At 35.2% G+C, this 144,179-nt stretch overlaps 1 protein-coding gene across 2 annotated transcripts; it reads left to right on the top strand.

Moving 5' to 3' along the window:
* The first annotated feature begins 68,787 nt into the window (after window positions 1-68,787).
* LOC149544550 (uncharacterized) lies at window positions 68,788-136,441 on the top strand. 2 transcript variants are annotated; one of them, XM_089795183.1, is made up of 7 exons: window positions 68,788-69,113; window positions 69,567-69,689; window positions 72,075-72,280; window positions 124,750-124,857; window positions 134,728-134,792; window positions 135,012-135,077; window positions 135,418-136,441. In XM_089795183.1, the coding sequence occupies exons 2-7, from the start codon at window positions 69,659-69,661 to the stop codon at window positions 135,770-135,772; spliced, it is 831 nt and encodes a 276-aa protein (XP_089651309.1). In that variant the 5' UTR covers window positions 68,788-69,113; window positions 69,567-69,658; the 3' UTR covers window positions 135,773-136,441. The 2 variants fall into 2 exon arrangements, with proteins under 2 accessions (XP_089651309.1, XP_089651308.1); XM_089795182.1 differs by lacking the exon at window positions 69,567-69,689 and having other exon boundaries at window positions 68,791-69,113.
* The last annotated feature ends 7,738 nt before the right edge of the window (window positions 136,442-144,179 follow it).

Raw genomic sequence — 144,179 nt, 5'->3', positions numbered from 1 at the left:
TATTTCATGTGGTTGTTGTACTAGATGGATTCATGTATGTTAGTTAATTTGGATGTAATCCAACGTTAAGGGATCTTAAAGAATGTAATTTGTTATGTATGTTATGTTTAATTTCATATGGACATTACTATTGCTTCCGTTATTATGCATAAGTTATATGTGGTATTTACTTTCATATTTTAAAAAAAAAATGCTACCAAACTTAGTGAAATTCTAGGTTAATTCTTTGGATCTCTTGGCGGGGCATTACATAATCTTTACTTTTTCATGGAATGTATGCCTAAATTTTAGAACATGTTTTATTAGAATACTTAGATAGTTTAATTTAAAAAATCCACTCTTGAATGTCAAGTATTTAAAATCAAACCAATGCAACGAACACTTCATTTAAAGGTGCAAATGAACATTATGTGTGAATACCTCAATTTTAGTGCTTAAAATGAACTCATAAAATCTTGAATGCCTTAAGGATAAACTCATTCTTATTCCCTCCTTTTCAAAGTTTTCACACATGATTTACCTTTTCTTGACTCTATTTCATTTTGTTGACTATCATTGTAAAGTTGGAATGAACAATCGAATGCTAAGTTCATGTGTGTCTTCAAAAACTAGCTTTATTAGGATACACTAAAGTGTCCAAATAGAAATGAATCAAGTGTCTTGCATGTTTTGAGATTGTGCCCTCTAGCAAATCTTGGTCTTCTTTCTTTTTTGCATCCTTAAAGTACACACATGTACCAAAAGTTGTTAGAAAGATCATCTGCAACAACCTAGGAATGCTTCTAGCAAGTTCATCCACCTCTGGGAAGCATGTCCCCTTTGGTGAGAAGCTCAAACTGGTAAAAAAATGTGTTGGTATATAAATGAGAGGAAAGGTAAACTTCTTACTCTATCTAAACTTTCTTACTCTATCACCCAAGTTCAAGCAATGTGTTTCTGGGGGTAGCCTGAGGTGAGAAAACTTTCCCACGATTTTAGCATGTCTGGAATAGGTTCTTGAGTGGATCACATACGTAAAAACCATTTGGTGAGACTCCACAGACCTATTTACAACCCCATTTTAGTTTCTTGATTTTATCTATGGTATTTTGATTCATGGTGGAAGGGAAACAACATCCCTCAAGATTACTCACCATTGTGCTCCCTTGGTAGAGGTATAAGACCACTTGGATTTCATCTCTAAGGGTCGTCGTTCCCATAGAAGGGGAACTTCTATTTACCATGCCTTGAAGATTCTTTGATGTATATCATTTGTCGATCGACTCTTGTATCAACTCACCTCTTGGATTAGAGGAACATATTGCACTAGAATTAGGAGACACCAAGTTGTGGGTCGTTGAATAGCATATTGCAACCAAAATTTTGACGTTAGGGATAAAGAGTGTTTGAATTCTCTTATTTGTGCTCAAGACCTATGAAAAAAATTTGTAAAAACATATACAGTTTCTATGGTTACTATCAAATCCTTTTGCTAAAGAGATCACTTGTTTGTCTTTCTCAAAGTTTTTTTATCCTTTGAGAAACCATTTGCTCATAATGCATCACATCAGAAAGATCCCATCCTTATTATTTCAAAAGTAATTTTTAGCAAGTCCATTCACAAAAAATTTTGTCTCATTGGTTCAAACATTACTTTTTCAAAAATATCCTTATTATCTCAAAAATAACTATTAGAAAATTTCAAATGTAAACAAACCTTTTTCTCCTTAGTCTAAATTTTTCCCTTTTAAAATATCCTTATTACCTATCCTACTTGATCAAAAACAACACATTTGTCTTCAAAACAATTCCTCCCTACCATGGTTGAAAAGGATTGTTAGCAAGTTCATTTGCAACAAATCCTAAGCCTAGTTTGCCCCACTTCACTACTTTACACTTTGTTGGAAACTTAGTTGTTCCTCAACTAATTTATGTTTCCAAGCCATGGTTAAAAGGTATACTTAGCATAGTCACTGCCTATACAACCCCATAGTTGCAATCAAATCTCTTAGAGTTATCTCATGTTAGGCCAAACCAAGACCAAGTTCAAAAAGCTAAACTTTTGCAAATACCAGTTTACAAGGAAATAGAAATAGAACACAAGAAATATACCCCCAACACAAGGATCACCAAACTAGACCAAATTGAGAAAGACGGTGTAGACATTGCATTACAAACTAAGCGGGATTACAAAATTTAAAACCTAATGCTCCGACAAGGTGTCAACCATAGCCTTATTAATAATTATAGTGTTACTTTCTATAATAAGGTCCTTCTTTTTCCACACACACTTATGCACTTTTCTCCTCATAGGTTTATTCTTTCACATAAAACCACTACCCCATTCAAGCATTTAAAATAGAATCATCTCCTCCCATTTTTTCATCAACCTTAGGTTTTCAAAAACCCTCCATATATATCATTAAGCCCTAACACCCTCCACTATTTACTCATCCACTTAGAAAAAAATTTAGCATCACTTCATTAAGCTTTGTTTTGCTAAAAGTAGTTTCCATCCATCTCACCATCATAGTTATCCTTGAAACTAAGCATTGTCTAGGATAGGTTGTCACTTGTGTCCCACATCACCTTGAGCAAAAGGTTAGGCTACACACTTGATCCTTCTTTGTCTTCCAAAATAGACATAAGGCTACCTTAGGGTTTGATATCACCTCACATTTTCAAGATCACACTTAAGGGAAGCATAATCTCCTTCACTTAGTATGATATCATTTAGGTCCCTAAGGCATCACTAAACACACTTACACCCACTCTTCTTTACATTTTAGGGAATCAATCCACCCTAGTCACACTCAGGAAAATCACCTTTTCACATACACTTGTCATCATTCTTTTTGCATTTCATCCTTAGGGAAGTTATCCTTTCATGCCACCCAACAAACATTTTGCTAAGAACACACGAAAAAAGAAGGATATGGATCCTAGTCATAGTAGTAGCATAGCTTGGGCTCATCCATACCCTATAGTTTCCATGGCACCACTTGATCCACCACCTAAAACCCCTGAAGAGATAGGTTCCTCCATAGATATTGATGCTTTCATGAACCAACCTAGCCATGCAACCATTGTTAATGCCATCATAGATCAAAATAAGGAAACCATCATGGAAAACTTCTTAAGGGACAATGTTGGCACCTTTGAGTTTGGACACCCACCACCTACCAACATTACAAATCCTACACATCCTTTTTTTGGATGGCAACCACCATCTATAGGGTCATCTATCCCACATGATCCTTTCTTTTTATCCAAAAATGGGTACCAACCACCATAGATAGAACTGGTAGACTGGAATATCCCCTTAACCTCGGTGACTGCTCCCATTCCACAAAACAATCATCCCATCCCCACTCAACCCTTAGTACATACCACATCTCAACCAAACACAAGTGTATCATCTACATCTACTTCCACCACCCATCTCCCCACTTCACAAAATCCCCCTTTTACACCTAACAACATTATATTTTCCCTTCCATCTCAAAACACATCCAATCCATTCACTACTGGAATGCCTCCACTAGGGTCAAATACCTCATCTTCCATCCCACCCAACATCATTATCAATCCATTTGTTACTAGCCAAAGTATTTCAGCCTCATTCCCTTTAGTACCTTGGAGTGTTGGTATAGCACAAGGGCCTCTCACTAGCCTCCCCTTCAATGCTACATCCATGACCATACCCCAGTCACTTTCATCCTTCACTCCTCAAGTTTATTCACTACCACCCATGACCAACTATTATTCTATGCCACCCTCAGGTAATAGCCAAATCACCCCTCCACCATAATATCCTACTATGAACACTCTTCTTTCCATTAATTACCTTGCACCTATTAATACTCAGTTATTCTCTCAAGTAAGGGCACAACCAACCTATATTGGGAAAAGTATAGATTCCCAAAGCATATCCTAGGTATTGCCAACATTACCATCTTTTCAACCGCAATCATCATGCCAGTAATATGCCCAGATATCCATGCAAAATTATCTAGTAGGGAAAAAACCTCATACTTACCCTCCCCATCTACAGTCTACCCAATAGATGCAACAGTATGCACAAACTACATTCCAATAACCCATAGCATCAATCCAATCAATTGTACAACCTTTTTTTTTTGCAACGACCATATAGCAATCAAGGTTTCTCATATCAACCTTCAACATTTGCTACATATCCCACACTAGGGGCACCTAGACCAAGGGCACCCATTACCCCACCTATAAACTCTGAATGGGAAGAGATGAAAAATGCTCTCAAAGCCCTCAAAGATGGGACAAACTCCAAAACTTTTAAATTTAAAAATGATTTTCCATATCTATTTAAAAAAATCATCACAATGACACCCTTTCCTAAACACTTTAAGATTCCCAAGTTTGATAAATTTAGAGGGAAAAGTGATCTACTCACACATGTCAAGGAATTCTATATGCATTGCCAAGAAGTGGCCTATAATGATGTATTCCTCATGCAACTTTTTCCAAAAATCTTAGGGGGGCATGCCCTTGAATGGTTTTTTCATATACCCTAGGGTACCATTAAGACCTTTTCTAATCTTTTTGAAGCCTTTGTGGCTCAATATGCTCATCTAATCAAGACTGAGTTATCTATAGTAGATGTAGTTCATACAAATCAAAAAGGAGGAGAAAGCCTTGTCGAATACTTATAACATTGGCAAACCCTCACAACTAGGATCTCATGTACCATCCTAGAATGTCACCTTGTCAAAATGTTCATCAACAATGCACATTCTAGCCTTTCTCATCACATGGTCGTGAACTTTTTACAAACATACAAAGACATTAAGGAAAAAGGGTTGGGATTCAAGCTGGGGCTCATCAAGGATGGTGTCATCAAAATTTACAAGGAAAACACTGAGGACCGAGGCCAAAGTAATGAAAAACCATGGTATTGGAATAAGAATAAGAACATAGTGATAAATGGCATCACCGACACCCGACATGTTTATATCATTTAGGTAGTAACCAACATACATACCATATTTTGTCAACCACAACCTTACCAGCAACAACTGTCAATCTATCGGTAGCCTTATATGCAAAACAACCCACACAATGTCCAAATTCCCAGCCATCAAAATTAGACTAATGCTATCAGACTTTTAGATGTACCTAAACCACATGTTCAAAGACAACCCCATGTATACACCCCATTAGGGGAACCTTTTGATGCAATCTTTGAGAAACTAGCCAAGGATAATCTTATTAGACATCCACAAACACAACCCTTGGAACCTGATTAGTCTAGAGTATCTTGGTATAAAGATAATGAGTTCTACAAATTCCATCGTATCAAAGGGCATACCACTCTCAAGTGCATGCAACTCAAGGACTACATCCAAGACCTTATTAACCAGAAAGAGATTACAGTGGGGGCACAAGCCTCACCCAATGTAGGGTTAATGATGGTGGAATTACAAATGGGAAACATATACTTCTAAAAAGGGGTGAATCAGAAGTTCAAACTTTAGCACTTAAATCTCTTTTACCATTCATTAGATGTATGTAATAAACTGAAATGAAATATAAAGAAAATGCATCAAATAAGCATACACACATTTAACACCTGATATGATTACCCAAAAAACCTCCAAATGAGAAGGTAAAAATGGGGTGGGGATGACACCCACAATTCTTTACTACTGCAGTACTAAAGTGTCACCAATTAAGGTTACAACAAGTTGACCATATCATGATCTACCCTATGAAAGGCCTACCCTATTAAAGGCTTACAAGAGACTATTAAATCCCACCCTATTAAAGGATTTTAACACCCTATTAGAAGTGTGCCTAGTTAAAGGAATTTAGAACATTCACTTGGAATGTCACCTTATTAAAGGATTTTGCAATGATTGTTAAGTTAACCTTAGTTCAAAGGATTTCACTCTATTGATATAATTGTTAGAAAGTAATAGTAGAATGTTTGATCTGATGATTTACAACTTTAACATGCTAGTTTCAAATCACCATTCTATCCTTCTTAATCCTTTCTGATCTGGTTTGCCAATGTTGTATCCTCGATCCTCTATTCTACTAACTAATCTTGCAATTCTTTCACTCCTCTAAGTCACCTTGAATTCTTTCTGATTAATTCACCCCTTTTCTTCCTTCTATTCTTCACTCACATGCATACTATATTATGGGGCTTCATCTTCCTTATAAAGACTTTGGTGGCTTAGGGTTAGGTATAAATCTATGGCTGAGATTCATTCATTTTGCCACTTAATCCCTTCCAATTTTCTAATTGGTTGCATGTTGATTGCATAGGGAATCCAAATAGATTTGTCCTTATCTTCAAAGCTTCAAGATTTATCCATAAGTCGACATAAAAATGGTTTACATAGTTGTTTGTCCCATCACAAAGTATTAGATCTAATCTATGTTACTTAGCACTTGATAATACTAATGCTCGGCACATACTATAGTTATGTTTCTAGCTCGGCACTTGAATTGCTCGGCATCAACTACTAACTCGACACTTGAATCACTTGGCATGGTCTATCTGCTCAACATGTGAGTGACCTGGCACATGAGTGACTTGGCACTCATTTCAACTCAGCATCTATACATATCATACTCAGCATGTATTACTAGCTCGGAATGAACTTAGCAAATATCTTAAGTGTGTTGACACTCAATTGTCAAAACCAATCTAAGATCAATAATCTCCCCCTTTGACATGAGTGTCAAAAACACTTAACTGTACATAAAAAATCTAATCTCCTTGAGTATAATACTTTCACAGCTCGACATATATACAAAACTTCAAACAAAATTCAAAATTCTGTAATAAACTTATATACCTAAAAAAATTGTAACTCCCCCTAAGTTAATGTGCCTGTTCTATATCAAAAATCTATTCTCCATAGATTTCTCTTTTGTTGATACTCTTTGGCTTCAAAAATACTAATACTCTTTATCTAATATATACTTTGGTTTTATTCTTTTTGTTATTTGCTCCCCCTTTTTGTGTGTTCTCCCCCTTTAGTTTATCTCCCCCTCTTTTTCTATTTTTATTCTCCCCTTGCATATTTGTGTATCTCCCCCTTTTATATAATCTACCCTTTTTTGACACTTATGTCAAAGGGTCTATACACTGATTGTGTATTTTTCTAAAAAGTTCTTGTGGATTTCCATTATAATCTTTAGAGTAGCATCCTAATTGTCTAATGTAACATCTAATGATTCTATTTGGATGGCTATCTTTGCTGCAAGGTGAACTAGTCCATCTGATGTTGAAAGATTTGGATCTTTCTTCATCAAGGTCTCTGCATATCCTAGTTCCTTTTGGAGTATCTCCATATGAGGGGTAAGGGAGGCTTGAATGTTGGTCAACTTGGCTCTTATATAAGCCTCTTTTTCTATTAACACAGCTAGTTAACTTTGTGTGTGAATAAATGAATGGAAGTGCTTCTCATTTTGAGCTAGATTCTTAGGTAATTGCATACCTGATAGTTTCAAATTGTTCTCTAGACTTTGAATTTTATGGCTTGTTTCCTATGTGAAGAGTGTGGGATCACATAATTTTGTGAACAATGAGAATGTGTTCTCAAGTACCTTCTTCACTTTCTCAATTTTTGTGGCCAATTCAACTTGTGAGAGTGTTATTTCACCTAATATGTTCTCATTGATTTTCCCTTGGAATTTTCTTTCAAACCATTCCATTAGTTCGACATTGGCTTCTTGGTCTTCATTATTCACCTGTTCCACAATTTCTGATAATTGTTCTAATATTGGCTTAAATTCATCAAGTTTTTTGCAAGCTAAAAGTATCTAAAAAGATGCCTTTAATGTCTTGTAATGTTTGCCTCTATTTATACTCCTTTCTAAGTATTTCTTGTTGTTTCTTCTTTTCTAAGGCTTCTTGCATTATGCCTATTTGCTCTAGTGTCATGGTTGCATAGTCATATTTTGGTATCACTATTTCTTCATCTAAAATTGCATCTCCATAGTGAAATACCTTGGAAACCTTGGATGAGATGGAGCTTGGTGCTGAAATTTGCAGTGGTATTGCATCAATGCTCATCCTTTGAAGGACTTTTGTTGGAGTACCAATTGTTGGTAAGTTTACCAATATTTGTATGGCTTCTTGCTCCTTCTCCTTTGGTATGTCCTTTTTTGTAGTCCTACCTTGATCAATCATTAATATCTGACCTATTCCTTGTGTTTTTGTTTCAGGTATAGATACCTATGTCTATCCTATTTTTGCTTCTGGAGCCTTCACTTCTTGAGCAATCTGAGTTTGTTGTTCAACCATGTCAACTTTGATCGTTGTGTCAACCTTTGTAGATGTATCATCTGATGTTTTCACTAGAGGTTGACCACTAGTAGTTGGAGGGATGACAGAAGGTGGTTTTTGTGTGTTCACCTTATCCCTTGTTACATCAACTACTGCCTTTTGAAGCTCATTAACACTAACCAAAACATGATTCTCACACAATCTGGCTTGTACTGTAGATTGGTCAAGGATTTTCTTTAGGTTCTCTATAGTTAATGGGTTGATGTTCTGAGGTGAGCTATTAGGAACATCCTTTACTATTATGGTTTTTGTAGGTGTGCTTGTATCATGTGAAGGGCTCATGGTTGGCATTTGTGTGTCTTGCACACTCTGTTCTTCTTGTTTCTTTTCAGTTGTGGTTATTTCATCTTTCTTCTTTTGTGTCTCCTCCATAATGGTATCTTCTTCTTTTTATTTTTCTATATCCTCTTCCTTTTCTTCCTCTCCTTCTCCATCATTTCTTCCCTCAAAGGGATCCTATTCTCCTACTTTGATAGTTGTCAACCCACATATCAATTTCCACATTTGAGTGGATTTCTTTACAACATCTTCAATGTTGTTCTGGAGTATGTTGAATGCCCTATATTTGGGTGCAAATCTACTACTATACTTCTTATTTGCCTTGATAATTTTCCCCTTTGTTATTTTAGGCATCACTTGGGCTAGGGTTGATTCCCTTATTTGCTTTTCTAGATTTAAGCAATAATGCTACTTATTTTCTACAAGGGTGTATAGCTCCTTAGGCATTGTGTTATCTAATTCAAGTGGAGTATTCTTTAACTTAGACATCATGGCATACACTAACTCTTCTACCTTGTTTTTTCCTCCTCTAGAAAGTTTTCCAAAATTAATCTTCTTTAATCCTATCATATCTGCATTATCTTTAACATTATCACAAATATTCTCAAGATCAGATTTAGGTGCATGCCTTACCACCCTAAACTAACTTGTATCTTCTAACTCTGTCTTTTCATCATCTATTTCAAGCTATGCAATATACTTTCTCCTTTTTTTTTTCTACACTGGGCCCTTCTGTTCAACTGCTTTTGTTTTCTCCTTTGCCTACTCTTTGGCCTTTTGAGTAGTGGCCCTTGTACTAGCCCTTGTTGTTGGAGTAGTTGGTTTTGTTGTGCTTGTATTGGTAGCCCTCTTTTCTTTTGGTTTGGCTACAAGTTGTGTTTTATCCTTCCTCTTTTTAGGTTCTAGCTTTACTGGTGCTTCCTTGGCTTCTTCTTCCTCTACACCTTCTTCTTGGTCTTCACCCATGCCTTGGGTTAAAGCTAAAGGTTTTTGACCTTGCACCTCTTCATCTTCTTCATCATCTTCTTCTTTATCATCACCTGCACCTTCTCCAAACTTGGCCTTCAGTTTCCTTACCATTTTGTCCTTCTTTTTCAAATTAGAGGCTCTCTTTAGTTCCATCTCAACCTTTGACTTCACAAAATCATAATTGCCAAATATCTTAGCACTTTTGTCAATTTCTTTAGCGAGGAGTGCAATTATGGTAGTTGAGGCTTCATCAACATTTATTTCATATCCTAGGGCCTTAGCCATCTAACCCTAGGTACTGCTACCCAAATATATGTGTAATCAATATCAAAAGGTAGACACATGTCATTGTAGTATTGCTCAACTAGGGAAATAGGAATCCTTAACCTCTACTTCATAGACTTCTTAAAGTCTTCAAAATAGCTTGTCATAATTGACTCAAAATTGTCTCCTATTTGCTCAATATACTTAATGATTTGAATAGCAACTGACCTATTTGTCTTCCATCCTACTTTTCCAAAAGATGGAAATGTTGGCATTATATTGTATTTGTCATTAGTGACAACACTTATTCGACTCTGAATGATTACCGAGCTCATCACTCAATCTATAGTGTATATTAAGCATTCAATGGTTATCTTGTAGGTTTATCATTTAAGTAGTTCACACCGAGCATTCCTGAAGCTACTGAGTGAGTGTGCAATCTAGCAATATCTACCAAGCCTATAGTGTTCACCGAGCTTCACAATGTCTACCGAGTCATTAGTTTGAGTGATGGAAGCTAGTGTTTAGCGAGTGATGGAAGCGTAGTGTTTACTGAGTGAAAGCAAGGTAAATGAAGGATTCATTTTTTACCAAGTGACACTATATCTACCGAGTCTCCAATGGTTACTGAGTTCCGAGCTACATTGTATGATTAGTATGGATCGAGCTTCTACTTCTACCGAGTGCATGACAATACCGAGTAATGCGATGGATGTCGAGTATCAGAAGGTCACCATCTCAACTTGAAGAACCTGAGTTTTCTATTGTTTGGTCGACTCAATAATATTTTGTTTGCTTGTGTTTTGGCCAACCTTGCAATTGTAATTATTGGAATGGTATATATGTAATGTATTATATCATTTGCAACATATGTATATGTGTATATCAAGGAATGGACATGTAATGCTTAAGAAGAGTAAATGTGAATCAGCAGTAGAGCAGAGTATTCAACAAGGTCTATAAGGAGCAGTAAAGATTCATTAGTCACAAGAGGTAATCTGTACATCAAGGATCTAAGCAATCAATTTGTAAGTAGATCCACTATTTCATCCTAACAGGTGAATTAGTTTTGTAAATCCTTTAATAGGGTAGACTTAATAGTCTCAGTATAAATCTCCTAACAGAGTGCATACTTCATTTTTGGGAAGCACATCAATTTTGGATACAGTTAGCACCCCTCTTAGTTTTCCTCCAGTTGGATCAATTCAAGTTTTTTTTGCTAGTCCAACTTCATCAACTATTGTTTTTGTTTCTAAATCCAAGTAAGCACTCAAGTAAAACCAAAGACTCCACTAAAAATTTTGCTTACTGGCAAGGCAATTGATGAAGATATAGACTTGGACAAGGAAATTATTATACCTAAGATAAATTTGGATACTGCCACAGTTGATGAAATGAGACTGGTCAGTCAGCTTTTAGAGCAAAGAGCAAGGCAGAAACAACTTAGAGATGAAAGAGATAGAGAATTCACTATAATTGAAAATGCTAAAAATATAATTATTGATGCAATAGATGTTGATGTGGATTCATCTCAACACATTTTGTTACAATTAGAAGAGGTCATACAAATGTTCAATGAGGACACTTCTATCCAAGAGAAGCTTATAGAAAAGGCAGAGAAAAAGTTTGACAATAAAGTGCTTGAGCATATTTCTCAACAAATAACCATTAAGTAGATAGAACTTTCTTCAATTTTGGCTAATCTTGAAAATTCTTTTACGAATGTAACATCCCTTTTTGCCAAGCTATGTGATGTTACCAAGTACACAAAAGAAATAAAGGTAAAATTGAATAAAATTGATGAGGATTTGAAGGCCTATGCTCAAAAGTTGTAGCTTGACCCCAGTTCAAGCTCCGCACATCACGTAAAGATCAGATTCATGTTAGACATATAGGAAGAACTATTGAGAGAGGAAGCAAGGATCTGATCTACACTAATAGACATCCAGAACATGATCCTTCCTATCATGGACACAATGTAGAAGCACATTGCTTATTCAAAAATATTGATCCATGATAACAATTTTTTAGTTGTAGATCATATGATAGAACTATCAGTAGAAGTCCAGGTTGCACTTCATATCTGCAAAATTTTGCAAGAGAACTAGGATAAGACATTAGCTCTTATTCTTAAGGTACATTTTGAGTTTCTCTCACATTTTGGTGTCTCTATATAAGTATGATTACCTTTTTCATTATTGTCAAAAAAGGGGGAGATTATTGTAAGAGATAGTAAAAGTCAAGGGGAGTAAGAGACAATGGAGAAAATAAGAAAGAATATAATAGATTGATATATGTATAGTGATAAGCTATGTCTATACCATGCCATACATATGGGGGAGATATGTAAAGACATGTAAGAAATGTATATACAACAGGTTTACAAAGATCAATTTTGAAAAATCAAATCCAGTATGTCAATGTACACAATGTTTGGCTCATAAGTGTTTTTTTTTTGTCACTAATGCCAAAGGGGGAGATTGTTGGCATTATATTGTATTTGTCATTAGTAACAACACTTATTCAACTTTTAATGATTACCGAGCTCATCACTCAGTCTACAGTGTATACTGAGCATTCAGTGGTTATCTTGTAGGTTCATCGCTTAAGTAGTTCATAGCAAGCATTCCTGAAGCTACCGAGTGAGTGTGCAGTCTAGCAGTATCTACCAAGCCTGCAGTGTTCACTGAGCTTCACAGTGTCTACCGAGTCATTAGTTTGAGTAATGGAAGCTAGTGTTTACCAAGTGATCGAAGTGTAGTGTTTACTGAGTGAAAGCAAGGTAAACAAAGGATTCAATTTTTATCGAGTGACACTATATCTACCGAGTCTCCAATGGTGACCGAGTTCCAAGCTACATTGTGTGATTAGTATGGATCAAGCTTCTACTTCTACTGAGTGCATGATGATGCCAAGTAAAGAAGTGGATGTCAAGTATCAGAAGGTCACCAAGTCAGCTTGAAGAACCTAAGTTTTCTACTATTTGGCCAACTCAGTAATATTTTATTTGCTTGTGTTTTGGTCGACCTTGCAACTGTAATTATTGGAATGGTATTTATGTAATGTATTATATTATTTGCAACATATGTGTATGTGTATGTGTATATCAAGGAATGGACATGTAATGCTTGAGAAGAGTAAATGTGAATCAGCAGCAGAGCAGAGTATTCAGCAAGGTCTACAAGGAGCAGTAAAGATTCATTAGTCACAAGAGGTGATTTGTAATTCAAGGATCTAATCAGAAATCAAGTTGTAAGTAGATCCACTATTTCATCCTAATAGGTGAATTAGTTTTGTAAATCCTTTAACAAGGTAGACTTAACAGTCTCAGTATAAATCTCCTAACAGAGTGCATACTTCATTGTATGTTTGTAAATCCTCTAACAAGGTGGATCTAACAGTCCAAAATGCTCTTAACTAGGAAAATCATCAAAAGTGATCAATGTAAGCCCTAATAGGCTAACTTCATACCATAGTAGCGAACTTTTGTGGGTATCATTCCCACCCCAGTTTTACTTTCTATTTGGAAGGTTTTTGGGTCACCAAAATTATGTGTTCATATGTTATAAATGTTTATCTTTCTCATGCATACATTAGATTAGATGAATGAATGATGAATGGATTAAGTACTGAATTGATTTAAAGTTTTTGAGGTTACTGATTCATACCTCCCCTCTTAGTAACCTAGCTAATCTTGATTATTTCCAACAGGAAATGCATTTTGTACATAGAAAAACATACATACAAGTATTGATCCAAACTTACATTGAGCACTCTTTGACCTTCTAATAGCTCCAAGATTCTCCATTATTTGTTATAATTGAAGTTTTTTTAGATCATAAGTATGATCCTTTTTTACAATCTTGTATCCAACATCCACTGCTATGCAGGACACACTATTTAACATGCTTGATTAATAGAATTTGTGGGAAATAAATCTAATAGCAAAATCAATCAAAGGGTATGTAATGGTGTCAATGGTCATTCCACATTTGTTCCACTTAGCACCTGTGTTTTTCTCTATTGCCTCTTTGGAGTCGCTTCTTAATGTCTTGGGCCAATCTAGGGTTGGATAACCAGTAACCCTATGGATAATTCTGATTGAAATTTTAATGGGTCTATCCTCTAACCACATACATCCATTCTGTACTCTGCCTAGAACTATTTTAATCCATTCAATTTTAAAAATTTGGGAAAATCTAGGGCACGGGTTAAACCCTTACTCTCCACAATCTTGAATTCTTCCTTTAGGACTTCATTTTCACACAATTTCTCATATGCTTGTCTTATTTCCATGTCACCTATGGCTCCTACTTTGTAGTTATAGCACTTTCTTACATCTTGTACCATTATAACCTTAGGAGAGATCATTAATAATGCTCCTGCTAGGTCATTTTTATAGGCCACTTTTGGAGTAGGTTTGAAATCTGGTTGTTTAACTTCACTGCTAACAAATTGAACATCAAACTCCTCTTTGTCTTTCACAATTTTTGAACTAGAAGCCATTTTGACAAACTAGGGTTCATCAAATTAAAAAATTGTGCAACTCAGCTTATGAAGAATACCTTTTAGATTTGATAAAATGACACTTAATTGTTGTAGAAATCCTTGCAAATGCTTTGAACTAGTTTGTAGATCACTTCTTCACTCTGCTTGTTCTTGCTTTGTGTTTGTAATGACAAAAAAAAGGTGAAAATCAACCTTATAACCTTCAAAATTTTGCAATTAATACTTAGTTGTGTACAGCTGTAAAACTTAACATCCATTGATTTTACCACCACTCGACATCTATTTGAATTACCTTTACTTGGCTCCTATAGAGATTTCCCTCACTCAATAGCTACTACTAACTCGGCTCCAACTAACTTTGACTGATAGCTCAGCACACACTAGTATTTACTCAGCATACATAGAAGACTTTTCATACTTGGCAACAACATGAAAACTTGAAGATTTTAAACTTGAATTTTCCTTGAATTCTTCCATCTTAATTCATGCTAATGGAATCATTTTAGTGCTAATTTCTTTTTGGAACTGATATAATGCAATACTCTAAATATCAGTCCCACATACCTCTTATTTTCTTAGTTTGATGAAGTGTGACCACTTGACCCATTGGGTGAAGTGATCCCTTCTCCATTAGATGTACTCCCAACATCTTTCTTCTTCCATGTCTTTTTCATTTCATTCTTGATGTGCTCAACATCTATCTTGCATTTACCTTTGTCAAATTCAAAATCAGGTGCCTTTGACCTAGTTGGACAATGCTTGCTGATGTGACTAGTCTTGTGACAAATAAAACATGTGGCTTGACTCGACCATCTCTTTTGGATACCACTGAAGTGTGTTCTAATGCAATTTTTAGGTATATGCCCATAATCTTGACAATAGTGATAGTTATATCTTGTATTGTAATCGTAGTTATAGGAGTTTTCATAGCTTCTTACCTTTATTGGCTTGCTTGATGACTATGTAGACTTGGATTTGCATTCAAAGGATCTGTGTCCATACTTCTAAAAATTGTAGCAGTGTCCTTCAAATTTTGGTGCATGCATGGTTCTAGTTCTACATTCATGTGCCTGATGACCTTGTTTGTTGCACTTGTGACAATGAGTCATGTTCTTTGGCTTAGCATTCTAACTTGTATTCTTACTCTTGCAAACATTAGTTGTATGTCCTTTCTTGCCACAATGATGAAAAGTAGGTTTAGAGTTTTTACCTTTATTGTTCCTTTCCTCAGCAACTTTGGATGATTCTCCTTCTTCAATGCTTATGTAACCCAATCCTGATGTATCTCTACTGGATCTAGGGGATTTTAATAAATGCTCAAAGTACTTGATGGCTTGATTTGGCTTGTTCAAACTTTTAACAAATTCCTTTTCTCTTTTCAAGTCATTCTGTAGTTGTTCATTCTACAGCTTCAAAGTGGTTATTTCAATGTCCTTGATATTCAACTCATGATGAGTATTCATCATTTGGATTAAGGTGTCCAATTGCATGTTTGAGATCCTAGATAGCTCTACTAACTTTTCCTCCAATCTATTTTCCAAAATGCTTTTGTCTTCTTCGATCATGGCCCTGTCTTCTATAGCTTTCTTCTTTTTTTCAATCACCTCACACAGCAAATATAGCTTGTGATTCTTGTTCCAACTTGAGATTTTTGATCTCTTCAGCTTGTGCTCTATTCCTTTCAATCAGATCTGCAATTGTTGCATCAAATTCATTAGAGTTACCATCTGCAAATATCTTTGTGGTGTCAATCTCTTTTTATTGTGTATCATTTTTTCTCTAGCAATCTCTTTCCCTCTCTTCAGGGAATTCTTCAAAGCATCTTTGGATTCATTAAGTTGATGTAGTATGAGATGTATCTCAATCTCCTAGTTTTCAATGGTCTTTACCAAGTTTAAGACCTCCATTTCAAGATCTTTTCTCCAAGTTGTAAAGCTTCTCCTCCTGAGAACTTAGCTCTGATACCAATTTTTGGAATTACAAATGGGAAACATATACTTCTGAGAGGAGGGGTGAATCAGAAGTTCAAACTTTAGCACTTAAATCTCTTTTACCATTTATTAGATGCATGCAATAAACTAAAATGAAATGTAAAGCAAATGCATCAAATAAGCATACACACATTTAACACCTGATATAATTACCCAAAAACCCTCCAAATGAAAAGGTAAAACAAGGATGGGGATGAGACCCACAATTCTTTACTACTATAGCAATAAAGTGTCACCAATTAATATTACAATAAGTTGACCATAAAACATGATCTACCCTGTGAAAGGCCTGCCATATTAAAGGCTTACAAGAGACTAGTAAATCCCACCCTGTTAAAGGATTTTAACACCTTGTTAGAAGTGTGCCTGGTGTTAGGAATAAGGTGTCTCAACCTTGGATAATTTCTATTCTTATTATTTGTTTTGTAAAATGTATTTCTTGCAAATAATGTTGATGTGTCGGCATCTTGAATTGTGTATAAGGAGATCATAGCTAAAACGATTATGACAGATTCCTATGACACATAAGAGCTATGTTAGGAAGATTCAATGATAGGTGAAGACATGTGGCAACTGATAAATTTGAGTACTGTACACTCTACCCCAATAGTGGGGTTCAGGGCATTGCCTCAAAAAAAAATTAGGGATCTTATTTTCTCGGAGAATGGTAAAACCCTAATATGGTTACCTTTGGGGGTAACCCTAAAAGTGAAGTGCATGTTATAATCATTTTTAGGGTTGTGAAGAGGTGTATGCGAAAAAGTGTATTGTTGGTACTGTGAGTTGCTACTGGAGTCTTTTGTTGTCACTGTTGAACTTGCATTGCAAGTGTATTGTAACCTTGTTTTGAAGATAATACATTGTGCAGGTTCTAGAGGGGTGGGGTTGTTTTACCGAAAGGTTTTTCCCCACCGAAAAATCTTTGTGTTATGTGTTTCTTTCTCTGTCTATTTTCTTTATGCTTGATTGGCCCAAATATTGTTGTTTACATGATATTGAATCTGTAAGTGAAAATATTTTAATAGGATTTGCACCATACTTCTCTTAAGAGATTAGTGTAGGAAGTTGTTTTCGCACCTGAGTTTCCTTACTCCTGGTTAAAGGACATTAAAATATTCACTTGGAATGTCACCCAGTTAAAGGATTTTGCAATGATTATTAAGTCAACCCTAGTCCAAAGAATTTCACTCTATTGATATAGTTGCTAGAAAGCAACAATAGAATGTTTGATCTGATGACTTACAACTTTAACTTACTAGTTTTAGATCACCATTCTATCCTTCTTATGTTGGAAATGAGAATGGAGTAATCGAGAGGGGGAGGGGGGTGAATCAGTTACTCCAAAAAAAATTCACAGTCCCTTAGATGTCTAAAAGCTTGTTCTTAGTTACAAATGACTGAAACTTGATAATGCAGCAAATAGTAATTATTATTAAGAACTGATAACCAAAAACAATTTAGCAATCATGAACACTAGAGACACCAGATTTAATGTGGAAACCCAATATGGGAAAAACCACCAATGTAATTAGTTACTGTTTTTCACTCTTCTGAAGTGAGCCCTGTTAGGAGCCAACCCTGTTAAAGGTTACAAAACACACTGTTAGGTGTGACCATGTTAGAGGATTTAATCACCCTGTTAGGAGTGGCCTTGCTAGAGGTCTTTAGAACAATTCAACTGAACTATCACCTTGTTAGAGGATTTATAGAATGGCTGTTAAACCAACTCTGTTAAGAGATTTTGAGTTCACTGTTACAATGGTTAGAAAGCAACAATGAAGTGATCTAATACAATATGCAACTTATCTTTGCTGATTACAGATCTTTGTTATTCTTGACTGAATCCTTATTGATCAAATACAACTTTTCAGCTCCTTCAACGCATTTGATCCTTCATCAAACTTTTCTCAATATTCGCCTTTTCATTTCACACTATAATGCACCTTCATAACTTTTTCACACTTCATCTTGATTTACAACTTGAGTGACCATATATACCTTTCAGATTATCTTAGTCGGCTCAAATCACTGACCAATAATCAAACAAATACGATAGTCGGCTAGAAATAATTAAAATTACAAACTAACAAATCCCTTTACTGGCCGACCCTGCTCGGTTAATACTGTTCAGAAAATAATTCCTATGTTAACCGACTGAGCTTGGTTAATACAGCGAACTCCGTGACAACCCTTCAATTATCGGGAGAACTCGGTAAGTACTGAGTTTCCATAGATGACCAAGTGAGCTTGGTGGAAACTGTCTTTGCCAAATTCCTTTGTTGACTGAGTGATCTCGGTTAACACTGTCTGCCTCTTCAATAACCAAGTGAGCTCGGTTAACACTTGTCTGCCTTATTTTCTTTGATGATCGAGTAAGCTCAGTTAACACTTGTTTGCCTTATTTTCTTTGATGATCGAGTAAGCTCGGTTAATACTGACTGCTTCATTTTCTTCGATGACCAAGTGAGCTCGGAGACTAATAACTGATATGACATTTGTGTGACATTAAGGACAACATTATCCAACATCTTAATCCTTTCTGATCTGATTTACCAATGTTGTATCCTTAATTCTTTATTTTGCTAACTAATTATGAAATTCTTTCACTCTTCTAAGTCACCTTGAATGATTTCTAATCAATTCACCCATTTTCTTCCTTGTACTCTTTGCTCACGTGCATGCTATATTATGGGGCTTCGTCTTCCTTATAAAGACTTTGTTGGCTTAGGGTTAGGTATGAATCTATAGTTGAGATTCATTCATTTTTTTGCTTAATCCCTTCCAATTTTTTGATTGGTTGAATGTTGATTGCATAGGGAATCCAAATAGATTCATCCTTATCTTCAAAGCTTCGATATTTATCCATAAGTTAGCATTAAATTGGTTTACATAGTTGTTTGTGCCATTACAAACAACTAGATCTAATTTGTGTTACTCAACACTTGATAATACTAATTGTCGGCACATACTATAGTTTTGTTTCTGGCTTTGCACCTGAATTGCTCGACATCAACTACTTACTTGAAACTTGAATCACTCAGTATGGTCTATCTACTTGGCACTTGAGTGACTTAGCACACGAGTGACTCAGCACTCATTTCAACTTGACATCTATACATAGTATACTTAGCATGTATTACTAGCTTGGCATGAACTTAGTAAATATCTTAAGTGTGTTGACATTCAATTGTCAAAACCAATTTGAGATCAACAAATGATATATCAAAATGTTTTTCCTCCTCATAACACATATAGAGGAAAAGCACCTAGAAACACTCCTACCAACAAACCCAACAATGTTCAAAACAAACAAGGCGATAACTGAGATAAGTCTCAAAACTATACCTCAGCATACTTGGACTACAACAACCTTATTGGCTGCATATCACAAGTTGAATCGTCTATTAATGTTATAAACATCAAAGGCCCAGATGTCCAATGTGTAGTTACAACTCAATGAGCTCAACTCAATATAGCTGGCTCATTTGTATCTACACCATTAAGGCCACCTCCATCAAGAGCACCTTCATCAGGATCACCCCCATTAAGACCATAGTATAATATCTTGGAACACCTTGGAAACATGCTAGCTTATATTTTTATTCTAGATCTCTTACAAACAAGCCCACTTTATCAAGAGATCCTTGGTAGTACTCTCCATGAGTCACGCACCCCCACTGACATAAATGCCACTAAGTTTCACAATTTGGTCAACCACCTTTCCACATCATGTACATTTTTCTTCAAAACCTCTTACATCCTAGCAGTTGAACCTAATCATATACTTCCACTTTACATAGCTATCATGGTTTCTAACTTTGTAGTCAAAAGGGTCATGATAGATAATGGATTGGCTTTAAATTTATGTACCTTAAAATTCATCAAATAGGTAGGATACACTGAGGCAGATATCCTTAATGAGGTAATTACCATCAAAGCATATAACAACTTGGAGTGCACTACTGAAGGAACCATCTTGCTCCCTCTCAAAGTCAGCCCAACCACTCAAGAAATAGTTTTTCATGTAGCTAATCTTAACCTTCCATACAACATCCTCCTTGGCTGACCATAGATTCATGCCATGAAAGCCATTCCATCCACATACCATCAATGTGTCAAATTTTTGCATAATGGCACTAAGGTAACCATCCATGCAGATACTGAACCCTTTGCTTATTGCAATGTGGTCAAAGCTTCACACCAACCATTGTCCTGGAATCAAAATTGGCCACACCACAAATAGTTCCTTTGGCACCTGCCATGACCCAAATACCATTTTAGCCTCCACTCTTTCCATGGTTAAGATCAACTACCAAGGTTGTGGAAAATATAGTCTCATAGATGCTTTTGATCTCAGCACTCTACTACTTGATCCACATACTCAAGGGCGCCCAACACATCAAGGGCAAAGGCTTGATACCACTTCTCAACTTAGACAGCTAGGCCCTACCACATTTATTACTAAAGGTATCCTCAATGGAGAGGAAACTGCTCTAGACATTAGCACATGGCTATAGAAAGAGCCACCTCCAAAAAGTGAAGAACTTCTTAATCACCTTAAACAAAAATACCCATGGTCACACTGCCTTGCCACTGAGCAATGGGATTGTCAAGGAGGTGGTCTAGGGAATCAAGAATTAGGCATTAGGTAGCTTGTAGAAGCATAGCAAGAAAATAAAAAGAAAGGCTTAGGCTACAAACTTCCCAAAACTAGGGGCACTACGAAAGAAGGCCATGCCTTCACAAACATCCAAAACAGTCTCGTTGAGGTCGAAGAAATTCCTGAGGAGGTAGAAAAGAAATCCTATGATGATATCTTCCTTGACAAAATTACCCTTGGAGCCTCTATGCTCTGCCAATTATCCCTAAATCTCATAGACCTACCACTCGCTTACTCTGAACTCATTGATTGGGACTAACCAAGTGTTGTCCATGTTGACGAATTCTCTACAAAGCACATGCTTCTTAGATTCATGGGGGTAGAAACACCACATAAATGGTCACCACCACCATCAACATATGTTTACAAACTGGATCTAGTAGGCTACTTTGGGGAGGAGGAAATCTCCAGTCGCAAAATTGAACTAAAAAATGAAACAAAAAAGAAAAAACGTAAAGTAAAATCATCCTCCAGTGAAAACTCCTCTAGAATACCATTGAGTGGTTCAAAAAATGAAAAGAAAATAAAGGACATATCCTATAGTGAAAACCTCTTAGAGGCACTCGAGGATTGAGATTTCATCCTTCCCCTGCAAGATCATAGGCCTAACATATCATTAGTCTTGACAAAGGAAACTAGACTGGTCAATATCACTCTAACCAAAGTCCCACGGATCACATATATCATGGCATTTCTACCACCCAAGTAGGTAGAACTTCTCATTGAAATTCTCCATGAAAATGTTGGTTGCTTTGCATGGTCCTATCAAGACATGCCAAGGTTGGACCCCAAGTTAGTAGTACACCATTTGGCCATGGATCCAAAGGCCAAACCTATCAAGCAAAAGCTCTGTAAGATGCACCCAAAAGTTGCCTTACTAGTTAATGTGGAGTTAGAAAAATTGCTACAGGCAAAGATCATTCACCTAATTCACTACTCAGAATGGATCTTCAATATGGTACCTATCATAAAGCCTTTGGGTTATATTAGAATTTGCACAAACTTCTAAGATCTCAACAAGGCTTGCCTGAAGGATGATTTCCCATTACCCAACATAGACATGGTTGTTGATCTCACCATAGGCCATGAACTCTTATCACCCATGGATGATTTATCTAGATACAATCAGATCTAGGTGACAAAGGTGGACCAGCATAAGACAACATTTACTACCCCTTGGGAGATATTCTATTAGAACATGATGCCATTTGGGTTAAAACATTGGGGCAACATACCAACATGCCATGACGGTCATCTTCCATGACCTTATCCATAAAACTCTAGAGGATTATGTAGATGATATTTTAGTCAAATCTCTTATTTTCCTTGATCACTTCTCTCATCTTCAGGAAGTGTTTGATCAATTGGTTAGATATCATCTCATGCTCAACCCCAAGAAGTGTGTCTTCAACATTACCTTGAGAAAGCTCCTAGGATTCATTGCATCACAGTGTAGTATTGAGATTGATCTTAAGAAGGTCAAGGCCATCATGGATATGGCTCCTTCTCAGACACTCAGACACCTTCACTCTCTTCAAGGGAAGCTACAATCAATCAGATGATTCATCTCACAGCTCGTTGACAAGTGCCAACCATTTACACATTTACTCAAAAAGGATCAAAATTTCAAGTGGGACCCCATTTGCCAATGTAACTTTGAACTAATCAAGTAGTACTTGGCTAATCCACATATTTTGGTTCCTTCGATTGTAGGTCCTCTACTTATACTCTACATCATAGCTACTCCAATAGCACTAGGAACTCTTCTAGCACAACTTGATGATGCAGGAAAGGAAAGGGCTATTTACTACATCAATCATACTCTAGTGGGATATGAGCTCAATTATAAACCAATGGAAAAGGCTTGCTTAGCTATGGTATTTTCCACTCAGAAGTTATGTCATTACATGTTAAGCCACACTGTGTAACTCATATCCAAAATTGATCCTTTAAAATATATGTTTTCATGCACAGTGCTCACAAGACATCTGGCAAAATGGGTCATTCTTCTAAGCAAATTTGACATCCAATATGTCAACCAGAAGGCTCTCAAAGGGCAAGCTATAGCAGATCACTTGGTAGATGCACCTTTGGTTGCAAATCACCCCCTCATTATGGAATTTCCAAATGAGTACCTCTACTTAATAGATGAACAACCCTCTTGGAAATTGTATTTTGATGGATCATACACATCCCATGGCTCCAAAGCTAGCATACTCTTAATCACACCTTAGGGAGATTACATTCCTAAATCTTTCAAACTATAGTTCTAGTGTACCAACAACATCTCTAAGTATGAGGCCCTTATTGGAGGGCTCAGAATAGTCATTGAATGGAATATCACAGAGCTACAAGTCTATGGAGATTCACAACTTATCATCAAGTAGGCTCTGGATGAATATTAGACCGAGGATGACAAGTCATTTCCTTACAAGGAGTTGATCGACCAATTGAAGGAACATTTTACTCAAATCCAATTCATACAGATACCTCAATTACAAAACAAGGTAGTAGATGCCATGGCCACTATTGGTTCACTTTTGGAGATACCGTGAGAGGCTACATAGTATGAGTTCTTAGTTGAGCAGCTACACGAGCTTGCATACAAAAATGATGAATCAACATGGGTATGTATCTTGGTTGGTCCCCAATCCCCATGGTACCATGAAATTCATGCTTACCTACAAAATGGTATCATATCTCCCCATCTCACACAAACCCAATGCCAAAACCCTATTCACAAAGCCTCCCATTATATTATCATCGCTCAAACCCTATATTGTTGTGGTTATCATGATACTCTCTCTCTTGATGTTTAGATCAAAATGAGGCTACAATGGCTCTCAAGGAGGTACACACGAGACTTTGTGGTGCTCACATGAGTAGAATAGTTCTAGCTAAGCAAATCCTTCAGGTTGGGTATTATTGGCCTACTCTAGAGCATGATGCATGCAACTTTGTGAAATTTGTCTACCTTGTCAACAACATGCTAATCTAATCCTAGTCCTAGCTTAGCATCTGTAACTTATTGCGCTACCATGGCCATTTGCATGTTGGGGGTTTGACCTTGTTGGTGTTATTGCACCTCTCTCTTCAAAAGGACACAAGTGGATAATCATAGCCACTGATTATTTTACTAAGTGGGTAGAAGCAGTCCCCCTTGTCACTGCCCCAGGAGTTCAAGTGTCCAAATTTATTCTATATCATATTATATGTCATTTTGGCATCCCAGCTACCATTTTTACTAACCAAGGAGGTAATTTTGGAAATCTCAATATGGAGGAATTGTGCACTTCACTTCATATCCATCATCATTTTTCCAGCCCATACTTCCTACAAGGTAATGGTCAAGTAGAGGCAACTAATAAAACTCTACTCAAAATCCTAAAGAAATTTGTTAATAATTCTAGATGTGATTGGCATTTACAGATCAACCTTGCCCTATGGACCTATTGCACCTCATTTTGTACATCCATAGGCACAACCTCATACTCCCAGGCTTATGGTGTTGAAGTAGTATTACCTACTGAGGTTGAACTCCCATCCCTTTGAATTTCTTTTTGGGGCAAGATATCAAATGAGGATTACAAAGTGGCTAGACTTACCCATCTTGACTTACTTGATGAAAAAGGGGCAACAAGCCTATGACTACCTCATGGTCTACCAGAATCACCTCAAGTGCAACTTCACTAGGAAAGTCCATCTGTGCCAATTTCAAGAGGGATACATGGTCCTCAAAGAAAACATGAAGGTCCAAGCTAACCAAGAAAAGAAAGGCAAGTTCAAGCCCATGTGGCTTGTTTCATACGTGGTCACAACATCTTTTGGCTCAGGGGCCTATTAGCTATCCACACTTGAAGGAGAAATCTTAAATGATCCCACCATCATCATTCACCTTAAGAAATTCTATGCCTAAAAATCCTTAGTGTCTCCTACCCCCTTTTTAAGGGAGAGAAATACAAAGAGAAAGCAAAAAAAGAAAAAAATAGGTAAAGAAAAACAAGCATCCAATGGTGAAAACTTGGCAATTCAAGCACCTTGGATAGGAACCCTGGTGAAAACCTAGTAATTAAGCACTAGGCATACTTAGCCTTTTGATTATATATCAATGACATGCATCTCCCCCATCACCCCTTCACACCTCATCACCCATCTTCCCATTTTCCAAGGTGTTCCCCATAATTCCATCTTCACACTCCCAAAACAACTCACAATGTTTCCTTTTAGTATCCATCGATTTGAACACCCCACCTAGATCCTATATTATATTTGTAGTTCATATATCTATCCTATCCCTGTACTCTACCACATGTATCCTATCAGGTATTACTTCTCTTTTGTACCATTCCTATGTTTCATATCCTTGAAACAATAAGTATCCTATGTACCATATCCTTGTAACAACCGTAGTACTTTATGTATTATATGCATGTAACAATAACTGTATTACAACAATGCTATCTCCTCATCTTGAGATTTTCCTCATCATACACATACCCACTCCTATATTCTATCATATGTTTTTGAGTCACCCACCCATTGTGTAGTCATGCTTGTACATTTTTGTGTCTTATAACAAAACCCCATGTCACAAGCTAGTTGTCTATAAAAAATATCATTGCCAATTTTATCACCATCCTAAACATACTGTCACTAAGTTCTTATAGGATACTTCCTTTTACCTAACTTTGTCGTCAATATCTGGTTATCCCAATCTCTTTGGAAAAAGGTTACTTTATCATGGATTTTTTTCTTTCTTCTGATTTTGGTTTTTTCTTGTATATTTTAGTGGTTCATCTCTAGGTGATTTAGTTGTTCCCCCCTCATGGTCACCATGGTCTTCTATATCATGGTGTGCTTTGACTAGGGCAACTCAAAAGCATGGTTTTGACCATGGTTTTTTTCTGCTTGTGAGTCAGTTGGATATTACCCTTGCATATTCCAAACATGTTTTCATTTGTGATCACATAATGCAATTGGGAAATATGATTTGCTTGTGGATTTCCCAGCATCGTTTCCACATTGTTTTCTCCAAAACTCATGTGTGATGCTGGGGTAATCCTTGCGTTCTTATTTGAGTCAGTCCTATGTAATATTGGGGAGAAGGCCTTGACATTCCTAGTAACCTTGGCAAATCCTTAATATTCCTATATCAAATAAAGTGCTCACACTACATGGTAGTACTTCTTTATGAAGTACCCCACTCTCAAGCTTCTAGTGTATCCTCTCATTCTCACTGTTATCCCCCATATGAAGAACTACTTGTTTATATCACCCTCATGCACATCTGTATTCACCCCCTCCTACAAGTTCTCTTAGCCTCCTACTCCCTCTACCCCCACTCCCTTATAACTCTTATCTCTCATGACATAACCTTCCCTATCATCCCGATCTCCTACTCAATCCCATCCCCTTGAGTCTTCTACACATGTTCTGTTTAAAAGTTGTGCATATTTTTCCTTCCCCCTGACCAAGGTCATGGCCGATCAATGATATGCTACACTATTCTCCTATACCCCACATCTATTTTCCTCTCACTCTACTTACCTTTCATATCCTAACCACTCATTATTCCTATACCCCCTTAAATCCCTTCTCCTTATTTTCCCTTGCCTACAACACCTATCTTTCTCCCCCTTCAGATCTTTCCATCATCACAATCTTTCGATTCAATTTCCTTATCCTCAAACTTTGTGCTATCTTCATTATCATACTCTTACAAATTCTAAATCCCTAGGCTAAGGTTTCACCATTATCATATTACATTCTTTATCATAGTTCACTATCCTAGCCCTAAATTCACCTATTCTATTTCCTATCTTCCTTACTAAGAGTTCATTGGTGAAATCATGTTCCAGCATCATACTCTTAAAAGTCAATATCTCCTATTTTTCAAAGTTCATTATTTATCCTAGATCATTATCCTAGATTTCATTTTTTCCATCCTATCCTAGCATCATAATTTTTCCTACATCATCATAGATTATGTTTATTTATCTCCCCACATCCTAGTGTTCAATTTACTTACCATGTTGTATTATCATCAATTGTGTTCATTAACCCTTATCATAGTTTGGATTTATCTTATTATATTTCCGCATCATAAATTAAATTCATTCATCACATGTTAGATATGTTCCTTATGTTTCATCATCATAATCTTTAGTTCACTTACCATATATTATTATCATAGCCTTTTTCATTTGTTTATCATAATTGGTGTTCATTTTAAGCTCCATCATCATAAACCTCATGTTCATTTTTATTATAGTTTGTGCTCATTTAATCATAAGTCGTTATCATAGTTTCTATTCATTTTATCATCTTTTATCATAGTTTAAAAGTTTCTTTTAGCCTAATCATCATCATAAGGTTGCATTTGTTTTTATTCCATTTTCTTATCATCATTTATTCATATTTTCATCCCTTGGGTCATGTTTGTATTATTATTTTATATTATAAACATTCATTGTCAAATCAAAATACATTACATCCATCTCTTCGGTTCATCTTTTTAAAAAAATTCTTAGTTATCATAAACATCATCATACGTACAAAATTTTCAAACACATCACATCCTATATCACAACCAAATTAGTACTATCCCATCAAATCACATCATAAACATCACATCCTACATCACAAACAAATCAGTATTATCTAATCAAATCATATCATAAACAACATATCTTGCATCACAAACTATCAGTAATATCCTATATCTCCTCAACACCACATCCTACATCACAAGCAAATTAGTACTATCCCATCAAATCACATCATAAACATCACATCTTGCATCACAAAAAAATCAGTATTATCTAATCAAATCACCTCATAAACAACATAACCTACATCACAAAATATCAGAAACATCATATATCTCCTCAACATCACATCCTACATAAAACCACATTAGTCTCTCATCTCTATCTAAACATGTATAAACATCCACCTCCTAAACACAATCATGACATCATAAAGTCCATACATCCATATCCCACTCCAAAGAATGATCCAATTTATATGTGTGTGTGTTTGTGTATCTTAGTCAAGAAGAATAAAGAATAAATCACCCCCTGCAAAAATAACAAAGTCCATCATGGTCCAGATATCTAGTATCCATATCATACAATAAATCACAAACAATACATCGGGTAACTACCTGCAAAAATACATCCAATGGTTGATCCAACAATAAATATATCAAAATCAGCATATCACTAATCTCCCTCATCGGTTGCCTCCTCATCATGGGACTCATAGGTGTCCCTCTCTAATCCTAGCTCTGCTAGTGGTAGAGGTGATGGCCTCATTCGTCCTCCTCCCATACCTGAGCTCTCTGCCTCATCCCTCCTCCCACTCATCCCCCTATCTTGTATTTGTCTTTTCCTTGTCCTATGGCTTTGCCCTATGTGCTAAGACCCACCTATCCTTTATGAGCCCCCAATGCTCTAGCCACTCTCCCCCTCCTCCCTGCGTGCATGTGTAGGTCCTAATCATCCCTAACTATGTCGGCCATCTTTAATGCTCAATCTGATCTAAGGGAACTGTTGCATGGTACCTCCCCTGGTAGAAATTTTCCCTCCCCCTCAAATCCTCCACCTCCCCGTAACCTCCTCAGCTCATCCATCCCTCTACCTACTGCCATCTACACCCTCAAGGTCGCTACCTCCATCACCAACCTATCCCTCTCCTCTTGGATGATGTCCATCCACACCTATACTACATATCTCTCCATAGTCACCACCTCCAACCTCCCCTCCAACCACCCACTCTCCACCTGCAGTATCCCCACCTCTGTCTCTACTATCTCTACCTGACCTCTCACTACATCTTGCTCCTGTATCGCTTGATCACGCTCTCTCCAAAGCTAATCCCTCTCCTATTTAGTATCCCATAACAACTAGCTAACTATCACATGTGTCTATTGGAGAGATGCACATCAACTTGCCAGTCCATCATCTCCTCCCCCTAAAGACAAGCCCCCTTCACCACTCCCATCTCCTCCCCCTACGAGCCCTTGTGCCCTCTACGCCTCCTCCACCCCTATCCCCTCTCCACTGCTAGCCTGTCCTCCTACCTCTCCTCTCTCCTCTGCCTCTACTTAATGGGCCCCTCCTCCTGTGCCATAACCTTAACCTGCTGTCGCAACCCTCTCGTCATGCATTGATCATATCTAGCTACTCGGGCTATCTCCCCTACTACCACTGTAGCCCTAGTCACCTGTGCTCAGCCTACTAGCCTCAGTCGTTGGAACCAGTCTTGGTACTCCTATGTGGAGCCCACATCTATCACTCTACCAAACCAATCCCATTATTGTGGCAATAACTCTCGCCAGGCCTAAAGTAAACCATCTCTCTATAGTGCCAACCCATAAATTGACACTCGCTCATGTGTAACCTGCTGATACCAGTTCAACTCCCCCAGAGCCACCTGAACCCATCCAAACTACCACAAGGCCCTATCTGGCCGGTACTACTCAACTATGTACTCCCATTGCCAAAAAATGAAGCATGGTGATATGGTATATGGAAAATACTATCCCTCCTCCACCCATGGCCCTAGCCCCATGTACAGTCTCCATACCACTTCCCTGATCTCATCTATCTAGACTCACAAATAGTCCACATCCTCTATATGATGATATGTCAAGGGCTCTCCCCAGCTTTAACCCACTGGCATCTCTACCTACTTGTCCCTTTATCAAATCAACTTGAATGTTGTGATGTGCTCACATACCCAAACCTATATTAATATGGGGAATCCTACACTCCTCCCATGGTGTCTAGATCCCTGATAAACAATTTGATACAGATCCCAATATAACTCTACTAGCATCAGAGACCCCCAAGCTGTCAGGACTCTCGCATCCAATATCCACATAATCACTAGTATCAATGCCAAAGTGACTCATGTCCCACCTGTATCTAGGGCAATATACCCTAATACTAGCTCACATACATAAAAATAGATTTGCCTCTCTGCAGCTACCCTGTCCACATGCTCATCCAATGTGAACTATCCCCAATAGATCCAGTACACTACTCTTGGCCCCACCAGCCTCTGCACTACTGCCTCCCTAGTCATCTCCCTAGTCACCATCATTGGCATCCCTTGCACAGGTAATCTAAAAATCTTATACACATCCTCTAGTGTCATGGTCATCTCCCCTGTAAGCAAGTGGAATGTGCCTGTCTTGCTGTGCCACTGCTCACACAAAGCTATCACCATTTCCATATAAGTACATGTATGGGGCAATCTCACCAAGTACCTTAGGTTGATGGCATCAATCCTTGCCTAATCTATCGACATAAGCTACTCTCCAATGCATAGTACAGTTGTCTGTCACTCACATGACACCAACACATCTAGAGACCACTATACGCAAACCACTCACATGTCAATTTTCATTTTCATATTTACATTACTTAACTTCTAATCAACCCTCCCCACCCCTCTACCCATCTTTCCCTTTTCCCCTCTTTTCCTTTTCCCCCATTCCTACCACTATGTTCTCATGAACCTATGAAACTCATGAGCCTGCTAAAACAAGTTCTCGTAGGATTGTTGTTTGACCCATTAACCCACTCAAAACCCTAAATGTGTTCCTGCTCATGCATTCTCATGAACCTATGAAACTTGCAATCTCATTGGAACAAGTTCTTGCAAGATTGTTGTTTTCCCCTTTGACCTACCCCTCCTGGTCAACCCTTAACACATTCCCACATTTGACCAATTTCCTGCAGTGAGATTGCGTCGAGATCACAATCTTGCTACCCTACCCTCACTCCTGCAAAAAATTTCTATCCAAATTTGTGATTTCACAAAAGGTTTTTTCTTAGCCTCTTTTTTACCCTACCCCAAGCTATTTTCGTAGGATCATGATTTCGCTGATCCCATCGGATCTGTGTCCATGGGATTGATTTTCTACCATTGCAGGAATGCTAAAAATGCTATAAAATAAAAATTGAAAGGTTGATTTTTTGACTCTACCAATCTATCTAGTGTCTGCCACACCCATACTCACTTTACCATGTCCGCTTGATGCTTTGGTCATCCAAGTACAGCCATCATATCATCTAACTCAGAGCTCCTAGCAGCAATATCTCCTTATCTGTATGAAAGAAAATATCCCTTCCTAGCCCCCCTCAAGCCCCTTATAGACCCCTTAGGGTACCTTGTTTTCCTCTATGATTCCTCTTGTGCCCCCCTTTTCCCCCAGCCTTTTTTCTTTTTTACTTGTATTCCCCTTTCCACCCCTTTTTTATCCTTCTGTGTCCTCCTGCTCCCCCTATCTAATTAGAACTTTTCAAGAAGTCGCCAAGATTCGTGCTCTTTCCCCATCACCTTCTTGATGAGGCATCACATAGTCCATTCTTTCCTCTTCTACTAAAAAATGGAGCAACCATGTTGCTTCAAAAAGTCTTATTTGCATCATTTATATCTCAACTTCTTTGAAATAGTGTTGTTTCAACACTATGTCGAAGAGAGGCAAAATGTAGACACCTAAATCATATTTAGTCATCTCCTAGGACATTATTAATTAAATATTTATTATTTAATTAATTAATCATCATCCCCTACTTAATTTATTTATTTAATTAACTATATTCCAATTGATAAAATCAAATGATAACCCAAAATCAATTTATCAATTAAATCCCTATTCCTCTATTAAATTAAATAAATCCCCAAATCTATTTAGTTTAATCCTACATCCCTTATTTATTAAATAAACCATTTAATAAATTATCCAAGCCCCTAAAACATCCCTAAACCTTACCTTTACCCCTAATCCAACCCATTCACCCATACTAACCTCACTTAGCCTCCTAACTAACTCATCCAATCAAAGCTAAGCCACTTGCCCTCTAATCCTTGTCCTAAACACGTGCACAACTTTAAGCAAGGGTTAAGACTTGCTAACCAAAGCCAAAGTCAACAAGTCTCCCTTATCCCCTTCCATCCCTATCCAAGAGCATTAATGGTTCTTACATCCCTCTTAATGACTCTTACATCCCTCTTACGCACTCATCCTCCCTCATTACTCCCTTTGACCAACCCTTATCCCATCCTCTCACACTCATCCCCCTTGTGATAAGTGTCACTCCCCTATTGGCTCTAAACAATCACAATCCATGTGCTCCCCTTTAAGTTCATCCTAGCCCTCCCTCATCATTCTTCCATCATTGCATCTTGACCCTCCATCTCTCTAACCCTTAGCATATAAATAAAGCCCTTCCCTCTCACAAATACATCATCCACTTTTATGGAACCTTATAATGGTCCACTAACTACTCCATCATAACTATTTTACACCATCATAGTGCTAAAATCCATCCATTCCTCCATTGTTGAAACCCTCATCCATCTATACACTTGGTAAAAACCCCCCACCCTTTGTAAGCTTAAGCACAACATAAGCATACATCCACTATGCATAAGGGACATAGCTTCGTCATCATAGGTTATACCCAAAGAGCTTACCATTCTTGGCTTGCCTTCCTTTTGGTGATAAGCTCACCCTATCATAAGTGTTTACTTATTTGGTTATTGTGAATGCTTTTGTTACTATTAGTATTCTTTTTACACTAACTAAATTAGGTGATATAACAACCATGGCAGGGTTGGTAGCAACCTTAGCATGGTTGGCATCAACCTCAAAATTGGAGTACCCAATCTAGTCAACCAACCCTATTGCCACTAGCTCAACAACAAGCTCTAATGCCTCCTCCTGTAGCCACTAATACTCCTCCCAAGCAGACCCAACTACCAATTCAACCCAACCCTAATCCAAACAATACTAAATAGTAAGCTCAACAGCAAAGCTATGCCATTTCATTGAATGATATTCACTTAAGGTTAGGCACCACTCTTCTTGCACCCCAAAAACATATAATAACCGAAGTTGAGGATCCTCCTACTGAGCATACAGATGATTCAAATTAGCATACCTCTCATGTAGCCAAAGAACCTCCATTTCCCCATAGGTTGATAAAACAGGGCCAGTCCATGGAGAACCATGCAGTCATTGATTTGTTTAATTAGTTGAAACAAATGATAGTAAAAATATTAAGGAATTCCATGCCTATACTAAAGCTATTAACGAAGCATGCATTAAGCATCTAGGAAGGAAGAAGAAAGATCCAAAAAATATTCATGTCCTAAGACGGTTGTTTGACTTAATATTGGAAAAATTAACAATACCCAAATACCCTGACCCTGGGAGTCTTGTAGTTACAGTCACTATTCATTGGATCCAAGTTCAAAATGTTTTGGTTGACCTAGGAGCATCTATTAATGTCACAACAAAGAAGGTATTGTCTCAGTTGCATATAATTGGCCTTAGAGAGACCCCCACCATCCTTCAACTTGCTGATAGCTCTACCATTAAACCAAATGGGATGATAGAAGATGTTATAGTCACCTTAAATTCCTAGGAATATCCAGTTGATTTTGTTGTTCTCTCCCCAAAGGCCACTATGGAAGGATATCCTTTAATCTTAGGGAAACCATGGTTAGCCACTACAGATGCTTATATAACCTGAAGACCTAGGAAGATGACAATATCTAATGGTGTTCATACTAAAAACCTAACTTTATACTCCCCTACTCAACCATTGTTATTAGATGACCAAGTAATCTAGCTAGACTTGGGTGATGATAATCCAAAAGCCAATTCCATCCATCAATTGATGATGACAGGTAGAGAGATGAAATAATTTCATCCATTATTCTAAATGAATATGGAAAAAAATCTCCAATGTGTCCTCAAATGAATGTATCTTAGAAACCACTGTACCATCTTTGAATTCACTACATCATTCAAAAGCTTCATAGTTTCTCTATTCATTATCATCTCATGAGATGTATTCTTCTCCTATTGCTCAATTATTCATGGCAAATAAGGTTATTAAGATGAAAATTGGTCTAGGCAAGGAGCTGAATGTAAACAATGCTTTATCACCCTACCAACAAGAAGCTATGCTATAGTTACTATAGAAGAATCAAAGCGCATTTTCTTGGGATTACATGGACATGAAAGGATTAGATGTCATGCTCTGCACTCACAAAATTTGCATCAACCTTGACTTCAAACCTATTTGACAGCCTCAGAGGAGAGTTAACCCTGTCTTAAAAGATATTGTTAACAATGAATTGCAGAAACTATTAAGTGTTGGTTTTATATACCCATCTTTAATAATCAATGGGTTTCACCCTTGGTCATAGTACCCAAGAAGGGAGGAAAATGGTGAGTTTGTGTAGATTATAGGGAGCTCAATTCAGCCACTAAGAAGGACCATTTCCCATTCCCATTTATAGATCAAGTTCTTGACAACCTAGCTAGCAAAAAGTATTTTTCTTTTCTAGATGGTTTTAGTGGTTATAATTAGATTCAAATAGCCCCAGAAGATCAAGAAAAAACAACTTTTACTTGCCCATGGGGAACGTTTGCCTACTCAGTCATGTCTTTTGGCTTGTGCAGTGCTCCAACCACATTTCAACAAGCTATCATCAATATCTTTTCAAATATTTTTGTTGGCTATATGGAGATCTATATGGATGATTTTACTGTTTATGGTGCTACTTTTGAAGAAGCAAAAGAAAATTTAAAAATGGTACTTAAAAGATGTTAGGACTATAACATTTCCTTAAATAGTGAGAAATGTTTTATGATGATGGAGGAAGGGGTAGTCCTAGGCCATTTCATTTCATCTAAGGGCATCCAAGTAGAACCAGCAAAAATTGGAGTCATTAGTACCTTGCCTAAGTTGGAGAAGTAGAAGGACGTATGCAATTTTTTGGGACATGCTGGCTACTACAAAAGATTTATTAAAAACTTTAGTCAACTTGCAACACCTCTCTACAACCTACTCAAAAAGGATTCTGAATTTGTTTGGGACTCTAACTATGCAGCATCCTTCCTACAGCTTAAGGAAGTACTTACCACAGCGCCTATTTTGAGAGGACCTAATTGGGGCCTGCCTTTTCACATTCATACAGATGCCAATGACTATGCTATTGGTATTGTGTTGGGCTAGAAGGTAGAATCTATTGAACATGCTATTTATTCCATTAGTAAGAATTTGCAAGGTGCATAATTTAATTATATAGTCATTGAAAAGGAATTACTTATAGTCATCTATGCCCTCAATAAGTTCATGCAATACATTACTAGATATGAGATATTTGTTGACACTAACCATTCTACTATAAAATATTTGGTGAACAAACCTACAATTTTAGGAAGATTGGCTTGATGGTTATTGCTCATACAAGAATTTGACGGCACCATAGTTGATAAACTTGGTAAGGCCAATGTGGTAGTTGACTTTCTCTCTCAATTGCATGTACCTAATGATCCTGCAGCCATTGATGATAGTTTTCCAGATGAGCACCTTTTTCTGTTAACCGCACAAAACCCATGGTATGTAGATATTGCTAACTACCTCACCACATGAAAAATGTCAGTATACTTCTCTACCCAAGCCAGAAAGCTACTAGTAGAGAAGAGTTTTAATTATTCATGGATGCTAGATTTATGTTCTATACTGGCCTTGATCAAGTCATGTATAGGTGTCTAAGAGAAGATGAAACATACGATGTCTTGAAGGCCTATCACAATGAGCCCTGTAGAGGTCACTTTGTAGCCAAAAGAACATCCTTTAAAATCTTGACAACTAGGTATTATTGGCCAAGCTTGCATGAGGATGCAACCAAATATACAAAGAAATGTGACAAGTGCTAACAAATGGGCAGACCCACTAAATCAGATGAAATGCCCCTACAGCCTCAAGTACTTGTCACGCCCTTTAACAAATGGGAGATTGACTTTGTAGGACCCATTGAACCTACTTCCCAAGGCAAATCCTACATTTTAGTGTGCACTAACTAGGTAACCAAATGGGAAGAGGCTAAACACATGAAACACCCTAGGGATGTCAACATGGTAAAGTTCTTGTATGAATCCATCTTTACATCATTTGACATTCCTAGGCAATTGACATATGAGTAGGGGACTTAGTTTACATTAAACTTGATAACTGCTCTTATGAACAAGTATACTATCAGACATGGTAAATCGTCCTCTTATCATCCTTAGGCTAATGGTCAAGTAGAAGTTACTGATAGGGAGCTGGAATTTATTCTCACCAAGACTATAGCACTTTATAGGAAGGATTGGGCCACACACCTTCCTGAAGCTCTCTGGGCTTATAGAACCACCTAGAAGTCCACAAGTTTGAACTTGTTTATGGAAAGTCAGTAGTAATGTCTATAGAATTTGAATATAAAACCTTAAAGACTGCTTTAGAGCTTGTGATAGAACTCAATATTTCCCAATAGGACCAAATCTTGAGTCTAAACCTATGTCACCCCAAGTTTTCAGGACGAGGGGGTGGGGGGACGGGGAAACCAGTTTCTAGGACAATTTTTTTTTTTTTGCCAAACTAGGAAATGGTGGGGGACAAAAATATATATATATTTAAATATATTCATCAATTCTACATTCATCAAGACAACATAGTTTAAAATTATCAATTCCATTCATCAAATAATTATTCATCAATGATCATAGAGTATATCAATCAGCATCTAATCAAATTATTATAGAAAATTCTAAATAGCATCATTTTCAATCATCATCTAAGTACTTAAAATACCATTAGTACATAATGAAGTGAATCAAATAAGAGAACGAAAAAACATCAACTCTCAATAAAATGGAAACATTGAAAAGATAAAGACTCAAACTTTAAAGTTTTAAACTTTTAAAGTATCAACTATAGTCTATCAATGATCATATTGATATATAATCATTCAATCAATGTACCAACTATCAATGATCATATAATGTCAAGAAAAAACACTACAAAATATGAAACATCAAAGTCAAAATGTAAACAAAGATACTATGGCAGCTACTCCTAATCATCCATATCAAAGTCACTATCACTATCATCTTGAGCCTCAAAATGAAAACAAAGATACTATGGCAGATGTCCCTAATCATCCATATCAAAGTCACTATCACTATCATCCTGAGCCTCAAAATGAAAACAAAACTACTATGAAAGCTGCCCCTAATCATTCATTTTATAAAAAAATTGACTTCCACAAGTCTAGGCCCACAGATAACTAGAAAATCATTTTCTAATATTTTTTTTGAGTTTAATAAATTTTTAATATGAAACTTTTTATGCAGTCCCTAGGATGTTAGGAAATAGAAAAATAGTCCCCAAAATGGTCAACGTGGTTCGAAAACTTGTTAAACATTTCTAAAGTTTTAGGGATGTGTTTCCTATTTTCTTCTCTAGGCGAGGACGTCTAGGAAACATTTGTTGTTGTCCCTCCACCCTCGAAACCATCCCTATTTCCAAAACTTTGGGTTTAGGGGTGGAGACATGTCCTCAGGTAACATAGGTTTAAACAGTCTTGATGAATGGAGGAAATCTGCATTGAACAATAGTGAGCTCATTCAACACTAAGAAAAATAGTGGCATGACAAGTTTATTAAATAGAAAATGTTTGTTGTAGGAGATTGTGCACTGATTCAAAGTACATGCATAATCCAAGGAAGTTCCAAACACATTGGTTAGGACCCTATGGGATTGTTTTCATATTTCCAAATGGTGCAGTTTAGTTATCTATCATTGATCCTATTCACTTTAAACTACTTGTCAATGGCATTGTCTCAAACTTTACCACAAACTAGTTAGCCATGACGAGTTCCTGCAGTAATTCCAACACAATGAGGATATTATCATTTCTATAGCCAATGATTTTTGGTCTCCTACCCTGACTCCTAATGCTTCTTGACTTCGATCAAGGCATCCATAATAAACATTTCTTTTTTGGAAGTACCTTCTTCGCATCCATTCCACTTCACCTTCACTCTCTTCCATTTTACCATTCCATCCCATCACCCAGTCAATTTCAGTGATATTTCTAGAACATCTTTCCTACATCAATTGCCAAGTACCTCAAGCATAACTTTGCATGCATTTTATTCTATTTTATTCATGCTTTGTTGTGATTTGGTATTGTTTATAATTATTCACTCTTACTTATCTTGGCATAGTGAGACCCATGCCTTTCTTTAAATGGGGGGAGGAAATATTTAAATATTTTCTTTTTAAAATTTCAAATCACATGTACCTTCAAAGAGCATTGAAATGACTGGAAATAAGTGCATATTTAATATCACATATTGGTGACATGTCCTTTTGCGATTGTTTCATTATGAAATTAAGAACATTAAAAGTAGTTAATTAAGTTTTAATGATGGTTTGCAACATGTTCGAGTGACAAACCTGTACATGAGCATAAATTATGAAATTTTATGCAAGAAGGATATTATGAGATATGGTACATTAAACTCCTCAAGTACACACCATTTTTGAAACACCAGGACCAATGTTGTAAACCTTGATTTGCTAAGCTTTGAAACATCAGGATTTTTCCATAATTTAGCTCTAATTAAACATGGGTGGAGGTATACAAAGGAATGAGCCTCTTTATCATCGAGTTCTTTTGGGAGATGAAGTTAGCTATGAAATGCTTAGGAGAAGGTGATGGTTGGATTATTGTCTTAGTTTGAATAGATTTGATGAAAAAGTAGTTCCTCAATTCATGATCACCTTTAGGGATGGTATTACACTAGTTAGAGGTCTAAGAATTGAGTTCTCAAAGGAGGTAATCATCAAGGTCACTAGATTTCCCCAAGAAGGTGCAAATAGGATAAAGAGTTTGACTTGAGAATAGCTAGGGCACAATTTAGTATACACCAAGACTTGCCATTGGACATTGATAAGAAACAAGGTACTTTGAGGCTATCCTTGCCAATGGAGTTTGTTCAACCTGCTACATTTATCATCTAGTATTTCACGTGTGAGGGATGTTATGAATACCTGCATACTCTGCATTTCAAAATGTTGGCTCACCTAGGTCATGATTATAGATAGGTAAACCTTCCAATTTTCTTTTTTAACATTATTAAGAAGCAAGCTTCTCTAGTGCAATTAGGAAGTGATCAGTTTGTCTCTCACAAGCTTCTCTAGTGCATTTAGGAAGTAATCAGTCTGTCTCTCACCATGGTCTAATAAAATTTATTATAGAAAGAGAATTAAATAAGAAAGCAATTGGGTCATGGGAGGAATTTTTGCAGTTAAAGGAGGTAGAGCCTAGGTTGGTTAGCCCTAGAGGCCAGGGTGTAGGATGAAGGGAAATAACAACCACATGATTATGTAAAGTTGTCCCTAAAGCTGAAAATGCTCCTAAAGCCTCTCCCTCTAGTCTTAAACCAACTAAGAAGAGGGTTTACAAGGTTGAACCCTTCGTTGTTAACAAAAAGAAAAGAAAAGAGGTAGAAGTTGCTAGTGCTCCTAAAGCCCCATCATTTGTTAAAAATAGGTCTTCCACTGAGGAGGACAAAGGTAAAATTTTGGAACCTAAAGCAAAAAGGCTAGAACAACTAGATGAGAAGAGTAATCTTAATGAACCCCTGCATTATCAAGAGGAGGAAGACCTAGAAAAGCCTTTTGAAGCACATGTGGTAGAAACACCTATAAGCAAGAGGAAACAAAATAATTCACCATGCTTATCAACACCACCCATGAGGTGAAGTGTGAGACTCTCCAAGAGTAGGGTTCCATAAGCCTTTGTTCCCATAGTTACCCCTGAATTGTCTGAAAGTGAAAAGGAGTCCTCTCCGGAGGAAAATTTGTAGTAAACTGAAGCTAGTAAAACTAAGAGAAAAACCCAAAATCTACCTCTTGAAGCTAAGTGTAGTATTAATTATGTGCTTATTGACAATGATAAGGAATATGATGAGATTGAAATGTCTGAGGAATTTGAAGATAATCCTACTATGCAACACATTAGTGAAAATTATACAGAACTCCTTTCAAAGGATTATCTAGAATTTATACTTTAAATTGTTAAAGAAGTATTATAAAAACTGGACCAAGAAGGGTTAGATACATTAGCTGCAGCAACCACATAATCTAATCAGGAATAAAAGAAGGAAACAATTGTTGTCACAAGAAAAAGAGAGTGCTCCACATCACAGAATCTCAACAAAACTCACCAGTTGGCACCTGAATGGATAGATCTCTTTAATCATGAGCCATTGCCACCACTAGACCTATCCACACCCTTGTCTATAGGAATTAGTTTGTTTCAACAACTTTTATGGGAAAAAACTCAATGGAAATTGGAGAAAGAAAAATTAAAGCATGTTATTAATGAGCAAAATTGCCAGTTGAAACAAAGCTCAGATCATAATGAAGTTCTGAAAAGAAGAATTAAGCAGATTACAGGATTGATTCTTGATTTAATGGAATGTAGGTCGTCGTCACCCATACATACTTTGTTTCTTAAAAACAATTTGCAAATTATAAATTGACTCGAATTTTGGAAGGTCTTAACCCCTCTATCTCTACCCCACATGAGTTTTATGATACATTTCAATTTGTTTCTATGGATTTAAAAAATTTACTATGTGAATTGTATCTTTGGAATCTAGTAGTGCCTAATGACACTAAATGGAACCTAGTCTTATATGTAGGGGATGTATAGTTAAGGGCAGAAATGTCATGGACACAAAATGAAATAAGAAAAGAACATTAAGTTGCACCCTATAGGGAGAAAAAGATGACAACACCCTTGCTCATGAGACCAAAAGGTTAACATTCTAGACAGACATATCTAGATTGGATCTCTATTTTGGGAAATCATGTAGGACTTGGTAAGGTGAGTATAGTTAGAGAACAGTCCTTTATAGACTGGGAATAACACTTATCTCAGAATGTTGAAATAATAATTGTTGCCTTAAGGTAGCGATGGGTTAGAATGCCACATGATTTAAAAATAAGAGAACCCCATTCTCCACAAAACTTAATTCTTGTTACAATAAGGATTCCTTGGTATATCGACTTGGGGAGAAATCAGTGCAAACATTGGTTGCCATTAAGGTATCAAGCCCCAGTTCTCTTGCTACCACTACTAGTAGTAAATGACAATGCAGAAGATCATAACATGATTGCTGAAGTTCAGCACTAGAAGGGGCTCGAGACAAATTATGGTTACTTTGATTATGTGAAAGATGAGCTAGGTGAAAGGACACCTAGTGACTAGAGAGTGTGGGCCCAAATCAAGAGCTTCATGATTATTGGAGACCAGAAATAGATCAGTTGGGTGGAATGATGAGCATCTAAAAGGCCATTATTTTCAAGACCTTTTATCTTGTTTTTAGACAATTATCTTGCAAGAAACATTTTATCTCTATAGTTTAAGCAAAAGAACTTATGTTTTATGGATATACTATATATATGTTAAGACACGAAGATTGAAGTATAGATTCTTCATATATGATGTGTTTTCTTGAATCTATGGATTTTTATGGTTTAATGAAGGAATATTACATGCCGATAAATATTTCCTCATCTATGCTATGTCTAGGTAGGTTCCTTCTTGCAGTCGTAGTATTTGTAAGAGTGATAATTTAAACATTATACCTTTTTATAACATTGATGATAACATGAATATGTATGTAGAAGTTGTTGTGTTTAATGTTTTATAGGTGTTTTTCATGCACATTCAAGTTAGCATTTCAAATCCAAAGTTGATCGGATGATTGATGAATCAATGTACAAGCAGGTTATTTGTGATTTATGTTATGGTAGCACACGTATATAGCTTCGTTAACCTACTATATTCTTGGAGGAGTTAAAATGAAGCTAATAGTCTTTCTGTTGTAAACTTTATGATATGTAATTGATCCTCATTGATGGAGTGATCCTAGGAGTAGGAAGTTGTTGTTGCTTCCTTTAAATAATTTCTATTGTAACCTTGAAAGGAGATTTTTCCTAGTTTTGACTAGAAGGAAGATATATTGTTCTATTCAATAGTGTGTAATCTTGCTTTCAGATGTAATCTCTTATTATGAATGAATAGAATATAGAGTTCAAGTTTCCACCTTCAAACTTGATTGTTTTTATGTTCACTCATCCAAGGGGGCCCACTTGGTGAGTGAACTAGTTTGTTAGAATAGATTTTATTTCTTTGTTTATTTATTTGCAAAGTAGACTTTTGTTGTTCCTACAACCATTGATAATAGAATCACTAAACTACTCCTATAGCATAAGTGCATAAAAAGATTTATTGTTTGCAACATTACTCAAAGCTTTAAGGCAAATGTCATTTCAATTCCTAGCTTAGTTTCCTTCAACATTTCTTTCCCATTTTAGTTGTAATGACTTAAAGAGGAATCAAAGCATATACTTTGCAGTCACCCTCTCAAGCTTATGCTCTTGTGTTGACAAATAAAAGGAATTTAGTATATTATTCTTAGGAAAAATACATGATTTTGTCTAGTCATGTAGTTAATGTAGAAGGATGTCCAATACTTTGTTACTAAGGTATTTAGCTTATCGGCCACACATTATAGATTTTACCTCCATATCTACAATGAGTCCTAAAAAAAATCCTCCTTTGACAAGGTTCTAGTGTCCTCTTTCCAAGAAACACTCTTTGAATCAACAAGTCATCCCTATCTTGCTTAGGTTCATTCACCAAGTCTTTAACCTCTTGCACCACAACACTTCTATCACCAGCCTTAGGATATTTAGAAGATTTGTGACCTTCTTCACTAGATATGTAGAAAGTGCCCTTAAATGCACCTTTTTCTATCCTCTTCCTCTGTTCAATAGGTTTTAGTTCATCTTCAACAATTTATTTCTCATGGGACTCGAAATTGCAAGTCAATTTTGAGTACCATATTGAGAATGTTTGCTAAATGATCCCTATAAAAAAATTTCATGTGTATGTACTTGACTATCATTTTGAGGCCTATGATGTGTTTCATGATGATAAGTTTCCATTCTGAGTCATTTTATGAAGTGTCATCTTGAGCATTTGTCAAATCTACATTTTTCCTAAGTGCCAAACAAAGTTCGAAGGGCTAGTTTGCATTTGAATATCTTGTGCCTAGTAAAGTTTCATGTCTCAACAATTTGGGAGTATTTAGTATGCATAAAAAGAACCTATTTTTCAATTTTCAAGTTGTTTTGATATTTTTTGACCAGATTTTGAATCCATCAAAGTTGGTTGTTCATTGTTGTCATGTTGATGCACATTGCTTAGAATTTTGTGTAGCCCTATTTGACCAATTATAACTTTGACCCAGTTGACCTTATTGAGATTTTTTTTTTTAAATTTGCATTCTAGGGTTCAGAGACATGCTATGTTTAAATTTTGAGTCTATGATGAATCTGTTTGACTAGTTTTCAAATGCAATTCCAAATGTAATTTGTAAGGTTTTATTGGTAACTAAAAGTGCAGATTGATAAGAAGCCCTATTCAGGATGTTATAATTATGAAACCATTATTAATGAGAAAAAAATTATTATACCACTATGCTCTAGACTAAAAATACTTTAGGTGTACCAATTTTTAAATCTTGACAAATCTGTTTGCACAATTTCCTAGGTCCATTATGTTTATGTTTTGACGGTTTGTTCAGTCCTACTATTTCAAGTACCCAACTTTGAGCACTTGCCAAATCTTCCCTATTATTTGTCATGAGCCTAAATCACAGACTTATATTTTCCACATGAAAATAAATCAATACCCCAAATCTTGTTTCTCCAAGTGTCTGCTTGACCTATTTTCAAAGTTAGTTCTAAATGCCATTTATTGTTTCTGACATGGTTGTTAGCAGGATAATTTGAGGTGAGCAACTTTGATGGTTAATATATTTTGACCCAGATGTCATCGAGAGTTAATTATTTGTAGAGTAAATGTATGTGGACCAGAGAACATGAGCATAAGGTTTTAGGGTTTGGTTGGGTGTTTTAGTCAATTTTTAAAGCCAATTTTAGAAGCTCCTGACACAAAGTTGACAGGTTTGCAAAAGGGTGAAGATGAGTTTAAAATGGTCAAACAAGTGATCAATTTTGAATCCAACCAATTCGAGGAGCTAAATAGATCACTTTGAGGGATCATGTATTTGAGTTTGAAAAACATTTAGCTGGACCCACTTTGGGGCCCAACTAATTCCATCAGATTGGCAATATGCTATGGAAAATGAAAATGTCTCAAAAGGTTAAAATGATTATGATCACCAAAGTTTTCATTCATTTACACATATTATCATCAATCAAGATCAAATGGGTGTATGGGATATGCATATGGTGACCAATAAAAGAAGACATTGAACATATCAAAGAGATTCCAAAGCTTACATGTTGACGTCCACTTTTGCAATGGACATGCCTAAAAATCTGTCATCTAAAATTTTATCATGATATAATATGTAATGAGCCTTTTCATCAGTAAAATGACACCTAAATCTAGAAAGATGTTGTGAATTATGATTATATGATTAAAGTTGAAGCTGAATGCCTCCATTATTGAATATGTTCTCAGTTTGCTTGCTATGAACACTTGAGATTAAATGAATTATTCCAATTGCTCTCTGCAAGAATTCAAGGAAAACTCACTAACTTTCTACATGTCTCTCATATCTAACACAAAATGGGGTATGTTAGATGTGCATGGGAGGTACAATCAAGATGAGTGCAAGAGATCTAAAATCCAAAGTGGATTAGGTGAACTCACATCTTCTATATCAATAGAAGGAGTAATTTAGTCTTTTTCAAGAAGAAAGTGAAACATATGCAAAATTGGTGACTCTTCTATATCAATATGGCTCTAGTGTGTTGGCACATAAGATTGCTCCTGTAATTGTCAACACAATTAAGTTTTTGGTTGATCACTTCCAATTTGGACCCAAATAATGTCTTTGACATTGTTTTAAAGTGTTTTAATTTTCAGTCAAAAAATGGTGGAGTTTTGAGCAAGGGAAAGGAGTTTTAACAAGAAAATGGTGCATCTGTTATTGAGCAGTGGTATATTTGGAGCATCTAAATAATCGCATTATGCCAAAGACAAATGGGAAGTCACCACCAAATAGGAGATATCCATTGCATTTAATGTTCTCCAAAATCAAACATTATTGGGTGTGGCTTGACCCAATACCAAAAATGGCCCATGATTCTAAAGTGGCATATAATCAACTAGAAAACAATAGAGAATCTACCATGAATATACACAACTTATCAACTTGGGATTGAGAACAAATTGAGTCTTCTCTATAATATGTAACTCCTTATGCATAAGAAGTTATTCACCAACATTGGGATGTGACTCGATTCAACATGGAGATGATCGATATGACATTACAGATATCAAGAATGTGCCTGTGGTGCATGAGTGGGAGATCGATTCTCTGAATGGGTGTGCTTGAAGGGATCACCAACACTCAGTGTTTGGAAAAGCTTTGTAATATGGGATGTGATCAGTAGAGAGACATTGATCAAATTGCAAGTTAGGAAGATATACTCCCAACTTAACACAAATAGATATGCATGATAAGGCACAAATCAAAGATGGGTGCCAATGTCCTAGAACAAACCAGCAAGGAAATTGATTTAGTGTTGTGATCACCGACTGGTAGAGGAATGCTCAACTTTTCTAATGGATGATATGGTATTCAATAGAAATTAAAAGCCATGTAAAGTTGAAAAGATCCCATTAACTTGAGCAAGAGGTATGTGTTGTGTTGATTTATCATAAATCAATAGTGTCTAAAGCTAGAAGCCCCCCATTCCTTGAATTCTTCACCCTATCTACTTATGTAATGCACTAGAAAAAAAAGTTATAGATCTTGTAAAGACCATTGTGGGGGGTATATATATGCATTTATTGAAAGTGTCATTCCTATAACCCAGTTGATGCTACGTTGATTGACAATGGTAATAAGTCAGAAATATAAAAGATGCATTGTTTCTACCATAGGTAGGCATGTTGACATGAGGAGTAACCCCAAGATTTATCCCGCATGTGCCCTATCAAGGTTATTTTCTATGTTTTAATATTTAAGTGCTCAAGCTTCAAGTGTCTCAAGTGGACGCTTATGGAAAGTGGAGAAAGAGATTCACGCATGGGTCCCATCTTGGTGACTTTAAATAAATTTTGAACATTCACACAAGATGACATAGAGGCAACATGGACCTAGGTGGATGAATATGAAGATGACACATGGCACACATCCCAAGGTGGGCCTAGTATTTGTGAGATCATAGAAGTTAGCTTGCAATTAACAGATGGGGCAGAGAAGTGGCATGTGCGGTTAAGTTAGCAATTATCGCAGCTTCATTAGTTAGTTTGGAAGTTAATGGTTAGTGGCAGAGATGTCACAAAGTCGTGACACATCTACAATTTGAAAATGGTTAAGGTTAAAGGTAGAGATGTGGAGATGGAATTGGGCACACGATCGCAAGGCTAAGAGGCAATTAACAGTTAGTGGTTGTGAAATCGTGACTAACCACTAGTGGTTAGTCATGATTTCTCTATGGTTATTGGTGAGTTAAGGAAGAAGGTTGTGAAGCGGCAAAAATTTGACATGTGGCACATGGGCTGACTTGGAGGTGAGATGGTGGTCCATGAAACAATCTAGTCAGTTGCATGAGCCAATCAAACAGTGACAAGTGGCATCCTAGATGTTGACCAAGTTTGACCTGGATTCATAATGGAGAGAGAGTTGAAGAGTTATACAAAAAAAAAATTATTCATTTCCTATCTAGGTCTTTTGAATAAAACATGATTTATATTAGAAAGTTCAACTTTATAATAAAGTTAATTTTTTGCAAAATAAAAGGGCCTATAAATTAGTTTTGCAATCCAAGGTTTCAAATGGACACCTAGGGCATGTCCTTGAGGCCAATATAGGAATATTATATATTGTCAGAAAGGTCTTGATGTCTACTTTCCAAAATTTTCATCAATTTTTGTATAGGTAGTAGTGGGTTATGATCAAATTTGTCTAAGGCACTCAAAATTTAACTATATTCTAGTATGACATTTTTAGTTGTGATTTGTGACAAAATGGTGAATTGGGCATCTACCAAACTTGGAGAGGATCCACCCAATAGTGTTATTTTTCCTTCTAATGCATTCAATGGAGCTTTTGGTAACTTTGGTAGCAGATTAGATATTTTATCAAGAGAGGTTTTCTATCATTCTGATGAGATATTTTGATCAGTTTGTTGGGACAACAATCAAATTTGTTTTTCAGTTGGAAGATGGAAGAGGAGAGATGTTTTACAAATAACAAGTGGAAGAGTTCTAAGTGGACATTTGACACTTTTAGATCAGATATGAGATTCTTTTACCTCCTATATCTCCCACTTTATCTCATTGTACAGGGTTGGATGATTCTAGTCTATTGAGCAAAGAGTTGTGATTCCACCATTTCTCTCTTGTATGAAAAATAGTAATGAAGTATGGTGTATATTTATGATTAATTTAGTGTTTTATGAATCTTTCACGCATCTAAAATGTACTTGCTTCAAAGGAATGAATAAAAAGAGCATCAAGTTACTTAGTTTGATTCTAAGTCTTATCTCTTATCTTTGTTGTTTGTAACCTTTTATGGTTTGTGATCAAAGATTATAGATCCAGTTGTAATTCATTTTGGGTTGTGTGTTTTGATGTGTTTTTCTTTTGGTTCAAAGAATCGTGTAAATGTTTGATGCATCTTGATAGGGTTGAGAATTTCATGAGAAGGATATATGATGAGTATGAGGTTCAGATTGAACATAGATTTCTAATTTATAAAGTAAATGGATAGATCACCAATACCTGATACATGTTGTGATTTGTGGAATACCCAATGGATAGGGCATTGATCATTCTTAGGATTTGCAAGTATATTTTTGTTTCATATTTGAGTTTTGTTGATATCAATCAATTAATCAAAATCTATTTCCCTTTCATGTTGTGGAGTTGAAAAGGATAACCCACACTTAGCTTGTGAATTGCCTTGGTCATGTTATCAGTTATTTCATGCCTCTATTATTGCATAAGTATAGAAGAATTTGGGGTTTTCATCTACTTTATATAGATTTATATTTATGTCTTTTTGCATTGGTCACATAATAAATCTAAGGTCTACCTGTCTATGTCTTGTAGAGCTTGAAGAAGAAGAAATTCAGCCTTATAGTTGGCCCTAATGTCTGAATAGGTGTGTTGAATATGGGAATTAGCTACACCATAGATGTATTTTTTCTTATCATTAGGTTATTCAAAAACTATTAAATCAAGAGCCAACATGTTCTTCACCAAGTGATCTTGCTTCTCCTTCCCTCAAAGATTACCTTGATGTCTCCTCTTAAGCTTCTTTTTTGCTCTCAAAGCATACTGATAAGCATCCTCAACCGAAGAAATATTCAGCATACCAATCTCATCCTAAATATTGAATCTAAAGCCATTAATATATCTAGCCACCTTCTCCTTAGATAGTTCTTTATGTCTAGATCAAATAGTCAACTTGTAAAACTCCTCTGTATAATCTTTTATAAACATATCTTTCTGCTTCAGATTTTGCAACTTCTTAAACAACTCAAGTTCATAATCAATGGGAATGAGCTTAGCCTTTAATTTAGTCACCATCAATCTCCATCTAGTGATCTTCATGTCACCTTCCTCTTCTCTATCTATTTGCAATTCCTTCCACCATAAAGCAACATGTCCTTTCAACTTAGTTTGTGCCAACTTCACTTTGAGTGGATCTCCAATATCCTCTAGCTCAAAGTAGTCTTCCAATTCACTAGTCCAATCAATTAGTTCTTTAGCAAAGTACTTGAGAAATTAGAAACCTCCATCTTATGCTTCAACTTCAACTAAGATCCAAATCTACCAAACTAACCAACCCTATTTCCCATAGGTCTCTCAACTTGATCAATTCTACCTTCACAACTTGATCTAGTAACCTCAAAGTCTTTAGTAGCTTCCTCATAACTATCTTTGGTACCCATATGCTGAGGTACACCACCTATAGCACTTATGATCTTGACGATCATGTCACTCTTCATCAATGCCATCTCAGATCTAAATTCTACTTTAATCTTCTCTGAGATCCTTACTTCCATAGCATCACAAAGATCTTCAATCATCCAAGGGTCCAATTGTCTCAAAGGCATCTTCCAAGATCTTTGCAAATCTTCTACAAAAAATCAACTAGATCCAACCTTCAATCTGATACCACTTGACACAGTGCAAGGTAGGAGAGTTCCCAAAGGAGATGTCCTAGCCCCTAGTAAATAGCCACACAACATAATATAAATTAATAACATAGAGATTTAGATCCACACAATGTCGATTCTCATAATAAGATTTCCATCCAATATGCTTGACTATAAGGCCTTTCGAGTTATAGCAAAATACATCAATAATTATAATAAAATTTCAGCATGATCTCACAAGATCTAAACCACTAGCTATCCTAAATCCACAACCTAGTGGAGAACTCCAAGAAGAATCTAAACTCCTACTCGTAAGACACCAAGCAACCTTCTTGTTCCCTGAGCCACAATTAGCTACTAGATTCGCTACACTTCGCTCCTCTTAGCTACTCCTTCTCTATGCTGAATGAATAATGACTCTAGACTCTACAAGACCCTCTACTTATACTAAACCATGCCATAGGTTTACCTAGCCAAATACATTAATTAAATGCACCTACATTAAATACACCCATCAAGCCACAAGTTAGCTTACAATAGACATTAAATGCATGGCATAAATTAAATACTTAGGACATGCCCCAAGTTTACAATGCATAACTAACTCATAAGACTAGACATAAGAATACACACACTTAGACATAGGTCCACGTGCCAACCAAATATCCAAATCCAAGAGCACACACACCAACTCCCTTGGATCGAAGCTCATGAATACAATCTCCAAAGCTCTACCAATATATAGGAACACATTACTAGCAACCACTAAAATGGCTCTAACTCCAAGACAATGACTCCAAACATCATGCACACTTAAGGAAAGGTTTCCCAATATGCCTCAAACAGATCCCCAATCATGCAAATCATAACTCCACAAACTTGAGCATGAAGCCCCTGCATACATGATTGTTGACTTCCTTGGGATGCTACTGCATCATAATATTAGCATTATTTGGTCTTCGGTAATTAAGCTTATGATGTTACCAAGGAGAAGCTTGTATAAATCCAAGATAAGGGGTTTACCCAAGAGAGGATAGGGGTTAGTGATTCATGAATCTTCATGAAACAAACTTGGACCTATTAACTTTGAGGGAGTTCTTAGCTAGTATTTAGGCAACTTGGATGACATCTATGCTCTTTAATCCATAATACAATTAGTAATAAAATTAGGTATTTTAGAAAGATAATTACTTCCTACCCATAAAAAAAGATTTTTAAAAAGTCTATAACATTAAAATGAATCAATTATGCACTGTTCATATCCAACCCCAACGAGGGACATTACAACCATTATATCCAGAAGGCCTGAGTACACACACACACACACACACACACACACACACACACACACACACACATATACACACACATCATAAAGGCACAAAAAATGTTTTCAAAGAATCAACCCCTCAAAAAGGTGGTCAATGTGCACCTTTAAAAAGGCCACCTTTAAAATTAAGGTAAATAGTTTTTTTTAATAAAGATTTTAAAAAAGAGCACCCATGGGCCCTATTTGGAGCATACCACCCAAGTGCATACTCAGTCAACTAATAGCAAGGGCATCAACCACATGGCCTTCACCAATCAAACCCATAGTCAACTAACAACAAGGCATCTGATCATGCTATGCCATTTGACAACTATTGCACATCAACTCTAATTCAATGAATTTTCAAGTGCCATGTAAGAGACTAGTCAACTCCTTATTAGTGCCCAATCACTATACACTCACCAATAAGTTAGCTTTATCATTATTGTCCTAAAATTAATTGTCATCCAACCATCTAAATATGCAAGATTGTCTTTTTTTTTAATGATCATATGTCCATAAGAGTTAACCTCATTATGGGCCCTTAGTATTCATGTAGGCCCATTTAATCCCTTGTATTAGTCTTCTCCCTCCTAGGATGTTCAAGGCCATTTTCAATAACTATCTAAATCAACTCCAATTTCTTATTAACTAAGTTTTTCCTTTTCTAACTCTTTTTTTTTTTGCATCATTCTCCAAGATAGTAGTGTATTGTGCATTTATCGTGCGACATCCCAATATTCAAAACACTTTGACACTTGTCACCTACACCTGGTTAACATAAAGGACTCAAAATCTTCTAGAATGGCTTGAAAGCCTCTTTTCACATCCCATCCTTAGATTTTGAATCCACATTTTCTTTCTTCATTAATCTCTCTGGTCTTCTTACCCTCTTATGCTCTCGAAAGTTCTGTTTCTTACAATATCTTACACTCTCTTGTTCTCTTGCTAAAAAACAATATCCATAGTCCTCTTGCCTTTATCAAGCACATTCGGTAATATATTTCTACCTCTCTCACAATTTTGAGCATCTTAGGGGTTATCATATTCTTATCAATAATTTATCTTATGCAATAGGGAATTTCCTCCATTTAGAGGTGATTGTTTCTATTGCATACCTCACGTAATAAGGATTTCCCTATACTAAGAGGGGTCATGTTTCTATTATGTTGACATTCATTTTGAGGCAAGTCTCCAAACAACCCCCAATATTTTCCTTTCTTATGTGTGTAGTTTATTGGAGACATTCAAATGCACAAAGGTTCGCTTGTATTTATTTTTCTTATTTTTGCTTAAATTTTTCTCATTCTCTTTCTATTCATTTTTGTCATTTAATACCTTTTACTAATATTCCAACTTTCCTTTTCACCATTCTAGGTATTTTTTATTATTTTGGTTCATACAAGACTATAATGTACATCATAAATGTCCATGTGTTGCGCTAGCATCCTTAACTAAGAGGCTCAATTTATTGTCAAAGACTCCCTGTTGTTTGCACTTTTTGTTTTGATAATCTTCATCTTCATCTTCTTTATCTTTAATTAGATATATTTACTAGTTTAACTACTTGGACATATTTGAATGCGTGTTGTGAAGTTGATTCTTAAAAGAAAATATTTTCCTTTTCGTAGAGTCAAATTTACTCCACTGCACATATACTAAACAATTTCATCCAAATAATCATTTAATTAAATAAGAAATAATATAATTATGCAATTTTTATCATTACAATATTTTCTATAATTTAAACTTTTATTTTATTTTATATTATAATATTATTGTCTTGCTTCTAGATTCAACTATATAAGAAACATGATACCATTGATTATAAATTGTGTACATCTATTCTCTATACTATAATAATAATAATATTCTCTTAACAATTGAATGTATCCTCACAACCAAATCCAACACTCAAGACTAATTGCTTATAAAGTATGAGGAAAAATGTGTTCATTATACATATCTTTATACAATAATATTGAGAACTCTTATACACCCTCTTTTCTCCATAACATTATTTTCCCCAATATGCTCTAATATGTGTGCCACATCCTCTAAGAATTTGGTTAGACTCTTCTCCATGTAGTTGGGAGGATGCACCTTTGACCTTGTTTATTAGTCCCACCTATTTATGGGTGGAGACTATAGTTTTGAATCAACTCTTTTGTATTAATCATTGTTTGGTAGTGTGTTATTTTCAAAATTTTCCCTTTACACTATGGTTGGACTAAAATTTTTTATTAAATGAAAAAATTTAATTTAATTTTATACTTTTATATTGGTTGTGTCCATTTTTGCTCACAACCTTTTCATTTTCTCTCAAGGCAATTTAAGTAAAAATGAGGTTGTGACATTTCGCAAAGCAACATGTGTGTCATTTGGAGGTTTTGTATGAATAATAGTGTCTGAATCTTCAACTTTTTCCCTAAACCATTAGGATATCTTTATAGTTTTAGGTATCTTTTTAAGATTGTTGGATGGATAAAGTTAATTTTGAATAAATTAATAAAAGATTATTATTTAAGTTTTAATAAATCTTATCTTCAATAAAATTTAATTATAAAATAATTATAGATTGTCTAATTTTCTATAAACATTGATAAATAATAACTATTAAATTAAACTTTTTGCTTTATTTTTTATTTTATTTTTTATCGGTAAATGACTGAAGCCTTTGATTAAATTTAAATAAAATGATATAGCTTAGGTTTCTCCGTTCAAATGGGCACTGGTAGGAAAGAACATAGAAGAAAATCTCTAGTCTCGCTCAAGACCTTAGTCCTTTACTATTACATTATAAAAGGGGCATACCCCAATTTCACAAATGAGTATTTATTACAAATGAAGTGGACAAGAATCATTATCTCAATATGACCACTCTAGAGAAATCTAAATCAACCAAATGTAATTTTCTCCAAAAGAATCATCTGACCAAAGCTTTAAATACTTAATAGGCATCCCTTCTTTATTCTTTTGTCAGTAGTTCACAAAACTATTAAATAGAAGTCCACTTAACAAGAAGTCATTAGTATTGTTAGTAAGTGATACAAATGACTAACCTGATTAGCTATTAACACTCTATGATGACCTTGATCAGTTCACACATTGCTAAAAGATTTTGAATCATATTACAAGCCCTACTTGATCCTACTTATCCTTAGAATAAATATTGAAGCCAAATCTACCTAAAAAAATCAAGCAATAAAACAACATTCTTAGAACAATATAATTATTAATAAAGGATCAAAAGAAGGAGGCTAAAATCTACCCCAGTCACCATTAAATATCAATCTATTATTTAACTAATCTTCTTAACTTATGATAGGATTAAAGTTGGATACAACTTATTAGATTATTTTAAGTCTATTTAATTAATTAACTTGATTAACTCCATGTACCAGAAATTCCACAACCAACACCATCGTACTATGTAAGTTCCAAATCAATTTATAATTATACAAAGCATCACAAATTAATTAAATTAAAAAAGAAAGAAATATTGGATCCAAACTACAACAACCGAGGAAGAAAGAATAGATCAACTAGCTCTATATAGTGTTATAACAGTTTAACCCGATTCCTTTCTCTGTGACAAGTAAGATGCTAGAGATATACAAACTCGAAATAGTATGAAAAGATCATAAGAGTGAGTGTAGCATTAAAAGGAGATCTACACGTTGAATATAATATGCATTTGGATTTAATACTATATCAATATCCTATTGAAGTGCCTTCCTTAGAGGATTTATTGTAATATGATATTGTCTAGATTACATATTTTTATCTATTGTTAAGTCCATTACAAGTTTCTAAACATTGCTACCTTATTTACCAATTGAGCTAGACTTAAGATTTGTATCCTTCCAATCTATGCTCACAACCATATAGGGACTCATTTGAACATTCTTGCAAATATACCTTGAAATGGCACTAAGAGCTAGAGCAAATCTTACACTGAGACAAGAATAGAATAACATATTAATATAACCTTTATGTATATTGATTTCATGAAATTACATGTATACAAAAGAAGAAATCTGAGCTAGAAGCTATCAACCAAACCAGCTTTGGAAAAACTCCCAAACTGAAGAAACTACCATATACACCTTTACCAAAACACCCCTTTACAAACATATGATTACTTAAAACAAGCTAAAAAAACCAAGAGTACACTTAGCCCTAACCATATATAGAGACCAACATAAACACTAACTAGGATACCAAATACAATAGGAGAGGATAACCATAAGAAACAGAGAGACCAATCTAAGAAACCAACTTGTCCTCTTGCTTCCAAGAGACCATAATGACCTCAACAATGTCATTAGGGTGTACCATCTAAAAATGCAGAGGAAATTCCATGGAGAACTTAACCCTACTAGACAATTCAATGTTGGGGGTATAGAACTCCAGGACATCCAAATTATCCAGTTCTACCCTCGGATGGACATAAGAATTGAACAATCCAAGATAGCTACTTAGCCATTCCCTTATAGGATCCACCACTACCCCTCTCTATCGAAGGAGGAAATGTAAACTAGATTCCATTTTTGGCCATACTTGATTAAAGGTTGTAGGATCCTAAATTACCAACACAAGTCTTCTTGGAATGATAGCCAATTCAAAGTTCCCTAGAGGATAGTCCATATACATTTCAAGGAGGGGTACTCTAAGCTTCTCATCTAGACTCATGATCACTTCTTCCAGCCCTCTGCACCAAATGGGATGTAAAATGTTCTAGCAAAGTCTCACCATGTCCCACTTGTCAATTCTAGCCCTAGCCATACACCCAATGAAGGTTCCTATGATGTCACTATTAGTCCTCCATGAGAATTCATACTTGAAAAAACCTTCACCTATAGCCCTACTCACCACAATTCTTATCATCCCATCTACTAGCCTGAGCACCCTGTTCCACCTTTCTGGCTTAACATTACCATGAAAGGCCATAGTATGGACCTTCGAGGCATGAAAACACAAATAAAACTATCCATGGCAAAGGTAGGGCACTAGATGACAAAGACGAGACCCAAACTAAATATAAAGACAAAAGAGACAACCTAAGAACACACTAGAAGGTCTGAGACACTTGCCTACATCAGCTGCATCATTGTCTCAATGCCATCTTGAGCTTGCCATAATGTGGACGGAGAGGATCCATAATTATAGGACAATGAGGCACTCTGAGAACAGATACAGACATAAAGCCAAACACGGGTACCTGATAGATATAAGATACTTAAGTATCTTCCACTATATCTCACTATAAACCTAGAGGTCCCTTAAAAATCTCATGCCTAAACCACTAAATGATTATGAAGAGGAAAATTAGCTATATCCATATTTATTTGTCTATGCAATACCTAAACTCCATGAAAGTCTAGAATAGTTGGTTACAACTACTGGGATATATTATAAACTTAATTTAGAATATCATTCTGACATATTACCATATAACTTAAGAAAAGATAAGGGACCTAAACTACCTAGATAATTGATAAAACATAGCTAAGAAAATTCAAACCATTACAATTGGTTATAGAGTTTACTTAAATTAACAACTAATTGAGTAGACTAGAGCTCTATACTTGACAAATGGTTATTTAATAACAAAAAATTCCCACAATCAGCTCCCTCATTTGCCAACTGATTTAACTTCCAGTTACCTTCCCAAAAGATATGATAAATCTGAATATCTACAAATTGGTCTAGAATACTAAGGACTTCTTGCAATTTCGAGTTAAGAACCCAACTGGATGTCCTCTTGTCCTTATAGCATTTTAAACAATTTGAGAATCACCTTCGATGATGATATTTTTTAAATCTAATTTTAGGTAGAGCTGAAGACCTTCCAATTCTTCAAGCTTTGCCAAGTTATTGGTTGTGGGATCGATAAATTTTGCCTTTTTAGCAATCTATTCACCTATTTCATTAGTGATGATGTAGCTGATACCTGCTACACCTAGATTGCCTCTAACAGCCCTGTCAAAGTTAAGCTTTGTCCATCCTACTAGAGGGGGGGTCCATTTACAGTTATCCCTAGCCTCTTTGCTATTCTTGAGATATATGAGTGGGGGACTTATCAAGTTTGTCCATTTCTTTTTAATATACCCATCCTAGCTTGAAAATGATCCTTCTTCTTTCTTGGAATTCCTAAGACGAGAATTTACTACCTCGACTATACTTGCTTCTATTTTTTTAATTATTTCTTCTAGCTGCATACCTTGGTCACAAAATATCCTTCTATTTCTCTCTTTCCAAACTTCCCACACAAGGATGGATGGACAAATGTTCCATAATTTGTTGTATATGCCTTTACAGTGATTGGTAGGCCAGCTTTTGAGGAGATCTATAAATGATCTAGGCAAGGGAGAGTACCAACCTAACATATGTCTAAGCCAATCCCAATAGATTTGTGAGTAGGGACAACTAAATAAGATGTGATTAGTATCCTCGCTATGTTGTTTACAAAGCACACATCTAGGGGAACCTACAAAATCTAGTTTACGGAATCTCTCAACCGTCAAGATCCTATTTTGAAAAGTTAGCCACAAAAAGAAACCTGCCTTAGGCAAATAGGATGGGTCCTAGCAAAGATTAAGGGGAATTTCCACTTCATCCCATCTTTGGGATTGAATAAGGGCTTTGTATCTGTTTTTCACATTATACTTGCCATTATTTGATGCTACCCAAATTATCTTGTTGTTCCTTTCAAGTTGTTTAACTTTCCTTTGTTATATTATCTATTCATATATCTTTTTAGCTGTTGGATCCACATCTATATCCTTCAGAGGTTTCCAAAACTAGCTGGGGCTACCATTTGTGTAAATGTTGGTTTTGTAGTTACTAACCTTACTTCCCCAAAGATGGACTGTAACGCCCCGCCAAGGGATCCAAAAGAATTAACCTAAAGTTTTACTAAGTTTGCTAAACATTTTTTTTTTTTAAAAGTAAGAATGTATAACATACACATCAAACACCTAGTAGCGGAAGCAATAACATGTAATCATCAACAAACATACATAACCAGTTACATTCCTTAAGGATCCCAAGACGTTGAGTCACATTTAAATTTAATTAATTCTAAGTCTAACAACTACTACCTCCACATGAAAGAATAATCAGAAAGTCCAATGTCCATAATATACATTTCCTCTGAATGCCTCTTGGCAAATTAATTCGGAATGCTCAATCATCCACTATACATGTCATAGGGTATGAAAGGCTTAAAAGAATATACATATGTAAAGATAAAGATACATCATCCTCAAATCCACGATACAAAGTACAGTAAAATAAATGAAACTAATAACACACCTGATACATCCATACATCCATAATGATAAAACATCTATCAAAAAATCTAACCATCCATCATAATAATCCAAGAACATAGTGAAGGTAAATGCCAACCCAGAAAGCTCTAGCCATGGTGACCACAGACGGATCTCAATGGTAAGAGTAAAAAGCACTACCATGGTTGGGTTAAGAAAGATCGAGACCAAATCATCATAACATCACATTCACAACCCCGAGCCTCTGGTAACAACCTAAACTGGTCAATACTAGAACAAACCCCAAAACCTCAAAACATAGACAACAAAATAATCTTATAGAAAACAAGTCATCACATAGTTGGATCTGAACGATAATATACTGTTGAGTTAAGGTAAGATTTAAGTTCCAGTTTAACATCTATTTCAAGTAACTAAGTTTTCGCAACTACCCCTTACAATTAACCCATTTCTATAATAACCTCCATTAAATCAATAATCTAAATCTACAATTTAATCAAATAATATCTATTAATAATAACTTTAATTCAACTGATTCTAATTAAGTTAATAATTAGATTTTAAACGATATCAATAATCTTTAATTAATTATTAATATATATTAATAAAATTTATTAACAATATGAATAATTAATAATTTTAATTCATTATAAACTAACTTTAATAGCATTACTAATTTATTTCTAGAAATTAAATACAATTTATTAATAATACTATTTTTAATAAATTGTATTAATTATAATCTATTTTTAATAATTAAATAAAACTTATAACTTGAACAACTTACATTATTAATTAGTTCTAATTAAATCATTTTTAATTAAATTAATTAATATATAAATTATTCATCCCAATTCTAATTCATTACTATATTAATAGTTTAGTTAAGACTTAAATTAAATATTATTATAATTTAAATCACTTAATAATAATAATAATTTATTTAAACATAGATATATTAATTACAAACTATTTTAGTTTCAATTAACCCAATACCTATATATTCAAACTAACTAATAAAAAGATTAAAAAGCATCTCAAATTTAATATGCTAAAAAAAAAACTCCCTTAAGTAAGTTAGAATAAATATTTAGGAAACTCCAAAATGTAATTATGTTGACTTTTAAGCCAAAGCAAGGAGGTGGTCACGTGGCCCCCACCTCTCTTCCCTTTCTTGTTTAACTTTTTATAAAAGAGGAGTTGTCATTTAATATTAGCTCTTTGTTTTGCATGTATAATATTAATAGCCCAATTTCAGGTTTAATGCGCTTCCAAGCCGCTTCTCACGGGTGAGGTGGAGTACGGGTGGTAATCTATCCCCCATTAATATTTTATATAATTTAAAATTTACATAACTTAAAACTATATATATATTAAAAAAAAACATTATATATATAAATTTAAAATTTAAAACAAATTCCCAAGCGATTATAAATCGCTGCAGCGGACATATGACTGTGTACAGCGATCAGCCGTTGTCAGAAAATAAGAAGGTAAGTCGGTGTATGGTTTTTTTTAATGTATTATATATTATTTTATTTTTTTAATTTTTTTTAATTTATTTATTTATTATTTTTTTTTTTAAAACAATATTTCACAAACATGTATTATATTATAATTCATTTTTATCAACTCCTATCAACACTCTCATTAATTTTACATATATTTTATTTATTTATTTATTATTATTTAAAAATAAATAAATAAATTTGATTTCATCTATACTCTGATGGAGAAAACATTATTAACCATCCAATTTTAGAATCCCATCTTTAGATTCGACTCCTTCCTGTTAAATCTTGTGTTCTTTGATTTAGAAAACAAAAGTTATTCGAATTCTTTTCTAATCCTTTACATATACAGAAGTTAATAACAAGCATCGAATAATTTTCAAAATTGAAATATTTAAATCTTCATCACAGAGAAATTGGATTTGTACTCCACAAACATGAAGAAGACAGGAAAGGAAAATTGCGTAGCTAATAAGCGATCAAAACAGAAGACCCTACCTAATCCTGATGCTAATACGCAATCCACGAAACTATGAGAGAATTCGCTCTCCTTCAATAACTTTCCTCTGAAAAACTTTCTTAGAATTCTCCTTTCGAAATTCGCTGCCAAAAGATGCCTCCTAAAATCTCTGTTCCAAAATTCTTTCCCAAATTCGCTGTCCCTCAAAAATGAACCCCAAAGTTGTGATAAGGAGTCTTCTCCTCAAATCGGGGCACTAATTTTGCGTTCACCCGAGAGGACTCTTTGCTCAACTGAGTTAACTCCAAAATTATCTTTTATTAATCTTTGCTTTATCTTTTTAATGCATATTAAATGAATCATTAAATAACTTTATTTAATATTCCACTTGACTTCTATTTTTAATCTTTATTACTTTTAATCCCATGCGCACTTTATGAGATTAAAATAATATTATAATTTCCTCTTATTTTATCTTTTTAATTAATTTCTTTATTTTCAACACATGCTCGCATCATGCAATCTTACAACTTTTAATAATTAATATATTTTCACTTTTAAATTTATTTTAGAATTTAATTGATAAAATATTTAATTAACTTAAATAACAATAATATTTAGCATTTATTTAAAAATGAACTCTAAATATATTATTATTAAATTAAATAAATATTATAATGTTCTAAATTATCCTTAAACTTTTATCTCCAAATTTAATTCTTTTTATTTAGTTAATTTCTCAATTAATTAAATATAATCAAATATTAAAATATCATAATAATCTTCTATTAAATTAAATCATTAATTAATCGTTTTAATTAATTTCTTTTATATTTAAACTCATGCTTAGATCATGCGATCTAGAAACCTTTAATAATTTAATATCTTTCCCACTTTTAATTTATTTAAGAAACTTTAATTGATAAAATATTTATTAATTCAATTAATAATAATATTTAGCATTTATTTAAAAATGAACTCTAAATATATATTATTATTAAATTAAATAAATATTATCACATTCTAAAATTATACTTAAAATTTTTATTTCCAAATTTAATTCTTTTTATTTAATTAATTTTTCAATTAATTAAATATAATTAAATATTAAAATATCATAATAATTTTCTATTAAATTAAATCATTAATTAATCCTTTTAATTAAACTTAATTAATAGAAAATACATCAAGGACTCATAAAGCAACATACGAAAACCCATCATAGAAAAATACATACTAAATCAAACAAACGGTTTATAATCACGAAATAACATCATTTGATGCATTCGGAGGGTACTTAACTCAGATACTTGCCCTAATTATCAATTAGGACAATTGGCTAAAGGGTTTAGGAATTGGACTTAAGAGTTTATCTCCCCTCTCTTACCATTGAGATAATGCGATAGGGTACGCTCATCCTGACAATTCAGGGAAGTCGATACCCGGTACCTGCAACCTGCATAAAATCCACGCATGTACAGACACAATATTCTAAGCTAAACAGACAATGGCAGGAAGTGGTGCATCGTGTAGATCCCGACTAGCAGGTGACTACGACTCCCTTCCTTAACCACATCAGAAACACCATACATAAAGAAAACAAACATGCACACCATACACATGCAGTATGGGGTAAGTATCCATAAGAAAGCACATGTGATAATAAACCATCAATATCTGAAAACATTGTATAATCATCATGCATATATGAAATATAGAGTAAAAATCAACTGAATCTAAGACAATATCTGATAATCACCAAACAATACTGCTAATCATTAAACATAAAATTAGCCTAAAAGAGTTCGACAAAAATAACAGAAATGCGAACTAGGGGCAGGCACTACATGGACTAATTTCTCTTTGAGATCTCTTAGAATCTTACAGCTATCTATTGTGGGGAACCCATCCTAGGAGTCTTCCCAAAATAAAACTTCATCACCCTTACCTACATCCCAAGTCAAATATTTGCTAATGAGAGGACGACATTTTACCGTAAAGTTCTAGCTCTCCGACCCTTTGGGTAGGATCTTCATCCTAAAAATTGAGAAAGGATCTTTTGCATTAAGATATTTGTTATACATAATTTTGGCCCATTTATTTTATCTTTCAGCAAAGAGACATCATACTAACTTGGTCCCTGATGCTACATTTTGCCAACATAATTTTTTAATGCCCAAGTCTCCCACATCCTTAGGTTTACAAATATTATCTCATTTTATTAGAGCCAATTTTTTTGTATCCTCGTAGTCTTTCCATAGGAATTTTATGAGTTTTGCCTCTAACTTTTGATTAATAAACTTGAGAAGAGGAAGACATGAAAGTGGGTAAGTTGGAAAAGTAGATAGAATTGAACTAATCTTAATAATTTTACTGGCTTTTGAAAGCCACTTGTCTTTCCACTCACCAATCCTAGCCTCCATTTTCTCCATAACATTCTGCCAAGCCTTACTAGATTTAGTACCTTTCTCTAACTCTATATCAAGATATTTGCAAGGACATTTTCCTTTCTTATATCCCACAATATGGCAAATCTATTTTTCTATCTTCGGTTTGGTATTGATAAAAAAGATCTCAGATTTTGTGGCATTCATTTTTTGACATGATGATGTCCTGTATTGTTGGATGATAGCCTTGATGTTTAAAGCTTCATTAACTGTGCTCTCGCTAGGTAGAATTGTATCATCTACATATTGTTGGTGAGTAATGTTAGAGATATTATTTGTAACAATTATACCTTTAATTTCCCTATTATTATAAGCCTTTGTGAGAGCTCTTCCAAATGCTTCTGCCATAATGATGTATAGAAATGGAGATAAGGGATCTCCCTGTCTAATACCTCTTGATGTTTCAAAGAAGCCCTCGAGGGTTCCATTAATAAGAATTAACATCTTTGTAGTAGAAACAAATTTCAATATGAGGTTGATCCATTGATGGGATAATCCAAAAGCTTCCAAAGTTTTGTAAAGGAACCTCTAGTCAACCATATCATAAACTTTTTGGATATCTAGTTTCATGAACATACTAGCCCCTTTATTACTATTGGTTAAATGTAACATTTCGTGAATAATAAGAATTCCATCAAAGATTGATCTACCAGGAACAAAACTTGTTTGTTCTTCAGATATAATTTTAGGGAGGATAAACTTTAGTCTATTTGCTAAAATTTTAGATAAGATTTTATAAATAGTATTACATAGAGCTATGGGCCTAAAATCCCCTAGATTTGCTAGATTCTCCTTTTTAGGAATTAGAGAGAGAAAGGTATGGTTAATTTTAGATAATAATGAACCATCGTTTCTTGATGCTTCAATTGCTTTCCAAAGGTCTAAACCTATAATGTCCCAACATTTTTGGTAAAAAAAGGTGTGGAACCCATCTAGACCTAGGGACTTATTAGGATTCGTATTGAATACTGCCAATTTGACTTCTTCCATGGAGATAGGTTTATTTAAAGCTTTATTATCTTCTACTGAGACTATTTTAGGTATTATTTCAAGCATTTTAGATTGAGCTATCCTATTAGAACCATCATAGTTATTTAATGTTTTCTGAAAATGACTCATAAAAATCTTAGAGATTTCTTCTGGACTTCTAGTGATATTACCCAGGAAATATTTAATTTTAGTTATTTTGTTTTTGGCTCTGTTTTGCAGGGTTGAGTTGTAGAAGAATTTCGTGTTCCGGTCTCCCTCTGCTAGCCATTTTTCTCTAGATTTTTGCCTTCAGAGAGATAGCTATCATTGTTCATACCCTTCTTAATAACTTCTAGATTTAATTTCTTTAATCTATCTTCAATTTCCAATTTTTCTTGGAAAATATTATTGAAATGTTTCTGAGGATATTTTCTTTAAGCATTTTCATTTTTGAAACAAAAATAAACATTCTGGAGCCTTTGAAATTGCCTTGAGACCACCATTCTTTACTACATTCTAGGAATTTTGGATCGAAGAACCACATTTTTCACATTTGAAAGGGTTTCTCGTTGGTTTACACGGTTCATAGAATTCAACTCTAACTGGAAAATGATCAGATCCAGCAATTGGAAGAATAGATGATTGAATGTTAACAGTCATTTCCCCCATATCTCCTTTAAGGAAGATCCTATCTAGTTTTTCCACTATAAATGCAAAATCCTTCCTTTTATTATTCCATGTAACATTTCCATTGTTAGACAAAATGTCAATTAGATTATGAAAATCACACCATTTTAAAAAATCTTTAGATGCTTGAGAAATATGTTGGGAACCTCCAAATTTTTTGTTTAAATTTAGAATAGTATTAAAGTCTCCACCTAATAAAATGAGATTATCTTTATAATTGTTAATGAATCCACTTATTTCATCCCAAATAAGTTTTTTGTCTATATTATATATTGGTCCATATAAATTTTTACTAAGATAAATTGAAGTTTGGTTTTAAAACTTTTGACTATGCTTCTAATCCAATTGTTATTTGAGTTTACAATATCCAAGGATACTTTCCTTTGATTCCATACGATGCCTAGGCCCATAGAAGCCCCATTAGATTCTTGTAGACTGATATTCCAACTACCTATTTTCTTTCCTAATTTTATTCCTTTTGTCTTATTTAATTTAGTTTCTTGCAATAAAATAACTTCAGATTCAAATAGTTTAAGGTTTTGCTTTAATACCTGGTTTTTGCTAGGGGCATTTAATCCCCTAGCATTCCATGTAGTGACCTTCATGCTTCCTTGGGAAGGAACTTCCCCTTCCCAACCTTCAATAACTGACTGATCTTTTGTTGCTTCTTTGCTTGGTCATTTGCTTCTCTAAGTTCTTTGAGGGATTTCCTTCCTCTTTTAGATTTTGTTTTACTAAGCTTTGGTGATTTAATTCCTTCCTGATTCATCTGTATCCCCAATTGATTAATATTCTTTTGCACAATTATAAAGATGTCAGATTGGTTTCCTTCTTTCCTTTCCATATCTTCACTCTCCAACTCCTATAATAGTTGTTCTTCTATGCTTAACTGGTTTGTAACAATGTCCTCTTCAGATGGTAGTGTCCTGACCTATTTCCCTCCAAAATTCTCACCTTTTTCTGCCATTAATATGTCTTCAGCTATTCGTGTAGATTCCTTGCCTAAATCATCTTTTTTTCTATTTTTAATAAATCTCTTTTTAGGTCTTCAATAGTATAATTATCTCCTCCTAACTTTAAGACTCTTTGAATTAGGTTCTTTTTTAGAGTATCACTACTGTTATCTATATTCTCAAAATTGAACACTTGAATTAATTCTTCAGTTAATGAGTCTAGTTTATCTACTTCAGACTTGGTAAGGTTCATATTTTCCAGATCTTCATCCCATCTCAAATCCCTATGAAGAAATTCCTAAAAATCTAATGACTATTGTCTTTCTACTTTTCTCTATTCACTGATCTTATCCTTGTGACTGCTTCTAGACTGAGAGGAGAGGTGGGGGAGTTTGCCAAAATTTAGATAGCCTGTTGATTGACTCTTTATTTATGATACCAAGCTATTTCCCTTCTTTCCTAATTTGATGTTGTGGCAATCCAAAGTCTTCTTCTATATTCTTAACCTCCCCATTTCCTACCACTTCCCTTTCAAATAAAAGGAAGTTTTCTTGTTCTTCTATACTAATGCCCTCATTATCTGGTAGCTTCTTAATATGTTGATTCTCTGTATTTTTTTGCTGAAATTGCTTTTGCATTAGGACTACTTGTTTTCTTGAGTTTCTTTGATTTTTTTGGGTATTCCTTGATTACACTATTGTTAGTGCTAACTCCCTGTATTTGAAAGTTAATCAAATCTTGGTTACTAATAGTATTTCCCAACATTTACATTATAAAACTCTGCTTACTATTGGAATTCTACCATTTTGGAGGAACTTGGATTTCATTGCTTATCCCCATGTCTAATTCCTTACTATTTCCTTTGCTATTGTCTGATGTTGCCGATTTTCCTTTTATAGTCCTGTGATTATCTATTATCCTGTCTATTAGCCTAGATTTTGGAACTTCCTTTTGAGCCTCCTCTACCTCTAAGAGGAGATTTTGTCTAGCCTTTGATGATGGATTTGTCATTGTGACCTTCTCTTTTCTAATTGTCCCTACTTTCTGAATTATTTCTTAATGAATCTGTTGTTGGAAATATGGATGGAGTAACTGAGAAGGGGGGGGGGGGAGGTGAATCAATTACCACAAAAACAAATCCACATATCCCTTAGATGTCTTATAAACTTAGTTATTATTGTCACTCAGTAGCCACATAGAAAAATGTTGTAACTCGGTAGATGTACTGTGTATTAACTTATTACTGATCTTTAAGCATTCACAATTATTAACATGCATGCAAAAGGAAATAATATGAACACAAGAGACACCAAATTTAACGTGGAAACCCAATATGGGAAAAACCACCAAGCAACTAGCTACTAATTTTCACTCTTCTGAAGTGAGCCCTGTTAGGAGCCAACCCTGTTAAAGGTTACAAAACACACTGTTAGGTGTGACCTTGTTAGAAGATTTAATTACTCTGCTAGGAGTGGCCTTGCTAGAGGACTTTAGAAAAATTCAATAGAACTATCCACCTTGTTAGAGGATTTACAAAAATGGTTGTTAAACCAACTCTATTAAGAGATTTAGGAATCACTGCTACAATGATGAAAAAGTAACAATGAAGTGACCTGAATGAGATACAACTGAACCAAGTGTTGTTACAGATCTCTATTCTGCTTTACTAGATCCTCTTTGATAAAATACACCTTTGTTGCTCCTTAAGGATATCTGATCCTTCTTCAAAATTCACTCACACTTTCCTCTTCACACAATCAACTCACTTGCATGCTCTCATTACTATTTAGAATCAACAACTTGACCTTTTATTTATACCTTACAAATTGTCAAGTTGGCTCATTTACAAGTTACATTTACCAATAAACATTACATTAGTCGGCTACAAACATTACATGAAACAATTAAACTTTATTTCTCAAAACAATGAAATCCTTCATTGGTCGATCCTACTCGGTAAACACTGCTCCATAAATGATTTTCTAGTGTTAACCAACTGAAGCTCAATAAACATTGCAAACTTTTTAAAATCCTTTGGAGATCGAGTGAACTCGGTAAACACTATCTTCCCTTCGCTGACCTTGTGAGCTCGATAGAAACTAACTTCTGCCACAGAATCCTTCGACGCTCGAGTGAGCTCGATAGAAACTGTCTCCACAGTGTAATATTTAGGAATGCCTGGTAGACTCTATAATTCACTTTGTTGACCATCTAAGCTTGGTAGACTTTGTCATTTGCTTTGCTGACCAACTGAGCTCGGTAGACTCTGTTTGATAACTAATATGACATTTGTGTAACATCAAAGACAACACACAATTGAACAATTGTATCCAACATCTATATCTCCTAATGAGTTTGAGTTGGATCTTTCTTAGTTGTAGAATCCTTTGGAGACTCTTTAAGATTTCTTATATTAATCATAGGGAATGTCCTAAAAAGATCCGCAGTATGTTGCAGTGTTTTGAACGTGATTTTCCTATCGTCATCTAATCTTATAGATTATGGGATTTTACCTTCATATTTATATTAATTTAATCTATAAATAGCTCTGTTAGTGATTACTTTAATTTGACTGGAATCTAAATTGTTAATCTTGCATTTGACCAACAATTTTATATTATTGCAAGAATGGAAGGACGAATCTATTCCTATCAAATCACCCAGAGATGAACTCAATTTCTTAATTACTTCCAAATGTAAAAGTTCCAAAGGGAGGGATTGGAAGACAAACCAGGTTGGAATTAAGAGATCTAACAATCCTTTCTTACAATTTGAAGTCCAATCAAAAAATTTAATAGCATAGCCTTTGAAGAAGCAATCATAAACAAAAGGAAGTCTTTTTTAACATATTCAACCCTACAATGAATATATAATAATCTATCTGAGCGATGAGAAATACTTACCTGATTCTGGCAAAATTCTTGTAACTAGCTAGTGAGATTGAGCAATTCACACTTTGGGCCATTCCAGAATGCAAAAATGCCTACTTTTTGGCAATCTCTCCATCGATCTTCACTCTTCTGATTACTAATGATGATGAGAGTTTTATCATCAGTGATGAATGGGAATGAGACAGGAGAAAACTTGAGGAGAGGTTCAAGAAAACCGAGAGCCATGACAACCGAGTTCCTACGATGGGGTGGAACATATGAGTTGGGTGAACCAAATGGGGTTGAAAAACAAGTGATCTCATTCCTCCTAGGTTGATCTTGATAAAGATGAGGGAGATTAAGATAGTCCTTTGAGAGAAACCCTATTTGCTTAGAATACAACTCATTTTTATTTGAAAAAGCATATTTATTAAGATTGAAATATCTAATCTGGTGGTCCAAGCTTGATGTGGAGAAAATGATAGGACGATCTCTAAGGATTCCCAGTCGATCTGAGGAGCAAGGGTTAGCACCATAAACAGGTTGAAAGTTGTTTTGAAATATGCAATTTTCCTCCAAGTGGGTCTGGTGCGGAGTTATTTGAGACTGCCTTGATATTTATGCTGTTTCTTTTTTAAAGGAATTAATACCTGTGGAGTCAATTGGAGCATCTCCTGATATCTTCTTTTTATTCAACTTCTCTTGCTCATTAAGGGCATCAAATGTGTTTGAAACATGTACTGAGTACTCAATCATAGGGTTGGAATTGCTGGGAGGAGCGGAATTAGAAAGACTCCTAGTCCTATTCCAATCATTTGAAGCAGAGGGTTTCGATGAGCAATTCAACCCTAGGCCAGCATTAGATATTATGCATGCCTTAGGGCTTACTTTCTTCTTGACTCTCTATGAAAACTCGTGTGATCGATTCACTTTTTTCACATATTGTAAAGTTTTCGCTTAAGTATCGACTACTCTGCTTGCCATTCAGTACAAAAATTCTAATAAACTCTCTTTGCTTAAATATTTTAGATAAATATTAATAATATTTTTAAAAAATTCTCTCTTTATATATTTTTAATTCTTTTCTCACTCGATTTATATTTCTTCTATTCCGTACTTCCACTCTCAACCATCTATTCCACGAGGTGAACTCTAGCTTAGGAGCTCTTGTTATAAGAAAAAGTCGAGTAAAAAGCAAAAATACATTAAAACTATAAGTCGTTTTCTGAAGATTGGCGGTCTAGCCTAGTAGACCGAAAGAGTCAACCCCGAGGTTTGAATCTAACGAATTCAGGTTCAGAAAGCCGATCGCTACACTTAATTATGAGACCGGGTTCCTCTATATGAAGCCAAAAAGAGAATCTCTGGGAGTTTCCTCTAAAAATGTTCACAGTAGATGATCACAATGCTATGAAGTTTCGTGCAAAAATCATCATTTGGTTCGTTGAATGTTCAGAGAGTCCAAATGCGTGTGATCTGCATGGAATTATATCCACCCTCTTCCGGAATGCAGCTGCCCACATGGAAAGGTGAGCATTATTCATGCTTTTACCCATCATATATTCTGCTAATTACAAAGAAACGGAAGAGTTTTCGCTGTTCTACAATCAGGCTTTTTTCTTGAGATTTTAAGAAGAAAATCCTTTCCAATGAATTTTAGCTTTGTTTCATCATAAGTGCATCTGCATTATTTTATATGATTGGTTTTAAATCAGTAAATGCGTGCCAGAGAGCGCCTCATTTGTATGAAGTAGAATGGGCTAGTTTTCATGCGCCCTAAATTGCTCTCTGTCATCTTCTGGGTATAATGCTGTTTTTCCTGTTTTCCTTTTTTTTTTGTCTTGGGCTTTATTGGGTGGGGGTTAGGGAAATCGTTTGCCTAGCTGGTGTTTGGGCTCATTTATACAACTGAAATCCTTTTCTTTGGGAGGGTCTGACGAGCGGAATACTACTCTAGTTGATTTTTGAGCTTGTTTGTAAAGGTGAGATCGTATTTTGATCCATAAGTCCACCATTGGAATGCCCGGAACAGGTTATTCATAGGATTTTCGATATCAAAATACAGCGTGCATAGATGCTAGTACGAACATTCTCATGTCTAAAAGGTAACTTTCATATATCTCATAAATCCACTTGGTCAAGGAATGCGAAAAATTGGGATTCGTATATATTATAAAAAATTCAAAGATCTTCTAGTAGCAATTGCGATATATGTATATATATATATATATATATATATATATATATATATATATATATATATATATATATATATATATATATATATATAGTTAGTTGATAAGTGGAGATATTCTCTAAAGCAAGTCAAATTGTGATATTGCTGTTACAGTTTTTGAGTCAAACTCATTGACCCATGGTTCATGAGTAGTGATTCATATGGATCTATTTCTATTGAGAATAAATGAAACACTTAGCACTCATTGGATCTAGGTGATGCTGATAGAGGTGAAGTGCCAGTATTTTCTGCAAGTTCACCCATCTCAGACTACTCCAGCTTGAGTGCACTTAGCTATGGAGTTTCCTCCATGGTTAAACCCACTCTGGTTGCAACCTTATTTGCAAAACTTTCACCAAATGTTGTGCTTTATGGACCATTGATTAGAAAGCCTCTTAAGCTCATCAATTGATAAGTAGGGGATATTTTCCACAGAAAGTCAATTTGTGATTTTGCTATAAGAATTTAATTTAAATGTGTAGTTTTCAAGTCCAAGTCACTGACCCATGATTCATGCACAGTGATATATAGAGCTTCCAATAATAACGATATAAATTTTAGAATTTATGTTTGGGATCATACTTAAAGAAAACTACAGACCATAGAATATAACCTCAAACATTAACAAACCATAGAATATAACCTCAAATATCAATAATTTTCTTTACAGAATTATTGCCATAAACTTTTTCTATTTTAACATGCATAAATTATGGAAATATCTTATCTTTTAATATATGTTGTTTTATGTGACGGCTGGAATGGGGCATATGGTTAAGGCCTGTGTAGTCTATAAAAAGGGCATGGACTTGAATCACGCATGCTCTATATAAATAATATAGAAGGTGAATGTAAAGACAATTCACTTGCGGGATTCCAAAGGGCGATTTCACACATTAAATTGGTTTCTTGATTATTTTTCAATGACCTAGAAAACTGCCTTTGCTCCTTACCTTTCTCTTCCTTTGCTTTCTCGCCTTTTCTCTATCTCTGCATACACATATTGCTGACAAGCCAGATGCAGATTTGGCCCTATTTTAAACTTTTTGTGAAAAGTTTATAAGGACATCTTTCTATTCCATCACCTTGGTCATAATATTGTAAAAATTTTGCATCCCTCATGTTTGACTCCATGACAAAGCTTAAGAGTTAACTGAACCTTGTGATTTATTTTCTGACCAAAGTACTATATGGGTAAAGTTTAATGTTCCCTTGACATTTTATTGGTCACATTGGCATGCGTCTATTCTAGGATATAAAATTTTATCATTATGTTTACTAATAGTATTTTTAAAATAACATTGCTGGGTCTCAATTAAGGGGCTTTAGTTGACTCTGCACATTGTCCGGATTCTTAACAAGGTCACCTATTACAAAGCCCATTTGTTTCCCCAAATGAGTATGATGTTGACCTGAGCCAAAGGAGTTTTGAATGGTTTATAAGCCTCTCCTTTTCTCATTTAAAAAAACTTCCCAGCCTATTGATCACGTCTCCACAAGTTGTTTGCCTTGAACTTTTTTGAGTTCACTAAAAATGTCTAACATCAACAGCGTCCCTCGACCCCTGAGGCCTGACGCCCAGGCTTCCCCCATTACGACAGTATATTAAAGTGTTAAGGAAAAAAAAAAAAAAACATTTTGGACCTTGGCATTTGATTTTGTAGTTTGTACTTGTTTTGATATCATGATACTCAATGTAGTCATCTTTATGATTAGGCACTCATACTTTGACATCTATTATTATTAATTATATAATAGAACTCTTCCATTTGCTGATTCAACTATTTAAATTTTATTGTTCAATGTTCAATGCAATGTTCAAGTATTGTGTAAATCTAATTTACTATGTTACTTTTTTACTGTTACATCTTTATGTCTTATATTGTTATACATTTTTCTACACCTAGCATTTTAACTACCACATGTATATTATATAGTATAACTATAAACACAACGCCTCCCCCGCTCTCCCATGCCATCCTGAAACTGAGGCCCCTCTACCCCCCCTACCTTTCCGTTCTGACATCCCCTGTCCTCTAGGGCGGTGTAACTATATGATATATCTTCTCTATCATATCCTGTTATTGTATTGTTAGATGCCTTTGCTTTTAGTTGTTTTGGATATTTCAAACTTGAGCCACGTGTAGGAGAAGATTCTTTCTTTTGTGTGTTTTTAATAAATTCTGTGCCACATTCCTGAGGTTTCAGTTATTGGTTTTCTCACCTTCTTATCAATTGATCAATAAATTACCAGAGCTGGTAGCTGACCCTGGCCGCTATGGAAGTAACAAGATGAAGGTTTTCTCCAGAGTTTCAATCAATCCAGTTCACCCTCACATTCTCTGTCATCAGAATACCAAAGACTTAATAACGCCAGTGAAAACAAAAGCTGTACATGGGTCTGAGTGCTTGGTTGGAAGGTTGTTGCAAACTACAGTGACAACTATTCTAAGATCCCAGGTATGCCATCTTCCACAATTGCATGATTATGAAATGTGGTTTGTTTTTGTCATTTCCTTCTTACATTGACTCAGCTACCACAAGAGAACATAAGTACCAATTTGGCTACATCCCTGGCACAGTTTCTGGTCATGTTTGTTGTGAATAGAAAATGCTTGCAGTTAAATTTACTTTCTTGTATGATTTTACCCAAAAGGCAAATTTACTTCAGTTTGATTACTTCACAGGCTAGTTAAATCTTAATTGGTATCACATGGACTGCAGATTAAAGTTGACACATCATATATGTCCTACCTTTCTTCTAAACTTAATATTTATGGATGGCATTTGTTCTTGTATTATAGTTGGTTCTCCTTTATTAGAATGATACAACCTTCCATGCACCCTGTTTGCTTTGTTTCACCAAAAACCCGAGTTCCTTCCAACAATTCTTTTTTAATCCCTATTCAAATTGTGCATACTTAACAACTTCAACTGCTTAGTGACCTATGTAAAGTTTATTACCAGATTTTAATTTGATTGCAGACTGATGCACAGTTTAGTTGCAGGTATGAACATTAATGCCAATGGACTGATTCGCTTCCAAAATCTGTAGAAGTTAGTGCAGTAATAACAAAGATAAAACAATATTATAGAACTCAGAATTTCCTTCGATCCTCTGATGTGCTTGCATTAATAGACTTTGATGCCAAGATTACATCGGGCAGATTGGATAAATACCAACGGAAGGGGTGTGGGGATGAACAGCCATGTCTCCAATTGGAGACATGGACATTCATTCTCACACCCGTTCATTGTTAACTAATACTCATGATTAGTTACTGTCATAAACACAGTGATTAAATGTATAACCAATCATTACATCTGCAGCCCAATATAAAGGATAGATCAATCATGATCTAAACGTCAAAGGAACCAAAAATAATCTCGATCATGCTTTATATATCTCATCGGTTGCAGACTGTGGAAGGTACAACAGCATGTACGTATGCATATATGCATAACAGCATGTGCATCATGCTGTTGTGCATATATACTTAAGTATGTGTTTATCACAATAATGTTAGACCGAAGCTACATGCATTAACACTCCCTCTCAGCTAGGGAAGACAAAGTGCATATATATAAGTTCTTTATATGAAAAGTAATATCCTCAAGATATATAAAAGAATATTAAGTCTCATGATATTCTTTCTAGTTATGGTGTGTACATAGATATCAAATCTCAAGATATCCACCATAAGGGATCATGGTATATCCATATTACATAGCTTGTGATCACATAACACATGATATGAAGTATCATCTAACATGTGATATGAGGAATCACCTAACATGTGATACCTTGTTTTACATATCACCTAACGCGTGATATGAGGAATCATCCAACATGTGATACCTTGTTTTACATATCACCCAATACGTGATATGAGGTGATACCTCGTTTTACATATCACCTAACACGTGACATGTGATGTAATGTCCCCTTTCTAGCATTCATAGCATGATGTTGTCGTTAGCCTATTTCCCCACATTCCCGTAGGCTAACTAGGACATTAAAGGGGCTTAGAGGCCATTTGGCCTAGACAGTTTCAGTTGCAGGTCTTTCTGAGGGGTTCTGAGGCAACTTTGGGCATACTTACTATTTATAGTAAGTCATCTTGGACATGGCTGGACATTCAGTCACAGTGGTATGTCGATGGTAATTGTTTAAAATCGACAGGAAGACTTATTTATCATTGATAAGATTTGTTATGCATTGATAAAGCCATTTTATAAAGTTAAATTTAAATATTTAACTTTATTAATGCATAGACTATAGTTTGTGGGAAATATTTAAATTAAAAGAGTTCCCTTTATTTTTATAACACATTGGAGACATAAGGTACCTAAAGGGAGTTATGTTTTATCCACATTGAGAAAACGAAGGATTGAGCTCTTGTGAGAACACTATAAAAGAAATGGAAGAGCTTTTTTTTTTTTGGTATGCTTGGATGAAGATTAATGTTATGTTGCTGGATATCTGATTATCGGGCTTGGAGGACGGAATCCCTCTTTGCTAGCATTCTCTTCGCTGTTGGAAGACACAATCAGGAGGATCAAGGGTGTTTTCACTTCAGGAAACACATTGGGTTTCATTTGGGGCGTTTGCATAAAGAAATTTACAAGGGTTTGAGGTGCAGATCTGAAGTTAGTTATTGCTATAGTGCCGCATGAACAGTATTTTGCTACAGTCGGCATGAACAGTATTTTGCTACAGTACGGCGTGAACAGTGTTGGTATCAAGTTTACTTGTTTTTCCGGCTGATTAGAAGTTTGGAGGGCTGGCCGACTACATCTGCAAAATACTACGGCAACTAATTCCAGGTTTCTTCTGTCAAATTTTGATATTTTGCATAATAATTGTTGAATACAAGTCTGAATAGTTGTTGCAGCCTTTAAGGCAGCTGTAAGTGCACATCTACATTTAAAAATCACCCTTTATTAGCAGATTGAAAGAGTTTCCAGATTTTTCATATACTATTGAATGTGTGCCAAGTGTTTGTGAAAATGTTATGATGTGTATTATGCATTTTAATGTCACTTCATAATTGTTCGTAAATCTACTCATTGGAAAGCAATTTATTGAGGAAATCAGCTTTATGAGTTTGCATACAAAGTGTTTGACAATATTCCTTAAGTTAAATTTCTGCAAGTCAAAGTTCAAATCAGGGGAGGATATTACATGTGATACCTTGTTTTACATATCACCTAACACGTGATATGAGGAATCACCTAACATGTGATACCCAGTTTTACATATCACCTAACATGTGATACCCAGTTTTAGATATCACTTCAGTATGATATCAAAGATATGATATGACCAAGAATATCAAGTCTCATGATATTTACCACAACTCAAAATGTTCAAAGGTAATGTGCACTTGCCATAGGAACATTTATAATTTATTGTGATATGTTTCAACCATCGCACGATGTCTATCACAATCTAGAAGGTCATGGTTTGTTTTAGGGAATTGAATCCACCATGTTAGAAATCATCTATTGTGATCTGTTATAGCCATCACACGATGTCTATTGTGATTGTAAGATCGTCATCTTCCAATAACATTAACAAATACAAGTGATAATCATATGTAAGTTGTCACTTTCTCATAATTACCACATGGCCCATAAGGCATTAAATGATTTCATTAGTATAATAATCAATTAAATAAAGTTTATCTCATAAGCATTTCACCTTCAATAGTGAAACTCCCTCTCAATCACTATGATCGGGATTGTCACAACTTGACTGAACCCATCTGCTCCCTTTGAAGCTCGTGTTCATCAACATTTTGACCTCTTTGAAGATGCTAGACTCCCTCTGAATCTGGATTCCATATGCTTTTATCCTTTTGTTTCAAATATTTCCTTTTCATAAGGTGAGCCCATATAGGAAATATAACTCATGAATCAATTTTCATCCTTCATAGAATATTTGTTGTTATGACTCTACCATCCACTGATAGATGATATTCTATCGATACACACTTCCCTTCATTATAATATAAACCCATCATATGCTATGGTTTTCTTTATAATGACTAACTTACAGTTCTTTAGAGTGAAAAAGCCACATTGACTAGAGTATTTTGTGTGTCTACCACATTGACTGATAGGAGGTCTGTAACATTTGCTTTTTACCAAGTGTTAACTAACAACTAACATATCCAAGAATTACAGATATTACTTCATTTTGTAAGAATTTGCCTAAGGCAATAATTCAACACCAAGATCAAGAAGCTCAATAGATAGCACAAGAGAGACTAATGATGATCAAATGAGAATCTCAATAATGATCAAAATGATAATGGATATCCAATGATTGGATATCAGATAATTGGATAAGTACACACTAGAAGTGCCTTGTATATAAAGGCAACTAGAATGACTGGGAGTCAGCAAATAGATAAGGATTACAACTCAGCACATGTCCACCAAAGGTGGATTATCTTCCATTGAGCACAGGAGTTTGTGCGATGATGAGAGGATAAGTTTACATAGGTGTATCTCATAAAGAGATGTTGTAGACACTATGTGCTCTAATAAGTTGCTAACTCTTGTGTTGTCAACAAGACAACTCATATGACTATGCATATTTCTATGTAAACTTAAGTAAAGTATAATAATAATTAATTATTTACACTAACACCCCCCTTAATTGCAACTTAGGGGAATGCACTTAAGCTCACAAAGCTAAATGCAAGATGCAATGTGGGTCTCGGCTACTAGGCCATGTTAGGTACCCATGGTACAAATGCAATGCTCTACATACAATGCTACGCAATGCAATCTCTTAGAAAACGGAGAAAGAGGGAAAACCTCCTCCAAAAAGAGAGATGAAGAAATACAAGATGCATGCAAGGATGGATTATTCAAGACCCCCCTAGTATGAGATACATCATGCATGTGCAAGCATATATCCCCCATAAGAAAAAATACATGATGGTATCCCCCCATATTGAATAATCTCCTACAAGGATGTCACGAGGACAAAAAAGTATCCAATGTCTACAAATGACATTTCTCCCTTTAGGAAGAAGATACACCAAGTATAGGTGCAAGTATACTTCCCATTGTGGATAGGAAGATGGATGAGGAATCCATATGTAGTATGCTATGGATGTTGCCTCTGAAGTCTGCTCATATGTTGACAAGTCCTTGATGAATGTAGATGCCACAAGCCAATCTGGTGGATGCCCAAAAGAAGGTGGCAAACAAGGTAACGTGTCCATGTATGAAAGTGAATCAAACACCAAAGACAAGGAATAATCCTTATAGGTAGATATGGGAAGAGAAGCAATGTAGCCTCCCCTCAATGATGAATGCACACCCATGAAAGAAGCTCCTTGATGACTGAAGAAGTTGCACCATGGAAACTGAACGATGTTCCTCCTTCTAGAAAGAAGTGGTGCCATAGGTGTAGTAGAGAATGCTCCCCAACTAGTAGGAAGAATCCTCAAAAGATATGATGTCTGAGGAAATTGGAATGCAATCTCCAAAGACTGATATGTCTCCTTTGAAGTAAAAGAGTCCTCCTCCAGCTGCTGAAAAGAAGTGTCCACAATCATGTTAGTCTCAAAAGAAAGATCAAGTGGTTAAGGGTCAGAGTGTTCCCTCGTAACAAGTGAAGAAGAATTCTCCTCAACAGAGAGAAGATGGATGTCATTAATAATGTCTCCCACATCTTCAATGTAAGACTTCACAAACAACACTGCAATGTCTAGAAGGAGGTCATCCCATGAAGCTGAAATAGGAAGACATGGTGTTTCCTGCTGCACTGAATCAGGAGCATCTGTGGCTGGAACTGGATCAATAGAAGCAACAGGAGCATCAAAAGGTATGATCTCAACTAGAGTTGTAGGTACCACAACTGGAGTGACTGGAGGTAGAATGTCCTCTGGTAATGGAGGGACTTGTGGATCTCCATGTGCTTTCCAAAGACACATCCAAACGTCACGAGGACTACTTGCCTTACTAAGAGGAGCAAAAGTTTTCTTACTCATGCTGTTATACATAAAGCGAAGAAGAAGAAAAAGATGTCCCCGATTAGTATTAGGTGGAAATATTTTCGAATATAGATAAGGAAACACTTCCTTATGTTCTTTTAGATGATCAATCATCAAAGCACTCAATTTCTGATAGTTCATTTTTGTCAATTTGAATCTTAAACCAAAGTGACACTTTTGACATGACTCCATAAGATCAAATAATGTATGCACCCCCAAAATGCAAAAAAAAAATCAAAGAAACCCCCCTTAATGCAATATTTGACACTTTATATTCAGTGCGATTACAATGGCCACTTGCCAATTTAGGGCATAAGTGGACTTCTGATTCTGATGGTTACAACAACAAATATGAAGCTATATTGGATTCAACAAGATAAGACATAATACCTGTCAAGGATCTAATTAATTACAAGTGCTAATAGGCCAAAGTGAGAGTAAAATTTGAAAGTACTATGTCTACTCAAAATTACTCCAAACTGATACCAGATCTAGAAAGTAGACAAAAAATCATGCACTCTAAAAAAAAATAACACCTAAATATGTCTCCAGATGAGCTTGAACTAAGCCTTTGAAGTTGTAAAAATCGAGATTTGCGATTTGTAGAAAAATTCATGAATAGAGATCTCAAACATCCTGCACCAATGTGTAGATCATGAAATTCTACCCAAAACAAAAAAATTGCTTCAAAAAAGGAGTCCGTATGAGGGAGATATCGCTGTTTGAGAATCACCTCTTTAATTATTTTTCCTGAATCGCCGCCGTCGCACCTCCAAAAATCCAATGACTCTAGATTTCACCTCAGATGTCCAATTTTGATGAAACAAAAGTCAATTTGGGGTTTTTTTGACCTTCTGAATGTGATATTAATATTTGATTTGCACCAGCAAGCTCCAATCTTGACCTGCAAAAAAAATCTCTCCAATGGCTATGCAATGAAGCTCTTGTGGCTCTAGTATTATGTAAGAATTTGGTATAGCTCTAATACCATGTAAGAAATTGCCTAAGGCAATAATTCAACACCAAGATCAATAAGCTCAATAGATAGCACAAGAGAGACTAATGATGATCAAAGGAGAATCTCAATAATGATTAAAATGATAATGGATATCCGATGATTGGATATCAGATAATTGGATAAATACACACTAGAAGTGCCTTGTATATAAAGGCAACTAGAATGACTGGGAGTCAGCAAAGAGATAAGGATTACAACTCAACACATGTCCACCAAAGGAGGATTATCCTCCATTGAGCATAAGAGTTTGTGCGATGATAAGAGGATAAGTTTACATAGGTGTATCTCATAAAGAGATGTTGTAGACACTATGTGCAATAATAAGTTGCTAACTCCTGTGTTGTCAACAAGGCAACTCATATGACTATGCATATTCCTAAGTAAACTTAAGTAAAGTGTAATAATAATTAATTATTTACACTAACACATTTCATAGAGAAAACAGTTAAACGAGTTTCGTTCATATGAATGAGATTAACGGTTAAAATCGGTTAAACAAAATTTCTTAACTAAGAATTGAAAACACCATCAATGAATTTACTATGGAAATTAAAATCTACATACATAAAATTCAAGACCGAAATCAATTTAGGGATGCTTCTGCAACCGCCCAGGTTAGTCCACAAATACCACTATAACAATATCAAATGACGACTACCATCCAATACTGCTATATCAAAATCAAATGACGATTACCATTAAATACCACTATATCAATTAGGGCATCACATGCCATTGTATCAATTAGGGCATCGATTACCATTGGATTATTTAGGGCATTAGATACCACTGTATCACTTAGGGCTTTAGATGCCACTGTATCATTTAGGGCATTAATTAGCATTGGGTCATTTAGGGCATCAGATACCATGTATCGTTTATGTCTTCAGATACCACTGTATCATTTAGGGCTTTAGATGCCACTGTATCATTCCTTTCCTTTTGATTTGCTAAACTGTAGCATTAACATAAGATTAGAAGATATGCTCATAATCATTGTTCTTATGTATGAAAAACTGAAATAACAATCCTATTGATATATTCCATATTTAGTTAGAAAATCAATCGATCTAACGGGTTGCCAATTACATTGATGATAAGAATTGCTTTCATTTAAAGAAATAATTGTAACGATGATACAACTCAATTAATCTTACCTTCTACTTGAAACATATATCATAAAAGTTAAAATACTTGTTTCTGACAATTGTTTGAATTGCTCAACTTATCTTTATCTTATGCACGTTTGACATCTTGCGGAGAGGGGAAGCATTGTCAAGGTCTTAACCACCCAACCTTGGACCATAACTTATCCCCACACAATCTCTAACAAGAAAGACCCTCCCTACCCGGAATAGACATAGAACACCTTGTCATCGACTAAGCATCTTGGTTTCTAATCACACCACTCAACTTGGTAGCAGGAGAATACAATAAACATGATCAAGCATGAGCTATTAAGTAAGATTATTTAACTTATTTAATCATATCTGATTTCCACTTCCGTCTTCTTGTAGGTTTCATCTCACCTTTTCACCTTTACATGGCTATACAACTGGTGAGTCCTTGGTGTTTGGAACTTTTGAGCAATCTGCTCTGAGCATAAATTCTAAAAGGATTCATTGATTAGTAAATCTTATCACAAACTATGACTTGGAAGAATATGTTCGTGAGACCCATTGAAAATATTATTGAATTTTGATTTTCGAACAGAATATTTCATTCAGGTTTTATTGCATTTAGAAAGCTCTCTCTTAAGAGGTTCTATTCGACTTTATCTATGATGATTTTGGGTGTTATGAAAGTTAAAATAAATCAATAACAAATGACATGGAACATTCAACAAAGCTTATAATGTAACATGAGTGAAATCTGAAAAGGGAAGTAGTCTCCTCGCCTAGCTGGCCACTATGAAAATTGATTTAAAACATTGGAATAACACAATCTGAAATGATTAACACATGACCTGATATAAATTTGGAATTGTCTGAAGTTTGCAAGTCGATTTGTAATCAGATCCTCTCCAATTGCTTGAAGACGTCACCACAATGTATAAAAACTTATATCCTCAGCAAGAAGATCATATACAACATAGAGTATAGAATGGCGCTACTATGATCAATTTTCTTAATGATATTGCAGGTATCTGCTAGGTCTATTGTAGAGAATTGACTGGGAAAATGAACCAAATAAACAAGGAAGAAATGTGATATTAAAAGGAAGAAGCAGAAATGAGTGCTCTCTTGCCACTTTGTCTCTCCTGACTCATGATATAAAAAGGTTTAAAGAGACTCTTTGGCTTCCGTAACTTAAAGAATATTTGTCAAATAAAAGCGCTAAGTGTTCAATTGGTTTCAAAGAAGGAGAAGAATAAAAGATGGAAAAGAGTTGGAAGGTTATAATTCGAAAAATATTATGGTTATATTTATCTACGTATACGTAGATATATTAATGAGGTGGCATCATTTTATTATAACAAAAATAATATTATGATGTCACTTTAATTTATATCTGTGTACGTACATAGGTATAAATTAAAATAATATTGTGAAAGATCATTTAAAATTCTTTGAGGTACGTATTATATTTTCATTAAGTTAAATAATGTTTTAAAATTGTTTATTTAATAGCTCGTGGTTCCATCGACCGTATCATGATGTTCAAGTCGCTAGGTCCTCAACCCATTTGCCTAGTGATGGTGATGCTTCTGTGCTTAATTCTATTCTGACAATGCTTCTACCCCTTCGACGTGTTTCCTACAAGGAAATTCTCCGCAATTAAATCATATTATGAAAACAAGTTATTTAAGCATAAATAATCATAATGGCTATAACTGCCTTTTCAACTCCATGAATCCATTAAAAATAATCAACTAGCATGTTATCTTCATATGAAGTTATAACGACTAACCATCTTACCATTTCGCAGGATTATAACAAATTTAATTGTCAATTGACTTCATGTGAACCTCAACGGCTATATTTTAAATTAGGTCAAAAATTGGGATGTAACAAGGTCAACTAAATTTTGTTTTCTAGTACTCAGATCATTTTGCATATGATCTGTGCATTACACGACAAGGATTCTTCTCCGAAGTTTATATTGATCACAACATCCATCTATAACTTACTCTACAAGAGAAATTATTTGCAATCAATTCTCGTGTATGCATTAGCACCTTTCATGGAGCCTTAATGAGTTGGATGCGAATGTGAGAGAATAAACTTGGTGACCAATTCGGCATATCCATTAGGTAGTCATAATTGTTGTTAGTGTTCGTGTACAGGTCTGCAAAGTAATATTCTCACTGTAGGAAATTGATAGCTTGAATGGATCGATGGGTCATCAGACCAATAATCTTGAACCCCATGGACTACAATCTTGAAGCTCCTGGACTTGGATTTAGGTTTTAACCAAGCTGCAATGCCAAACACCATTAATACACAATTTGCTATCTCAATTCTCATCTCTACTATTGAGAGCATCTCCAACTTTCAGTGAAGGGTACATGTTTGCTACTCTTGAAGCACACATTGAATTGCCACCAATCTAGGCACACTAAGGATGCTGCTTGAAGAATTTCCTCAGCCTGGCACTGGGTAAAGAAGCTCACGTGACCTATGAAAGAAATGCGGGCCATTCTCACCCTGACATTCTGAATAAACAACCTTGTGAAACACAAGGGGAAGATGATCCACCAACACATCACCACACTTAACAATGTTTTGCCCCACAAAAAACTCTGAGTGGAAGATGTTATAACCACTTGCAATCAATATAGCCTGCAGGTCTCAATTCCTTTCATTTTCTATCCTTCCAATAGATTCTACTTGACTCTTGTAAGAAGACAATAGTCACAAATCTGCTTGGGGACTGAATGCTCTACAATGACGTTGAATCATCCTCTAGCTAAGCAAAGTCTGAGTTGGCCCTTTTAGAAGTAATCTTCTCACTCATCAAGAAATTCTGTATGTTTTATGTGGTCAACAGATAACTCATTCCTTCACATACTTGTGATATACAAAGTCCTTGAAGGGATACAACTACAGTCCATTAGAGAAGAAAGAAAGATTACATTCAAATGGAATTATAAGCAATAAAAGTGATTCCATCATCCATTTGTGGAATACTATTCATTCTTTTAACACTACTAATTTGCAATTGTCTACTGCAGTCATCGATGTTTGAATAGAAGAGAGGAATTTTGTTCTCAGACTCCTCTTGCCGTTGATATAGATGTATCTCCTCCTATGAATTTACTATCACTTTCTTCTCCTTTTATCCAAACCTAACCAATGTTCGATGACTTAGGTTTCTAAACTTAATGCTTTCATACCATGTAAAGTTTATTACTAGATTTTAATTTGATTGCAGACTAATGCACAATTTAGTTGTAGGTATGAGCACTAATGCCAATGGACTGATTCGCTTCCAAAATCTGTAGAAGTTAGTGCAGTAATAACAGAGATAAAACAATATTATAGAACTTAGAATTTCCTTTGATTCCTGATGTGCTTGCATTAATGGATTTCGATGCCAAGATTACATCGGGCAGATTGGATAAATACCAATGGAAGGCTTGTAGGGATGAATGGCCATGTCTCCAATTGGAGACATGGACATTCATTCTCACACCCGTTCATTGTTAACTAATACTCATGATCAGTTACTATCATAAACACAGTGATTAAATGTATAATCAATCATTACATCTGCGGCCCAATATAGAGGATAGATCAATCATGATCTAAACACCAAAGGAACCAAAAATAATCTTGATCCAGCTTTAATGATCTCCGAACATATATATATCTCATTGGTTGCAGATTGTGGAAGGTACAACAACATGTACATATGCATATATGCATAACAGCATGTGCATCATGCTGTTGTGCGTCTATACATACGTATGTGCTTATCACAGTAATGTCAGACCGAAGTTACATGCATCAACAAATTATTCTTGAAATGATCACATATATCCTACAACACCAATTTGATATCGAATTTTCTTTTCTTCTTGAACAATGCAAAAACGAAAGGAGGATTGAGTTGTACAAAATCTGTATGATATGTTAACAAGTATTGTATGGATGAATAGAAAGAGCTATACCAAATTCAAATGAACAGTGATAACACCGAAGTTTGTGATTCATTGGTCTGCATTTGCTTATTTTTCTGTCAATATTTGGAATTTTGTTCCTATAAGTTGAAACCCTAGCAATGGACCAATGGACAATATTCAAAATTATGTTTTGCTCGAAGCTGCTAGTCACAAAATGCTGAATATTGTCAAGTATCAAAAATACAATAGAATAACCCTGAAAATAGAAATCACAATGGCTTTGAATTTCACAGATTTTGGTTAATTGTCATGGAAAAGCCTCATAAAAATTGTTCATTTCAGATGACTTGATCTTAGAAGTTTGTAATGCATCTTATACTAGTGGGCTTTAGGAGATTTTGAAAAACAAATAGAAAACTCTAAGTTATCGGTTCAGGTTCGGTTCCAAGTTCGAAGTTCAAGAATCGGTTCGCAAGTTTGTCAAAATTTTGGAAAGGGGTTTGGGTTCGTTAGTACAAAAACATGTATGGATTATTATATATACATATACGCACACATTAATGAAGCATGAGTTAAAATTAGAATGTAGCATAGTAGCATAAATGCATCTAAACAACAAAAACACCATAAACATGCAATCATAGTGATCATACCATCATATAACTCAGCATCAAAGATTCAAAACATTAAAAATAAATCATAGCATCAAGTTCAAGTATCATTGTTTCATGTTCATTGTTCAACTAATGGAATAAAAATCTATTAATATTCTTAGTTCCTCAATCTTCATCTTCTTGTTCATATTCACATCTTCTTGTTCATATTCATCTTCTTCTTCTCTGGCATTAGTTAACTCAGCAATAAAGCTAATGCCAATGGGATCACCAGCAGCAACAATGGTATTGGCATCAAATTCTTCGAAAATTGACAATGACAATGACAATGAGAGGCCACAAAAAATGACAATGCGAGGCCACCAAAAGCATTTCATAACAATCTTTAAGGATTGTGGATGCCAAAAACTTATTTATTTTGCAAAAAAACACTTTATTGCCGTCTGCGGTGTCTAGAAAGCATGTGGTTCGAGCTTGGTTCGCCCGGGTTTGGACTTGGTTCGCCCGGGTTTGGACTTGGTTCAAATTAGATCGAACTAGCAGGCAAATATTGGAACATTGCCCGAATTGGACTTTAAACTGGACTTGAACTTCGAACCAATTCGAACTTTTGCAAGTCCAGGGGGTCCAGGGACAAACCATGGTAACTTAGATTTGAAAACTTTTGGAAAAGGATGCTAGTTATTTGGAAAGGTTATTGTTTGGTCATTGTTAGAGCTTCTACTTAGGATGAAATAATTGAGAGATCAGTTGCCAATTATCAATAAATCTATAGGTAAAGATGCTGTAGCTTGTTTAGTCATTGATACTGTGCCACCTTCATTCAAAGTTTGTAGAGCCTTTGTTTTAGTTGGTAGACTCAAACTATTACTGAAAAATAAGCTCATAATGCTGCAAAAAGATCAGAGAATGCAAATGGCTGAGTCTAGTTTTGGACGATTCAAGATTGCACTTGGCATAAAGGTGCAAGAAAAATTTGACTTTTGACTCCCTATCCAAACACAATCTCAAGTGCTATTATATCAAGATATAATGCTCAGTCAATGGGCCCTTGGTCTACTGGTAAAGTTGAATGGCTTACAAAGAGTCCACTAGGGATCAAGTCTTGCTGAGTGCAAGGCTCCGACATCATAAGGGATGAGGCCGAGATTGTGCCGACATCACTGGTTGGTAGTTCGCAAGCTTCGTGCCTTGCTGGGTTGAACCCTCCATCCAAAAAAAAATATAATGCTCAAATGACAATATGATCTGACCATAATGTTAATGTTTTTCCCAGCTATAAAGATAAACAATGACAAACAAAATAAAGAACACTAAGACACAAAAAGACAAAAAATTATCTTGTGAAAACCCTCGAACTTGAGGGGAAAATCCAACCACACCCAAAATATATCTTTAATTAAATAATAGAGGTTTGAGTACAATACTTCTAATTGAAAACAACGCTCATCACACAAATCAATCATATATATCTTGAATAGAGAAACTCTTCATATAAAATACAATAGATGAATCTCAAGAAACCAAGACATATCATCTCAGGTAGACATTCTCTCTCATAGCTATAGAACTTCAACACTCCCTTTTAACAAAAGAGAGAATATCTATATGTCTTGCCATCTCTAACATGACACACATAAGAAGTTGCAACAAAAAGTTAGTAACAAAATCTCATAAAATTGTCATCTTAGCATGTCATTCACCTTGGCTACTCCCAAAGAGTGAAATAAATGAAAACTGTGATATGGAGTCACATAACTTCCACCATGGCTACTCCTAGAGGTTGGATCCACCATAGCTACACTTAGAGGATGGAGCAAGGGACTTAGCCTCGAACTTCTCTCATAGAGAAGAACTCATTAACTAGGGATTTCTCCTCAAAATTCTCTCGTAGAGAAGAACTCATTAACAAATGGATTTCATCTTGAACTTTTCCTTAGGAGAGAAGAACTCTTTAACAAGGGTTTGCGCCTCGCCCTCTCCTTCTCAGATGAAAACTTATTAACAAGGGATTCACCTCGAACTTCTCTCATTGAGAAGAACTCATGAACAAGGGACTGCACCTCAAACTTCTCCCTCTTAGAGAAGAACTCATTAACAAGGGATTTCACCTTGAACTTCTCTTGCAGAGAATAACTCATTAACAAGGGATTGCACCTCAAACTTCTCTCTCTCAGAGAGGAACTTAGTAACAAGGGATTGCCCCTCAAACTTCTCCCTCTCAGGGAACTCATTAACAAGGGATTGCATGTCAAACTTCTGCCTCATAGAGAAGAACTCATTAACAAGGGATTGCACTTCAAATTTCAACATTGCAGAGAAGATTTCATTATTTTACATAATAAGAACAACTGAATGTTGAGACACTTTCCCAGAAGGGGGCTGCATTCTCACAACTAAATTATCACAATAAATTACAAAAAACTTCACCTGGTTGACCAAACAAGAATCTTTTGTAGTCACACTACTACACAAGCTTGCTGATTGTCTACAAAGGACTTGACTCTTTTCACCTGCCACACAAGCTGCCTCTGAATCTTACCGAGCCTAAAGAAGTCCTTCCTCTTTAACTCATCAAACTTTCCCTTTATGTAATAAATATTTTCAGTCTCAACTTTATCTCCAGTGCATTAACCCTTTGATAGGTTGTCTTGAATTCTCAGAATTTAACTTCCTTAGATTGCAATCTCTTTTCATCCTTATGCTTTTCGATTTGTGCCGAAAATATTTTAGAGAGATCGGTAAATATTAGAAGCATACATGATTCACTATTCTCTATGTTGTTGCATGAATTCACTACATAAAACTAATGATAAATGTTCAAAGGCATAAGAACAAAATACTTATCTTTGTTTTAGTCAAAGAATAACACCTTCCAGGTGATACTTGAACCCCTTGAGCAACAAAGCCTTCAATTGAGTCAGCTGAGCCTCTAGCTCTATAGTGAATGCCACAAAATGACCTCCGGTAATGATGAAGCCAATACAAAATCTTCATTCAATAATTCTCTATACACACTGTGTAACTAAGGTGTTCACCGTTGCAATAATACAAGCAACCATAGAATGCCAACAGTAGATCATGCCTCTTCATATGCACTCATGGTAGCAGCAAAGAAACTTCATTGAAGGTGGTCAAACAAATAGAGATACAACACTAACTGTTGTTGACAATGAAGAAAGGCATGTACAGAGATGCCACCACACAGCCATAGCGCTCACAGAGAGCAAGACACAAGTAGTCTGAGCACAACAAAATACAGCAAGATCATAATAAAGATTAATGATAGGTGGTCTTTGATGGACAATGAACAACTGCAGCTTGAACAGTGTACAATTTCAAACTGAAACTCCAACCAAACACGACAAGAGATAAATGCAGAGACTCGAACAAAATGTTGACTGCTGAAGAAGCAGCTCACAAAGAGGATGAATAGACAAGAACAATAAATAATAACGCACCTGGATTATTACTGTATGACAAAGTAGAAGAATCTCAAAGAACTCTTGGCAATCATTAACACACACGGTTTGCCTTCAAAAAACTCATTGCAACCTGCACTAGATACTCACACCAATGAACAAGAGGAACTCCCTTATTTGCTGTTATCATGTTCGCTCTAATACCATGTTAATGTTTTGTCAAGATATAAAGATAAATAACAATAAACAAAATAAAGAACACTAAGACAGAAAGACAACAATTTTATCTTGGGGAACCCATCCAACTCGAGGGGAAAAATGCAGCCACACCAAAAATATCTCTTTTATTAAATAATAGAGGTATGAGTACAATGCTTTTAATTGAATACAACACTCATCATACAAAGCAATCTTATGTATCTTGATGTAACATCCCTTTTTTCTTCCAGCCTTAGATACAATTATCATGTCATTGAACACAATTATTATTTCATATTCATGAGTATGAGAAGGTAGTTATAATGGCTATATTACATGTTCATATGAAGGGATTAATGGTTATAACCAAATAATAGAAAATCTTAGCTATCAATTGAAGGAGCATTTTACCAACAAATGCCATATATATAATTGCCATCATAACTAATTGTTACTTAATGGAAAGAGATATCTTTTTCTACTAAGTTCAACTGATCAATACTGAAAAAATATATCTGCAACCGTCACAAGATAATTTCATAATTAACTGAACTTGAATAACATATAAAGAATAATACTATTATTCGTGTTCACTTGATAAACAGTTATGACAACTACTTTACATATTCAAATGAAGGGAATCAATGATTACAATAGATTAACTGAATCTTAGTCTATTGAAAAGAGAGTAACTGCCTAAACGATTATTAACCATCTAAACATAACTTCAATTGGAATTGCAAGTACATAAAAGGGAAAGATACTCGTTAAAAGAAGATGATTGAATGCGGATCATATCTCCGTTTTGCGCAAGTGTTGACATTTGGTAGAGAGGAGAAACATTGTTAGGGGCTTTACCTCCCAACCATAGACCCTCAGTATCCCCACACAATCTAAACAGATAAAGGCCCTCCCAACCTGGGTATAGACACGGGACATCGTGTCTTGGCACAGAGCATCCTTGTGTTTGAGTGTCAACCCATTGCTCGACTAAACAACAAGACTTATACAACGAACTACCATGAGCTGATTTAGTTTAAAAATACTTTAATTACTTGCATATTTGGTAGTTCTTTCTCTTATCATGAAGGGATAACCCGTGGTTCAATGGTTATCAATACACACCCTTCATCTCAACCATGTTGGTCTTCCTTGATGAATGTCTGGGGTGATTGTCTAAATCTCGACCATGTTGGTCTTCCTTGATGAATGTCTAGGGTGATTGTCTAAACATTATATATTCACCGCCAATGCATTCTGCCCAACCTCGGCCTATGGCATTACAAAAGATTCATAATTCTTGCAATTTATTATTGATTTCATAAGGGTGTTGTCTCTTATCTCAGATAGTATAGCAGATATCTCTATATAAGCTTGCATTTTCGGTTATTACTTTAGCGAAGTGTAATCTTGAAAAGAAAATGAACATATGTAGTGTATCACAGTTTTGCTCGATTTGGAGCATTTTACAGTTCTTATACAAATGAAATACATATTAGATCATTTTAATTAAATGCTCTATCAATATTGGTGTTGCCTTCTAGTTTCAGGCTAAAATTACAAGTCTCAATATATGTAATATCCCTAATGGATATTTGCCTAATTTTTCTTTCAAAGTAATTTTTATAAATACAAACAAATTGTTTTGCAATAAATTTCCAAATTTGACCAGCAAATTAACAACAGATTGATCATATAGAAACTTCAGAACTTTATTGTATCATAATATTCAGTAATACAATAACATGCATCGGAAGGCCAATCTAAAAAACAGTAACAACAGTCAGATTGGAGACACATAAAAGAACCTGTAATGCCAAATGTGAATTCTGATGTGAATCCACCATAGATAATGAATCGAGGCTACATCTAATCCATCAAGAAAATCCTAAAGGTTTTCCATCCTCAGGCTTTAGCAAGAAAAAGCTAGAAGCTTCCCAAAGTTCTCCAAGGAGAGACTAGAAATTCAATCTCAAATCCAAGCATACAGAAATGAGCTTGTCCTCCTTTTAAAGACCCAACTTGTGACTCTTCAGCTTTCTGTATTCTTGTCCCTGTCCCTCATGCCAACTCATCTCTTATTCACTTTGTTTTAATTAAAATTGACTTAATAATTTTGTATTAAGTCCTCAAAGGTCATATTGGATTGTCCTATCAATTTTTAATTTCCTAGAAAAAGGGGACATTATTTTATATCAAATTTAAAAGCATAAATTAAGCAGTAATGTTTTCATGACTTGATTGTATTATCGCTACTTGAAATGTTTGGTTGGTCTTAAACAATTCTTGTGAAACAAGACCAAGCTGCTAATCGTAGAGCAGATAGTGTTGCAAGTAACTCTAGATGTTTGGTGTAGAAGATCCAATACCATATATCAAAATGAATAAGGGACGCCTGATTAAGGCAGTAGAACTGACCATGACAAGAAGGTAACACTAGCTAGTGTGTGACTACAAGAAAATGTATATGATTTGCAGAGAATATGTGAAGCAATGTGTAAAGAAATAATGCAAGCTGTATGAGATGGTAAAAACACATTGCCGATGATGTGTGTACTTAATATGAGACATCACATGAATAAATATTTGCCTTCTCGGCTGCATGTCAAGTTACCACAAGAAGTCTAAAGGTGGCGAGGAGTTACAATACTAAAGCCATCGACACTTACATGTGGCAATATTATTAAAATGGCTATCAAACATTATAAGGCCCAATGAAATAATTTAGAAATTTGGCTGCTCAAATATAAATGCCGATGACATGAAATAATATTAAAACCATTGCCATAATGTAATTTCCCCACTAGAGAGGATAATAATTCCTGCAAAACCAATGTTAAAATTTATACAATAATAAAATATATTTCACTATTCTACCCTCTAGCCTAATCCAACTTCAAAGACGTCTCTAGATCGGGTTCCTTAGTTGGTCAACCATCTTTTCTAGAATGCACCCTTTAAGGCTCACATATGCATATGTTGACATCATTTGAATATTCTACCATTATATTTCCTTAAGTATGTTGATGGGCGGGAGCATCCATACATATCAACAACTCCTGGTGTTTGGCCAAATAGATATAATATCTATCTCTGATACCAACACATATATCTCTCCTTAATAAGTTGGCCAGCTAGGTATAACATCTATCTTTGATACCAACACATAAATCTTTCCTTAATGGTTGGCCAAATAGATATAATACCTATCTCCGATACCAACACTTATATCTATCTCTATTGTGTCAACCAAACAAGTAACTATACCTATCTCTGATACTGACATCAATAGATTACCATTTACTTCATCATATTTGCCAAGTGGGAGTTCACCCACCTCTGATACAAATATTCGAAGTTATAATCCTTCCTTTATGTGACACTTCTTAATTTCTATTAATAAGCTATCATTAAATGTGAATTAATTTATAATCCATAAACATACCTTTCTTACCTTTTTCTTTTCCAAGAGTCGCAATCTTCCATATTACCAATCCTTTGAAAAGTCACAATACTTCATAGTTATAATCCTTCCAAAAAGTCACAACACTTACATAGTTATAATCTTTCAAGAAAGTCACAACACTTCGTAACTAAAATCCTTCAGAAAAGTCCCAATACTTTATAATCATAATATTTTTGAAGAGTCACACCTATTCATAATTATTACCCTTTCAAAGGTTCACATCTTTTTAATATCATTGATACCTTTTTAGAAAGTCACTTTCTTATTTTATTCATATTACTTTCGTCTTCCATTTTTTCCCTTTTTGAACTCCTCTCTTCTTCTTTTGCTTTTTTCTACTCTTTGAAATAAACTCTTCTTCCTTTTATATCTTACTTTTAAGGAGTCATGTTTATTTGTTAAACATCTCTTGACTTTTCATTAGATTTAGTTAATTTATGTTATTCTATGTTATATTATTTGTTTACTTACTTATTTGTGTTAATTTTATTTATTATTAAATTCTATCTAGAAAGTTGACATACTTTCTACTATATTGTCTCTTGTATTTAATTTTATTTCTTTTTTTACTCATTTAAATTTTATTATTATTTAATTATTTAAAATATCATACTAAATATTATTTTACTAATAATATAGATTAAATAATTATTATTTCCTTTTAAAAATATTTTAGTATTAGTTTTAATATAATTTTATTATTTATTTAATAATATTGTGTTATCTAATAATTATTAAAATTCTATCTTAAAATGGGGATATGACACATAAAATGAAATTAATTATAAAACATCGACTTAGGATGGAATAATAATTTTACTCATGTTTTATTATAATGATAGTTTACTTGCTAATGTAAATTACAATTGTTCTTAGTTTGTTTATGCCAAAGTGAATACTTTTATTTTCTAAGTAAATGTGTTGACCCGAATAGCTCATGATAGTCCCTTGGTATACCCCTGCTTACCTCACCATTTTCCCTAAGCCATGGTCGTCAAGACTCATAGTTGTTGGCTCAATGGTAGATGATGCCTCTGTGCCCAATTCCTTCTCGGGCAATGCTTCCCCCCCTTCGCCATGTTATTGTAAGTGAAAATTTATTATGGTAACAACATATTGCTCATCATTATAGCATATGATCATATTAGCCATCCATTTCCAATTCATATATCATCATTACGATTGACCAATATTCCATTTTTCCATGAAATCATAATGATTAACCAATAGTTCATTTTCACATGATACCATAACAAATAACTAATTCAACCAATCACTCAACTTCGCATGAAGCCTCATCGATTATAAAGGAACATTTAAAATTAAGCCAAAAATTGGGATGTAACATACCCTCCCTGTTGTTTCATCATCTTTGATGAACTTTGCAATTATAAACACTAACAAAATATTCCAAATACCATATATATATATATATATAGCATCATGAAATAATCTCATTCTAATCACAATCTAAACTAAGATCAAATCAAAGCCTATTATACCCTTATCTCAATGCTTTTAGAAAAGAAAATGCTTACACAATACCATAAAATTGGAACATATACTTACCTGTGCTTACTTTTTCATATCTGTTCTCCCTTCACCATACTATAACATCACTTTCATCATGTTTTAGGATATTCTATTTCATGTTCCTGTCTCACTCATGCAACCGCTTACGATATTTTTAGCTCATTTTTTATACCAATTGTGTAATAGAATTTTTAATGTTCAATATTCAAGAGAAAACATAATCATTTAAAGAATCACATTTCCTTAACTATCATGCTCTAGATCATAATTTGATCACAGGTAACTAAATCACTCCTACATACCATCTTGTAACATCCCCTTTTTCCAAGTTGTAACTAAGAACTAACATATCAAAGAAATACAGTTATTGCTTCATATTCATAGGAAGATAGTTATATAGTAATGTTCATGTGAATGAGATTAATGGTTTAACGAAAAATTTCATAACTAACAACTGAGGACTCCATTAATGAATTTAACAAGGAATTTAAAATCTACATACTGTAGAATTCAAAACATAAAATCCATCTAGGGATGCTTCTGCAAAACCCAGGTTAGTCTATAAATATCGCTTAAGGAACAAATAGCTATACTACTATATCGTAATGAGAAATACCACTATATCATCTAGGGCATCAAATACCACTGTATCATTTAGGGTGTCAAATACCACTGAATCATTTGGGGTGTCAAATACCACGATATTATTCCATTTTCTTTCTATTGCTAACTATGACAATGACATACAGTTAAAAGGTATGCTCATATTCATTATTCAAATAAATGGAAGACTGAAATATCAATCCATTAGATAAATCTATCTTTTGCATATAAATATATTCCATATCCAGTTGGAAGATCAACCAATCTAACTAGTTGCCAATTACATTGACGATAGAGTTGCTTTCATTTAAGGAAATAACTGAAAACAATAATATAATTCAATCCATCTTATCTTTTCCTTGAATAAATGGAAAAGAAAATTACCTATTACCAATAATTGTTTGAATGCTTAACTTGTCTTTGTCTGATGCACGTCTTGACATCTTGTGGAAAGGGAAAATATTGTCATGGGCTTAACCTCCCAACCATAGACCTTAAACTTATCCCCACACTTTCTCTAACTAGAAAGGCCCTCCCTACCCGGAATAGACATGGAACACCTTGTCCAACCACTAAGCATCCTGGTACTTAATTCAACCACTCGACTTGACAACAAAGTATATGAATTGGACAACATGAGCTATTAAATGGTTTTTTAAAAATAATAAAATTATTATATCAAATCTGATTCTGGTTTCTTGTTCTTATAGAACTTTCTTCCACCTCTTCACCCTCTTTCTTGGCCATATGGTCGGGTGAGCCCTAGGTGTTCAAATTTTAGAGTAAATAGACTCTTTTGTTGAACATCAGCTAATGTAAATAATAATATATTTTCAATACTGTCATAATATAGTTTTTATGACCTGGTAACTTCTCTTTAAAGACTTCAAGGAAATAGTTTGATTCTGGAATTCGATTGTAATAGAGACATCTGTGCATAACATATACAATTGATCTCGATTTAACATGGAAAGAATGGACTCATCAAATGTCTATTCAATTTTGAAATTTAACAATGATTCATGGAATTTATTGACACATCTTACTGCTGTAAATTCAATTGCAAATATTTATATAACAAATACAACTTGGAATGACTGACCACATAACTTAATCAGGGAGACGTGAGTTTGGTTTGACTCTATGCAGCCGACTCCTCTTGACATGAGTAATCCAAAGTGCAGAGCTTAGAGTAAATGGTGACTACGATTTGTCCTCAATCATTCGCAACAAATAATGATAAAAGAAAACATAAGAGAGAGAGGTATATAATGCAGAACACCAGTTACTGGTTCTCCCGACCTCTATATAAAAGGAGGCATTCGAAAATAATACAAGCTTCCAAGAAGCCGTGATTCTTGAGTAGTTATAAAAAGAAGAATTGTCTTCTTGAGTCACCGATAAAAAATGCCAAGTGTACATTCTCGCCCCTTATAAGGAAATAAATAAATATGGAAGAGAACTCGAAGGTTATATATTCAAAAGGATAATTTATAAAGTTATATATATATATATATATATATATATATATATATATATATATATGCACACACACACACACACACACATATATATATACATATTTGCACACACACGCACACACACACGCACACACACACACACATATATATATATATTATTATGATGGCATCATATTTAATATTTATCCAAGGTTGTACCCACTAAGGTATGGATATCTAAATACGTGTATCACCTGGGAGATTATTATCTCCATATCTTCTCCAGGTGTACACATATTTAGATATACGTATTTTAATAGATATAAGCTTGTATAAATTAATACTATGATGTCACCTTATTTTTATATATATGTGCACGCACATATATATTTATTATATTGAAGTTTATGAGAATGTCAATCATAAATCATTAAAGGTATGTACTTTGATTAAGTTAAAATGTTAAAATGTTTTAAAGATTATCCAATAGCTCACGCATGTCCAATGTGTGTATCCTGTTATGCAGTCGCTAGGTGCTCCACCATGTTGATTCAAGATTCGTGCCCATTTGCCCAATAATAGTGATGCCCCTGTGCCCAATTCTTTACTGACAATGCTTCCACCCCTTTGACGTGCTCCCTACAAGGAAATTCTCCGTAGTTAAATCATATTACCATAACAAGTTATTAATCATAAATGACCATAACAGCTAACCGCCTTTTCAATTCCCATAAATTCATGATAAATAACCATCCACAATAGCTTTAAAATATTATCGTAACGGTTAATTAACATGTCATCTCCATATGAAATTATAACGATTAACCATCTTATCATTTCATATGATTATAACAAATTTCAACTGTCAATTGACTTCACGTGAAACTTTAACGACTATATGAACATTTTAATTTGGGTAAAAAATTGGGATGTAACACATCTAATATGTGGTATTCATTAAATGAGTAGACCATCCTTGTAGGCTCACAAATCACCTGAAATGGTTAGTGGATCCATGCTTCCATTCATGTAACTTGGGCCTTCATACCCATCTTATCACAATAATTTTTTTTAAACAATTCATGATAGAAATATATTTCACCCCTAAAGACAATATAAGTTCTACAAGTTCTTCATCTTAATTAAGCATCCACATTTCATCAATGTAATATAGGTGTGCTCAATGTAAACATAAGCATCCCAATACATCATGATAATGGAATTAATACAACATGTGTATTATGCAATCTATAACAATGCAACCAAAAAGGTAACCATAATATATTATGAAAAATCATAATACACCCAATCAAGACTATCGAGGTCGTAATAAACATGGTAGTACACTATCTGTATCCTAGTCTCCTAAGCCATTGGACAACACATCCACATGCAAATCTTGAGATAGGAGTGTGGCCCAGACGCTTGTATGATCTATCCACAAAACGTTCCAACTGTGGCTTAGATCCTGGGTATGGTATTTCCACAAAACATACATTTCCTTGGGATTCTACCTATAGAAATCCCAACCATAGGGTGGCTCCCCTTGCTTATCCACAATCAAGTTCATAATAATATGCTTGATAAATGGGTTTCATGAAATGTCTAATATCATAAAAAGGTTTATAGAGATGTATTTCCACTAATTCCATCTTCCCATGAGGGTCCATAAAATGCTTCATAGCATCAACTTATATCATATATTTTGTTTATATCATACATTGCATTTCCAATCTATGCACCTATGTGCATACTATTATATTTTGATCCTTTTATAACAATTGGAACATAATTCAAATGTTTAGTTGCATGCTGAAACAATTCATAGGTATCTAAAACGTGTTTGTAAAATGTGCCATCTAACATAGGGTTCTCGTTTGATAGGTAGATCATCTAGGCATGCTCACCAATCACCTATAAAGATTAGGGAATTTACTTTTCCTATTCATGTGACCAGGGCTCTCATGCCCATCTTGTCACCACAAAAATAAACTTAAGTCAAACAAAAGTTACATCCTATCATAAATAAGCATTGATGGTTTCATCTATGCAAGTGTGCTTATTCCATATAGGAGCACAAAATGTGAGGTATGGCCTTTTCGCCAATTAATCGGCATTAGAAGAGAACATTAGTTTACATCATAGAACTAGTGACATATAGGCACCCCTAGCCGCTTGAAGATTAAAGGAATCTCAAATCACGGTTCACAATTTTCAATTCAAGTCCAAAAATGGATAACAAAATCTTAACTACCATTTCATATGAACAGGAATGTAATTGCATAAAGTATAATGCCGAAACTGAAATAGACATGCTACTGAAAGAAATAATTAGTTACTAACAAGGTTTAGATCACATTGCATCAAGATAAGTAGAAATTAGTCTGTATTGTGGAAGTCTAGGCATTTGGAACTAGTGTAATCCTCACTCATTCTCTACTGAGAATGGACCTCCCTACCTGGGATTAGTGACGTGTACACTATCTTGTCCTGCCACTTGAGCATCTTGGTGTTAGAGTGTCGACTAGACAGTCAGCTAGGCTATGGATACCTTCCATCAACCTATCTACCAACTGCTAGCAACCTGACCTCTAGTGGTCATAGTAGTAAGCATGCAACCAAATCTACCCTAGCCAGGGATTTCAAATGGACACTATGTGGCGGATCACCCATCGTTCGACTTGACAAACAAACTATATTGCAATTATGTTATTTTTCATAGTTCTGATTCATCTTTCTGATTTTTGTAGGTTTATCTATCTACCCAGTTCATATGGATTACACCACTCATCTTAGTCCTTCTTGGCTATCATGGATTATCTATGGTGTGATTTTCGAGCTTACATTTTAAAATATTCAGTTATGCAAAGTAAATACTCATCTTGTCTCATGGAACATTACATTTTCAGCTTCCCTAAAACAGTGTTGGGCCCAAGGTTCAGTGTCGAACTCAGAGCCTTGATACCATATGTAACATCCCCCTTTTTTTTCCAGCCTTAGCTACAATCATATCATTGAACACAATTACTATTTCATATTCATGAGCATGAGAAAGCAGTTATAAAGACTTTATTACATGTTCATATGAAGGAGATTTTACTAACAAATGCCATAGATATAATTGCCATCGTAACTAACCGTTACTTAATGGAAAGAGATATCTTTTTCGACTAAGTTTAACTGATGAATGTTGAAAAAATATCTACAACTATGACAAGATAATTTCATAAACAAATGAACTTGAATAACATATAAAGAGTAATATCGTTATTCGTGAAGGCTGAAGAATGTATATCGTGACCCCCCTTTGTAACAACCTATTTTCCCATTCCTCTTGAAACGATTAAATATAATTAAACTACATTTCCTATTCACTTGATAAACAATTATAACAACTACTTTACATATTCAAATGAAGTGAATCAACAGTTACAATAGATTAATTGAATCTTAGTCAATTGAAAAGAGAGTATCTGCTTAAACAATTATTAACCATCTAAACATAACTTCAACTGGATTGCAAGTACATAAAAGGGAAAGATACCCATTAAAAAAAGATGTTTGAATACTGATGATATCTCTATTTTGTGCAAGTCTTGGCATCTAGTGGAGAGGAGAAGCATTGTCAGGGGCTTAACCTCCCAATTGTGGACCCTTAGTATCCCTATATAATCTCAACTGAGAAAGACCCTCCCTACCTGGGAATAGGCATGGATACCCTGTCTTGCCACTGAGCATCGTTGTGTTTGAGTGTAAACCCACCGCTCAACTTAACAAGATTTATACAATGGATTACCATGAGCTGACTCAATTAAAAAATACCATCTTTTCTTACATATTTGTTACTGGTTGTTCTTTCTCTTATCATGCAGGGATAACCCGTGGTTCAATGGTTATCAATACACACCCTTCATCTCAACCATGTTGGCCTTCCTTGATAAATGTCTGGGGTGATTGTTTAAACATTATATATTCACAACCAATGCATTCTGCCCGAGTCGAGCCTTTGGCATTACAAAAGATTCATAATTCTCGCATTTTATTCTTGATTTCATAAGGGTGTTGTCTCTTATCTCAGAGTATTGCAAACACCTCTGTATAAGCTCCCACTTTCGGTTATTACTTTAATGAAGTATAATTTTGAAAAGAAATTGAACATATGCAGTGTATCATAGTTTTGCTCGATTTGGAGCATTTTACAGTTCTTATACAAATGCAATACATATTAGATCATTTCAATTCAATGCTCTATCAATATTGATGTTGCCTTATAATTCTAGGCTAAAACTATGAGCCTCATTATATCAAATTTAAAAGCATAAATTGAGCAGAAATGCTTTCATGACCTGGCTGTGCTATTGCTAATTGAGATGTTCGGTTGGTCTTAAACAATGCTTGTGAAACAAGACCAAGCTGCTAATTGTAGAGCATATAGTGTTGCAAGTAACTTTGGATCTTTGGTGTAGAAGGTCCGACATCGTATATCAAAATGAATAAGGGACATCTCATTAAGGTGGAAGAACTATCCATGACAAGAAGGTAACAACTAGTATGTGACTACAAGATATGATTTGCTGAGAATATGTGAAGCAATGTGTAAAGAAATAATGTAGGCCATATGAGATGGCAAAAACACTGTCGATGATGTTTGTACTCAATACAAGCCATCGCATGAATAAATCTTTGCCTTCTCGGCTACATGCCTTGTTATGGAAAGAAGTGCGGAAGTGGCGGAGAGTTATAATGCAAAAGCCATCGACACATATATATGGCAATATTATTAAATAGTCTCCAAACATTATAAGGCCCGATGAAATAATATAGAAATTTGGCCACTCAAATATAATGGTCGATGACATGAAATAATATTAAAACCATTGCCATAAAATGGAAATAATAAGAAAACATTGGGATGGAATAATAATTTTACTCTTTATGTTTTATTATAATGATGGTTTACTTGTGTAAATTACAATTGTTCTTATTTCATTCATGAATACATTTATTGTCTTATTAAATGTGTTGACCTGGTTAGCTCATGATAGTCCCTTGGTATACCCTTGCTTGCCTAGCCATTTTCCCTGAGCCATGGTGGTCAAGGCTCATGCTTGTTGGCTCAATGGTAGGTGGCGCCCCTGTGCCCAATTCCTTCTATGGGAATGCTTCACCCCCTTCGCCACATTATTGCAAGTGAAAACGTGGTAACAACATATTGCTCATCATTTTATGAAGTCAAAATTATCATAGCATATGATCATATTAGCCATCCATTTCCAATTCATATATCATCATAACGATTGACCAATATTCCATTTTCCCATGAAATCATAACAAATAACCAACACTTAATTTTCACATGAAACCATAACAAATAACTAATTTAACAAATCACTCAACTTTGCATGAAGCCTCAATGGCTATAAAGGAACATTTGAAATTGAGCCAAAAATTGGGATGCAACACTTGAATTGAGAGACTTCATATCATAACCAAAAGTCTCTTCATTTTCCAAATGCGAGTCTCTTCATATTTCCAAAAGCATGTCTCTTTCCATGTTGCATGTCTTTTCAAATTCCAGAGATGTGCCTCCTTTCATGTTGCATGTCTCTTAATATAAAGAACAACAAATGAATCTCAAGAAACCACTACATATCATCTCAGATAGATATTCTCTCTCACAACTATAAAACTTCAACACATAAGATGTTGTGAGCTTGGAAAACGTGATAGTTGAGGTGGTAGAAGACACTACGTAGGAAGAGTAAGCATCAATCACACCTTGCAGAGATAATGGCGATGCAACTAGTTTAGTGCACCTTGACATTTCACAAGTTGCAGAGGCTAGTATAACAAGTTTGTTTTGGATTCTAGTTCAATAGGTATTGTTTCTTTAGGTCATGCTAAAAACATTTGGTAGAAGAGATAAGGGATGTTTGAGTTGCTTTCAGTGTGATGCAATAAATTTCATAGTTAGAAGTTTTTGTTGTGAATATGATAAAAAATATATTGTCTCAGTCAACCTATAACAAAACCTAACATTATTGTGAAATTTTGACGAAAGAAGTGTATTGTAAGTAGTAATCGATGTCAAGTAGAAGATAATGGTGTCTAGGCACTGGTCTAAGTGGAAGCTATGGTCTAGCTGATCCTGTCACTTTTTCATTTTGCATACTCTAGCTGTACGGACAACAATACTATATTGTGGCATTAGAGACACAGACATCTCAATCTTCATCATATAACGAAAATGAGTAGAATCAGTTTGGCTCATGGAGAAGAAGTAGGATATATGTGCACAATGGCTGGCTAATAAATAAAATAATTAAGTTTAAGCATTTCTCTAAATCTTAATCATATACAACTACAATCAACTGTTATATATTCTATCTTGTCTTTATAATTGGCAAACCATGGAAGAAAAACCTAAAAAATGAGTCATGATAATTTCTTTTGTATTATGTGGGATTAAGTGCATAATTGACAAGTTAGTAGAATGGCCTTTTCATAACTCTTGCATTGAAAGTTTAGCAATTGTAATAAGTTGTTGTGTAAAAGGGGTAAGGATTCGTGTCTTTTGTGGGAATGGTATAAATTCCTTGTTAGTGGAGCAATGTTTGAGATTTTGAGAAACTTGTCACCATCAATTTGGAGCACGGAGGAGACATCTGACCTTTGTAGATGCCTTTAAGAAGGTAATAAAAATCTTTGCACTTTGAGCAAATAAATCAACAGGATTGAGAAGAGTAAAAAAGGTCCTGGCATTTCTTCTCATTAATTGGATCGTATCGAAATTAGAAGACCCTATTGCAAGTGCATTTGAGTCAGATCATGTGATCAGGTTGCTAACTTGACATATAAGACATGAATGTATGAATGATAGTATTGAATAATTGAACCTGAAGCAATCGATAACAATTTTGTTACATTCCTTTTGGACCAATTTTGCTTTAAAAGCAATGACTATTTTTTCACTGCAAGGAAGCAATGCAATCAACGATTTTCATGTCGCAGAAGCTACACATCATACAAAGATTTACATTATAACTTCAACTCTGTCAGTACTTATGTGACATACAAATTTTCCTAACATATTTTAATTAGTATTTTAACTAGCAACTAACCCCATTCACAAGACAATGATCCAACTAACTAACTATAATTAGAATGAAGTAACTGCTATCTAATTTATTTGCTTATTACCATCAACGAAATGTAAAAGAATAAATGATTATTTTGATATCATAAAAACAATCTAACGTGTTCAACTGAATATAAAGTAACAACTACCTATATTAAACATGCATAAATTTCTATACTATCAAGTTATGCTTTCATTAAAAAGTAAATGAGCAAGTACATACAAATATAAGAAGAATTCTTTTTGTCTTGTTGTTCAAGCCTCGACATTGGTGAGAGGAGAAGCATTGACATAAGCTTAACCTCCCAATCGTGGACCATACTTATCCGCACACATCCTAACTTAATAGAACGATTCTCCCTACCACGGGATTGGGCTTGGGATGTTCTTAAGTCTAGCCATCTAAGTAATCAGGTGGTTTGAGTGTGCCAATAGTTATACTTCAAAATAATTGTAGCATCTAGACAAATAAAAAAAAAGATCACATGTTCGGCACATCTGCCTATTTCTACCTTGGCCAAGGATTTCCAAGTTGGGTTCATAAACCCAATCTCCACCACTCAACAAATGTTTTTCATCATTAGGACAGCATGAGCTATAACATATATTTGTTATTTAGTTATCTGATCTCATTCTTGTGTCTGCAGGTTATCAGCACCTCCTCACCATTTCTGGCCATCATGCCGATGATTCCCAGGTGCAAGAGAGATTATATCCATTCTATTTTGATTTACACCTCTTCACCATTTATGGCAACCCTGTCGGTGAATTCCTCGGTGTTTGGATTTTATGAACTTATTATCATTTCAGCATGATGAGTGTAGGCAAAAGGATTTGAAATACATTTGAGCAGAATCTTAAATCAAAGGCTTTCATTATTATTTCATTTTTCATATGCTTGACTGTGATAATTTTTATTTTTAGAGAACAACAGGTGAATTGATTGTTAGACCCTATGGACTTCGACCAAAACAAAGCTATGTTAATGTATCTATCAGCATACTCAACTTAGACTGAAAATTTTATTGCACAGAGTTAACTATTACTTAGGAGGATATTAGAACACCTTCTAGCATAACATTATGGAATACAAGAAGTAATGAACTCAAAACGTTCTGAATATCTTACGTGACTTGGATTGTGTCCTTCCTCCCGTGGCTAGAAGTTTTGATTTGCCCTTTCTAGCTAAGGTCCCGTGATTGGTTATTGATGGAAATGAAAGAAAATCAGATGGTAACCTTGGAGGCTGATAGTAGACTCAAAATCCTGATACTAGACTCAGAATCCTATTCTGAACTTAATCGCATAAGCAATAATGCATTAATAGATGAAGTGTTACGAGTTGTAGAGAGATAAAAGTTATGGGCCAAATGCATTCGATGAGACTATAAAAATGATTGCTTGGCTTTTCGGCTACCTTCAGTTACAGAGAAGCCATTCAAATGCCCATCAAATCAAATTTATAAAAAGAAGAAATAAAGAGGGAAAGAAAATAAAAAGTTGAGGAGTTCTTAATTTATTGTTTTATTATTATTATGCATTCTCATAAACATTCATGTGTATGTATTGATGAAGTGATATCATTAGATTATAAACTTATAATTTATTGGTGTCACCTTATTTTTATATACATGTGTTCGTATCTGAGGTTGTATAATAATGATTAAATAATAAATTCAAATAATAAATCTTCAAAGGTATGGATTTCATATTTTCAATTTAGTTTATTTAAGTTTTTATTATATTGTTTTTCTAATAGCTCATGTGGTCCTATAATGTAACATGTTGTCAAGTCTCAGTATCCTTATCAGGGTAGTCTTAGGTCAAACCTGTTGATTCTGATGTCTGGACCAATCGACCATCCCCTTCCGATGATCCTGTTTAGCAATGCTTCACCTCTCTTCAGTCTTCTTCCTGCAATCACCCAAACAAAACATTCTCGCCAAGACATTAACTCAAGATATATTAATTGTTAATTCAAAAATCGTTGTCGATCATCTAGCGACAGTTATAGATTTCATCAACGTCTACAATAACTAAATCATTTCACATGATCATGAATGAAATAACTCATTATCAGTTGATACAACGCATATAATTAACTCACTCACTCGACATGATCAGGAAAGAAATAAATTGATACAATGTATATAATTAACTCACTTCACATGATCAGGAAAGAAATAAATTGATACAACGTCTATATTAACTAACTCACTTCACATGATCATGAAAGAAATAATTTGTTAAACCAATGGCTATGATCAATTTTAAAACTTAGGGCAAAATTTGGGATGTAACATATCCACCCCCTTAGATTTTTCATCATCCTCGATGAACATAATGGCAAACTTAAGTAGTACTTAGTTATACAAAATGAAAAAGAAATATTCAATTTTCAATAACAAAGAAAAGATAGGGATATCTTTGAAAAATATCATGATAATCCTCCCAGGCGGCATTATCCTCAGCATATTGGTCCCACTAGACCTTGCACTGCATTACTTCCCGACTTCGTAAGCGTAGCTTACATACCTTGAGTATTTTGAGTGGTTTTACCTCTACCACCCCTAGTTCTCGTACTTGCAATAATTTCCAATCAATCATATGTTCATGGTGGGTAATATACTTTTTAAGATATGACACATGGAAGATGTCATGCATCCTGGCAAGGGCTGGTGGTAAAGAAATCCTGTAAGCTGGTGGTAAAGAAATCCTGTAAGCCACTGGCTTTACAACCTCCAGAACTTCAAAGGGTCCCACATATCTCGGGGCTAACTTAGCATTCTTGCCAAACTTGATAGTATTTTTCTGAGGCTTAACCCTTAGTAACACCTTTCCCCTACTGAGAATTCTCTGAGTGTTCTTTTGACATCATCATAACTTTTCTATCTGTTGTTTGCTTCCTTTAATCTTTGACGAATCTGAATTACCTATTCCTCCATTTCTTGAAGTATTTCAGGCCCGACAATGATTCTATATTCCAATCAGTTCCAACTCACTGTAGTTCTGCATTTATGACTGTACAAGGCCTCAAAGGGAGCCTTTCTAATGGTGGACTGATAGGAGTTATTATATGCAATTCTACCAAGGGTAAGTATGTTTCCCATTAATACTGTCGGTCCATATAGTATACTCTTAGGAGATCTTCTAATACTTGATTTACCCGTTCTGTCTGACCGTCTGTCTCAGGATGATAGGTTGAACTAATGTTCAACTTGGTGCCTAGAGCTGTAAATAATGTTTTCCAGAATTTGGAAGTTATCCTAGCATCCCTATTTGAAATAATTTTCTCCGGAATTTCGTGCAACCTGAAAATCTCTTTTATGAACTTATGGGCAATCTTGGGCGCTCCATCAGATAAATTCCCTAGTATGAAATGAGCAACCTTAGTCATTCTGTCAACCATGACCAAAATAGTGTTGTGTCGATTCCGAGTCATAGGTAACCCTTGTATAAAATCCATAGATATTACCTGTCATTTCCACTTGGGTACTTCATTAGGGTGCAAAAGACCTGCTCGATATCGATGTTTTGCTTTTACTCTCTGTCATTCCAAACAACCTGCAACAAATTGCATTATCTCCCTTTTCATCCCTCTCCAAAAATATAGGGGTTTTATATCGGATAACATTTTTGTTACTTCTGGATGTCCTGCATATGGGGCTGAGTGAAATTCACCTAAAATCAGTCTTCAGAGTTCAGGGTCGTTGGGCACATAGATTCTGTGATGATATCTTAATAATCCATCCTCTTCTAAGCTAAACTCTGAATACTTAGGATCTTGTGGGTCTCTGATAAGAGCTAAGCTGATTTTTGTATAAAACTCATCACGCTCTAGGTGTTGTAAGATTTGGTCCCTCAACTTGAAGTTTACAGTAGTTATCGCCGAGATGTCTCTTCTCCAACTTAGGGCATCTACCATCTTGTTTTCCTTACCTTTAATATAACCTATGTCAAACTCATAATTTGCTAAGAATTCCAACCACCTCCTTTGTCTAGCATTAAGATTTGGTTGGGTGAAAATATACTTCAAACTATGTTGATCAGATCTAAGCTTGAAAGGTTTTCCGGTTAAATAACGTCTCTACATTTGCAAGGCATGCACTATTGTTGCTAATTCAAGATCATGGGGTGCGTAATTCTATTCATAGTTTTTTAGTTTCCTAGATTCGTAAGCAATAACCTGTTCATCCTGCATTAACACATCCCCTAATCCTTCTTCGGATGCATTTGTTATAACTACGAATCGCTTTTGTGATCAGGTACCCTCAAAATTGGTGCTGAAGTCAATTTTTCTTTTAGATACTCGAAGGCTGATTGACACTTCTCTGTCCAAATAAATTTCTTTCCTTTTCTCTAAAGTGAAGTGATCGGATAGGCTATCCTTGAGAAATTTTTGATGAACTTTCTATAAAATCCAACTAACCCCATAAAGCTCCTGACTTCGGATACATTTCTAGATATGGGCCATTCCTTAATTGCTTTTATCTTTGTCGGATCCACTGCTATACCCTGAGCTGATATAATGTGCCATAGATACTTAATTTCTTTCTGGTAAAAAGCACACTTAGATAATTTCCCATATAGCTTGTGTTCTCTTAATCTTTGCAGAACTATTTCTAAGTGCCTTTGATGTTCTTCGTTTTTGGAATATATTAAAATGTCATCTATAAAGACCAATACAAACTTGTCCAGACAATCTTGAAATATACTGTTCATTAAATTCATAAAAGCTGCTGGGGCATTGGTTGACCCAAAAGGCAACACTGTAAACTCGTAATGTCCATACCTAGTTCTGAATGCGATTTTATGTATATCCTCATCTTTTGTTCGAAGCTGATGGTATCCTGATCTTAAGTCAATTTTTGAAAATACTGTCGCACCCTTCATTTGATAAAAAAGATCATCTATCCTCGGCAATGGGTACCGGTTTTTGATAGTGACTTTATTAAGCATCCTGTAATCTATACATAATCTCATGGTTCCATCCTTCTTCCTTACAAACAGCACTGGGGCTCCCCATGGTGAGACACTAGGCTGGATCAACTTCTTATCTAACAAAGCCTAAAGTTGAATTTGTAATTCCATTAATTCTGTAGTTGTCATACTATACGGGGCCCAGGATATGGGTTCCGCTCCTGGTATGAAGTCTATGGTAAAATCAAATACTCGGGAAGGGGGTAGTCCAGGAAGTTCCTCAAGAAACAGATCTTGATAATTCTTCAAATAAGGGTATTTTTCTTTGAAGGACTCTTTTAACTTTTGTTTGATTTCCCCATCTTCATAAATGTAGTCATCCCCATAAGTGGTGGTTTTAAGTTCCTTTCTATCCTCAATCCTAATTGCGAAAATCTCATTGCCTTTCCTCCCATATCTCTTAAGTTGCATTGCAAAAATCCGTTTTGATCTAATTTCATGTTTAATCCCTAAAATGCTTGTTGGTCTACCTTGATCATCCACACAGTTTATAGTTTTGGCAAGACAATCTACTTGGCTTTATGTTCACTAAGCCAATTAATTCCTATGATAATGTCATATGACCCCAAGGGTGCTACATATAAGTTCAATTCTGTTGAGAAATTCGAGAAGTCAACCTGAGCTTCAAATAGGCATTGCTCTACTTTAGCCCTTGATTGGTTCGCATACTCAACTATCCATAGTTTTGCCATAAAATTAGATCTTTTTAGGAACCTACTTAATAGCCTAGGTGATATAAAACATTCAAATGCTCCAGAATCAATTAATATGGACACAGGGTTCCCGTAAATCTTACCTAGAGTTTCAATGGGGCCTATCTGTTGCTTTGCTTGTCTATTATCCAGAGCTGCGTGAATCCTTCGCTAAAAGACTTGTTGTTGCTGTGGTAAAGGTGGTCGCTGTGGCTAGTTGACATTGGGTTTAATGGGCACTGTTTTAAATAATGATCTCCTCCACAGTTAAAACATCCTCTTGATGGTCTTTCTTCTCATTATTCCTGTTGTTTTTATTTGTAAAATAATTGCTTTTGGCATCCTTTGCCCCATTGCTCTTTAACTCTGGTTTGTTGTTTTTGTAGTCCTTAAATTGCTTTTTTTGAGGCCTGAAATCAGCACCATTTGAATTCCAGGATGTCTCCCTTTTGTTGTCTCGGATGGAGTCATCCTTTCTAATCTTGTGTTCTTGCCGAACAACCTTCTCTAGGGCCTCCTCCATGGTTTGGGGAGTGAGAACATCAACATCCTATCCTATTGTTCAATCCCATGATGAATTTCCTCACCTTCAAATTAGTGTCTTACTGATAAGGTGGTACGTATTTAAGCAATCGTGTGAACCTCTCCCAGTACTTATGTATTGACATGTCTCTTTGCTTTAAGTTTTGGAAATCTAAAAGCTTCTGATCATAAAAGGTTTGCGACAGCCAACGTTTCTGGAAAATGGTCACAAATTTCTCCCAGGTGATCTCAATGGTCCTAATGTTCTGTTCAACCTTGGTATTTCCCCACCAGGTTGCAGCTTCTCCGGTGAAGTGATATATTCCCCAAACTACCTTTGAGGTTTCAGAGAAATTCCTAATCTCAAAATATTGTTCCATCTCAGTTAACCATGCTTCTGCTTTCTCATTAGTGATGGCACAAATATCCTATTTTAATGGTAATTTTTGCACTCTTCCTGCTGTAGATGATAAGGGAGAATCAATTAAGAACTTCACACATCAATAGTTGCAGGTTGTTATTCAATGTAGAAAACTTCTTGACCATATTATTGGAAGGATGTGAAGAGAATTACATGGTATCAAGGATGAGCTAATCTTTTACATGCTCGAAAGTGTGTGTTTACCAAGCTTGGAAGCATCATTTTATGTTCCTATAAAAAATGGGATTATATAGCATTACCTTGTAACACTTCCCAACTGATGTTGAAAGAAGGATAACATCGTTTAGGTGGCTAATTGATTGGACAACAAACATTGTGTGGATGCTTAGTAGCCAAGTTATTGGATTATAATTGGTAGTGTAGAATAAAATTTTACCATATTCATCTCCTTTTGTTTATATTTTCAATAGATGACAGAGAACACTTCTTTGCCAAGGAGATCAAAGGAGATCACATGCTCTCCTTGAAGCCAAGTATGTCACATATAATCAACGTTGTACCAATACAGTGTTTATCAAATTTAACTGATAAGTTGTTACATCCCAAATTTTGCCCTAAGTTTTAAAATTGATCATAGCCATTGGTTTAACGAATTATTTCATTCCTGATCATGTGAAGTGAGTTAGTTAATTATAGACGTTGTATCAATTTATTTCTTTCCTAATCATGTGAAGTGAGTTAGTTAATTATATACGTTGTATCAATTTATTTCTTTCTAGATCACGTGGAGTGAGTTAGTTAATTATACACGTATCAACCGATAATGAGTTATTTCATTCATGATCATGTGAAATGATTTAGTTATTGTAGACGTTGATGAAATCTATAACTGTCACTAGATGATCGACAACAGTTTTTGAATTAACGATTAATATATCTTGAGTTAATGTCTTGGCGAGAATGTTTTGTTTGGGTGATTGTAGGAAGAAGACTCAAGAGAGGGGAACATTGCTAAACGGGATCATCGGAAGGGGATGGTCAATTAGTCTAGTCATCAGAATCAACAAGTTTGACCTAAGACTACCTTGATAAGGATATTGAGACTTGACAACATGTTGCATTATAGGACCGCATGAGCTATTAGAAAAACAATATAATAAAAACTTAAATAAACTAAATAAAAAATATGAAATCCATACCTTTGAAGATTTATTATTTGAATTTGTTCTTTAATCATTATTATACAACCTCAAATATGAACACATGTATATAAAAATAAGGTTGAACCAATAAATTATAAATTTATAATCTAACGATGTCACTTCATCAACACATACACATGAACATTTATGAGAATGCATAATAATAATAAAACAATAAATTAAAAACTCCTCAACTTTTTATTTTCTTTCCCTCTTTATTTCTTCTTTTTATAAATTTGATTTGATGGGCATTTGAATGGCTTCTTTGTAACTGAAGGTAGCTGAAAAGCCAAGCACTCATTTTTATAGTCTCATCAAATGCATTTGGCCCATAACTTTTATCTCTTTGCAACCCGTAACACTTCCTTCATCTGTTTATGTGTTATTGCTTATGCGATTAGTTGAGAATAGGATTTTGTGTAATGAACCTGCTCAAATCTGATTGAAAACTTCTGATATTTGGCCTTGGTAATTTTGTCAAACACTTTGCATACAAAGGTCATATGACTGATATAACATTTCAGTTTGCTTCAATAACTTTTAACAGCACTTGTGATTGCAAGAATTACTTGAAGTTCACTTCTAAATGATTCTATCAAACACCTAGGATGCTTATGCAAGTCCTTTATATCCTTTCTATGCATAATAATGAATTCTAACATCAAACTAACCACCTACAGCCAAGTGACTTTTCGTCAGACAATTGGCATGCAAAAATCTAATGCTGATTACTATGATATTTAGTTGCACAACAACAATCACTTATTACTCCTTGATTGCAAATATCTTCCAAATACAATGCTGATTTTACAATAGCCAAGACTCTTGGCAAATTACAATATAAATATGGTGTTGTACTAATATAAAAAATGCAAATCTACAGCTGAAACTATAGCTCTTAATTTCCTATGCTAATTCAATGATAATCAAAGGAAACTTGGAAGGAATGGTGATGCCTTGAGGATGAGCTGATGTAGCGAGCAAAAACCAACACAAAGACTCTTCCTTGAATTAAATTGAATTCCTTTAATGGCCACCCCTGCTGTGACTTTCAGACCTCCAGGATAAAACATGCAACAGCTGCAACCTTCAATTACTATTGTCCATCATCATTGCCAAGCTCCAAGAAAGTGATTGGCCAAATACCCATGTGCCAAAATGTGTTTATAAATTTCTATGAATTTATTTATGCCTCCATGTCCAAATCGCCCCTGTTCTGGTCTGATTTGCAATATTAATCTGCAATGATTTTTGACCTCCTTATGCTCCCAACTAAGTCGCCTAATCCTCTACATTCAAGCGCCTCCCTCCTCAAGAGAAATCAACACCATATGAAACCTCCATGAATAAATTCGAATTTCTCTAAGGAGCTGATATATGACTGCAAATTCTAATCTTCCAATCAAAATTCCCCAACAATGAATTTGTCCCTCAAAATGTGCAACATTGAAGAATGAAGATGCCAAAATATCCTCCAATGATGCTCCAATTCGTCCTATACCAAAACCTTGGCCAAGGGCCACTAAGTTTTTTGCAATGAAGCACAAATGAAAGTCTGAAGTAACTTTCTCCCAACTGCAATAATTCAAGTGATATTTCACACCCTCAAAATTGCTATCAATAGGAAGTTTTTGTTTCTTATTATTACAATAATAGATAAGACGTCTATTATTAGTTAATGGTTATCTTGTAAATATCTTTAGTTTTAGTTTGCTTTCGTTTTTTGCTTTCTCTGGAATAGAATGTTTCTATTCTTTACGATCGTTTCCTAAGGAAACATCATCTCTTCCTTTTGTATAAATTGACCTTTCGGTCTCTGTTATTAATAAGCAAGTATTTACCAATTACCTTGTAATATGGTATCAGAGCTAAATACTTAAATTTTTTCGGAAAAATTTATAATTTCTTCTTGAAATTATTTGTTTAAATTTTTCCAAAATTATTTCAGCTAATTTCTCCAAAACCCACCTAGGGTTTTTCTGCGTGGAGAAATTCTTGAATTACGGGTCTGCAAATTGCGTGGAAATCGTGGCCATTTTTTGGAGACTCGTGTTTTTGGGGTGAAAATCTGCATGTTTCTATATCAAATCTTCATGCTCTTAGCCGTCTCAGTCTGTCATCGTGCTCTGGGAAGCAGATTCGACCATTTTTCATCAAGAAATCTGAAGTTTTTTCAAGCTTTTTTCAGCTAGGGCCTTTTTTTTCGAAACCCTAATTTTTGGGGTCGAAAAATTTTTTTGTTTGGAGATTCTGGGTGGGTTTTTCGAGAGCTCAACTGGGTTGTCGTCCGTTTTTTCTGGGTGCCTCGATTTTTGTGCCTCGATTTTCGAGCGAGCGGATTCAAAAAACGACAGCAGATTCCTTCTGGGTTTTTCGAGCTCTGTTTTGGGTCATTCTTTGATTTTTTTGGGTCTTCCGTATTTTTGCCTCGAAGAACGTGCCTTCACAGATTTTCATAGTTTTTCATTGAAAAACGTGCCATGGCATCTCTGACAAATATTCTGCTCGAGCATAATTCCAAATTCAATGGTCGCAATTATGGAACCTGGAAGCAGCGCATCATCGCAATCTTCGAATATCGAAACACCGATCAACTTGTTCTGGGTGTTAAGCAGCGTCCGACTTCTCCGGGTCCTGATCAAGATACATGGGATCTGAACAATCGAGAGGCAGTAATGCTTCTCAAACTCTCTGTAGCTGATGACCAGCTTTCTCAGATTCCATCCGGCAAGACAGCGGCCGAAATCTGGACACATCTAAAAGGTCTTCATGAGACTTCCGACAAGAGCAGAGCCTTCTTTCTGAAAAACACTCTGTTTTCTATTGTCATGGATGAGCGCACCTCGCTCCAGGCACACCTGAATCGGATTCAGGAAATCCGTGATCAGTTACTTGCCATCGGTCGCAAGATGGAGGAAGAGGATATTGTGGTAATCACTCTTCGGAGTTTACCAAATTCCTATGAGCATTTTATCGAGACTCTCAACATCACATCTACTGGTGTTGATCTAAAGTTCATTGATCTCTGCACCCTACTACTTCAGCAAGATCGGTGGAAACAACAGTTCGGTAGCAGCTCCAGTTCCACCTCCACTGAGCAAGCCTTTGCTGCGAAATCCTTTCAGAAGGATAAGGGCAAGTTTCAGCAACCATCTCAACAGAAGTCTTCTGCTCCAGCATCCGATGGTACTAAAAAGAAGAACATTCAATGCAACTATTGCCACAAGTATGGTCACATGAAGGTTGCATGTCGAAAACGCTTAGCTGCCCAGTCTAAGCAATCAGGTTCGCAACCCAAAGCGAACAATGCAGAGCACACTGAGCAGGTGGAATCTGCCTTTTATGCCTTCATGGCTAAAAGACCTGCAGATCATGTACAGTCATCTGCCTGGTACATTGATTCAAGTGCCTCTCGACATTTCACTCACTGCAGAGACTGGTTTACTGACTACCAGCCTTATTCAGATTTTGTTATCTTTGGTGGTGGAGAAGAGTACACGGTTGTTGGTAAAGGCAACATTCAAATTCAGTCTGTTGGGAGGAAGCTCATATTCCTTGATGTGTACTACGTTCCAGGGATGGAACTAAATCTACTCTCGGTCAGTCAGTTGCTGCGACATTCTCCACACTTGGCAGTCACCTTCAGTTCACATCAGTGCACCATCACTGATCGGGCGACTAAGTCTACTATTGCAGTTGGTCTTGAGGATCATGGTCTTTTCAGACTTACTGATTCTGGTGATTCTCAGGACTTAGCTATGGCTGCTCGGCGATCTTCCATCAGCTCACTTTGGCATCAGCGATATGGGCACTTAAATGTGCATTATCTCTCACAACTTGCTCGGTATGAGCTTGTTCTTGGTTTGCCAGAGATTCAAACCCAACACCTTGGAGTTTGTGACGCATGTCAGGCTGGGAAGCAACATCGCACACCTTTCCCCAGTGGCGATTCTTGGCGAGCTTCTCAAGTACTTCAGCTTGTTCATGCTGATATTTGCGGCCCTATGGCCACTCCTTCTGTTCGTGGGTACAAGTATTTTCTGTTGTTTGTAGATGATTTCAGTAGAAAAATGTGGGTGTATTTCCTTAAAAAGAAATCTGATGCATTTATTGTATTTTAGAAGTTTAAACCCTTAGTTGAAAAAGAGTCTGGGAAATCTATTATTACTCTTAGATCAGACAATGGGGGAGAATTTTGTTCTAATCTTTTCTCCAGCTTCTTGGATACACATGGCATCCAACGCCAGTTCACCACACCCCACACGCCACAACAGAACAGTGTAGTTGAACGTCGGAACAGGACAATCACCGAGATGGCTCGTTCCATGCTCGAACACAGACATGTTCCAAAGCGTTTTTGGGCAGAAGCAGTTAACACTGCAGTTTATCTGTTGAACCGGTCACCCACAGTGGCGGTCAAAGGTAAAACTCAGGAAGAGGCCTGGTCAGGTCGCAAGCCCAGAATCAGTCACCTGAAGGTTTTTGGCTCTCTTGCTTTTGTTTGGATCCTTGATGCTTCACGCACCAAGTTGGATGCCAAGAGTCAGAAACTGATGCTTGCTGGATATAGCAGTCTTCACAAAGCCTACCGCCTTATTGATGTTGAGACATCTCGTCTCATATACAGCCGCGATGTAGTCTTTGATGAGCAGCGAGGACCATTCATGCCTGTTTCTCCTGTTCCTGATCCAGCAGACCAGCCTATGCAGATTCATGATTTGGGAGTTCGGCTTCCATTAGGTCCACCTGATGGGAGGGCTCCAGTAGCTCCTACAGCTCCAGTCCATCCAGTGATACCTGTACAGCCACCTCCGGCTTCTCCTGCAGGATCACCTCGTTTTGAAGATGCTTCACCTGAGTTTGATCCAAATTCTTCTGATAAGGATCCTGCTGATCAAGCATCTCCTAGTACTACTGTTGGTCATTCTCCTCTCCGGCCTAAGTGGTGGGCTAAGACACTTGCTGATCTTCATGATGATGAGCTCATTGATGGGAGAACTACTCAAAAAAAGAGCAAAACTATAGATTCTGTTAACTTTGCTCTTATGGCCAACATTCTCAGTGTGTTTGAACCTCAAACATATTCCGAGGCTAAAGGAATTCCAGAGTGGGAACAGGCCATGCAATCTAAACACCAGAGCCTGCTGAAGAACAACACTTGGGTCCTTTCTGATCTTCCCCCAGGGAAGAAACCCATTAGCTGCAAATGGGTCTACAAAATCAAATACAAATCAGATGGTACTTTGGATAAGTACAAAGTTCGTTTAGTGGCAAAGGGCTTTTCTCAGCGTCAGGGCATTGATTATGAGGAGACCTTTGCTCCTACTGCAAAGATGAGCACCATCAGATTAGTCCTAGCCATGGCAACACAGTTTGGCTGGAAGGTCCATCAGATGGACGTAAAGAGTGCTTTCCTGAATGGTGATCTCCATGAAGAGGTCTACATGACGCAGCCTCCTGGTTTCAAGGTTGCTGGTAAAGACCATTAGGTTCTCAGATTGGTAAAAGCTCTCTATGGTTTGGAGCAGGCCCCTCGGGCATGGTACATCAAGATTGATACGTACCTCAGTGATCAAGGCTTCAAGAGGAGTTCTTCAGACTCAAATCTGTACATCAAGACTACTGACAATGACATCATCCTTCTGATTATCTATGTGGATGATCTGATCATCACTGGCAGTTCGGCATCTTTGATTCAGGGAATCAAACAACACTTATGCCAGTCTTTTGATATGACTGACCTTGGGCTCATGCATTATTGCTTAGGTGTTGAAGTTTGGCAACAGTGTTCTGGTATATTCATCTCTCAGTCCAAATATGCTAGAGCCTTGTTAGACAAATTCCGAATGCAGGATTGCAAACCTGCATCTACACCTATGGAGAAAGGTCTCAAGTTATCAGCCAAGTCTGATTCTCCTTCCGTTGATGATACTACGTATAGGCAACTAGTAGGCAGCCTCATCTACCTATCTGCTACTAGGCCTGATATCAGCTTCGCAGTCAGCTATATTTCACGCTTTATGACAGCTCCTAAGGCTGATCATTGGATGGCATCAAAGCGTGTGCTTCGTTATGTGAAAGGCACTTCTGATTATGGACTTCTGTATTCTCGGAGTTCTAATCCTAAACTCAGTGGGTTCACAGATTCAGATTGGGCAGGCTCTATTGACAATAAAAAGTCAACATCTGGATATGTGTTCAGTTTGGGATCCGGTGCAGTCACATGGACCAGCAAGAAGCAGCAGGCAGTTTCTCTCTCTTCTACAGAGGCTGAATATAGAGGGACTGTTAAGGCAGGATGTGAAGCTGTCTGGCTTCGTCGGATGCTTGGGGATATGCAGATGTCACCAGCAGGACCGACTACTCTGTTTGTTGATAACGAAGGCGTTATCAAGTTAGCACGGAATCCAGTCTTCCATGAACGAACCAAGCATGTGGATGTTCATTGTCATTACATACGACAGCTGGTTGAAGACGAGACTATAGATCTGCAGTATGTTCCTACCTCAGATCAGACTGCAGACATTCTCACCAAGCCTCTTGGTCCTGATAAGTTTGTCAAATTCAGAGGACAGCTTGGTGTGTTAGATAGATTAACCATTAAGGGAGGGTATTACAATAATAGATAAGACGTCTATTATTAGTTAATGGTTATCTTGTAAATATCTTTAGCTTTAGTTTGCTTTCGTTTTTTGCTTTCTCTGGAATAGAATGTTTCTATTCTTTACGATCTTTTCCTAAGGAAACATCATCTCTTCCTTTTGTATAAATTGACCTTTCGGTCTCTGTTATTAATAAGCAAGTATTTACCAATTACCTTGTAATACTTATGACAAAGAAGTACTCTGCAGAAACCCTAGGCTCCACAAGATGAAACAACAACAACATCAAATCTGCCTCTGCTGAGAATGAAGCTCAGGATGCCTATTTATTCTTTTTGACCTAATTTGAAATATAGCTTTTTAGGTTCACATGAAGTCAGTTGATAAGATGGTTAGTCGTTATAATTTCATGTCAAAATAACATGCTAGTTGATTATTTATCATGAATTCATGGAATTGAAAAGGCAGCTAGCCGTTATGATTATTTATAACTTGTTATAATAATATGATTTAATTGCGGAGAATTTACTTGCAGGAAACTCGTCGAAGGGGTGGAAGCATTGTCAGAAAAGAATTAGGCACAGGAGCATCACCATCACAGGGCAAATGGGTTGAGGACCTAGCAACTTGAAACGAGATACATCTGTGGGACCCGCATGAGCTATTTAAATAAATAATTTGAGAAACATAAATAATTGAGATAAAATATAAAATGTACCTTAAAGGATTTTAATTGATCTTTCATCATATTATTATAATAAATATTTATTTATGTGCATATAAATATAAAAATGAAATGACACCATTATATTATAACAACTTAATATAATGATGTCACCCCATTGATATATTTACATGAACGTATGCAAGTATATATTATAATAATAATATTCAAGATATAATAACATTTGAACTATAATAATATTCAAACTGTAATCTTCCAACTTTATTTCTAACCGATTAACATTTGACATGATAAATTGACAATAATAAAATTATAATCTTTCCAACTCTTTCTTCCAATCTTTTTAATTTCCTTTCTTTTGCAATCGATTGAATACTTAGTAAATCGAAATGACATATGTTACATAACCAATGGAAGCCATGAAGGCACGACCTTCCTTTTAATTTAACCGTGAATGGAGTCCAACACCTTTCCTTATATGTTCGTCTGCCTTGCCGTATTAAAGCATTCAACTTAGCATCCGCATTATCATCAACCTTCTTTTACCACCACAAACTTTGCTGTATTAACCTCTCTAGTATTCGAATCCACAAGAGCCGTGAGCCAAGGTTTCATTTTATACTACCAGTCTGAGCATCCAATACAATAGCAATTCTGCTGTAAGAACCCAGCTTGGAGGGATCTGCATTTGGGACGTTTGCAATTAAAGGAGGACAGATTCCAAATTTGAGTTGCAAGGATTCTAGTATAACTAGTGATACATCAGGTCATGTTATGACATTAACATATTATTTTATTACTTTCCAAAGCACCCAGTTAGGCATCTAAGATATTTATCATTTCAGATTTATTTTCAAGAATCAATATGAGATGCTACTTATTCAATGTCCTTATTATCAGTCCTTTTTCCTTAAACTTTCGTAATAAATTAGATACAACCCTTATGGAAGTGTATTTTCAAATGCATTAAAGTCTGGAATGAAATATACTATCCAATGATATTTTCCAAATTAGTCTCAAGAACATAATCTTATAGTCACAATTGTGATAAGCATATTAAGCAGCGAATCTATGCATAGAGCAGATTGCAGCAAGTTTCAATATTTATCATGATGATATCTTGTTTGAATTTACAGATTGAACTTCTTTAAATTAGCCTTGTTCATGGCAGATGATAACCAAGTAACCATAGTATGGATCCTTATGCGAATGGATATTAAAATTAAACAATCCATTCTGAAATCTTTAAAGAATATAAGCTCTCAAATCATAGATTGTGATAAGTTGGAATATATGTTCATTATGAAACAGTTGAGAATCAATAGAAAGAATCGGTTCTTCTAAGAATTTAGAACACCTAGGATTCACCTGGCTGTGTAGCCAAGGAAATGAGTGATGAGGTGAGAGAAATGAATTTGCAATAACATCAAGCAGAATTAGATATGACATAACAATGTTTATCATTTTTAGTTTGAATTATTTAATAGTTCATGCATGATCCTGTTAATTGTATCCTTCTGCTGTCAAGTCGAATGGTGTGTTTAAATACCAAGATGCTCAGTAGATGACAGATGTTCCAAGTCCAATTTCGGGTAGGGAGGGCCTTTCTCGTTAAAGATTGTGTGGGGATAAGTTTTGGTCCGAGGTTGGGTGGTTAAGCCCATGACAATGTTTCACCATTCCCCAAGTTGTTGGACGTACAACAGACAAAGATAAGCTATACACTCAATTGTTCGTTGGAAACAAGTATTTTTATTTTTTTGATGTATATGCAAGACTAAGGTAAGATTAATTGAGTTATATCATCGTTATAATTATTTTACATTTAGTTGCGAGAGATAGATTTATCCGATGAATTGTTATATCAACCTTTCATTTATATGAATAATAAATAGGAGCATATCTTCTAATCTTATGTTATTGCCACAGAAAACAATTGAAAGAAAAGGAATGATATAGTGTTATCTGAAGCCCTAATTAATTCAATGGTATTTGAAGCCCTAAATGATACAGTGGTATTTGAAGCCCTAATTGATTCAATGGTATTTGAAGCCCTAATTGATACAGTGGTATCTGATGCTCTAAATGACATAGTGTTAATTGAAGCCCTAAGTGATACAATGGTATATGAAGCCCTAAGTGATACAGTGGTATTTGAAGCCCTAAATGATTCATTGATGGTGTTTTAAGTTCTTAGTTAAGAAATTTTGTTTAACTAATTTTAACCGTCAATCTCATTCATATGAACAAAACTGATTTAACTGTCTTCCTATGAAAATGAAGTATCAACTGTATTTCTTGAGTATGTTAGTTAAAGTGGTTGTTACATAATTCTAAAGCTAAATTATTTCATAGCATGAATCTATGATTCTAGTATGCATCTATGAATCTATTACACTTGATAATTGATCTATTTTCACGATTATAAAGAAAATCGACACATTCACATTGAATTACTGAAAGTGAAAGTTTGTAACATTCAAAATATAGATCATTAAACTTAAAGTTTGTAACATTGAAAATATAGATCATTAAACTTAAAATTTGTAACATGATTTACTCATAAAAGAGTCAAGAGTCAAGACTAAAGTTTTTGATTTAATCATCAAATGGATTTTCAAGAAAATCCGCATTAGAGGAGTACTGATGAGCTGCAAGTGCTATATCTGTATCACTAGAAGAACCCAAACCACCTCCACTAGTAGTAAAGGGGATTGTGAACTCATAATCCTCCTCATCATCCACATCAAGAAAAGTGGATCTAGCAAGATCCCAGATGGTCATATCTAAATCATGAGTCTTCGGTGCTACATCCCAAAGCTTTTTGGGCACCTTCTTGTACTTAAGATCCTTCCGTGACAACAAACGCAAATTGTTATGAATGAACACAAGGTCTTCTGCTTTTGTTGCAGCCAACTGGGTGCATTTGACTGAGTGGATAAAGGAGTAAGTACTCCAATTCTGCTCAGCTGCAGAAGAGCTGTCAACCTAAAGAGAATTAAAAAAATCAATACAACAATCAAGATGAATTCAAGGAATTGAGTGTTAACTTTAAGCTTAAGAAATCAACTTCAGGTGCTAAATTTTACAAACTTACTTGGGATAGGACCTTTGTGGCAAGAGGTTGGAGGTATGTGAAGGCTTGCCCATGAAGGTACCACCATTTAATGGCATCCATCCTGCTTTGGTCCGCTATAGCAATAGGGTGGAAATTCTCACCTAAGATGAAGGTAGTGAATTCACTCCTCACAATTGCCCCAATTATGGGATCTTGGAATATTTTAGCTAGTGCCCTCTTATACCCATTTGCAACCTTTGCATCTCTAAATGGTGGCACTCTACCTAGAAGGCCAAGTACATTTGTACTATAGTACCTAGGGATAACGAAAGACAATTGAACACTATCAAATATCAATAGCACAAACTTTGGATAATATAAGCACACAAATTTGATAAGCACAACAATACCTCGAGGATAAAGCATATGCAAGGAGGTGCAAAGGTATGGTCATCTTGTTCCATCGATGATAAACAATTGCTTCCTCGTTGTAAAAGGTGTCCTGAGGATCATTCTCCCTCCTCTGTATGACCTAGGATATGAGATATGAATAATAATTATAATTAGTGATTATGTCAATTTGAACTTTAGAATCTAGATATCTCTCAATTAAACAATTGTTGTAAAAGAGTGTAGAACTTACCATTTTAATCTTTTCCAACATAGTGTCCATGGAATCATAAATATTCCCAAGGCATGGCTCATCATTGTCTGCAAAGTGAAGCATTGCCATTAGTGGATCGGTGACTTCCAACACATAAGTCACAAGACTCTACCAATCCTCATCTAGTATCATTCTTCTCACATTTAAGGCCCTTGCTGTATTGTAATTCTTCCAAATGCCCTATTGGGGGCTAATGACCATTTGTTCTAATGCTTCCTTTACCTTCACAAGTTGTCTCAAGACGATTGTGTGAGAGGCAAAGTGGGTATCAGCAACCTAAGAACATGTTAAACTCAAATTAGTAATACATTTAAAAATTAAATCATGTTAATGTAAACAACAAAAAAAAAATAATGGAATCCAATAATATATAATTAAATATTAAATTTACAAATTTACCTTGAATAATTCCAATTCCGTGAAACTCCTAAAGTTGCTTGTGACATGTGGTGAGTTGTCACAAACATTTGAATATCTTTAACTTCCTCATATATCTTTTTCACCCAATCTATTTTGGTGCCAATTGATTTCATCACCAAATTGAGAAAGTGGACGGTGCATGGTGTCCAAAAGATATGATCATATCTAGACTCTACAATTATCCTTGCAGCCTTGCAAACTTTTGCATTGTCTGTGACCACTTGGACAAAATTATCAAGACCCACTGACTCTATCACATCAATGAGAATGCGTGAAATAAATTCTGAATCTTTTGCTTGCCCTTCACAATCAACTACCTTCAAGAACATTGCTCCCTTAAGGCATATAACGATAACATTGATCAATGGACGGTTTCTACAATCTTTCCACCCATCCGAAATAATAGACACGCCCAATTGAACCCAAGAATCTCTTATTGGTTGAAGTTCAACCTCTACAAATTTTCTCTCATCATGTAATATGGTAGTGCGCAACTTCTCATAACTAGGTGGTCTGTAACCACGGGGTGCTTCATTTATTGCTTGCACCATCTCCCTAAAATAAGGTGATCTCACAAAATTAAATGACCATCTCCCTAAAATAAGGTGATCTTACGAAATTAAATGAAACACCATTTTCAATTATACAATGTCCAATTTTGTGCTCAACAATGTCTCTCAATTCGTTTTGGAATGCCCTATCTAGTGGGCCTCTCTTGTGGGTGAGTGGAAATAGGTTTGCATCTTTATCATTTGTAGTTGGCATAGGCAAAAAAGATGTGTTCTTGTGCTTGTTTGATTGGATGGTGGTGTTGGTGTATTTGTTCTTTTGGAAGCACCATGTTTTGCTTTTGCAATTGCTCTATCAGCGTCTTCTTGCTCTTTTGCTAACGTTGCTATTTGTGTCGCTGGTAATCCCTTCTTATCTAGCGACTACCCTGACACATGTTAATTCCTTCTCCCGTAGGGTCCAAAAAATGTAGTCTCACTCGGGAATAGGAGCTTATATGTTGTACATTACAATAATTACATTTCCATATGTATGCCCCACCCCTAGGACATTGTGTGATTCTTGTTGTGTGTCTCCATAAAGGAGACCCCTTATCAACTTTGAAGCTTGGTGATCCAACCCCACCCACTGAGCCTTGACTACTCATTGTTCTCTTTTTGCAGTCTAGAAAAAAAATTGAAAGAAAACCATGCTTAACACTTATACAAAAACTTGAAAATTTGGAAAACTAGAAACAAATCAATAATCTATGTAAGAACTAAAGAATATGGTTGAAATGCATACCTTAAACACTTCTTGCAAGGTATTTGGAGCTTTACAACTGATCTTTTTTGAATCCAAGCACTTTACTTCAAACTAGCAACTATGAGAGAGCAAAATAAGGGCAAATGAGTGTAAATGAACTTGCATAATGACTTAAAGAGTCATTTTTAGGGTTCGCACAAAAATAAATAAATTAAAAAACTTAATTGGGCCCACTTTATAATGTTTTTTTGCCTCCCTTTCACGTGGATTCATGCGGATCTGTTGTGGATCCTCGAGGATCTGGGCAGAATCCTCAATCCTACTTGTGGATCCATTAGGATCCGTGGTCCGCGGATCTTGACGGATCCACAGGCAAGATCGTGGATTCAAGGATCCATGTGCCGGTCTGGATCTGGATTGGACCCAAATCCGGATCCGGTGTCCAACACGTAAATCTGGTAACTAAGTTTTAGAAATGACTTTTGGGTCTACCTTACTTTCCATACCCAATATATGCTTTCAGAAATTGAGAAAGAGTGAGAGTCCTCTGCATTGCTCAGATTTTGTCCTTCAACGTGCAGCTGTACAGTTTTGAGGTCTGTCAGTGAGTTTTGGGATTCCCATTTTAGCCATCTTTCCAAATATAGCAATCTTAGAATTACTGATTTGTTAAAAGAAGCCCGCGGTAAAGTTCTTTGGATTGTTATCTGCTGAATAATTCTTATTAAGGTCCATGTATTGGTCCTGTGGAGCATCATCTTCTAATTTTTGACATATTCAGGAAACAAGATCTCATGATAAACAAAGGTTTCTACCTTGTTTGCAACTTTGCAGTAATTAAAGTTATAATTTATAACTATAAACATAATCTATAACTGCAAATCCATATTGCATAAAGGCTGCCAATTTGCAATATAATTTTTACATTATTTCACCAGCTATTTTACTCCTCCAGACTCTCCTCTGAAACTATAACTTACTTCCACCAACAAATAAGCCTGCTCCAGTTTATCAGTTAAGGATTGTAGGTTTTCTTGTTTGAAGGATTTGCATCTTTCATTGGAATTGATAATAGGAACAGTAGCCCTTTGCAGGAGGCTGCCACAAACTTCTAGTACCTCTTAAATTCTATCTTGGCCCATATAACACAGTTGTGGGCTATTCTAATCTATATCTTTCATTGGTGGCCATGGATGGTGCCATTTTTTCTTAGTTGGAAATGAGAATATAGTCCTTAGACATCATAAAATTAGTGAAGATTGTTTTAAAATTAGAATAATATGTATAGCTTTGTTTTAAATCATGAGTAGAGTAAGTCACTGTGCCTTCTCAGTTCCTATGGATCTTATGTTCAGAACTTATTAAAAAAAAAACTATAATCAAATGCATGGAAGTTAGCTGGCCTTTGTTTGCATGTACTTTTGTATTATTTTTTATTCCTTCTTTTATTATTGCTTTTAGTTCATTGTTTTCTTCATATAGTTCTACCAAATATGATTTTAAACTTTCTTTTCATTTTTTTAGCACAACTCTTACTGAATCACTCGCTTTTTTAATCTATAAGTTCAACATTTTAATTCCTTTCTTTTCTCACAATCCCTTTGTTTAATCTTTGTTTGTTGTTTGGAATGATTATTGTTCCCCACAGCAATTCATCTTGGCCGAAGAGAGGGTCTCCTTAATTTCTGTAATAGATCGTACACATTTTTATCTGCTTGCCTAATTCACGCCTGTTTTAATTTTTACATTTGCATCTTTCCCTCCATGCATGTATTTTGTTTGTGTGGGGTTGTGGGGGATGCTGAGTGGCAGATAGTTGGGAAGAGGGAGAATACAAGATGAAAGAATAATATGCTGGAGTTCTTTGTTTCATGTCTAATGCTATTTTGGCAGTGTGTGGGATCATGTTAACATCTCACTTTCTTTATGTTTGCAGCTTGAGCATTGTAAGGAGCTGGAGGTGTTAGTATCTGGAAGTAATTATGAACTATGCCAAGGGAGGGTACAAAGTTTAAAGATTTCAGCAAATGGAGCTATGTATAAGGTATTGATCTTGTAGAGTTTATACCAAAATTTATTAGTTTTAATCATTGGGTTAATTTTATATAATTTGAAGGAATTTTTAAGCATATGTCAATTTGGAGGAAATCTGAAATATCCTAAGCTACAAAATTTGGATAATTCACACACACAAATTTCACAAACCAATATACAGCTCGTATTCGAATTAGAAAGTTGCCCTTGCATAGAATCACAGGATCAAACACCCTGCTAGCTATAAGAGGTTTAATCATAGTTACACCACTTTGGGGGATAGGGGTACGGCTGAATGGGGAGGAAAATTTCTGGGACAGGGGGACAAAGGAGCCTTAATTTGGGGACGGTGGGGAGATGGCGGGGGGATCGTGGCAGGGGGATGTGAGGGGTTGTATATACTATACATATGGTACTTAAAATGCTAGTTATGAAAAGATGTATTACAATATATAACATAAAGATGTAAAAGAGTAAATACTTGAACATTGCATTGAATCGGAACATCAAATATTGAACATAAATAGTCGAATCAACAAATAGTCAACACTGGGATGTCTCCCCATCCTCAGTGGAGGTGGCGGAATCCGGTGGTGCCCCTGGGGATGAGGGAACAGAGTCCCCAAGCCTGGGTGCATCCCCATCTCCGGAATGTGGGGCAAAAAGGGCGGGGGGGGGGGGGGGGGGGGGTGATGCGTCCTCGTGTTACTATGGGTTTAATACAAAAGATCACTGAATAATAACACGTGATGATCATACCAGAACCAGTTCCGTAACAGTGCCCTTGTGCAGATCGTATCCAATCAGATTTGCTGAATTGATGTGCTCAGAAGTTTAGATTAATTATGGATGCACTAAGACCCCACCGTCAGACTTTGATGGCTGCATGAACTTGTTCTTACCCAGCTGCAGTCAAAGTTGCCAATAAGACCAATTCTTCCAATCTCTATTATTGGAACGTACTACTGAAATTACTCTCAGAGGACCTTTGACGTACTTCCAACCGCGCGGTCAGGAAAGCATGCAATTAGGCTGAAGAAACTTCGATCGATAGCCACTTAAAACTGGCCCCCCTCCTATAAATGAAAAGAAGGATATTTCCCTTTATTAAAACCACTAGCCTATGGGACGATTGACATTAAGTGCGGCAGTTTTTACTATTTAAATATCAGCAATACTTATATGAAAGGGGACATTACAAAATCACCACTATGCCACAATTCTCATCCAAGCATATTAATTGTACTAATCTGTATCCACATACTTCAATTTCAAATGTGTTCGAAATAAATTCACGTACTTTAATTATAGTAAAGCCCTTTTATAACCCCCGCATCTCTTTTACACTAAGGCTTCAGTTATATTAATTGAGTCTTGTTCTACATTGTTCGCTAAATATTTTGTAAGTCACTAAGACTACAACTTACAAAATAGTGATTTTAGGCAACGGTGTACTGAGATAAATCTCTCCTCTCAGCAACAATGGAGGCTCCCTTTTTACCGTTGGTGGCTCTAATAGGATCTTAACGGAAATTCAAAAGGGTGGGTTCCCTCAATCTTTTCCTCTTTTTTTAGGAAAGGTGCACAAGTAACAATTTGTAACTCTACAAAAATCTCCTGTTGCTACGATAATATTGGTGGCTCGGTGGTTGACGTAAGAACAACTCCTAAGACAACGGTTTACTAATGATAACTTCCGTGAATTAACAACTGGAATCCAAAGCCTCCAATGATTTATTCAAGCAATGATTCAATAATCAGAATGCTAAGAAATAAACTAGATAAGAAAGGATAGTATAGCAGCTAGCTTAAAATCTATTACTGAATTTCTTATGAACTAACAAACTACAACCACTTCTAACTTTAATATTCATTCTTTATTCAAGAACTTAACTAAATTGCTCCAAAGATTTGTATAACAAGCTATAAACTGAAACAAGGATGACCCAATCAATGCAAAATAAGAATTCACTAATTAATTCCAAGAATCACAACACCAAGTTTGATAACACTTGTCTCCTTTTATTCAACGTAGAAAGTTTGCACCAAGAAACTCCAATTTTTCAAGATGCAAGAAATTCCAACATAGTCTCTCTTACACAAAACTAAAGATGTTCATTTACAATGAGCTCTCTCCTTTATATAAGAAACTAGGAGAGAGAAAGGTGGAGGGAAAATGGGAAATCCTCAACCACCTTGACTTATTCTCTAACAAACTTCTAAATAACTAATTTGACTTATTCAAAGTTGCATGCCTAATGCAATTGCAGCTTGACTAGATGAGCTGGTTATACAGGTACATGTTATCTTGTATTTACAACATAATTGCTCTTTATATATAATCTTTCTGGTGCTATTCTATTTAAAGCATATGAAAAATTTGAAGTGTTCATAGAGTATCAACTAGCTTCCTGAACTTCCGCAGTGACTCATGTACAACTGCGACATCTGGTTCACCAGTATGAGCTGGTTATACAGGTACATGTTATCTTGTATTTACAACATAATTGCTCTTTATATATAATCTTTCTGGTGCTATTCTATTTAAAGCATATGAAAAATTTGAAGTGTTCATAGAGTATCAACTAGCTTCCTGAACTTCCGCAGTGACTCATGTACAACTGTGACATTTGGTTCACCAGCGTATTGTGCAATCATTGTAACCTTTTGGAGTGTATTAGCTGCATCTGAGATTTCTTTGTTAGAAATCCCTATCTTTGTAGATCATTCAATCAATACTTCCAGATTGCAAATATATTCAACACATTGATATTGAAGTCAATCGCTTCAAGCCATAAGCAAATTGCTTTCATGAACCCTATAAGGATGTCTTCTTCATTTTTGAGTTCATTATTTTCAGTGATAACTTCGCATGACAGCCTTTTGAAACTTTTGTTGATCATGCCTTCTTGGCTGTTTACCTTATAGTTCTGGAGGTTGCATCTAAATGTTTGGCGCATGCAAGGATGAACTTTGGTTCATAATCCCCCAAGGGAAAGGTAGATAGCAAATGAATATGACTCGCTTGATCCAAGTCATATTCCTAGTGGCTTCAACATTGACTCTTATGAGACAATCTTCCATATTTGTGTGCCTTACATCCATATCTCGAACCTCATCACTGTAGGAAATTACTTGTGATGATGGGATGGAGTAGTGGTACTGGTCATACTAGTGCTTCATCTTTTTCTTATCTTTGCCTTTTTGCTGATGCAAGGGCTTTTGACATCACAAAGTGATGTACTTGTGCAACTGTTACATGAAAGTTCCATAGTGTAAGAACATTATCATATGAGGGGTCCATAGCAAGCTTTTGCGGTGTGAAAACATGAATTTGGGTAAGGTATGAATAGGAAAAGCCTATGGGATGATTGCAAAGAGAGAATGAACAAATGGATTAAGCTCATAATAGCTCAAAATTACATTACATGCGTGGACATTGAGCTTTAAGCTATGCAAATGAGGAAAAATGAGTAGCAAATTAGAGGCATAACATGCTTTAATAGATGCAACTCATGATATTTTATCCAGCAAACATGTGGGAAGTATTTTCAACCATAGGGCAGCCATATGGAGGTTCATCATAAATGCATTTTGTTGAATCTATCCCTGTAGTGGTGGTGGCATAGGACGAGGAAGTCCACTAGGGACCAACAAACATGCACCTCAAAGCTAACCTTGAATTCAACAAATTGCTCTTCTTCTAGCTTCATGGATCTCCCTATTCCAACCCAAGCTCTCAAGTGAAGGTTTTGCACCAAGAGTGGAATGTGGTACAAAAAAATGTCCAACCTAAATTTATTAGCTCTAGGACGAAAAGTAATGCCAGTACGACTATCAGGGGCAGTGCTACTAGCATGAATAGATGTAGAAGCAATAGCACTAGTAGAATCACTAAGACTATAGGGAGGAAGGGAAGAACCTTCTCCAACACAAATTATTGAACCTAGGGTTGTAAAACTAGAAACAGATGCAGTTCCAGAAGAGGGTAGATGGGAAGTAGAACCAATCTAAGCTAACTCTTCTAATTATTTTTGTCTTAATTCCTTTTCTTGTTCATATTTTTCTAAGGCAACATAAAAAAAACGTTTAGCCTCAACAGATGCAACTTTACAAGGCTCAACATTATGTCTACATATGCCATCAATATGGTATTTCAATCTATTTATCCTCCCACTATAAGTGAGCTTACGAAATAAGCATTTTGTTTGATTTCTACCTCTAATTGGAAAGTCTATGGTTTACTTCCTGTAATGGCCTACTCGGAGATCTTTGGAACACAAGGATAAAACATGTACTGAATAATTTTTTTCTTAAGATAAGTTACTCAACAACAACAAAAGTAACCAAGTGAAATAATGATACACCAGAACAAGGTGATGAGAACAGGGAACATGGCTAAACTCACATGTTCATCTACACTAGCAGAAGTCTTACAACTACTTCCAAATATCTCCAAGCTCAATTGCGGAACTCACAAACGAAGACCACACGAATCATGAGAATATACTAAGGGGATGTTCTCGTTCAATCCCAATTTAAAAGCTCCTAGCATGGTTAGACATACAAGTCCATATCCACTAATCATATCATACTCAAGAACCACAAGCGGAGACCAACAACGGTCATGTAGAAGACGAGGGCTCAAAGTTGCATCCACTCATCTCTAGACACCATGCTGAAAGATAAAGCTGATTCCTAAACTTTGGCTGTTTGAAATTTTGAAGCCCTGAAATTTCCTAGAATCTTTATCTTAACTCGGAAAGGTCTAGAACCTATCTCAAATCAATCGTCGCATATATTAAAATATATCTGAAGTATAAGGAATTCTTATACTTAAACGATATATTTTAAACTCCATGGAAAATTCGCTGAACTAGGAAGGAGTGCAACACTAAAGGGTATCCAAAACACCCTTCAACTCGCAACCGAAAAGTTCAAAGATACCTACTGTTTGCTCGAGCAGGTTTTTGCAAGAAATTAGGCAACACTTTCCAATAGCCAAGCGATATTTCTTACTATAGCTAGGCGATACTTTTTGCCCAGGCGATACTTTTCACTATAGCCAGGCGATACTTCTCAGTATGGCCAGGTGATAATTCACCAGTGTCGTACAATATTTCTCACTACTATGGTGCGATACTTTCCAGTATTGTATGATAAAACTCCTTAAGGTGTGCGATACTCTTCCAATATCGCCCAATGCTGAACCATTATTGCCCAAGATTGAAAATAAACAACTCAACAAACAATTAGAAGGGGAAAAAGAATTAGAACCTCCACATCAGGGAGTATCAGATCCACAATAATTGAGGCTTGGACACTCAAACCCATGAAATACAAAACACCATGCAACAGGGAGTAGAAAACAACTATCCATCTAATCCATAACAGCATATGAAGGAACATTTAGAAAGCAACATTGCAATGTACATACGTGGTTCATAAACCAAACATCATATTAAGGAAAACATAAATACCTAAGCATCAACACAACAAAAACTCCTCCACCGTTCCTTCATCCATAATAGCATCATGAGACCTCAAAGACCCTAGCCATCCCCTGTGCATAACATCCCAAACTGCCAACTAGATAGTTGGAGCTGTCTTATGAGGGCGTTACTACTACAAAAGTAACTAACATCATAAGAACAAGAAGACCTAACATGCTAATCCATCAAAGCGTAGATACTCCAACTAATAGTGAATTACATCATCTAACCATATGCTAACATCATAATGAAGGAATGCATTAAATGAAACTAACATCATCTAAACATGATATCCAAGCATTCCAATAAAGCATACAAGGAAACATACTCCGGAAACCCGAAAAACTAAGTGAAACATCAAGCATCGGTCTCAACTAGAAATAGACTATCTCTGTACAGTGGTCCCCAGTAGTGGTGTAGGTAGCTACGCCTCCCAAAGGAATGCATCAAATGAAACTAACATCATCTAAACATGATAGCCAAGCATTCCAATAAAGAATAAATCATAAGGAAACATACTTCGGAAACCCGAAAGACTAAGTGAAACATCAAGCATCGGTCTCAACTAGAAATAGACCATCTCTATACACTGGTCCCTAGCAGTGGTGTAGGTAGCTACACCTCCCAACCATGTGGAACCCATAGATCCACTTCCACTGTGCTGATGGAAATAATAATCCAACCACAAACACACATAAAGCAAACGTCAATGGCTAACACTCACGCCAGCCAGTAAAGAGGACTACAACCAAGATCATGAGACTATGCAAGTGGATCAGGTCCTGGTCAGACACTTTATGGGTCAACTATGTAGGGGCTCGTTGGAGGGTAAGTAGCTTGACATCAAGTAGCCCAAGTTAGTGTTGGCAGCTGTAACTCCCTCGAGGAGGAGTACAATCCTGTGTCTTCGGACTTAACCGGGTGCTCGCATAGCATTTTATCATCTTAGATTTATTTTCCAATTAATTAATTTAGTTATCACTTGTTTAGAACTTCTTCGCGCCAACCCTCTGAGAAAATAGTCACCAAAGAGAAGCCCTTTCCATGCTACCCTACATACCCATGCTCATCACATGATGAGTGCCCGTAGGCTTGCATATTCCCAACCCAACCTCAATGAACATAACTCCATTGAATACGATTGGGAGTTCGGGCCTCGTAAGTCACTCGACAAATGCATGCGCACGTGCTGGTGTGTGGGTGCACCACTATCACGAAGATCATAAAACAAGGGTGGGATGAGAACACAAGCAAAATAACACTCAATTGAATACAAGCTCGGGAGTACAGATTCTACAGGAATCACAAAAGACAATAAAACCATACATCATGAACTCACTCAACCGGCCTCAATCTGGGAGTATAGATTTTACACGAATCCCAATGATGCAACCAAACCATACACCATGAACTCACTCAACCGACCTCAATCTAGGAATATGGATTCTACACAAATCCCAATGATGCAACCAAACCATACACCATGAACTCACTCAATCGACCTCAATCTAGGAGGATGGATTCTATGAATCCTAGTGCCTATGAAACAAAAAGGGTTTGATCAAAATAATAACACCAAATATAAAACCACTCAACCAAACACAAAGTTGGGAATACAGATGCAACACGCATCCCAATGCAAACATAAAGATGCAATAAGGGTCAAATTGACATCCTACAAATAATCTAAATCCACGACCAACACTATGCCAAGAAAGCTCGAGAAACTGGGCAGCACACAAATTGAGGCAAAAACCTTAAAACTCAAAAACTGCAAAATTAAAACCCATTTGGTCTTAGGGCACAAAAGCCACGAATATCAAATAAAATCTGGGTTTGGAGTCTGTATGCAAAAGCACCCAGCATAACGGTGCAAAACCCAAACCCCCATCCTTGAAAACAAGGAAATACTCATACCCACCCAATGGATAATTTATAATAAATTTGATTTGACATTTTTCCTTAATGAATCTTGAGTTTAAATTTTCTTACAGATTGGTTCCCATTTTATTATCATATCCTTTTCAATTTGTTTAAAGGATAATTCATAAACGAATCTACCATAATGTTGGTAATCCATAAACAAATTGACCATAAACTCCATGTGCCACTGCCAGTGACATAAATCCTACACACTAAACCACACGATCAAGTGCAATTGCATATATAATATAGCTGAAGCAATAATGGCATTAAATCACATAAATAACCATTTATTTAATCACATTAAAATCATTTATTTAAATAACCCTTTTTCCATAAATGACCAAAATGAACAAGGTAAATATCCATAGCACATAACCAATGAATCCAACATGGACAATTCATTTCTAATTATTTAAGCATTTAATAATGGTTATTTAAACATGAAAAGACACTTGAAACACATGAGTGAATATGGTCAAATAAATGACTAACCACTGCTACGGGAACCTAGTCTAGTATAGCAGGATAATAATACAGAGTGCAATCTTTGCACACATCTTAGGTTAATCACGAAACAACATCATGATACCATATCAATTCTGGTAACCATTGACACAAACCTCAGTGAAACCATCTAACACATCATAATCTCATTAGCCAGCCATAAGCATAATCAAAGCAACTAATACAATAACATAAATTTAATCACCTCAAGGGTGTAACTGTAGATCACTCATGGTCCCAATCATGATGACTTATTGAAATCAAATGGGAGAGGCACTACACTTCCAACACTCATTTTTTATTGCCTTTAGTGAGCTTGGGGTTTTTAGCTAGAGGAGCCATTATGATTACGAAAAAAAATGTTTTCAGAATGTCAAGGTTGCTGCAATAAGACAATTTTAACCAAAAATTACTATTTAAGTATTGTATTTATGAAGATTTAAAGTAAAAGAAAACCCATCAACATATTGGAAAAATTCGTCCAAAAAACCCATAAACAAAAAGAAAAAAAAATCTAAATCCAAAAGAATAAACTCTTACCTCTTTCAAATGAGTTGATAATTGTTGAGAAGAGCTCCTATAAACTCCTTGATGATCTAAATGCAAGTATATAGGTGCTCCAACGTCACAAATGCAAGCTTTTCTCCTCTTCCTTTCGGCTGGTTGCAAAACAATGGCTCTATATTTCTCTTTTTTCCTCTCTTTCTTTCTATTTCTCACATAAGAGTGTTATTAAAGCCCTTTTAGGGTTATGAGGAAAAGAAACATTAAAAAATACAAAGCAAATTTTTTTTTTGGGCATCTGGATTCACCAAGCTGCGGTCGGGTCACGTGCACGAGTCACGTGGTTGACCTGGGGGTCAGGAGAGTCAGGCTAGTCACCCAAGGTGACCTACCAAGACAGGGTTACGGACCATTTTGACCCAGCTGAGGTTACCCAACTAGCTGACCCAGGCGACTCGCCTGACTTGCGGCAAGTCTCATTACTCTGCTTTAAACTTATTGTATTGATAATTATTAGTTTTATTTTCTGCAGAGAAGCCCAAAGTGAAAGTTGTACATGCATATTTTATTCTTGAACCTTAATAAATCTTTGTTTTCTGGAACACTAATCTATTGTATATATATTTTTAATTTTATAATAAAAAGATGCACCTAATGTACAATTCTTATTTGTTTCCTCTAATAGCCTCTGCATGCCTGGAAGTATATAATTAAATTTTAACTGTGTAATTGCCACAGAGAAAGTATTTACTGTTCACAGACAGTCACGGTGACCCTACAGAGTATGCCTTTAATTTGATATTGCTGTCAAACATGACTCTCTAACCAGGTTGTTATACGTCTCATCATTGTAAATCAACTTTTAACATGCCTTATAAACAGATGTTATGGTGATAGTTTCCATCAAGCAGAGGTTTCACTTCATTGGCTATGTCTTGTTCCTAAGAAAACTTGTTAACCTGTCTTTATCAATGTGATTTGACTGTATTACTTCAACTACTCATGGCCAGCATCTTAGTTCCTATCAGTAGACTCGAGCTTATCGAATCCTTGTGGTGCTCCAATAAAATAGTTAATGGTGTGCTGAAAGGACAAAATCTTATCACTGATGCCATATGCTCGACACATGAAAATTGTGAGCTCAGATCAGTGACAGAAAAACTTTCTAAAATTTCTTCGTGGATAACATCTTCTGTCCCATTCCCAATGACATATTTTAAGCAAACATGTATCCTAGCGGGGTGCCCTATTATTCTATTATTCCCCTACTATTTTATGGCTGGATTTTCATGAATTTATATTACATTTGTATCCATGTTTGTCCTAAATATTTTCCATGTCAGGAACATTGACACGTATTCTCCGAGTTCAAGTGACATGATTTATTTACAGGGCAGCAGAATTTCTTGTAGAGTTACTTCATGACATTAACGGATGATATTTTTGTTTGACAGGGAATCTACCTTACAAATGTACAATTAGCTGCTGAGGACATTAAGCTGAAATTGAATAGTTCAAGGTCCAGTAATTCATGCCTCATTGCCCGACAATGTTTCCATAACTGAACCATATTTTGAAATCACGCTACACTTATGGATTTTCAGTGTGTACTATTTCTTGTTGAAATAAGATGTTCACGAGTTAAGCATATGAGATCAAAATGTGTGTATATTCTCATCTAGACAATTTGTTGTGTTGGCATTATGAGAGAATGACGATGTCCTGATATGATTTTCAGGCTTCTGAAAGAGCCATTTCGGGTGAAGGCTTCTGCTCAAATCAGTGAGCAAGATTTATTGTCCAGGTTAGCAAGATTTATTGTTTTTCTGATGAATTGCATTTTAATCTGTGCAAACAGTCCTATAAAGATGACTACAGATTAAACAATAGGGGCACTTATGCCCTTTATTGCATACCTTTCAAAATGGTGTCAATGCTAATAGGTGATTGAGACTATCTTGTCAGTGAATAACAAATATATTATTATATTAGCTGTCTATATGTCTCATTTTTGAGGTATTAACAAATGTTTGTAGTAGTCTTAGAGACATTTGAATGTCTCAGTGTTTTTATCTTCATCTTTTACCGAACTGTTGATATAGTGGCTAAATTTATTCTATGGTGCTTACTTTTCCAAAAACAAGCCTTGCAAGCCCCTTGGTGGCGAAACTGGTAGCTGAAATATCGTCAGGAAGGCTTCGTATTGACCTCTCAGATATAAAATTGAGTTTGAAGAAAGGGGCTTTACAGCTACAACCAGATTCATTGCCTAAAATTACATCTTTTAACAGAACAGATGAAGATCAGAGAACAGCTTTAAAACTTCAAGTAGAAGACGAGGGAAGTCTTCCCATAATTTCCAACAAATCAGAGACAGTAAGTGATAGTGAACCCGGCTATCTGAAGAAATTCTGGTTAGGACCTGATGTCCGCATCAATACACTGGAAGTGCAAAGATCAGGAATTTTACTTGAAGGCCATTTCCTTGTACGACCATGAAACAATGTGCAAGTGGACTTCATGTTTCAACTTGCTTGTACAACTATGAACAGATGTACCAGTAGACTCTATATTTCAAATTTCTTTTATAAATTAAATGTTTTATATATAATGTATTTTCCTTGCAAGGAGTTTATCCTTACACTATTGATTTTTGAGCTGAATCCACATCAGCCACGGAAGAGGAAGGACAAAAGACTCTGCACCAAATTTATTGTTATTTAATGTAACCTTGGCCCATGTAATCGGGTAAAGTTGTTGGTCTCAGCTAGCGTTTCAAAAATGGTTAAACGAGAATTTCAGGTTCTGACGACAAATCATTTCAAACCAGAGGTACATGCTTAGATAACATCTAAGTTCGCCATTGATTTTTTACAGGTCAGTTTTCGAGAAGGGATGTTCTATTATTATTTAATTTGTTGGAAAACTATTTCCATTCTGGATTTATTAAAACTTCTCTGAAAAGCATTTTTGTGGCCAACCCCATTGCTTAAGCTAGTTTTGGTTTTGGTTACACTGATACATGCTCGAGTTGTTGAATTGTTGTTGTTTTAAGATCCTATCGTGTGCTGGTTAAGCCATTCTGAATGGACATACATTTTTTTTGGAAAATAATTTGGTTACACTGTAGTTTATTTTATATAGCATTCTCATTTTGATGATGGATAAGTGAGTTTTGAGTTTGATTAGACATTTAATTCAAATAATCTAGACAGTATTTCCAGAAGCTCTACTAAATATTATCATAGACTGGAAAAGTCTTATGTCTTAAAGCATTTGATCATCAGTACCATAATCTAATCTAAATATAATACTAGTACATATCTTTAAAAAAATCTATATAAATATAGTTGTCTTGATAATATCCAATTATCAGTTTTATCAAAATAAAAAATAAAAAATCATTCTGATCACAAGTTTTAAATTTGATTTAAAAACATTTAAAGTTCAGTACAATTCTTTTAATTTAGGAAAAAAAAAACTTTAAAACTACTTTCACAGTCGTTAAATTTTATTTATTTATAAAGTGGCATGTGTTTTAGATTTTTAATAATGTGATGAGATTATTTATTAAAAGCATATCCTTTTTCTTTCATTCTCATTTATAGTTATTTTAAATATCATTAAAAATCTATTTCTTTTGGATTTCTCACTTCCGAGACAATTATAAGGGGTTTGTTTATAAAAGAAATAATGAGTCAACTAAGAAGTAGGACAAGAAAAGAATGAAGAATCCATATTAGTTCAAACATTTCTATGCACATCAAACAAATGGGATAAATGGTATGTTGATGGTGGATTTTAAGACACGTGAAAGTTATGAGATTAAATTTAATGCTCCTAAGCAATTTAACAAAGGGACGATAAAATTTGGAGATGACACTAAGACAAATATAAAAGTAAAGAGAACTTAGTGTGGACTATGGAATGCAAATTGAGAATGTCCTATATGTTAAAGGGTTGAAGCATAATATTCTAAATGCGAGACAATTGTATGACCAAGGGACATATCTTTTTTCTTTAATTCTCATTTACTAATATTTTTAATATAATAAAAAAATCAATTTCTTTTGGACTCCTTGCCTCTCTGACAAAAATAAGGAGGGTTTGCTTATAAAAGAAAGAATAAATCAACCAAGAAGTAGCACAAGAAAAGAAAGAAGAATTCATATTTGTTCACATCAAAAAAATGGGATAAATGGTATGTTTTTAGTGGATTTCAAGACACATGAAAGTGATGAGATTAAATATAGTGCTTCCAAGCAATTTAATGAAGGGACAATGAAATTTGGAGACTAACACTAAGTAAAATATAAAAGGGATTTCTTGGTGTGGACAATGGAACACATATTTAGAATGTCCTATATGTTAAAGGGTTGGAGTATAATATGACCAAGGGATGCTCTCATGTTTCATTTTGCAATATGTAAAATCAAGAAGGGTGGTAAATTGATAGATATAGAAATAGAACATCTAATGATCCCTAAATCCTCAATGAAACTACAAGACAAAAAACATTACATGAATAAGGAAAATGAAATTTGGTTATGCATGAGAGAATAAGGCACCTAACTTCAATAATTTTTCCAAAATCAATCGTAAGGAAGCTGTGAGAGGCATGCTAAGGATTTTAAAGCCCCATACAACACTTGGAAGCAATGTTGACTTGGGAAGCATATGAGAGTGTTTTTAAAATCAACATAATGTTTTGTATCAAAATTGATAGAGCTTATGCATACTGATCGTGGTGGTCTAACTAGAACAAGAAGCATGAATGTTATTTTATGTTATTAATTTATGATTATATAGAATGGCTTGGGCAATATTTTAAAAGAAAAATCTAAAACTTTTGAAGAATTTAAGGAGAATGAATGAAGTTTAAAGATCAAATGTCTTAGATTGGATGGAGGAGGGTAATTGACATCCAATGCATTTGAAGGCCCATAAAAAGCATGGGATAAGAAGATGATTTTCAGCTACAAGCACTTTACAAAAAAAAGTAGGGTTATCGAAATAAAGAACAAATAATGTGAGAAATGGCTAGAGCCAAGTTAAATGGATTAAAGTTATCTTGTACCTTTGGAAAGATGCAACTCATGCAACAACTTATATTTTGATTAATCTAGAAATCAAAGTAAATGATAACAAAAGACACCATGTAACTTATGGAAAGGAAGCCTTACAACAATGAAATATTTCAAAACATTTGGAACCACATGTTACATATGGAGAGGAAGAGATAGTGAAGACTTAGGAAAGTTTAATTCTACAGTAAAATGGATATTGTTAGGCTACTTTGAAATAAGAAAAGCCTACAAATGCTACAATAAAAGTACTCACAAGAAGAATATCCTATGAATAATTACAAGAAGATGTTCCCGAAAACAAGAAAGTAAAGAAGTGGAAATTGATAAAGAACTAAGAAAGGGAGCCAAAAGACACCGTCAAGAGCACCATTCACCGAATTTCTTGAAAGTTCATAATTTTTTTTTATTTGGGATAAATATACATGGATTCAAACACGAAGGAAATTTATTAACAAATCAAAACAAGAAAATATGCTCTTTTTCTTTGAAAGAGAATATTATGATTCTACAAAATCAAGTGAGGAAAAACATCAGATAGAGGCTAGGGGAGAGAAAATGGATCAAATTAAAAATAATGAAACTTGGAAACTTGTCCCAAGACCCGAGGATAAGAATGTGTCTAATGTCATGTTGGTTTTTAGGAACAAGCTAAACGAGGCACAATTAGTTTGCAAGGGGTATTCTCCAGTTAAAATGAATTAATGTTGAAGAGTTCTTTCCCTTGTTTTCCAAATGGAGGCAATAAGGATATCATTAGCTCTTGTGAGCTTGAAGAAGTTGAAGCTCTAGCAAATGGATGTAAAGTTCACTTTTCTCAATGACAATCTAAAAGAAGAGGTTTAAATGGAATAAGGAGGGTTTTTTTTGTATTAGATATAAGTTTTTAAAAAATACACAATCACTATTTACTTTGTGACTCATAACCCAAATGCTATTATTCCAGGTAAATAGATCATCTCCTATCTAATATAAAAAAAGACCAAATATATCCTATCTGTCAATCATACAAAATCTTGTAAACAAAACGACATAGATTAGTGTTGTGAAACATCATATAATGGTCTATACATCACTTTTTTACTATGCTAATAGATTCCACCCAGGTGCCTATCATTTCCTCTCCTTTCAATCCATACTACCTATCATGTATGTATGTCCAATCATCTCAATAGTTTATCGTCCCTAATTTGCCTAGTATAAGAATATAGGATCCACACAACCACTAAAATAGTTGTTGTCAATGGTACAACTACTAATTGTACCACTACTACCAATGCCTCAACATGCCCAACACCCCTCCCATTTTTCAGGTTGAGCTCTGGTCATGAAGTTGTGTAAGACTGTCTTGAATGGTTTTCTTTCCTTAGATCTTTGTATTTATACATGCCCATGGTATATCTCCCATTTGAAGATCCTTGTGATTCCATCTTCCAAATTCTCAACATTTCTTTTGACAAGTCTCATCGTGATTGTAGCATGCATGCCAATCTCATGAAATATGAGTCTCCTCAAAGAATTAGTAAGAATTATAGATTTGTCACCAAGAAAAATTGTTATTTCTAGGCTTCCAAATTATACAAAGAATTTCAACAGAAAGAATTAAAAAAAAAGCATTGCATTCCATTCTAAAGCTTGAGATATTAGTAAATAGATTCTCAAGTATATTAATATTTTCATTAATGGAAAATCCAAATAACCTCCATATCTCTGGGAAAAATATAGTGGAAAAATAAATGCTTCAGTTTCTCAAGTGTTCTGCAGATCGTAGATTGAGTTCACCAATAGGATTCTTAAACAATACTCTATAGAGTATCAAACTCCATAAAATACATTTCCTTTTGGGTTCCACTTATGTACACATAGCTTGACATGTGTTTAAATGGGATAAATTATCCTTGTTGTTAGCAAAAAATGAATAATTTCTTTTGTCTTTGATAGGGGGAAGAGGTGTAGCATTGGGCCATGGTAGGAAATATAATTCTAGTAATCATAATCGAAACACTTGAGGAGAGAAAGATCTTAGCACACCTCCTTTCAAAAAAAATGTCCTCCATTGCAACCACAAGGGTAGTTGTTGATGTTAGCTAGGTTAGCAATGAATTGCTTGTTTATGGCTAGGGCTTTGAAGATTGTAATGTTGGTTTATTGAATAATACATGGATGCTGCATGCTTTTAGAGGCTTAATTTTTCTCTCATAAGGATTTTTCTAGGATATTTCTCATGTCACATTTTGTGGGTATGTTCTCTATTCTCTTGCATGTGGGTTCTAAGTACTTATTTATTAATTTCACTTTATAGGTTATGTCAAAATTGTTATTAAGTTAGTTTCTCACTTCCTTATAAGTGGTATGAAAGCCATGATTTTCTTGTTATAACCCTAGGTTGAATGCATGAGAATGCATGAAATAATGATAAGACAATGCAAGATATGAGGCTTTTTGTAGAGTTGGGGTGTTGGGTGAATGTTGATGTATTTCATGTGGGGGAGTATGTTAGCATTGCTAGAGACATAATTGAGTGCTTATGTGTTACATTCATGATAGAGTTTTTCATTGATGTTAGCATATATGTTATTTTGTGAAGATTGTCAGAGTTGTAGAGGAAGTTTTGTTTGGCATAGTCATCGGTCAACAAGTTGGGTTATGCACACTTGGGAATATATTTAGTGATGAGTACAAATGCTTCAGTTATGAGTGCAGAAAGAGATTTGGAGATATGACAAAGTTATGCAATGTTTTTTCGGAAAGCGAGTATTGGTAAATTGGATGTATCTTTTAGTAGAGATGGAATTTGGTTAAGCAAGCTTAGAGGATGGTTAGAGACATGTTCAAGATGCTATGTTCCAATAGAGAAATTAGATATATAGTTTGAGCCAACTTATGAAGTCTATTCATCTAGTTGATGTGCACAATCTGTACAGCTTCACGACACACATATATCCTCATGCTCTCTCTCTCTCTCTCTCTCTGTTTCTTGATTTTGTTCTTGTTCTTTTGCAAATACCATTTGGTGTTCTTTTATTGGCATCGTTTGGTGTTCCATCTAGTGCTATCTTATTGGTTGTAAGCTTCTAGTCCCATAGACCCACGTTGTGGTCTCTCGTCAGATATTAATATATTTATCTTATCTTATCATCATGTTGTTTCCTGTGAGTTGACTATTGATAAAATCTTTATGGGAAGTGTTAATTGTAATATAACATGTATTTGTAATATCTTATTGTTGTCCTATATTATTCATTGGAAATTGAGGAAGCTTCAAGGACGACTCAATACTTTTCTTTTAGGACTTGGCATAAAGGAAATGTTGTTTCCTTGGTTGTAATCATCAGTGAGACCACAAGTTATGTTATGAGAAGTTGAATGGAAATTTGACTTAGATCAGAGCATAAATTGATGTTGAGGATGTACTGTGAGCTTCAAAGGAATTGTATTGGCAAAGTAATTGTTGTTTGGTCAGTTTAGAACTTGGATAAGATTATCTTGAAGATTTTTTAGTGAAGATAGTTTGAGGCTATTTGGACAGTGGGTTTAGTTGTCCTCCTTTCAACTCCTCACAAGGTTAGCACAACTCCTAAAAAAGTTAGAATCTTCTGAAAGGATTCAAATTCAACTAACAAGGACTCATATGTAGTGAATGTATTTAATTGAATCCTAACAAAGTCCATCCTTTCACAAGGAACATTTATATTAGTACATCATTCCCACTGGGGTTTTCCCTTTGACACTCCTCTCGTAGCACTCAACTACACCTTAGGGCCCTTGGTAGCCACCAACCATATCATTCGTTGTTGGATTTTTTCCCTTTGAGGATGAATACCAAATCTTTTCCGTGATGTCTCCTACTTTCTTCTTCATTTATTGTGCTTGTTCTTATGTGGACACCATTTGGTGCTTCGTTTGTCTATTATCTTCTTGGTTGTAAGCTTCCAGTACCATAGACTCAAGTTGTGGTCTTTTGTTGGACATTAATAAAATTATCTTATCTTATCTGACCAAGGGTTTCCCTAGTTACCATATCTAGTGTTATTGTGCATGGTTATCTTTCTATGGTTGTTACATCTATTGTTTACATGTTTCAAAATTAGTAAAGATATTAAGAGTTGTTTTAAATGCATAACTAATCCCCCCCACCTCCCCTCTTAGTTATCTTAGTGGACTTTACTTTTTAACAGAGGGTTGTAGATTTGTTGTGTTTCACAAATTTATTTCATAGAATTTTGTTTCAAAAGGGGTTTCATGAATACATGTTTTTATGGGGGTTTTGGGGGTGAAATTTTTAGATTTAACCTTGTCAAATGAAACAAACTCCATGGTTGTGTTCAAGGAGGCCATGAGATGAATTTTGATATAAAATTTGATACCCATAAGCATAATTGAAATGTGAGGTGAAAGTAATTTATTTGATATGACCAAACAATTGCTTGGATAGTATTGTCATGATTGTCAATTTTTTTTTACGAAATAAATAAATAAATATGTATGTATGTATGTATATATTTTGATGGGGTGGTTGAGGTCATCACTCCCATGCCCACTTTGGCTTCCCATAGTATTGTGACATACCACAATACCCCCAGATTGCCTACATGTATGACCTCACAATTACTTGTCATGTGGGATTTCCATGCAAACCACCAATGGGTGGGGTAAGCCTTACAATATATTTAAAAAATAAATAAACAAACAAAATATTCTATAAAGTTTGTCATTTTAAATTGCTGAAGTTTGATTTTTTCTCACTTATTTGATGCTACATTTATATGCCTGAATTTGTATGTCTGAGACATATGGAGTCATAAACTTGCACAAGAATATTATTAAAACATGAAAATTTATTTGTAAAGTCATATTAGAGGAAAGTGCAAAATATTTTCATTGGAAATATTGGTAATTTTATTGGAATTCATGACTTGCATATATGGCCATGTTGGTTGTTTTTCTTTTATGGAGTATAACTTGGGTGTATGATGTCAAAGTTTGACTTCTTGTAGTTTTTGGAAAGGTGATTCAGTGGACTAAATGTTATTATAATTATGTTTTCTAGTTTATGTTGTTTGGGTAAAGAGATAGGATTTGGAAGGAAGAGTTACCTGAATGGATTTGAGAGGTCATAACTTGAGCATATAGAGTCAAATGGTGGACTTGAAATAGTCAACAAAAATCTCATGAGAGCTCTATACTTTGACTTAGATTTAGTGTAGGTTTGACATGCTTTATTTGTTCAGATTTTAATTTGATTTTTTTTTGAGATTCTTTTGGTTATTGTATCATACAATTTTAAGAGATGTTACATATTGGATATTTGCAATTATGTCATTGTATACTTAATCGTATTTTATATTTCTCTCATGTTGATATGGTTATGAATATAGGTTTGAGTATGTATGTTGCACTATTGGGTGTACTAGTTGCACATTTTTATAAGTAGACTATACTTACATGATGCATATATGTGGCTTGGATATAGCTTTTCTATTCCCATTCACACTTCATTGTTGATGCATATTGAGATTGTTGCATGGTATTGTGATATGGTTTGCTGATTTATTTTCATTTAGAGGAGGAGATGTTGTTACTAGGTACTGTCATGATGGCGAATCTATGTGGTTGAATATGTTATGCTGACAAGTTGGACACATTGATATTTGAATGCTTGTTTTTGTGGGTGTGACGGTCTCATGGAATTTCTTGTGTTTATAGATTTTGGAAGATATGATTAGATTTGTAGGTGCTTTGACTAGTGAAAATTTGATTGTATTCTTGGTTTGTTTATGGAAAAATTTCTTCTTATTTTGGGATTATGGTTACTTTGGTTG

Source organism: Cupressus sempervirens, chromosome 8, assembly GCF_028749045.1.
Source record: "Cupressus sempervirens isolate cs-2001-9-10 chromosome 8, ASM2874904v1, whole genome shotgun sequence".
NCBI lineage: Eukaryota > Viridiplantae > Streptophyta > Pinopsida > Cupressales > Cupressaceae > Cupressus > Cupressus sempervirens.
The sequence above is the reverse complement of the archived record's forward strand: the minus strand, read 5'-3'. Positions and strand labels throughout refer to the sequence as shown.

Bases quoted from the DNA above. Each gene is read 5' to 3' on its own strand.
- LOC149544550 (XM_089795182.1), top strand. From the start codon at position 69,050: ATGCGTGTGATCTGCATGGAATTATATCCACCCTCTTCCGGAATGCAG. The intron at 72,281-124,749 runs GTATGCCATCTT...TTATGTTTGCAG, and splicing joins CAACTATTCTAAGATCCCAG to CTTGAGCATTGTAAGGAGCT. The intron at 135,078-135,417 runs GTTAGCAAGATT...TCCAAAAACAAG, and splicing joins GAGCAAGATTTATTGTCCAG to CCTTGCAAGCCCCTTGGTGG.